The sequence below is a fragment of the Anoplopoma fimbria genome, chromosome 15, assembly GCF_027596085.1.
Source record: "Anoplopoma fimbria isolate UVic2021 breed Golden Eagle Sablefish chromosome 15, Afim_UVic_2022, whole genome shotgun sequence".
Classification (NCBI taxonomy): Eukaryota; Metazoa; Chordata; class Actinopteri; order Perciformes; family Anoplopomatidae; genus Anoplopoma; species Anoplopoma fimbria.
Genome location: NC_072463.1, coordinates 19,784,556 through 19,890,883, shown reverse-complemented (window position 1 = coordinate 19,890,883; position 106,328 = coordinate 19,784,556). Strand labels below are relative to the sequence as shown.

General features: G+C 42.6%; 9 protein-coding genes across 13 annotated transcripts; 3 read left to right on the top strand and 6 right to left on the bottom strand.

The window, feature by feature from the left end:
- Positions 1 to 34,522: 34,522 nt before the first annotated feature.
- prox2 (prospero homeobox 2) lies at positions 34,523 to 41,885 on the bottom strand. The gene is made up of 4 exons (XM_054614502.1): positions 40,317 to 41,885; positions 38,344 to 38,451; positions 36,699 to 36,893; positions 34,523 to 35,069 (listed from the first exon to the last, which is right to left on the bottom strand). Exons 1-4 carry the CDS (start codon positions 41,883 to 41,885, stop codon positions 34,902 to 34,904), a joined length of 2,040 nt encoding a protein of 679 aa, XP_054470477.1. The 3' UTR covers positions 34,523 to 34,901.
- A 2,895-nt stretch (positions 41,886 to 44,780) lies between these two features.
- Positions 44,781 to 52,160, top strand: dlst (dihydrolipoamide S-succinyltransferase). Its single transcript, XM_054613942.1, has 15 exons — positions 44,781 to 44,888; positions 46,021 to 46,054; positions 46,163 to 46,202; positions 46,988 to 47,049; positions 47,165 to 47,239; positions 47,384 to 47,439; positions 47,876 to 47,984; positions 48,070 to 48,249; positions 48,419 to 48,504; positions 48,642 to 48,739; positions 50,107 to 50,237; positions 50,647 to 50,720; positions 50,824 to 50,907; positions 51,022 to 51,189; positions 51,476 to 52,160. Exons 1-15 carry the CDS (start codon positions 44,826 to 44,828, stop codon positions 51,608 to 51,610), a joined length of 1,395 nt encoding a protein of 464 aa, XP_054469917.1. The 5' UTR covers positions 44,781 to 44,825; the 3' UTR covers positions 51,611 to 52,160.
- Positions 52,161 to 52,607: 447 nt separating this feature from the next.
- Positions 52,608 to 58,323, bottom strand: rps6kl1 (ribosomal protein S6 kinase-like 1). Of its 2 annotated transcripts, XM_054613910.1 has the most exons (12): positions 58,240 to 58,323; positions 57,418 to 57,534; positions 57,080 to 57,242; positions 56,633 to 56,757; positions 56,188 to 56,280; positions 56,047 to 56,094; positions 55,428 to 55,560; positions 53,864 to 55,312; positions 53,688 to 53,777; positions 53,446 to 53,528; positions 53,223 to 53,318; positions 52,608 to 53,089 (listed from the first exon to the last, which is right to left on the bottom strand). In XM_054613910.1, exons 3-12 carry the CDS (start codon positions 57,213 to 57,215, stop codon positions 52,979 to 52,981), a joined length of 2,364 nt encoding a protein of 787 aa, XP_054469885.1. In that variant the 5' UTR covers positions 57,216 to 57,242; positions 57,418 to 57,534; positions 58,240 to 58,323; the 3' UTR covers positions 52,608 to 52,978. The 2 variants fall into 2 exon arrangements, with proteins under 2 accessions (XP_054469885.1, XP_054469886.1); XM_054613911.1 differs by lacking the exons at positions 56,633 to 56,757; positions 57,080 to 57,242; positions 57,418 to 57,534; positions 58,240 to 58,323 and having other exon boundaries at positions 55,670 to 56,094; positions 56,188 to 56,239.
- angel1 (angel homolog 1 (Drosophila)) lies at positions 57,110 to 71,772 on the top strand. Its single transcript, XM_054613912.1, is given in 12 exon segments — positions 57,110 to 57,197; positions 67,514 to 67,723; positions 68,074 to 68,955; positions 68,958 to 68,990; positions 69,126 to 69,349; positions 69,477 to 69,546; positions 69,628 to 70,070; positions 70,244 to 70,391; positions 70,522 to 70,632; positions 70,718 to 70,751; positions 70,860 to 71,023; positions 71,123 to 71,772. Coding segments are annotated over 11 exon segments (2,358 nt in total). The 5' UTR covers positions 57,110 to 57,197; positions 67,514 to 67,632; the 3' UTR covers positions 71,281 to 71,772.
- On the bottom strand, positions 59,115 to 60,841 carry LOC129103438 (olfactomedin-4-like). The gene is given in 6 exon segments (XM_054613914.1): positions 59,115 to 59,908; positions 59,987 to 60,128; positions 60,212 to 60,424; positions 60,532 to 60,581; positions 60,584 to 60,695; positions 60,788 to 60,841. Coding segments are annotated over 6 exon segments (1,365 nt in total).
- Positions 63,212 to 67,097, bottom strand: LOC129103437 (leucine-rich repeat-containing protein 74A). Its single transcript, XM_054613913.1, has 13 exons — positions 66,989 to 67,097; positions 66,649 to 66,824; positions 66,466 to 66,573; positions 66,252 to 66,345; positions 65,998 to 66,047; positions 65,771 to 65,852; positions 65,568 to 65,653; positions 65,301 to 65,495; positions 65,114 to 65,209; positions 64,717 to 64,860; positions 64,391 to 64,495; positions 64,056 to 64,141; positions 63,212 to 63,815 (listed from the first exon to the last, which is right to left on the bottom strand). Exons 1-13 carry the CDS (start codon positions 67,095 to 67,097, stop codon positions 63,212 to 63,214), a joined length of 1,935 nt encoding a protein of 644 aa, XP_054469888.1.
- A 1,513-nt stretch (positions 71,773 to 73,285) lies between the features above and the next one.
- vash1 (vasohibin 1) lies at positions 73,286 to 78,333 on the bottom strand. Its single transcript, XM_054613859.1, has 7 exons — positions 77,368 to 78,333; positions 76,930 to 77,018; positions 76,514 to 76,570; positions 76,089 to 76,163; positions 75,493 to 75,874; positions 74,872 to 74,981; positions 73,286 to 74,680 (listed from the first exon to the last, which is right to left on the bottom strand). The coding sequence occupies exons 1-7, from the start codon at positions 77,587 to 77,589 to the stop codon at positions 74,608 to 74,610; spliced, it is 1,008 nt and encodes a 335-aa protein (XP_054469834.1). The 5' UTR covers positions 77,590 to 78,333; the 3' UTR covers positions 73,286 to 74,607.
- A 605-nt stretch (positions 78,334 to 78,938) lies between these two features.
- Positions 78,939 to 81,452, bottom strand: fcf1 (FCF1 rRNA-processing protein). The gene is made up of 8 exons (XM_054613709.1): positions 81,351 to 81,452; positions 80,805 to 80,869; positions 80,608 to 80,679; positions 80,361 to 80,509; positions 80,167 to 80,239; positions 79,981 to 80,068; positions 79,325 to 79,419; positions 78,939 to 79,181 (listed from the first exon to the last, which is right to left on the bottom strand). The coding sequence occupies exons 1-8, from the start codon at positions 81,351 to 81,353 to the stop codon at positions 79,133 to 79,135; spliced, it is 594 nt and encodes a 197-aa protein (XP_054469684.1). The 5' UTR covers positions 81,354 to 81,452; the 3' UTR covers positions 78,939 to 79,132.
- On the top strand, positions 81,421 to 93,596 carry arel1 (apoptosis resistant E3 ubiquitin protein ligase 1). 4 transcript variants are annotated; one of them, XM_054613706.1, is made up of 22 exons: positions 81,460 to 81,499; positions 82,275 to 82,504; positions 82,988 to 83,156; positions 84,775 to 84,995; positions 85,586 to 85,657; positions 85,914 to 86,140; positions 86,243 to 86,480; positions 86,595 to 86,764; positions 86,921 to 87,101; positions 87,220 to 87,461; positions 87,615 to 87,692; positions 87,776 to 87,917; positions 88,002 to 88,123; positions 88,239 to 88,314; positions 88,490 to 88,599; positions 88,691 to 88,870; positions 89,185 to 89,310; positions 89,789 to 89,918; positions 90,032 to 90,090; positions 90,179 to 90,268; positions 90,358 to 90,533; positions 91,236 to 93,596. In XM_054613706.1, the coding sequence occupies exons 2-22, from the start codon at positions 82,357 to 82,359 to the stop codon at positions 91,336 to 91,338; spliced, it is 3,060 nt and encodes a 1,019-aa protein (XP_054469681.1). In that variant the 5' UTR covers positions 81,460 to 81,499; positions 82,275 to 82,356; the 3' UTR covers positions 91,339 to 93,596. The 4 variants fall into 4 exon arrangements, with proteins under 4 accessions (XP_054469682.1, XP_054469681.1, XP_054469680.1 ...); XM_054613705.1 differs by lacking the exon at positions 81,460 to 81,499 and adding an exon at positions 81,683 to 81,766; XM_054613707.1 differs by lacking the exons at positions 82,275 to 82,504; positions 82,988 to 83,156 and having other exon boundaries at positions 81,421 to 81,499.
- The last annotated feature ends 12,732 nt before the right edge of the window (positions 93,597 to 106,328 follow it).

The following is a 106,328-nucleotide window of genomic DNA, read 5'->3' as shown; positions in this document are numbered from 1 at the left end:
GAGGCCCACTCAAATGAAATGTAGAGCACGGTCGCCAGGTTGCGGTATTTTTAAAAGCAATGTGCCTCTTGTTTCTCATGCAAATCATCCGATTGGACCAGATATTGCCGTCGATAAGTTTCCCACAGATACAGTAGCAAGGCAATCATTTACCTCCATTGACAGGTCAAAACACCTTTCATTAGAGTTACGAGGCATCTCATCAAGATGCGGTCCCGCTTGCAGCTGTACGACTGCTGTGTATTGCTTAAGTGTGTTTCATTATTCCCAAAGCAACGTTGATGATGGTGAGGGAAAGGATTACACGTCAGGGTGAGTGATTGGGTTTGAACAGAGCTGCTGCATACACTTTGTATCAACCCAGAGCTCAAATTACACTTAGGTTGAAAACGGAGCACGCAAATGCCCAGGAGAGCTTGTGGCACAGAAATGAAGAGTGGGCCACCATCTCTTTTTCTCTCTCTCTCTCTCTCTCTGTGTGTTTCCCTCTCACACACACACACACACACACACACACTAACACACTTTTCATCTCTTCTCTTTGTCAAATTTTCTTTCGACCCCTCCTCCCCTCTCCCTTCCCCTCGCCGAGCTCGCTTCCCTGTTTTTTGAGGCACAACCATCCCTTTATGGGCATTCTTATTGTTCCACTGATTCTGTTATGTGTATTTATTGCTCCATTTGTGAAATTGGAGGCACCGGCCGACAAGCCTATTACTATTCAATAACAGGAGCTGGGCATTTTCACAACCGTGGGCTATCAATGTCCCAGACAGAAACGTTACGTCACATCAATTTCAAACAACAGACGGATTGCTATATTGTTGTTGTGTATTATATTGGAGGCAGAAAATTCCACCCATCTCCACGGAGGGAACTGCGAGCGCCAGCAGTCAACAACCCGTCTGATCTTCAACAAAAGGAAAATGTAACTGGCTCAGGAGTAGATCTATTTCCTAATAGATCCTGGTTACTGCTGTCCTGTACCTGTCCCACTAGCAGTATCTGAGCCATGCATCCTCACACTTCTGACCCTACCCAAGACTCTCTTTGGCTGATCAATAGGCTGTCAAAGTGCCTAGCAGGCACAGGGCTGAGGCCATCTGAGATTTCGCACTCTCATTGTCCATCTTCACCGTTTTAAGTGCATTTATCAGGTTACACGCCTGCTCTGCTCACCACTTAATGTATGGCTGAGCTGCTCTCCTAAAAAAAAAAAACTAGTGGCCACCAGCGAAACCTGTGTCCCAGTTTGTCAAATGACTCTGGTTACATTTTTCATCAGAGCATTATACAATCATGCAGTGAAAGGCGAGCATTTCAACATAAGTGCAGTTTAAACACCCATTTTCTTATCTAATATCAATCTCCTGCAGGTGTCAAACTAAAAGCTGCAGCAAAAAAATGAAAGAATCTTGCAAATAGTCAGCGTTTCAGGGCCAAACCGTGCTTCTGGTCCTTCAGAAGGAGCTGCATGAAAAAAGATTTTCTGTTTCAGCTGAAGAGAAATTAAGCAAACCCACAAAATCCCCTGAGAACAAGTCCCAACGGACACAGAAGAGAAGTAGCGCCACATAGCATGTCTGTAAGCATGAGACCACACTGAAAATACTGCTTTTAGCTAAAAAACAGTTGTTCCCCAACACTTGAACTGTGTAGGAACACAAGCGCTGAGAGAGAGCGGGCGGGTAATAAAACTGTATGCACACACACACACACACACACACGATAACTGCATGTGAAGGGTTTTCTTCCTTCATTTCAGATTTATTTGTCCAACTGTATCTTTATCTGTGCTGCTCACTGATATGAAGCTGTGGGGGGAGCAGAAATATTTCCAACTATCTGCTGAATGTATCTCCCTCCACCCAAGGAAAACACTGTTGTAGGATGTGGTGGTGGGGGGGGGGGGGGGGGGGGCTCTTCTACTGTTTTATTGCCTCTGCCATGTATTCACGCGTTCTTATGGGCTTTTCCAATTTAACCACTGGTTTGGAAATAATGAAGGGAGATAAGGAACATTGATAAGCATGGATACGTCCATCAAACGGAGAAAAACTCACACAGGCTGCTGTGTGTGCTCACTTCACAGGCGTTTAACACAATTACCCTGTTATTACTGAGGGTCGGGCCTGCGTCCTGAATTATATTAAGACATTTGCTTCATCTGAGTGTACATGTGTGATTGTTCATTTTTTTTTTTTTTTTATATATTTTAAACTGAAAACAGATATTAGAATTGTTAAGATTTATTGATTTGTGATTTTAGATAACTATTTTACTGGTAATATACCTAGTGTCCTAACTAATCCTAATTTTAATCAAGCTGCAAAATATCCTTCCCAAGACTTAAAAAATAGTTGGGCTGTGATTTAACATTTTGTCACGTGTCATTTGCCGACTGTCTGCACTGTAGCCTGTTGGTACCACGGATCCTGGGGTTTCCTGGAGTCCAAAGGAACAGCGAGGAAATGGTCGGGCTTAACTCCGGGGGGAGCCACGGATGGGCCTGACCTTTTCGGCATGTCAAGCAAAGGTTAGAAATCTCTACTGGCCTTAGAGCAAATGCACTTGTTTGCCATAATGGAGGAGGCCCCTGCTTTTTTTTTTTTCAGCTAGAGAACAGGTCTGCTCCCGAGAGAGATCCCTCTGATGGAATTCTCTCTGCACACGCACACACACTCTCATGCACACACTAACCCAAACACACACACATATATAGAGTACTGTCTCCATTTCTGCCTGCTTTGACGTATAATTAAGTTCAAGTAAGTGCCGTCCTTCTTGTGTCAAACAAACCAAACTCCAACATGTTTTATTACAATACATTTCAAGTATTTTAGACCATGAAATGCTCTGCAATATCTTCTTTATTGTGATCATCCTTGTTTTCCATTTTCATGCTATTTGCATGACAGAAAGAGATGAACAGGGAGTCAAACAGTCAACAGCATGATGAGACTGCACACGATGTGAGAAATGGATCCGTGATCAACCACCTAAGACCCCAGCGAGGAAATCACCCATCCCTTATCCTCTTACGAGATAGACTGTAGAAATCTCATAAATATTGGCGGGACACTCTTGTCTGGGGCCTATAGACGTATTGTACATCATATAACACATATGACCGCTCGTAATTCACACATTTATATTCATAAACGTGATTTTGTATTTAAAATATGACTCATAAAGCATGATATATGGAAATTGACAGATCATATGTGATTCCTGAATTAAATATCATATAGATCACATGTTTTATGTCCTTTTCTCTCCTTGCCTGAGAAAGGAGCCTTGACCATGCAGGTAATTTACAGTGTTATGGGATGAGTGCAAAACATGCTGTAAATAAATAAGAGTCGAGCCATTTCATTTTAGGACGGGGGGTGGGGGGGGTGGTTAGCCAGCCCCCGTATACCCCACCCCCGCTCCTCCTTTGGAACCGTGATGTCCCCCATCGATGGGTGCATCTGTATATCACCCAGAGAAGAAGGGACCGCAAATGGGGCAGCAAGCAACACTATGCAGTCCATTTGCTAATTTCAATATGGTGTCCGTCTGTGTGGGTATGGCCTTGGGCACAGTAGCAAACCCCCCCCCCCCTCTTAGTTCACCACCGCTCCCCCCCACTCGTCTCTCCACTGTGTCCCTTTGACCTTGCACTCAATCACAAAACACACATACACACATATTGACTCCATAAGAAACTATACACAAATCACATCTGCTTTCCGGCCCCCTTGATATGCGTCTGTTTTTTTTATACCACAAACACAGGAGAACTCTCAGGTCAATTTTATCGTACAAAAATCACATAAAATTCATTCATTTCAGTGTGCAGTCATCTCCCATAGTAGTGCCACTCGTGCAACAAAATGCAGTCGCCCACAATGCCGCTCACATTGTCAGTCCGCACCAGACACAAAGGTTGCCTCTGTCGATGCCTGACAAGCATCAATACCTTCAGTGTACAGCTGCAGGACTCTTCCTATTGTCTTTGTGCAGTAAAAGCTCACATATCGGCAGGCATTTTAGGACACTTTTCAGTGGAATAAACACTGTCAATGAGCACAGTCAGAGGATGGATTATTTTAGAAATTCCAATAACGACACCCGGTGTGTGTGTGTGCGTGTGCGTGTGTGTGTGTGTGTGTGTGTGTGTGTGTGTGTGTGTGTGTGTGTGTGTGTGTGTGTGTGTGTGTGTGTCTATAGCTTGTCTCTTGGCTCTAGCAGCACTGAGATACACTGCATATGGCCGCGTTTTAATTGCTGCGATTTGCTCAATAACTCTCTACAGTGATATGGCTATGATCATTGCCCAGCTGTACAGTGTAATATCAAATGAGCAAATTAAGTGCGCTTTTGTTCTAATATTGTCCTCCTGCGTCGACCGCCCACCTTCAGCCAAACTGTTTGTGAAGACCCTTCTCACAAACTTTCAGGAACTATAAAAAATGTTAATAATTCGGAAAAAAAAAAGCAAAGAAGAAGTAACTTTATTTTGTCCCCATGCTGCACTATTTGGTCATATAACACTGTCATTGTTTTGTCCTCACTGCCCAGAAGGTCTGACTGACTGCTGTTTAAAAGGTTTACTGGCCCATGAATCGTGATTAAAACATCTCCCGCTAGAATGTTTTACGGTTGTTGCCTATCCCCAACCCTCTAAAATCTCTGTGTCTGCATGTCTCACCCTCCCTAATCATTTCATCTGTGTGTGTGTGTGTGTGTGTGTGTGTGTGTGTGTGTGTGTGTGTGTGTGTGTGTGTGTGTGTGTGTGTGTGTGTGTGTGTGTGTGTGTGTGTGTGTCTGAGAAGGAGTGCATGTGTGTGTGTGTGTGTGTGTGTGTGTGTGTGTGTGTGTGTGTGAGGGATAGGTGTTGGAGCAGAAGCAGAGGGAATATTACACAATCCTCTGTGCATTATTGTAATTAGATTTCCCAGGACAGCTCAATTAAGTCATACTGCTCCGGGGACCCGGTGGTTTGTGGTTTGACACTCGCTCACAAGGGGTCCGGTGTGTTAAGTAAGGCAGAGAAACATAACTATTAACATGGTCACTATATCCTTTTTAAGAAAAACTTCGATATATATATATATATATCTCAACATTTCCCCCCTCAACAAGGCAGCATGTTTGTTTTCCAGCAGCCTTTTTTTTTCTGCTTACACAGAGGGCAGGTAGAGGTAGAGCCCATACTGCAGCTCGGCTCTGCTGCTGTTGAAGAATGAAGGACAGCGCACAGTTACCCGAGGACAGCCTTGTAATGTAATGTAATGTATATTCTAATGAGAAGAGCTCCATCTATGGACCACCTGTTGAACTGCATTCATGATGGGAAAAAAAAAACAGCCTTTAATCCAGTTTGAAGGAAGTTTGTTACCCCAGTGTGTTAAAGAAAATGCATGTGGGTGGTAAATAAAACCTATTTTTAGTAGCCACGGGATAAATCTGATGGACACTCAGTATTACTGTAGAGGTCAGCTTTAAAGGGCTGTCCCACCTTCCAGTGATTATTTATTTGTATGAATGGCAACAAAACGTGAATATGTTTGGAGGAATTGCATGTCATGTGTGGTGACAAAGGGAGATTCAGCACTTTTGATGATATGTGGTTACATTACTGGTCTCAAGGCTGGCACCGGGTTTGAATGCTCCAGTAACATTTCCTTTTATTTATATCCGCAGACCTTGGCTGAAATAAATGAGTTGAGACAAGTGTGAGGGGGCCGATGTTACGAACAATTTCTTCCTGACATCGGGGAAACGACTGTGCGCAAGACATTCAACTCTTTCACTGCCAGTGGCTGACAGGCCGTCCCTGCATGGCAGCGGGAGGCCTCTTAAAAAGATTCAATGTCGGCATCGACGTGAAAGTCGTTGTGTCATTATCTTAAATCTTAACTATCCAGCAGGATGAAAGTGTGAGAGACAACCATATCTGTCAGGGGGTCGGCAGGAGATGTTTTATTCTCTGTGTACAGTGAGTGCCCCTCTCTCATACGCCGAGATTAGAAGTCCCAACCGAGGAAGTCGCTCTGCAAGGGTCATTCTGCAGCCTGCCTTCAATTTACTGCCACTTTTAATATTCTGTCATAGTTAAAATTTTTATTGCCCTCTTTTATGACCATATCCTTATGTCCCGCGCTTATGAACTTTTCTATGCAAATCATTCACTTGAATCAAAAATGGAGTCCTGTGCTCTTTGTTTTTCAGGCGGCTGAGACGTTGAGAAAATCAGCCGCCCGCTTCTGTGTTTCTTGTCATCAAACACTTTTCTTTCCTGCTGCATTATTGCTACTGCAAAGCTTCCACCCCTTGTTTCTCAGTGTGTGTGTGGTCCGGTGGATGGAAGGGCACAGCTGTCCAGACAAAATCTCAGACATTTGGAATTCGAAAATGACGTCAGCTCACAGTTTTTGGCACCAAAAATATTCGGAACTGAGAAGTTTCTCCATGTATGTTGGAAAGCTGGTGAGTGTGCTGTGAGAACAAACAGCAAATCCTGAGCTGCATATAATGATCCTGTCTAGTTTTTTTTTGTAGCGCTGCACATGGACTCACAGGGGACTAGTTTCTGTGAGCTCAACATTTGTACTTGCTTCACCTCGCTGTATTTTCACACCCTTCTTCCTCCCTGACGACTGCCCCGTTCTTGTTTTCTCTTCCTCTGAGGCTTGACAGGCCAGCAGGCGTCGACAGAGAAAAAAAAAAAAAAAAAAGAGGAGAGGAGAGGAGAGGAAGGATGAGCTGCAGATTTATGGCTGTATGGACCTGCCACTTTGAGAATGAAGTTTATGAATACATTTAGATTTTGTCCTCCGACACTGCTGTCCTGCACGCTATAGGTTACAGAGCTCTATGCAAAGACACAGAGAGGCATGCTTTGTTGATCTGGGAAAGTATGGATCATCCAGCCGGCCAAGTGGGGGGGTAGAGCGACAGCAGCGGCTGCTGGGAGACTGACCACTGGCCAGCAGGACTGGACTATTGTCCTGGTGCCATGGTGACTGGGACAAATCAATATTACATTAGTATGATCGCACTATGGATACAACTAGCTTGGTGAGTGTGTCTGTGCCACACACACACACACACACACACACACACACAGACACACACAGACACATGGGCTTTTAATGATAGTTATTTGATTGGGAAAGGTGCGTGGAAGAGAGGGCAGACCTGACCGGGGTGATGTGTGGATGTGCAGGGGCCCTCTAAGTGCTCATGAACGGCCCTAATGAGGGTAGAAAATGGAGACATAAAGAGGGAATGGGTACACTTTTCACTTTGGTCTGACATACCGTTGCTGCCCCCCGAAGCCCTTGAGGGGGCATTTGGAGAGGGTGCGACCATGCTTCAAATCCTCCTCCTCCTCTTTGGACTAATTGTTCAGGATATTGACCTTGGAAAGGAGGAGAGAACGATGGAGGGAGGGGAAATTGGGTGAGGGGTTGAGGTGGCTCACAGTTCACGTCGGTTGTTTGACCTACAGAGAATTTATTCCTGCCTCAAAGCGTCCCGTCCCACACACACACACACACACACATTTTACAGTCTATATGTTGTTTGTGGCCATTTTAGAAGTAGGACGGATTGAAAGGAGAGTAACACATATCAGAAGGCATCAATGAACGTGGCATCATAACCGCTGGAATCAATCACTCCAATTTCAGGCCTCGTTTTCACCCCGTGTCATTGATTAGCAGCACACGCAGCACTATTGGATCCATGCGGGAGAAAGCGGGGGTCTCACACAGACACACACACACACACACGTGCACACAAACAAACACCCCCCATCCCCTGTCCCTTGCCCTGACCCTGGTCTGTGTTAGACAAGTTCACCATCCTGTTCTTCCTCAAGTCCCAGTCAATGGGTGTCAATACGCTGGACGACAGGGGCTAGAAGGGGAGTCGATGAGGGGCTGATAAGCAGCAAGAGGCTGCTTTGTTTTAGTAATGACGGCTTAAACCAACGCCCACCGGCCCTTCCGTTAACCCACAGCATCACCTCAAACAACAAGCTTTCATCAATAAAAGGGACAAGCACAAACTATGGACACTCACTTAGCAGAATCAACACACATCCAACCTCTCTGAGTTTCAGGAAAACTGCCTCTCGGAGATTTTTACAACTCTGTTTTTTTATGTTTATCACCTCAGATATTTGTTTAATGCACCTGAGTATTTGCTGTGGTGTCAACAACTTCATTTGGATACTCTCAGCATGAGAAGCTCTGCAGGGTTTTAAACCTCCACACTAAGTATTGTGAAGAAATTAAAAATCTATAGGTTTTGGAGCAGTAAAACTTCTTTTATTTTTCAAGCTGATTAATTGCCAGCTTAATGGCATTTTATAATGTTACATTAAGACTTTTAACGATTTAATACTCTTGGTTTATGCAATGTAATATCCAAAGTTCATTAGAAGTAAATCATTTCTCATTACTGATGGCACTCTGGTTATTGAAATTGTATTTCTGATTTATATCTCAACAAGATATGTAGTATCACGGAAAATCAGAGATGCACCAAATGTTTTATCTGAGGTGACTTACTCATGAGGTTTTGGTCTCCAAAGTCATTGATTCAGACTCAGTGCCTGCTTTGTGTCGGCTCCCTCATCCCCCTCGCTGCAGGCAGGCATGGTTGTACGTTCATACGGTCGGCAGGAACAACTAAAATAGTCCACCCCTCACTGCTCTGCATGATTTCATGATAGTTTCCAGGTTACTTGGTGTGACCGCGCTGCTATAATACACCTGGTATGATCTCACGCCACTCTCCTTTATAAAAAATAGAAAACTCCCTGCACTGCAGTTTTTGCCCCAACTGTTAAAGCGAGACAGAGTTGGCAATCCGACGCCATATCACAGGACCTGCATTGCCATTTTACACCTTTAATTGACTCATATACTCCTGCTCACAGTGTTAATTTTACAATATGTAGACAGGGTTTAAAGACATAACAATACGCTAAGACAATGTAAATCACTACAGTAAAAAAGAGATTTGCTGTGATATATTCATCACATTAACGTGTGGGGCGGCGTGTAGAAAATAAAAGTTATGTTTTCAATGGATCATTGCCCCTGTTAACATTTAGCATAAAGGCTGTTCCACCATTGCTTTGGCCACTTGCTGTACTGTATGACTGCAAACAATAGCCTTTTACTAGAAAGCCCTCCTCCTCTCCTCTGACAGGCTTTTATGGCGTGACAGTTGCACTATACCTCCACAATTACTTTTCAATTAGCGCGATGAACATTTCCAACACTGCGGCGCAATTATTTTATAGCCCAGTGTCTTAGCCCATTAATGGTGCTACCAACAGCACGGGAAGTGATAAACCATCTGGCCGGGCTCCCAAAGAGATAGCGCACACTTAATGGAGTGAAAAAGTAAAAGCAATTAATGTCACATTAATATAATGATAATAATGCCTTCCCTTACAGCTCTGGCAGGCTGAGCAGGGGACTGGGACAGAGCTTTCATAAGAGCCCCTAAGCCGAGGAGAGGAACTCTGCTGGGACCCTGCCCGGTCCCCCCAAACAGCCTGCAGGACGGGAAAAAAACAAACTCACTGCTCCTGCAGCTGTAATGTGAATGGAAACATTACTCCAGCCAGGGAGGGAAAAAAAAAAAGTCTGAATAGAGCATGAATCGGATATGGGAGCGAGTAGTCGATGCTGTCAGACAATGAGTGTGCCTCAGGATTCTGAAAATGGATGGTGGGTTTAAATACTGATCCACAACTGCTTTTAGCACAACAACAAAAAAAGGATTACACAATGGGTCTCTTTCCTGCTGTCAATTTGACTTTAAGATCTGTCATTGCCTTTGTAGTGTAATACTGACATAGATTGACCTATGGTGTGTGTTAGCATGTGTGCCTGCAAATCAATGTGTGTATCGATGAAGTGTAAGCGCATAAATAAGTAATAAAGAGTGTATAAGTATGCATGCGTGTGCACATGCTCAGAAACACTGTTGTGGGAGCCTGTGTGTGTGTGTGTGTGTGTGTGTGTGTGTGTGTGTGTGTGTGTGTGTGTGTGTGTGTGTGTGTGTGTGTGTGTGTGTGTGTGTGTGTGTGTGTGTGTGTGTGTTGGCAGCGCCTGTCTCAGGAGTAGCTCCCCTGTCCTATCTCCTGACCCCTCTGTGTTCCCGCCGCCCTGCTCTGTTTGTGTTAATTCCTCTACATCTCCAGGGTGGCTTACATTAGAATATCTTAACCACTGGGCTGCATTAGCATAGCGTGATGGATGCCGCTGAATCTCCATGCCAGATAATGTCCACATTTTGCATTTTAAACTAAGCTACGCTATGGACGTGCTATCCATTTTCACCGGGGGAAATTAGGTCCTGGTGGGAGAGCGCCTGGCACTCTGTCATCCAAAGCAAAGCTCCCTGCCCAGGTTTTTATGACACCTCTGGGGGCACCACACAGAGACAGGTTGAGGGTCATTGTCTAGCACTGGTCAGCTGTGATGTCACATAAACACTTAGTAAACTTGGGTGTCAGTTTTCCAACGCTTGTTTTTTTAAAAAGCTCGCCAAAGTCGAGGATGGAGCGCGGTTTCCTCGTGCAATATTCATGCGTCTCTGTACGTCCACCTGTCCGCCAGTCTCGCCCGCAATACACGTTGTATTTCTGCCCATGGAGTTACTTTCAAGTGAAGCGTGTTTAATCATGCATAATTTTCATTTTAATCCGTGTGGTCAGGCAGACGACTTGTGTGCATATGTCTCAGTGCAGCCAGACTGCCTTGGCTGTGAGGGAGTGTTGATTTCCGTTACAAGGCTGTCGTGGCCCCCCGGCAGTTGATCAATAGGAATAAATCAGTGGGCTCCTTTATGTGACATGAGATAGTTGTACATTTATAAGCCTCTTTATGAGATAAGATCTCAACACTTGAGCTTGCGTCATACACACCGACACACACTTACATGCAGAGAGCCCGGTCCTGGGTTCTTATTAAGCAACAGAATAACAGCGTGTCTGTATACGTCGCCTGAGGTGGGATGTTCCTCAATAAAAATCCACATACAGGTTATTATTTTTTTTATCCTTATTGGCTGTGATAACAGTACTCAGATGGGGTATTTCCAAGCGCAAACCCTTAAATATGATTGTGTGCGAAAGAAACAAATGAAAATGACAATGCTGTTGTAAGCACTGTATTGTGTTACACAATAAATGAACTGGAAGGTTTTGCAGTATATAAACTATCCATATCCATCGAATTTGAGGCTCATTGACTTGTCGTCTCCTTGCTTTCTCGTCACACAAGCATGAAAGGCATCGCTGTGCGGCCTAGTCATTCTGTAATGTTCTGCTAATTACGTTTGACTAATTATGATTCTTTTATGTGGCAATATAAGATGGGAGTTTCCCCCTTATTACAATATAGGTCCTCGCTCTGCTTCATTGATCAGGATTTGATACCGAGGCCTCCGTTTTCTGTTTATTTTCTAATTAAATATTAGCTTTAACCACTTTGGGGGGGAGATAATTAAACTATTACACCACCACCATCACCCATTGACCGCTCCAGAATGTGATCAAGTGAGACTCAAGCTTTAATTAGATGCTTGGACATTAGTGGGCTTTTTTTTTTTTTCCCAGGTTAGGAAAACCAGGCAGGATGCTTTCAACACCAAGCACATTGACTGAGCTCGAATTACATCCGCCTTTAAGTAGCGGATTGATTGGGTAAGGGGAGGCTGTCTTTACGAGCTAAGTGTTTCTGAATAGAGCTGCGGCACATACCTCCTCTTCTGTCCTTTCACGTGCCCCATAAAGAGAGCTCCCCTGGAATAGAGTGTGGAGTATGTGAAAAACAGGAGGGATAATTTAACAACACACGTGTAGATGAAAAGGAGGGGGCCGGGCGCTCTGTGGCAAAGACAGGATGTCTCAACAGAGAGAAAAAAGGGAGGAGTGTGCAGGGAAAGGTGAGCGTGTGTGTGTGTGTGTGTGTGTGTGTGTGTGTGTGTGTGTGTGTGTGTGTGTGTGTGTGTGTGTGTGGGGGGGGGGTTGGAGGTGGAAAGCAAAGTGCCACTGCGCTCTCTCTCTTTCTCCACACATGATGGATAGCAACAGTGGGGAGAACAAAACCAAGCATTCCTCATGCTGTCACCACAATGAAACAGGGACATAACAGGATTTGGTCACAATGCGAGCGGAGCACTTCAGAGAGATGCCAGGCCATCATGCCACTTCTACTGGAAGTCAAAGACTCCATCCATCACCTATAACGTCCCCTTAGCATTTGACTGGGGCTGGCGCGGCTGTCTTCCCTGGGACTTCCCGGTCTAACACACGAGTCTGCGTGATGAATTTATTGCGCTGGCCATTGTTTGGATGTTGTTATTCTGTTGAGGAGAGGGTTGTGAGCGGGCGTGTAGAGTGTTTGATACAACGCATGTATTCAGAAATAGGGCATATTTGTTTATTTCACTAATAAAGAAATAGTTTGACATTTGAGAGAATACACCAATTCACTTTTATGCTGAGAGTTTGATGAAAAGATCAATACCACTTCCATATTTGTCCGCTAAATATGTAGATGAAGCCAAGTGCCAGTTAGCTCAGCAGTAGAACCAGGGGTAAACGGCTAGTCCAGCTCTCTCCAAGGGTTAAAAAATATGTCCACCTATCAGCACCTCTAAAGCTCATGAATGTGGTATATTCTTTGCTTAATCTGTACAATTATTATTTTTTTTAAATAAAAGTCAATTTGCTGTTTTACCGGGGGATTTGTGTGTTGGACTATTTCTTAGCTGGTAGCAGTACCTTCCCGGAGCCTGGTTGCCTAACTGCTCGATACAAGAAATAGTAAAGTTGTCATATTTTGTAAAAAAAACAACAAGATTTAGTATTACGTATTAGTTTGTCAGATTTTGAGGTGATGGTAGGGGGATTTTGTAACCATCACATAAAACCGGGCTATCCATTTCTCCCTGTGCCTGTTTCCAGTGTTGATGCTAAGCTAACCCAAGCTAACAGGCTGATGGGGATAGCTAGATTGTTATTGATCTTCTTATCTAAATCTCCACCAGAAAAAAAAAAAAAAACATATTACTCCAAATTTCAAACAATTCCTTTAAAGCAGACGTCAAAGATGTTGCACAATTCATTTTTTTCAAGTGTATATAATTAAGCGAATTCTTCCTTAATACTCTTATGGATCTTTAAATAAAAAATAAAAAAATCTAATAGACATCTTATTTCATTGTTTCTCTGTTTTTTTCTTTTGATAGTTCTAGTCTCCATCCAGGGAGCGCAGTGCTAGCAGGTGCTTCCCCATTGTCCCAGAGCTAAAAGATCGCAGCTCTATCTCTAGTGGTGGGCTGTGCTCTTGTCTGTAATATGAAGCCCCCCAGTCACACTACACAAAACCAAGACTAAGGGGGAGGACAGCACTTGCAATCAGGCTCTTGAATAGCTGGCACCAGGTGATAAACATGATTGTGTAATGCTCCTGTAGGTGATCATGTGAATATTGTGCTGTGAGGAGAGGGGGTTGGGTGGCTGGTGGGGGGGGGGGGGGGTTGACTAGAAAAATGAGGGATTGGAGGAGGGGAGCGTTGAAGGGGGAGTTGCATTCTCAAAATTAAAAGTTGTAGCCTATTAGTCTGTGTTTGGTAGCTGAGCACGCGCCCATGCCTAACACGGCTGCTAATAGGAAAAGATGTGTGGAAGTGTATGATTTATGGTTGCACGCAGGCAGGGGTGGAATAATTTGGTGCAGAACGGGTACTTACTGAACGGCAACAACTCGGCTACTTATCCGTACTTTCTGGTGATAAATTAGCTCTTGTTTAAAGCAGCCGGAGACCCATTTTTCATTTTGATTACTACACTTGATATCTCTTTCTTTCTTACTCTCTCTTTGTCAGCAGTGGTTCTTAGCATTTCTTGTGTACGGTTTTGGTATATGTGTTTGTGTGTATTCAGCCCAGCCGCTGGTCCAGGCTTAACCCCTCAGTGACCGGACACTGCAGCACCCTCCCATGTAAAGAAAACAAGGTAACGTTGTCAATTGTGAGGAGACCCAATACGGCCAGAGTGACATGGCTTTTCTCATTGACCGTGAGCTGTCCTGCTGCCAGCTGAATGCAGGGCTCCTGTCAATCAGCTGCCGACCCCTGCCGGGACCTTCTCCTGCTCAGACAAGGTTCCCATTGATCCCTCCGTCGCCCCTCTGACAGGAAGCAGCCTCAGTGGGGGAAATAAGCAGGTGAAATATTAAGTTATAAGTCAGCTTCCAATCAATAAACAGAGCCGGGAGCGGGAAGGGGCAGGGCCAAGTCCCCACAGCGGGGGCCCCACTAGCCGGGGGGTAATGCGATTGAGGTCTGTGGATCACCCCAAAGACCTGCAGGCAGAGCCGAACCCATCTTCCCGATCCCTGACTGGGGCCATCACACGGACTTCACTGCCAAGTCCTGCAGCACTAGCTGGCAGCCGCTCTTATTGTCCTCTGTTTGGCACTGCCACCCATGCCAGTGCCCAGGCAGAGCTGGACACTCTACAGACGGCATAAATAAAACATATGAGAGCTGTAATGAGAAAAGAGCTGCAGGGCCAACAGAGCCAGAGAGCATTGCTCATTGATATAAACAGATAGACAGCTCAAAAAGGAGTCCGGTAAAATTACAGTACAGCAATAAAAGAGGGCTGTAGAGCCAACAGCTCCACCAGTAGTTCTCACTGAGAGCTGCAGTGTGACATTGATCAAACGTCTGCATGTGTCTCAAGTCCATTGTCCTGAGTAGTTTGCTTGAATTGGTGAGTCTCTGGCCCTGGGGTTGGATAGCTTGGCAGGTGTCAGCGGTTATCTTGGCCTGTCTTCTGTGGACAGGACAACTGAGGAGGTGGTGCCGAGCCCCTGTCAGCCCCCCTCCCTGTTAGGCCTGGAAGGGGCAGGGGCGTGGGGGCAGCAGGGCAACTCGGAGGAAGCCCTTTTACCTTCAGGGCAGCATCTCCAGGGCCTGATCCTCCAGCCCCCTCTCCACTCCCCTCCGCGCTCACGCTGCTGACTGACAGCTATCTTCCAGCTGCGGGACATGCACCCCACCAACCCGCCGCTGATAAAATGTTAATGTAATTAACAGATAATGGCTGTTGTTTTTAGCTGTCAATACTCGGACTGGGAAGGGATAAAGGATTGGAGCCGCACAAAGTCACATTCAGATATCTGCCAGCCATTGTAGAATTCAATTATTTCGGCAACGCTACCCCCCCACCTGTCTTCAGTTACTAACCTCCACACCACCATCAAAGGCCCCCGTCACCTGCCTTTATTGCATAGAAGCACACATCTGATTGTCTTTGCGGGATATTGACAGCAGTTGACTGGCCTGCAGTTTGGGGCCATGTGTGGAGGAGAGACAGACTTGCTCCCTGGCCAGCTATTGGTGAACTTTTTCATATTCAGCCATGTTTTCCTGCTCGCTGTTTTAGGATCATAAATCATGTGACTGAGGCAGGCAGCCACGGGGCTCCTCTCACCTCGGACAGCGCGTCGGACACAGACGCACCCAGCCAGCCAGCCCGCCCGCCACAAGACAAATGTATTTATATTTGTAACCAAAAAACATGACGCCTATCAGGACATGGCCAGCGCTGCTTTGGACATCGGCTGCCTGACTATTCTGGTATTTTAATAAGTATCAAGCCCAAACAAGATTAGGCGCTTCCAGTTTACGAAATGTCAGTGAAGGCAGCGCTATCACTCATAATAAATGGGCTTATGCAAACACTGGGGTTTTTGCCATGCATAAGAGCTTGTTTGGTGTGCACCACGGTGATGCCGTATGCTGATATGCAATTATTCTAAAGAGTATCAAAGTTCAGGTGTGAGTCTACCATCTTGTTGTAGCAGTGGGGGAATGCTCTGAGCAGCTACAGATTACCGCAGGAATATTCCATGAATAAAGAGGAAAAAGACTTGGGACGATAAGGGGGAGCCTGAGAGTATGATAAAATACATTCCATAATGGATGGTTCTCTGTGTATTCGTATTTTGTTTTTGGTCCGGCTCTGTAGCTGATTTGAGTGATTATTCTGTGGCCCCAACCTCAGCTGGATTTAGGCTTAACAATGTCAGACTGGAACTTTGATCAGTCCATCTCAAGTGTTTGTGCTCCTGCTCCCTAATTAACCCAGTTTGTATGTGCTAATGACATCTAATTATCATTTGTGTAACAAGATTGCTCTCATTGCCATAATGAGAAAAACTCCTTCAAATGTTGCACCGCTTACAAAGCGGGTTTCTGCCGTTATTAGCAGAGTGTTTATGCAATCACATCTAATTGTAGTGTTAATTAAATCAGGAATACCATTTTGCTAAACAAAGACGCTAAGTAGTGGGAGTTGTGCTAAAAGCTTAGACAGCCCATTCCCCACCAACTATCAGTGTAGGTACCCTTCAAACCGCAACGCGTCCACCCCACCTGCCCCCCACAACCCCACCCCCCAACCCCCAGCAGCATCCACACCAGAGGAATAAGAGCCAATCAGAGTTGATTGGCTCTTTGACTGGCTAGTCAAATCAGGCCCCTCCCTCCCACTGCTTCAACGTTAATTGCCATGCACAAGAAGGTGGGAGGGCCGCTGGCTCTTGACCTTGTCCACCAGTCAATATTCACACAACTGTGGACGAGGGCGATCTCAGGTGACCAGATAAACGCAGGACAAAAGGAATTATCAGTAGTCAGCAGGCAGAGAGGACACATTAGAAGACTTCTAGTTTGTGTCTAGTAGATGGACCGGTTTGGATAATATTAATCGTATCATTGTATATATATTATGACTTCTTCGCTCTGAAAGAAGCTTGACACACTTGTTTTTGTAGAGGGAGAGGGAACTTGACTCACTTTATTTCCATTGTGGGATCCCTGAGAACACTGATGCCTGCTTATTTCTAATAATTGCTGAAGTCAGAGTGAGGCAGATTATGAATTATGAATTTATATTATACATTATCATATTATAAATATTACGAGTCATCGTAAAAGCCTTTTCTTACCAAACAGCAGCTGAAGATAATCTGTGTTGTGACTGGTGGATTTCCAACCTTTTTCCAGAGGAAGAATTTATTTATTTGTAGTGTAAAAGATAGTAAAATAGTAAGAGCAGAGGGACTGCAGTTATTATCAGCTAAACGTACGGTAGCATTAAAACACAAACAGAAATCCCTTTGCAGATAAAGATTTTGTTTGTCAAAAAGATATTTGAGCCAAAGTAAAAACAAACTTAATTTCAATTTTACATCTGTTAAAATACACCTGACCCTTGGGTTGAAGATAAATGAAACGGATTTAAAATGAATGTGTGTAAATCTTAATTTTGTTTTCAGCTGTCAGCTGATCTCAACGTAAATTGTCAGACTGATGTGTTCGGTGGGCAAATCTTAAGATGCATTAAACAAACCGTGCTGGTGCTTTTGGAGAAACAGACACGGGTTAGAAACATAAGAAAGCAAAAGAGCAAACTTCAGTCACTCGTATGTAGAGGAGACATCCATAGTGTATAGGCACTTACTTACATATATATATATATATATATATATATATATATATATATATATATATATATATATATATATATATATATATATATATATATATATATATATATATATATATATATATATATATTACATATGGTTGTTTCTGTAGCCTTTTGACATTATGTATATTCATACATCAAGTACATGTTGGTATTCTCTTTACTGCGGGGCAGAACCTGAACTTCCAAAAATATTTATAAAATAGTAATTATATTTTATCTTTTTGATGAGCGTGCCCAATTAAAATGACCTATCACATATGCAATATTGAATTATTATTGAAAAGATGAGTCAAAATGCAAAGGAAATCAATTAAAAAACTACAAAAGAAGGTTGTTGTGGATGTCTCCTTCTGAGCTTATGAATAAAGACCTTTTTGAAAATCATCAACATTTCAGTTAAACTTAACTTTTCCATCAGTTATTGATTTAAACATCAAAATGTTTTCCTCTCTGATTACAACAAATTGTTATGTGTTGCATTAATTGTTTTTTGCTGCTGCACAAAGGAAAATGAAATTAACATAATAAGTTTTCCATAACACTATGTCCGGACAACATTTGAAAAGAAAAGGAAACAGAGTAATTCAGTAAGTGTTGGAGCCACATCCGTCGCAGCAGCTTGCATACTGGGCTCTCACCTTTCTCTGCCTCGGTAGGATGATCCATTTCTCTCCTCTGTCTTTACATTCCTTTCCTCCTCCTCCACTCAATCTCATTTCATACCCCAGTCATTATGTCTCTCCCCCTTCTCCCATCCTGCTCCTGAACAGGACCCATTGGCCCTGATTAATCTGCTGCATTTGACTTAATGAGAGGTCATTCACATATCTGATCACAATGGCTACAGGAATCAATGATAGATGGCCACTTGGCAGAAATACTGAGGTGCTGAAGAAAAGACAACCGAATCTGTTAAGACTTTATGAGATATTCCTCCTCTGCACTGTGTACCCGAGTGTGTAGTATTAGAGTGTGTAAAATGTCTATGTTAAACCTTTAAAAGGCTCTGGGATTGCTTCTTTTCATTTCTGTGGTATCATAGTCAATTCCTTCAACTCAGATGTACTATTTAGATTCTCAGTTCAACACTCCGGAGTTGGATAAGGTGAGTGTTGTGACTGAAAAGTGTGGTGAGACAAGATACACAATAGGTCATTCAATAATAAAGCATCATGATACACACATCTAGAAAGAGAGAGATATAGCAGGTACGCACGCACACAGAAAAACCTTCAGTTAGGAGATTATGAATTGATTTCTTCCGCCCTATGAAGCCCATGTCTTCCTCACAGAATGCAGTAATGTGTCCACTTGACCTTTCTTGGTGGGCTCGTTTCTGGTGAATTGACTTCTAAGTGTTTTGCCCTGGCCTTTTCAGCACGGTGGGTGTCCTTTGTCCGCAGTGTGGCCCGGCTGGCAGACATCAGCAGCCTGTCAGCACATCACGCTCTCGCCGTACAAATGCAAACACACTCCCTCTCTCGCACGCAAACACCAAAGTGCGCTGAACTGCTGAGACATGACAGAAAAAAAGGCCTCAATGCAGGACAGAGTGTCCATCTGAGGCCATGACAATGCACGCAGACGCATTTTGTTCAGACTTGCGGTGTAGGCAGATGGAAAACAAGATGTTGCATGAGAGCACCTCATGACATTTTACTTAGTTGACCCACAGCATGTATGTAGCCCATTCAACTGTACTGTAGGTATAGTTCTACACAGCATACTAGCCTGTCAGGGATCCATTCCGCTACATTATGCAGAGTGAGACACGTGTATAGAGTGTATGTGCTGCCATTGAATTTCTCTGGTCTTTGTCCAAGTGCCATCTCAGGTCCATGGAGTGTGGTTTTGCAATGAGACTGGTCAGTGACACCGAGGTCCCGGGCATCTGAACTAGCATCTGTTGCAGACGGGAGCAGCACAGCGGCCGCCCTGTCCTCGCTGTTGGCCCGACACCGCCGTGCACTACCCACTGTCTGTCACACCCGGAGCCCTGCGAAGTTAATTGTGAACTGGAGTGGCGCGTTGGGGCCCTCTCGCTAAGCAGCCCCTAATGACAGGCAGAGAGACAGCTACACATGTTCGCTGGCTCTCCCTCTGGAAGGGGCTACAGATAGCGCTCCGGCACAGACACTGACCTGTCACAAAGCTGTCAGCAGCCAGCCTGTCAGCCATGCAGCCCAGCACGCAGCCCGGCTATCCCAGGTGCTCGGCTGACAATCTCCACACCCTGTTCTGTCGGCTGCTCTGCCAAGCCTGCTGCTGCATAGATTCATTAGGGCTTTATTTCCGAAGCGGACTCGGCCACTTCATTATGAACACACCTAAGAGTGTGCGGGACACAAATAAACAGCACTTTTCTTGCTTTGAATTGCTGTCCAGAGTCTTCCAGAGTCGATGTTGTTCAGTCATCTTGTACTCTTGTGTTAAATTTCCAGAAAAACTCTCACTACAATGTTCCACTCGGTGTCCCTTGTTGAGAGGACTCCTGAGGTGTGCGTTTTGTGTTTATGAAGGATTCTCCTGGTAGTTTAATGGAGCTCGGCACAGACGTATGGAACACATGTGCTAATATCTCCTCATAGGAGCCCAAATGAGCCATTACAAGAGCTAATCTGACAGGCATACTGCATTCAGTTCCCCATCTGCCAGCCGTGGGGTTGAGAGCCCCATCGCGTTCCTCCTGAATGCAGAGCCGGGATGGATGGGCCAGATGGAAAACACCCTACTTTAGACGCAAGCCACTGACCATGGATGCAGAGAGGAAGAGGACGACTGAGAGCATGGTTACACCACGGATGAATCACCTGGTGAGAGCACGAAGTTCGGGAGAATCAACATCCAATTCAGCACTTTAGTTGTTATGTGAAATCCCTTTTTTTTACGAAGCATGGTACCGTATCTACTGTGGTATGTTGGCCCTCCGCCTCCTCCCCTTCCATGCAGTTTTCTGGGTTTCTTCCACCCTCTTAACCCATGGAAAGCAAGAGGGGAAAATATGGGGGGAACAAAGGGCCAATATAGGCTGCAGCGTACCTCTTGGGGAAGAAGACATATAACATTAATGGTATCCGTTAACATCTCCTTAACCCCAATCCCCCTTGCTTGCCGAGCACCTCCCATCCCCTTCGTTTCCCCCTGCAGCCAACCGCAACCCACTCACAACCCCACCACGGTCCCCTCCACCTCCACCCCCCCTTAGGCTCTGCTCCCTGGGGGCCTGTTTGTTTCCCTGCCAGGGGCACAGGCGGCGGAACACTGATGAGGTGCTCAGGCCACCGTGAAATGCGCCATAACCTGCCAGCGCAGGGGCCTGGTGAGATTGCCGTATTTACTTTTTAATCTGGCCGCCTTAATACATGCGATAAAAACTTTGTCACATTAGATGGTGACAGATGGGCCCGGAGATGTTATTACTGGTCGGGGGAGGCAGAGGGGAGAGGGTGCTGGGAGGAAGGGGTGTGTGCTGGGGGAGCACAGGGCGGCGAGGTGGAGGAGAGTGAGAGAGGCAATGCCCCCAATCACGATAATTTTTCATCACCCCAATTACATTGTTGAGTGCGTCTTGGCGGTGGCATGTGCACACCCAGTCCTGCTGCTGGGTAAAGAGCGAGGCAGAGAGACATAAATAAAGATAAAATGAGGTGCCCTAGGTCCTCTATCCCGCCGACTACTCCTCTGCCATCTATCCAAACTGATGGAGGCCCCGTTTAAATGAAGGGTAAATCTTATTTAGATAAGAGAACTGAACTGCTGCCCGGGAACGAGAGCGTCATTGTTTGTTACTGATGGCTGGAGAGGTGGAGAGGAGGAAGAAGAGGAGGAGAGGGAAGGGGGTGGGGGCTGGTCTTTGCATGTTCTTATGCTATAAGAGAGATTGAATGTTGTTTGTGTGTTTGCAGGAACGCAGGCGTACAGACCACATGCAGAGAATATCTGTCACTATACAGATAGACAGGTAGGGTTTGTGATTTCTAAGAGCACATTTGTGAAGTGAGTCCCCTGGTAATAAAATCTCATTGTAGTATATCCATCCTAATGTAGTTTCCTATCTCTGAGCTCTTTGGCTGTGTATTGAATGCAACACAATATAACAATATAGCTGTTGTTTTATAGTGTCTCTTTACAGCAGATCACTAAAATGCGCGTGTGTCTTCGTTGCACAAACATTTAGTTTGAGCCACTGAACACACAGCACTCAGCTGCCTCGAGCAGCACAAGTTTAGCAATTGTTTTCCTTTTTTAATTGTTGTGGAAATTAAATAAGAGTGTTTGTGACATGAGTGTTGGAGGTAATGAGAGGCTGAGAGCAGCTGGGAGGCTACGGGCCTGCGTGTGCATCATTAGGGGCTTAGAGGCTCCCAGGCTCCACGCTAGCGTGAGCCGCTAATGAAAAGAATGTAGTCACAGATCTCATTTTTCAGGCAATTCTTGTGTAAACTGGAGATTTTCCAGTGTATGCACAGTGGAACAGGGGCCCCACATAAATCACACAGGCTGGCTGCCTCCAGTAAGAGAGAGAGAGGGGGCTTCCAGCACATGCTAACCACGCAGACATATGCTGCAGGAGACTGGAGATCTGCAGCGGCACAGCTAGACAGAGAGACACTCGCAGCACCTACACCTGTCTACACCCCCAACCACTTCTCCCCATCCCTTCTAGCTCTCTATCCATCTCCACGGCGCTGTCCGACAGCCCAACCCCCCATCCTCCCCCCTCTCTAACATCCCCTCCTACCCGCAGGCAAACCAACCAGCAGCGCCTGCATGCAAGCCATTGAAATGGGTCATTTTATAATTAAATACAATATTAATTACTGCGAGCATCATTACCGATATGTGAGATTTGACTAATTAGTGTAATAGTTTTGGAGTCACGCTCATTAAATATGAAAATTACAGCAATAGAAAAGATTGGTTCCGTGATCAATCTTGTATGGACAGAGAGGAAATGATTTAGAGAATAGCTTTTATTGTACAATTAACTCCATTACAACCTGCCAGACAAGAATAAAGAGAGCAGGGAATTTGGTCGGTGTTAAGAGTTTCACACAAGTGCTGCCTTCGGCTGCTGGCTCTCCCTCACTTCAAATGCAATCTTTTGCCTGTAACTAGATGAGACACTTGCCAAAGCATACAATACCCTCCAGAGAAGCCGTAGCCTCATCACCCACTCAATTAGGACAGCTGCTAAATGGAAGACTTGTTGATCTCTTCTATTTGACACCCTCGGAGCTCATTGTACTTTAGTTTGGCAGCTTAGCGCTCAGATAGAAAAAGCAGGTCATTGTCTATTGAAGGGGCAAAACTGTTCTAGTGAGCTTCGACTCATTTTGAGCTTCATCTGAGCACCTTGGCGAGTCGCCCCTCTAGCACTGATCTTTTACCATACAACACTTCAAGAAGAGAGTACTGACATAAAAACGAGGATTCAGTCATCACATGGAGTTTGGGAAAGGAAAAAGGGAGAATCTCAGTATTCACACACATTATTATACAAAATGAACAGTCCTCATAATAGAAATAGAGTATGGATGATCTCCAAGGCGGCCAGTGGGCACTGAGCTTCCCTGTTGTTTGTGTGTATCAGGGTCCCTCTCCACTGCTCTGGTAAACACATTGCATAGGACCACAGCCAGAGCATAAGAGCTGAACAGAGCTCCTCTATGTCCTCACCATGTGTACCGCTAAACACTGAGCGGCAGAAATTGGCCCCTTCGCTGGAGTGGATTCTGTGTGTTTAGCATATCAAAGCTGTGAAAATAACCATGTTTGCGTTGCCTCTCCTCTTTCCAGGTGGTCTATCATATCTGGGCCCTCAGGCCGGGTGGCACGCACTGTGTGTGTTGATCACTATGGCATCTGGGTAGAGGGGAACACCCCTGGCTGGCACCGCAAGTGTGTTAGTTTCAATACAAGTGATGGCACCCATGACAGAGCAAACACAATGCGAACCTCATTCAAATACGGCTCCTTTTTACACAAATGTGAAAATGGTGATAGATAAATGTTATCAGGTACAGTGCTGAGCATGCCCTTGTAATTGTCATTTAATTAATTATTTAAATAAAGTAACCAGATCAATCACTATATATTTTTATTAATAGAAAAAAAATGTATATAATGCATTGATTCCTCCTCATTGATACCACTTAAATTGTAAAAGGATGGTCATTTATAATCACTCTTTATAGGGATTAGAATATTAGTATTGTAAAGCGTTTAAATTAAATTAAATTTGTAAAAAATGCTTCTCTTTATTTGCATCACATCATATCCACCCTGTAGTGAAACTCTCCATTGCTTATGACCTTGTGTCTTAAATGTCTTTGTGAACCTCTGCTTGTGTACGTATGTCCCATAAACATTTTCCCCTCTTTGAATATATGCAATAATCCTATCTCCAGCCACGTGAATACTGGCCCTCCATATTATTGTAATGCTAACCTCCAGACTGCATGCCTGATAGCCAATACTTTATCACAGCTTTGCCTTTTTTATGGGTCTGGTGTCTCTTTAAAATGATTGCCCCTGTTTTGATCTGATTAATTTTGTGTGAGCACAAACAATTACTTTTCATCTTTATCTGCTCAAGGAATCACCCCTTTTTATGGGTATCATTTATTACAGGTGGACAGCTACTTGTTTATTAGAATTTCAAGCAGCCTATCGTAGCCGAGATCTCCCGCGGTCTATATTTACATTTCAACTTCAGCTAAACAGGCATGACAAACACACATAGCAAAGGGGCCAGCCGCGGCCACGCTTCATTTTCATATTGCCTCCTCACAGGCCAGACGGACTGGACTTAATGCAAAAGTTCCTGACATGGTGGCAGAAGGTGCTGAGCAGGAGGGTGAGGAGGAAAAAAGAGATGCGGGGAAACTGAGTGAGCGAGGAAACGAGAGAGAGACAGAGAGAGAGAGAGAAGGGGAAGCTGGTGGGATGGTGAGAGCAGGTTGACTAAGTATGTATTTGAGCTTTCAGGTGAGTGTCCATCATTCAGGGAAAGAGGATGGGTTCATGGCCTCTGAAATCCATCCATGGCAAGGGGGTCTTCACAGTGAATATAAATATATGTGTGTGTGCCACGGCCAGGGCCACTCTTGACAAGCCAACAGCTGTTAATTATGAATTGGCCTGCAGAGAGGGAGACAGGCTGGTGAATATGCAGAGCTGAAGGAGCGCGCGGAGCCCATGCAACACAAGTGTCAGACCCCCACTGCACCCGGAGTGGCAGGGGTTGACCTGGGTGTCAATCACTAGCACCGGCCAAGCAACAGGACAGGGATTGTTTGGAATTGACCCAAAAAACTGCAGTTTGACTCACATGGATATTAACTTTTTTATTTGATGGTAGCGCAAGAAAGTTAAGTATCATCTTTTCCTGACAAATATTGGGATATTGAAAATAATGTTACAAGGCAACATAGGAACCGATATACAATCTCCTAAATCCTATAAAACATTTTTAAGGGAATTTAGAGGGTTGTTTTTTTATTTCTCATGGTTACCTGATGTGGTAACCCACCGCCAATCATTCAGGTTAATAATAGTCCCAGCAACTAACACAACTTGGAACAGTTCCTCACAAGGGAAACTGAGTAAGGTTTATATATATATATTTATACTAATACTAATAGTGTGCTGTTAAGCTGGCCTAATGTTTCCAGTGTTCACCATATCAATTTGGTCTGTAAATATTCATAAAATTAGCTAATCAGCACTAGATAAAGTACAGCTGATGCAGATGTCATTTGTTTTGCACGTATTTGGTCAAAAAACAAAGAACTGGACAAAGTGAAATTTTGAATTGTTGAAAGGTCATGGGATCACTTTAGTTCTATTCATCCTGAGATGGACATGAAAATGTGATTGTCATTGAGCCATGGCACTCAAAACCACAGGGTGGCGCAAAAGGAAAAAGTAAGGGGATCATCACTGTCAGTAAGGTTCATCCTCTGGGCACCATGATTGTCTGAACAAAATGTCATGGTAATCCATCTACTCAACTTTGATGCAACCTTATTCAGTCTGAACCAAAGCAGTGGACCAACTGTCCATCAGATCAAAATGGCCAGCCCTTACTCTATGCTGCTGGCATGGCTACACAGAGACCAACACACAGGGCTGGAAAGAGTACTAGAATACTATACTTGAGTAAAAGTAATATTCCTTTGAAGAGATTTTACTCAAGTAAAAGCAAAGTTCTTCGAATCAGAAACCCTAAAAATGATGCCTTCTCAGTTATAGGTGATATAAGTTGGGGAGTTGAAATGTAATACTCTCAGCAAGCATTAGGCTACTGGGGGGGGAACAGTGTGAGGGTAAAGTTTGGCTAAATGTATCTGATATTAAATTAAAGACGACTTTTACAAAAATGAAACTTAACATACAAAATACTGTGTAAAATGTAAACTTATGTTTACATCACACCATGAGCCCATGCCCAAAATCTGCACACAGCTGGTTTTAATAAATGAATATTATGTAACTACCTCTATGTAGCCTCAATATAATTCATCAGAAAGGAGAAGAAGCTAAAGTAGCCATAGACAAAAAAAAAAAAAAAAAAAAAAAAAAATAAAACACCTCGGCGGGTGCATCAGTATAAAACATCACCAGAGCACACAACGTAGAAAAACAATATAAACAGAAGCAACTCCACAGACTCAATGAACAGTCTAGCACACACACACACACACACACACACACACACACACACACACACACACACACACACACACACACACACACACACACACACACACACACACACACACACACACACACACACACACACACACACACACACACAGAGCACATAGACTGGGTAACGTCGGTTTGTTGAAGGCTGCTCACCTGTCTGAAGGTGACGGGAGTCCTTCACTCTGCTCCTGGCTCAGCTTCTCTGGAGGCCTCCTTCACAGTCACAGTGTATTGTGTCCAGTTCATCCCAGTGTGTTCCTCTGTTCCCCTTTAAGTTTTCCAACATTTCGAGCTGAAAGAGCCACTGAAGGATCCATTATGAATATGTAAGTAAGTGCACATTTAACATGATAGCCAGACCAAGCGCGCACCTGTTGGGTGTGTTTGATTTGGAGCACTTAGCGTGCCGGCCGGTTGGATCGTAAACCGTGATTAATTAAGGTAGACACAACCTTTTTTATGTATAACTATATATGAAGATGTACAATCATTCTAACCTTAACGCATGATCAGGTAATTATTAAATATAATATTGCATTTTTGCTGGCCTAACTGTTCACAGACTGCTAGCCCCGGTGCAGGTCCGACCACACCCCCCACAACTCATGCCACTCAGCCAGTGAAGGAGGAACAGGTGTGTAGGTGTGTTCACCTGAGCTCTGGCCTCCTGCAGCCACAGACACACCAACAGCTGTATCTCTGCTGCAGCTGCTGATTCATATGTTCTTAATCAGGACTTTTTAAAATGATGGCAATTGTTGAGACAGAAATTTTCTTACGTAAAAGTAAAACTACCATTATTTAAAAAACACTCAAATTAGTATAGCCTTTGTACACAACACTTTGTTACAGTTAGGAGAGTACATTGTATGTGTTCTTTCCATCCCTGCATATCAATGATATGATATGTTATTGGGCTGTAATGGTTCTAATGCAGGCAGGTGCTCTAAAAATAAACAGAAAAATCTTGAATTGTATTATGAATTTGATCGGGACTTAAAGTGTAAAGGAATCGCGTAATGGAAAAAAACCTGAACAAATAGAAAGAGTTCCAGCACTGAAACCCCTGATAACCACGGTTAAGGGAGGATTCTTAAAGCGTATTTGTCATCCCTAAATACCCATATATCTCCCTGCAGTCACTGTGGAGAGCCCCTGTGTCTACACACTAGCCATTCACAGAAGGACCAGGGCTAACAGGGCCTGTGCCTTTAATGACAGGAATATCTCCAGGAATTTTAATTAATTTTCCACTCTTACCAGCTGAATCTGCGTTAATTTCCCCCTCAAGGACTTTTATAAATTTCATCATTAATAAAATCAGACATTCAATTAGTCCCCAAATCCAGATTGCCAACTGTTTCATAACAGTCCTGGTCTGATTTTCCCTTTTTTATTAGGTTGAGTGAAAAAAAAGTTAAAACTAATTTCATTAATCTAATTGTCATAACTTTCAACCATCTCTTAATTAGTTCAAATTAATATGATTAATCACAATAATGACAAAAACTCATTCAATTACAGGTTTTCAATGGCAAGTGGATGTGTTGGGGGTGATAGGGGCATAAAGGATGAGGGCGGGAAGCAGAGCTGGCTGCGAGAGACGGGATTGGTCGTGATTATTCCAATGACTGACAGGTTATCAATCATGCCGCACTTTTAATAAAGGCTGCTGGAACTTCAGTGGAAGGCCTGGCTCAGTTGCCTTCTTTCTTGTTTTATTTCTTCAAAATCCTTTGGAACTCTCCTTATTCCTCTATGAAATATGATCCTTCTTTGAATGACTTGAGCTGCACATTTTAATGAAGAGACTGGTGTGCATGAAAACAAAAAATGGACTCATCCATATGTAAATAAAATGATGGCAGTGCACATGCTCATCTCCACTACCCCATTATTGCAGAAAATTGCATATGTTTATGCGCTGGAATGATATCACTTTATTTTCATTTGTCTGAGCGTTCACTAAAGCTGCAGATGAGTCTGGCCCTTCTCTTGTTTCCTGTCCCTCCATCTCTCTGCAGACATATGGATCTGAGATGTGCCTTCTGCGTTGCTTTCAATCAGGGCCACCAATCTAACAAAGCAGGGGAGCAGAAGCATGTCACCATTTGTCACATGCCACTGGGGCACAAGCTGAGCAGCAGGCACACCCTCGGGTGTGTTAGGCCAGGAGGGAGCGCTGCAGCTGCCAGTCTCAGGCAGGTTCCCGCTTGTCCCATGCTGTCCCCCTGGGACCAGCCACCCAAATGTCCCGAGTCAGTTGTCTGGGACGATTTGACCTGTGATCCACCCATCTGGATGGAAGGCTGCATGCATTGAGAGGCCTGCTTAGCTTCCATCACCCTGAGGAAGGAGTCATGATGATCAGGAGGCCCATCTGGGGATAGAGATCCCCCCTGGAGAGTCCGAACCTTGGAGTCCTAAAGATGCCCCCTTTACTGTACTCCTCTTGGCTTTTCATGCCTGCTCATTCTCTGCACTGCTGCTATGATAGTCTCAGTCCTGAGCCATGGCACTGAGCAAAGGGGGAATTCACCTGCCACCCCAGGTGAAGTCAGCCAAAGCCTGCTGGAGCGTTAAGCAAAGCATAGCATAGATACATATGTTATGTCTCCGTGACAGTGCTTATCATGCAGCTCAAGGGCTCCAATCCTTTACCCAATGGTTATATCTCACACAGCATTGGATCCATGTCCGATGCATATCTTGGCTGACAGCATAGTTGAAAGCCTGGAGCATGACAGACATGTAAAAGTATACATTTTATACCCAAGTGCGCTGAGCATTGTACGCCACGGCTTTTAAGTTCCTACGCTGGGCTGCGGCATGTGTTTACCAGTGCATTGTTTGTAGAGCCTTGATGATTGGTGGCTATTGGAAGTGATGCAGAACCAGACAGTGAGCGGTGCCATACTTTCAGGATGCTGTGACCACATGGGGCAGCATATGGAGCTATTTCCTCTGCTCTCTCCAGGACTTTTTAGACATGTCAGTTGGGCCTTAATCATGCATTTTTCTGCATGAGGGGAGAACTGGAGTATCTGTGCCGAGCTGGCTCCTGTGCCCTGCGGTTCTCCACCAACACAGTCAATCAATAGCGCCCAGCTCCACTGTGTGCACAACATGCACGCACACAAACATGCACACAAAGGCAGGCACACACAGAGTTTACCGTAGTCCCATTTAGGAGCTTGTGCTTATTCTGTCCATTATTCAGGCCGACATGCTTTTCGACCATTTCCTTATTGTCATCATGCTTTTTAATTAGAGGAGAGTGGGAACTGGTGGATAGGGGACCATACCTCAATAGTTCAGCCTTCCAGAGACTCAGGGACATTTTTCAAGGTCTAAACCCACCCTCCCCTCACATGCACAGCCATCTCTAAGTCCCCAGCCACCCTTGAGAGGGAAGCACAGCCTTCCATGTGCATAAAGTTGAAATAAACTGCAGTCTGTATTTTCATTGGGGAAAGTGAACCCAATTTACACGCTGCTCCATTGGAGAGGAGCACTCTAGCGTACCCTAGCTGGTAATCTCGCCCAGATTCCCCCTTTGTGTCCTGCATTATTGTTGAAATAAATAACCTTTCACTGCAATCAGTGTGGGGATCTTCACTTAAATTATCACCCCACAGATAGCTCACTCATGATCTGCTTCTATATCCATTAACTATCCGGGAAAGTGATTTATTGGTGAAGGGTAAGAAAAAAAAGGAATGAAGAGGAAAGCGAAGCAGTCAGTTTGGTTAGACAATAGTGCCCTCTACTGTTTGCAGAGTGGATGGCTCTGGCAGACTGTGGAAGCTGGCACTGATAAAACCTTCAACATTAATGTGCTGATGAAGTCATGTCTTCGTGCCTAAAGCCAGTTCATAAGAGCCTTTTAAATACAGCCATTTTTAATTACAATGACCAAACCAAGAAGGGTTCTTTCAGATACCTTCATTTAAAAACAATTAAGGGGCCAATACATGCAATAAAAACAAATCCAGATCAGAAAAAAAAGCATCAGAAAAGCCAATGTTAACAATTTGTTTACTGCAAAAGCCACCAAAAAGACAGAGTACACTTCAGATGGATGTATGGGCATGGACAGTATGCCCTCTTTCAGTAGCAATTCAAGCCAGCCCCCCCCCCCCTCTTCATCCCTCCATCCCCTCCTCCGCAGTCCCTCCTTCCCCACACTCCTGTGATGTGTCGTTACACGCTCGGCTGGCTCCTCTTCCATGACAGACTGTTACTTCCTGGAGCGGAAACGCATTTGATTGTTAACATCTGGGCCATTACAATTGCAAACTAGGGCTCTGTACATCAATCAGGAAGTGATTTCAAAACAAAGAGACCGTCCTCCAATCAATCTATTGGGAAGCGGGGGCATTACATGCTCCTGTAATCCTGGCTAATTAGCGGGATAATGGGAATGAGATTTATGAATCTGCTGAGGAGAGTGGAGGTGCGAGGGCACACTCAAATTAGCAGGGATGCACGCCAGCCAGGGCTGCAATAAGGAGGATGTGCTGTTGGTTTTTATCAACTTCTTGCTGCCGGGCCACCTTTGGCTCAGTGTCGCTGTGAAGGGAGCATCACAGGCTAATGTGCAGGCACGATGCGGGGCACTGTTACAGTACATGAAATCTCTGTTTGAAAGGGGAGTTGAACATTGTGTTAACATCCACAAAAATAACATTTTCAATTTCTCCATGCTTCTGTTAAACATCTGGTATTTCACAAAAAAAGTGTGTATACTGTACACAATCGCAGAATTAAAGTAAAGCATTTGAGGGAACATAGTCCTTTTAACAGCGGACACATTCAGTATATTTTGTATCCGTGGATGTGCAGCTTTAGATTGTTTCCTTAACACAATCTTTTTCGAACCATGGAACCCTTTTATAGGGACTTACAACAAATATGGACATACAAATATGGACATACATCAGTATTAAGTACAGTAATATAGGGACATTATCAATCGCCCAATAGACATCAGTTGTTTACACTATGTTACTGATTTAAGTATACACAATTGATGATGAGCGACTCTGAATCTGAGTTTATTTTAAGAAAACCAGCTAACAGAGAAACAGCCGCAGATTGTGTTGTCGATTGCTGATTATGGATGCACTCTTGGTTCATCCCTGCGGTACCCCAGGGTGTCATTGCACCCACTTCAGAAACCACTGCTATGTCAGTCATTGTCGATGTGAAGATATTGCGATTTTGAATGCTATGCAGCATCCTGGTTGCTCGATTGCCTGCGGTGTCATTTGCGTGACTGAAACATTCTGGAAGTCTGACCTGAGAGTTTTGAGTTAAATCATCCTCCATCTGTTTCCCCTAAACTCTCCCATCATCCTCCATAACAGACGAGGCAAAAGAGAGGAAAACAGAATCCGCGTTTCTCCATTCATAGGTCTCCCAGAATTATTTGTTGACTGAGTGAACGATGGAGAGTGTATGTACAACACTGACTGCGTGGCGTTGTGTGTGAGGCAGTGTTTCCCTGGAGGCGGCTGCCTCTGAGCCACCCTGAAGCCTCTTCCTCCCCAGCGGCCTCGGGCCTGACCTTGCCCACTGGCGGGGGACATCTCCCATTAAAGCAGCGCATTGTGATAAGGCCATTTCTTTTCCTTCAGCATCCCTTTAATGTCATCCCTGAAATATGAAGTCATTAAGCGATATTAAAACAGTGCTGACAAACTAATTAACAGAAGACATTATACGGGATGGGCTCGATTAATCCGCTTTAATTGCTCTTTTAAATGGGGGCTCCAATTAAAATTAATAAAGATTTACTGGTGATCACACCAAACTACACCAAGAAGTGGTTGTCTGAAGGGCAGGCTAAAGTCAGCGGCCTCCATTCTCAAGTTGTGCTCCCTATTGCTCCCTGCGCCCTCCCAGAGTGAGGCTGCCAAAAGAAAAATCCCGTATCTACGAGCAGAGGATTAAACAGAGGAACTGTCCCAATGCCCCCAGTCCCACAGCTGCTTTTGTCTCCAGCTCAGGGGTGTTTGATCCTGCCTTAGTCTCTCCAGGACCCTGTTAAGGAGACACAGGCTCATTCTCCTATTAATATCACACCACACACATACATTGACTGTGCACAGTCAGTCACGCTTTTTTTTTAACCCGCAAATGCATAAAATACGATGTTGACAATTATAAAAGATTTCACAGTGTCCGTTTCCCTGAAGTCCTCGCTGATATGGGGAAAGAAAAGAGCAGTGTTGAAGAAGCCCTCAGTAGCGGTTCAGTTTCTACACAGTGACAAGTGCACCTCTGTGTGGAGACTTTTGCACACGGCAGAATCTGATGCTGCGTATTTAATGGCTTTAACACAGATTTATAGAGTGATTTAATTTCAAATGAAGACTAGTGGCTAAAATGTTAAATAAAAATAATTGTTGTTTGCACTAAGAGTGTCGTACGTGCACTGTGAAAGATGAAGAAATGAAGTGTGAGGCCAGCTGAGCTGTGTGTACTACATCATAGATTCACTAGATGATGCTGTTACTCTTTTTTGTTCATCTCCAAGAACTAAGCGATTTATGTGAATTAATTTTGTCTCTTTCAGTGTGTGACTGAGAAAACTACAGCTTCTTTTAAATAACAATTTAATATGAATGTTAATTTTAAAGAGTTTAAAAGTGTGACACAAAGCATCTGTTCCTACACAGTGTTTTTGAGTTTCATGACGTGCTGTTGCCTTTCACTTTTCATTTCATCTTCATTACAAAGCATGCTGTGTTTTATCTGAGACTATACGGAACATAATTTCATATTGCGCCGTTTAAGTTGAAGCCTTGTCAGCCAGAGGCAGTCCAACAAGCTGAAGGTATTTTCTTTGTTTTCTTTCATTATATCAGAGGTTACCAAGTCTTGTTCAGAAAATGTTACACAACAAATTAATTTTAGCAAAGCACTTTGGTTCAACCAGAGGCTTTTTAATTGAGTAGAGAATGTAAATCAATTTACTGAAGACAGATCTAATTGAAAAGAAATATCTATTAAAAGATTAGTGGGGTTTATTGTCTCCAGTCTTTGTCATCAACCAATTCAACTAATGTTTTAATTTCCTTAATGTTATCATTTCTGATGTAATTGGTGCTTGGGTGCCTAATTGCTTTTCCTATTAAATGTTTGGTTTTACGCACTGACAATGTAGTTTAGTGATAAGAAACAATGTACGTTTATAAAAGTGGTCAGCGCTGTTGTGCAATCCTGTTCTTTAACTCTTTATTTCAAAGGCACCTTGTTGACTTTATGTTAAAGTTTTGGGATAAAATGACCTGTAAACATATAACAGTGTCGATGTGCTAAATACTTCAACGCTGCTCATTCACAGTGAAAAATATACAATCGGCATTGAATTTAATTCCTCACATTTAATTCACTGTTGTGATTTTGTGGTTTATATTAAGCTCAAGGCATCCCAAAAAAAAGCTCATGTGAGATTTTTCTGACATTACCATACTTGCGCGTGTGCTTGCCTGTGCTAGTTTGCTTTGAGCGGGTGCCTGGAAGAAAGAGTCAACGGGTTTTGTTGAATTTTGCTTTGGTGGCACAACTGTGATATGAGGTCACCTCGGGCGTTAGTCATGAGGAGGGAATGCATTGTGGCTGTTTTTAAGACATGGCAGTTGTCCGCATCCGCACCGGCCACACAATGAATGCAGGCCTTAGAAAGTTGACTTGAATTGGCTTCGGTGAACAATGTGAACAGCATAGTTTGGGGGACATTTAACCGCTGGCTGCTGGACGTGGATTAGAGGCACCTTAGGGGCACGGCAGAGGCTCACAGTATTTCCATAGGGAGGGTTGAATTTATACAACAAAAAGCAAAGCCTTTACCTGGTGTGTGTTTTTTAAATGTTAAAATATGCGAAAGCATTGCCAAAGAAGACCACAACACACAAGTTGTATATTATAATTTAGTGCATCTTTAGTTTCAATAATCATCCAGTACAGTGTCTGTGAATGAAATATCTGGAAATGATTGTACTTTACATGACCTTTTATACATGATAATAAAACCCACAACAGTCACTTGCATTATTTCCACATGCACATTCTGGGGAGCTAAACATTTACAACATAATTGTAGAACACTATGCAACATAAAACAGCAGCACATGTACATTTACACAACACACACAGCTCTGAAATGAAATGGAATCAAAAGCAAACTAATACCAATAGTAATTGCCCAAAAAAACTTTTCCAGTTCAGCTAAATCAGGCTACGCTATAGTTTCATAATAAAACATTTTTAACACACCTACAAACTCAGTAACTCTCTAAATGTGTTGAGGCAGATTATACAAGTAAACACTTAGAGAAGAATAAACAGCATTAACATTTCGGAAATAATTCATTGTTTGTAAAAGCAGAACATACAGCATTTTAGACTATATAGCTTATTAATATTTAAAATGATGTGTCGGTGTGTGTGTTTTTACAGATCTACAAAATGATTCATTATCCAACGTCTAAATTTCACCTCACTAAAATGCACTACAAGAAAGAATGAAATAATTCAGGAATTGTTAGTGATTATCTCCAATTCCTTCACTGTTATAATGATCCACTTCAGCCTATAAATAAGAAGATGTCTTGAATTCATCCGGGACGTCACTGTCCAGTTTACAGATCACCTTGTATATGGCCTTTTTCCAAGAGGGGTCTGAATCTTTGGCTGCAGAAATGGCACTGTAAAACTCATGCAAGGTGATCTCAGAAACCTCCAGGAATCTGTCCGGAACCTGTAAAAGAGGGAAAAATTTGAAAACCCATGAGTGAAATCAATCTGGTTAAAATCATATTCTAATGGCGAAGAAAGTGCTTTGTGTGATGCTGTGTTAAAAGCATTCTGAACAATCTGTCTTGAAGACCTGTAGCGAAAATTCTTCAAACACTCAAAGTGATGAAAGGGAGCTCATGTCTTTGTTCTCTGCACACATACAACAAATGCAATGCTGCAATCATTAGCTTTCATTTCGATGCCTCTTTGATTAGCTAGTCTTGTTTTCCTGAACCTAAACTAACTACTGGTGAGCTTTCTTTTCAGGGATTCTACCCGATGCTGTCAGGGCCAGTCAACAAAACACCATTGTGAATCCCACCAGGAATATGGAAGATTTAAATAATTTGGTAGAAGACCTGAGGTTAGGTATAAACTTGTGGTTGAGGGTAAAGGGAGATGCCCATAACTACAGCAGGGTCCATAAAAACACATCAGATGCAAGGGATGCTGGGAGAAAACCGCCCTGCAGCCCTTGTTTCCCATCCACTGACCAGTTAAAACAACAGTTGTTGGCACAAGTTATTTTTCTTTCCCCTCATCTCCTGACACAAAAGCATCCCTGGGAAAGGAATGTCTTGGTCCCAAGGTAAAGAAAACGGTCCCGTCCCTTTCCCACCAAACAGCCTTCTCCCTCGGAATCCACAGCGTCTTTCTCAGCATTCCGCATCAGTAGCAATCTCGGTCTCGCTCAGGCGTACTGGTCCTCTAATCCTGAGTTGTTTTAGTGGGATTTCGCGGCTTCCTCTTCCCACAGTTTGATAAAGCATCACTCTGGAGTTTAGATAATGGCTGCAAAGGCTGGCCAGCCACAGGTGCAGTGTGACACACAGGAGTACATACTTCAGCAGGTTAGTAACTGCTGTGATGGATGTGTCAATGCCAATGTGTTAAAGGAATAGTCGGACATTTTGTGAAAGACCCTTATTCACTATCTGGTGGATTTAGATTGACACCACTCTGTATTGTCTCTCACTACGCACCTTCAGAGCCCACTAATTAACGCTTTATATTTCATTTGATTTGTCAGTGCAAAACACTGAAGTGTAAAAACAAGAATTCTAAATGTTTTCCAGGAAGCTGCTCAGGAATAAAAGACAATAAGTTCCATGTTAATGGAAAGTTTAAAAAGGGGCTGGTAGGTGGATTTTGTTATTTGTTGTTGATACGCTAGCTGTTTGCCCCTGTTTCCAGTCTTCATGCTAAGCTAAGCTTATCAGCTAGTGGCTGTGGCTTCATATTGACCTGACAGAAATGAGAGTGGTATAAATATCATCATTCAACTGTCTGCCAGAAAAACAATTAAGTGTATTTCCCAAAAATGTCAATGTTTGGTTCAAAATATCTATCTAATAGATATTATACTATCTAATCTGATGTAATGTTTTTCCTAATGTAAGATTCGTGGTGGATTAACCCTCAGTGGATCAAGAATAGAACTGCAAATATGTTCCTCCAATTTAAGAAAAACTTGTTTATCTGTTACACAGTGTACATACAGAATGAGAGCAGTACCTCTTTTGACAAAACCACAAAAGCAAGATATAACTATCTCGATGCAGAAGAGGAATGACTGTTGAGTGACACTTACGTGAAAGTCATTGGCTTTATTGTAGTGCATGTTCAGTGCCCGGAACAGCTCTGAGTCCCTGCTAACTGTCATGTCTTTGACATCACTGATGCCGTCAACGATGGCCTGGCGGGCAAACTTCTCCATCTGGATGTAGTAGAACTCCCTGAAGTTACTGAACCACTTGATCAGCTGAGAGGTAATGCAGCGGTTGAACTGGAGAGAAAAAAAGCGTGTACCATTTATAAGTTCGCAGCAGACTAACAACCGGAGGAGCCCCTGCATCGAAAAGAATCTGTCCAAATGGATTGTCTTTGAGCGAAACAATAAACAGCTCCAATAACTGCTTTTCTGACCTGTGATCTCTCTGTGAGGAAGGGAAATAAAAGTTGGGATCATCCTTTTCGCGATAAATGAAATGTGCATTTCAATTTCAGACTTCAATTAGAGCATACCAACATTTTTAAATATGAATGCTTTTCAATTAAAAATGAAATGGCCGTCTGATGCTTTGGCATTAGCCCCCCCTTTCCATAATTGACTGAAACCCATCATTGGGTACCTGTAGGGCAAAATGCCACCAAATGGTCTGTCACTCTACGCGACATTAATTGCTCTGAGCTTTTCCCACCAATGTCCGGGGTGAAAAAACATCTGTCAGGGCTCTGTATTTCTAAACTCAGTCTTGACATTAGTCTTGTTATTCTATCTCCTCATCCAGAAAGACAGAAAAAAATGCCTAAGGGCTGGGCAGGCATCAAAGACGCTTCTTCCCTCTGGTGTGGTGGGTGAGAAAGCGGCAGCATAAGGACAGAAGGAAGCTTCCCTCTCATTGACTCGGGCTGATAGGATGGAATCAGACACTGGGATTAGGTGCTCTTTTGTTCAGTGCCACTTCCCACCACAGGATTGTAAGCAAGGAGGAGACGTTCGCAGGGCTGCAGCAACAGCATCCTCCCCCCTGACCCGGGGGTCAGAACAGATTGAGAGGCAGGGGCCCGCACTGGCTCAGAGATCCAGGGCCACGGTGGAGGAAGAGAAGATAGGAGAGGAGAAGGAAGAGAAACTCAGGAGAAAACTGGAGGGGATGCAGGAGAGGAGGTATGAGTGGGAGTTTGTAACATAAGCAGAAATGATATCACGTTCCTATTGGAAAAGACTAAATAGAAGGAAGCAGAGATAAATTGGATGAATGAGAAAAGCTAACGACAGGAGACAGATAGGCTGACAAGAGAGAAGACAAAAAGAGGAGGCATGACACGAGCCCAAGGCCAAAATACACAGGATGTTGTGTTTAGGGCCAGCTCATCGCCGCCTGGTTGCTGCCGCACAAGTCTAATACCAACTCTCTGTTGACACTCAATAGCAATGCCTTGCCTACAGAGTCCTTTGTCACTCCATTTGCTGACTGGAGTGGCTTTTTTAAAGAGAGAATGCCCCTGTATCTCCCTCTGCCCCCAGGACATACTAGCAGCTCAGTGGCTTTGTTATTTAAACCCTCTGCGTTTTTGTTTCTCTCCTCCGACACACTGCTGATTTTTCTGTCCCGAAAAATACACTGACAAGTAGATACCGGGGAGTTAAACGCAGGACAAACAATCCTGCAGGTTTGTTTGACATGTTGAATAAAAAGTGAGATTTATTTATATGTTAAAAAGCAAATTACCTTGACATCAGGGAAGAAGGTTTTCAGCACATTGGAGCTGGGGTAGCGGGTGTAGAAGAACATTAGCTTTGCCTTCTTCAGATGGCTCGGGGTGAGGCCCTCCTGGATGTTCACATTTAAGTTAAGGTGGAAAAAACTGACAATTAAATACAACACACCACACAAAGTCGTGTGCAAAGTGATAGCAGACCAGAGTATTGTGTTGCCTCAATCTTCAGCTAAATTGAATTTCCCTAAAGAACAGCTCGGCATTAACCGGGGAGTCAATAATGACCCTAACATGTGCTTATTGCCAAAACAGAATTACGAATTAGATTAGGGATTTTTAATTAGAGAGCGAAGCACTTCATGCCTGGCAGTTAAGACAGCTTGTTTTGAAATGTTTGGAAAAAAGGAGTTGATTTTCTGATATAATTAAGTTGATTCAAAGAAGACATATGTTGCTATATTATTTTTCCTCGGGAAAAAAAAACCCCCGCAAAAATTGTAAATTTGGTAAAATCTTTGTTACAGATAATAATAATGTTTTCTTAACTGTTTTTTTAGGTTAGTGGTAAATTTAAAAAAAAGAATAGTGTAAAGTTTCCTTTATTGACAATATTAATAAATTCAATACCTTTTCAAGCTTCCCCTATTGCAATGAAGATGGTGGAGCATTTCCTCTGTAGTCCACCACCACGCCTTAGGTCATAATATTTCCTTATCAGGTCCCCAAGCCATACATTTATTAGGAAAGCCTACCTTTGAAATATGGAAGTTGGGATGAAAGATTTATGTGGTATTGTTCAAAGAGAAGCAGAGCTCTTTGCTCTGTAAAGATAAAGCGAATCCTGAGAGGCACCACATAATATTCCTATCTAATGTGCCACGACTAGAGAATCAACAAACCTGAACACTTCTGTGACTATTTTAGGATAATTTACTTTACAAAGACCGAGGGTGAAGACATTACTTATTTCAATTAAATTAGGCGAAGAATCATGAAATTTAGATTATATTTGATTTGAATGTCAGCAAACACAAACTAAAAAAACATTTCCCCCCCTGAATAGAACAACTTATCCCAGAGGGATTGTTTTTCTTGAGATCCTATGAGGATGAAAAACTGTTATCTTGCACTCTATTTCAATCATGTACATTCTGACAAAGGTATCCAACAACAAATGCTCAAGACAAGAGCTCAAGTGTTATGGTTGGGAGGCACTTTTGGTTTCCACCAGCACTCAGATATGACCTTTTAGATGCACCCCTATCACTCTGATGATGGAGAAATAGATCCTGCACCTTTTCAAGTCTGAAAAAACGACGCTTCCTGAAACAGAAACCGATGCTTTCTCTGCCTTTGAAAAATTGGCTTTTGTTCCTGGCAATTCTTATCAAAGCCTTGTATTCCTTTTTATTTGTCTTTTTCTAAACTTAAAGTCATTACTCTGCTTAGATTAAAGAAGACGCTATAATTTTCTATGGGGTTAGCAAGATCAAAGAAAAAATTCTCCTTGAAGTTTGTTACTGGAACTGCCCATGCTGCAATGAACCTCAACCAGCCATTGTTCAAATAGAAGAGCTGAAATATAAGGAGTTTGTATAAAATAAAAGGAAAATATAGTATATATAAGATATTATCAAACAAACCTGCTGTAACAGGAATAGTACAGAATATTATTATTTGAGATCACGGTTTTCACTGCTAATTCTATCAATTCGAGTAGATTTGTTTTTTTTACATCTGCATAAATAAATGTATAATAAAATGTAGCCATTCTATAAAAGTTGTTTTTTGTATTTAGACAGTAAAGTAATTTTTTACATCACTGCACTTTTAACCTCCATATGTCAAAAGCAAACATCTGTCTATTCTATATAATTTCTTATCATCATTGTTAAACAATATATTGTCTTTATACCTGCATCAAGAAAAAGCAGAAAGCAGAGCTGCTCTGGCTCTAAATATTTTTTTTTATGTGAAAGGATATGTTGAGTGACATGTAGGGGTTTCGTTCCATGCTCTGCAGTTCACCGCACTCGATCTTGACATGAGGGAGACACAGACCGTCGACCGTCACCGCCCCCAGGGCCGAGGCACGGGGGTGGTGGCCGAGGTGGCTGGATGTCACCTTGGACCTCATGGCGATGGCGTCCCAGGGCAGGTCCACTGAGTCTGGGGAGGTTCTGTCCATTGATGGGGGCATGCAAGGGAGACCCCCGAAGTTGGAATGGGGCCCGTACTTAAGAAGATGCTCTAGGATCTGACTGTCATGCAGAGGGGTGCTGTAATTGAACTGAAACGGCGTCTGGTGCACAGGATAGGGCCTCTTCACAGTCGGGGTGACTGCACTCAGAGGGGTCACGGCCGGCTTGCGGACCACCAGTGACAGCGCCTCCGTCTGGTCCTGTGGGCTTTGAGCCTCGGCGCTTTCATAATACTCCAAAGAGCGGGGTTTCACTGCAGCCTCCTCGGCCTGGGGCTGCTCCTGGGTGGAGCCGGCCTGCTGGCTTTTCCTGTCTGCACCGGCACTGATCAGCATCTCTGGAGATGAGCACATGCACTGCTGAGGGGACAGATCAAGCCCTGTGGAGGACACCTTCTTGAACACCTTGTCCACGCAGTCATTCACAGCCCTGGAGAGCTCCTGCTTCAGGGTTTCCTGCAGGTTCTGACTTTCTCTCTGGTGTGCCAGATAACCAACTACTTTCATTCGGTCCTTGCACTCTGCAGTCACCCTGCTATTCTTCCTTTCAAACTCATCTTCAGTGTTCACGTAGCACGACTCCGTGCTTTCTCCCAGGGCGTCATGCTCAACGGCGACTTCTGTCTCATCTCTGTCGTTGTGTTCAGGGTCTTCTTGGTTGTAAACTTGAATGAACTTTTCCTGGAGCTGACGCAGGAGCCTTTGCATGCTGTGCAGCTGCTCTTTCAGCTTGTGACACTCCTCATCCTTGGTGTTACAGTTGTCACTACTGCTGCTTCCAGGTCGTCTGTTTGCCGGTCCTCCTACACTGTGTTCCTGATGCTGAGGCAACCGCTGCTTACGTTTGTTCTCCCTGTATGCCTCTCTGGCCTCTCTGGCCTCTCTGGCCTCTCTGGTGTCTCTGGCATCTGTGTCAGACCTCTCGCTGTCTCCGTGCGGCCTGCTGTTGGGAGAACCCGCCATGACCCTGATAATGTTCTCCACTCTGGCCCTCTTGGCCTGCAGGTGGTCAGGCACGAGATGCTCCCCCTCCATACCGGCTCCTGTAGAAACGTGTCCACCGGGGGAGGAAGCTTCCACCGTGCTGTCTTTTGAGGACACGCTGCACTGGTCCTCCTGGCCGGAGTCAACAGCAGTGGAGCCGGAAAGGTAGAAATGGCTTTCATCTAGTGCCCTCTTATTGTGGATCGTCTTGCGGAGGAGTTGAGAGATGATGGATCCGCTGGAGTACGAGGCCAGAGGCTCTTCATACATGTTTCTGCGGAAGCAAGGCAACATGACTTCAGGTTTGTCGTCTTCCAGGCAGCCTTCACTGGAGTTGTGCATGTTCTGGTCGGGAAGACTGAGGTTCATGCTCACTGAGAAAACCGGCTCGGGCTTCAGCTACTAAATGCACTTTTGCAACTATGAAATGCAAGAATCTGAAAAGACAGAAAAAAGGAACACAGTTAAGATAATAAATATATATATTTTTAAATGTTATAGCCCTTTATTATTCTTAAATCTTGTATGAGTATTTCTTATATTGTTTATTTTCTTTTACAATTTAAAGTGAAAAATATTTGAGTCTTAATTATTTTTGTCTCTCTGCCTGTTGTTGAACAGTGGCATTCAAATAAACAGTTATGACAATAGCATGTAATATCTGTTTATGCTTTGGGTATGTAGCAAAAATAAAGTACATTCATTTCTGTAATGATCAGATTAATCAAATCGATACAACATTCACGGGTAATTCATTTTGTTTAGAAAACCCAAAATTACACTTTGATTTGAAATGAATTTCTGTTACATATGATAGAAAATCAAAGAACACTACATCATTTGCAAGATGCTCAGTTCTTTAAAAAAAAAGAGAGAAAAATAATAAATCCTCAATCTTATGCAATAAGGTATTGCGTTATTTTGTATCATTTCATCTTGGGGTTGTAATAATGGATAACACAAAGGATAAAAAGAACAGCTGTTATGTACCCATGAAAGATAAATTACAGCTTCTAAAAGCAATTGACCACCACGCACAAGAAACGGCTCTGTGTACATTATTTACAAGAGAATGTATTATGAAAACCTTTTTTTCTAGTTGTGATTTTAAGCAATGATCAAGAGATGATCATGGTTAAAAAGTAAAAAGCTAACTAACTGATTCTACAGTCACTGGTTTCATCCTTTTATGTGTTTTTTAAATAATATTCTCACACGATGAGATGCAAGTACATTGTTAAATTAATTAAAAATATTTCTGTATATAGAAATAGAATTAATGGAGTTCAAACATAATCAACTTTTAATTTCTATGTTAGTGGAATCTATATCAGTCCCACTTGTGTCTATATTTCTTACTTTAAATTTAATTAAACCTTCTTTCGGTACCAAACTCCTTTAGGAGAATATGTATAAACGATTCACCGATCTCAAGAAGCAAAGTTTGAGATAATTTAATTGTCCTATTAGTTGTGGACATTAGGAATAATTTCAATGTTTACTCTTTACATTTTGAAAATCCCCTGCAGTGTAACAGTCTGTAGACCTCCTGGTTATTAATAAATGGTGAATTAGCTGAAGCGCACTGCCTGAAGAACATCAAATTCAAAAAAAATGTTTTTAAATTGAAACTTATTTATAAACTATACATAATAATACTTAATGAGCTAAACTACATTTAGCTATAAAAAAAAAAAAGAAGGAAAATTTCAATTAACACTTTAAATTAAAAATGAAATAACAACTCACCAAACAAGAGATTATAGTTGTCAGCTGTAGGCTGTTGTAAAAAAAAAAAAAAAAAAAAAAAAAAAAAAAAAAAAAAAATGATGCGTGGGAGTTTCAAAAGCACCTCTCAAGAAAAACCACTAGACTCAAGTGATGAGTTCTGAAGCGGGGTGAGCTGCAGACACGCATGTGTTACTCACACACTCCTACAGGGCTGCGGTCTCACCACGGTGCACACACACAGGCAGAGTGAGCGGCACTGACGGGACCCTACCTGTTGCGCCGGGATGTGCTGCCGAGCCGATGGCCTGCGCAGACTGTGAGTTGGACAGTAGGAGAGGAGAGGCATCACACAGAGCTGGGGCGTGGCCATGCGATGGCAATGAGGTGGACTCACATCACCCACATAATGTCAAGAGGAGGAACATATGTGTAAGGTGTTGGAGTGATGGTCTACTCATAGTGGTCTACTCGCAGTGCCTACTGAATTACCAAAAATAAACATTGCAGAGGCAAATGGGAGATATGAATAGGCCATATTTGTGATTGTCACCTTTAACTGGACAATGTATACATACATGATTTAGGCCTACATAGACCAATAGGGACTAATCTGTGGTCTTATGTGTCCCTTAAAGGGCAATTGGTGGCCCAGCACTGAAACAGACGCATCGTGAAAAAGAAACCACAATTAAACTGAAAGAAGACAAGAGTGAAGCCTAAAGCAAACGCGTTGGATAAGTACAATTTTGTTTTAAAATGTGAATTTAATTGTTCATATCCTCTGCAGCATATTTGAAGGTAATGGTCTAAACCTACTCAGAGATTAGCTTTGTCAGTTAAACTCGTATATATTATTCTGTTCTTTTCTGTTTTTATATTGTTATCCCTTATCTTATCTTATCTTATCTTATCTTATCTTATCTCTGTACTATTCTATTCTATCGCAGTGGCCTGTAGGTATATTTGATTCTGTTCTATTCTGTTTTTATATTGTTATCTCTTATCTTATCTTATCTTATCTTATCTTATCTCTGTACTATTCTATTCTATCGCAGTGGCCTGTAGGTATATTTGATTCTGTTCTATTCTGTTTTTATATTGTTATCTGTTATCTTATCTTATCTTATCTTGTCTTGTCTTATCTTATCTTGTCTTATCTTATCTTATCTCTGTACTATTCTATCGCAGTGGCCTGTAGGTATATTTGATTCTGTTCTAATCTGTTTTTATATTGTCTTATCTTATCTTATCTTATCTTATCTTATCTTATCTTATCTTATCTTATCTTATCTTGTCTTATCTTATCTTATCTTATCTTATCTCTGTACTATTCTATTCTATCGCAGTGGCCTGTAGGTCATCTGTAAAGGTAGTTGTTGACTTTATGTGGGGATCATTTTTCAGTGGCCACTTTTTAAAGTTGTCTGGAGGGATTCAGAGGGGACCACAGTGAGGACTCCCCCCCCCTCCCCCCACTCGGGAGCACTTGGTTTGCCCCACACTACTTCCTCTCTTCTTCCGGGTTCCCGCTGTGACCGGAGATCCCTTCCGCTGACAGGCTGCTGTCAAACGGCCACCATGTTATCCCATTCCCGGTGTCTCACCAGGAGCTTCGGCCGCTCCGTCTCTGCCATCCGCCAGGTAGGCAACAAGCACAGTCACACGTTGCCCCCCCTCCTCTTTGTGCAGCTCGCAACAGGACTCCTCGCCGCTTCCGGGTGCAGCACCTATAGGAGCTGTTAGCATTAGCATTAGCATCAGCTGTAGGCCACACATTGTGAGCCAAGGACGGGAGGACACTGTCTCCCACAGGTGTCTGCTGCAGCCTGGGGTTGAGCTTAAAGCGGTGTCCTCTGGGCCGGGCTGCTCTCCACTGTGGACCAGGGTGTTCAAGGAGTCTGAGCCAAACACAAAGTAACTTCATCAGGTGCAGCTGACCAGAACTTAAACCCAATAACACAAAGCTAAGTGCAGGGAGGCTGGCTAGGTGCTGCTAGCTGTCAGGTTGAGGTCATGTTAAGGTTTAAGAGAGAGACAAGAAAAACAACGAGCATTTTAGCAAACTTAATGGAAGTAATATGTTATATATATATATATAAATATAGTTATTTAAATATTTTACATTTTAAATACTCACCTGCTGTACATAGTAAAGTTTTCATTCCTTTTGTGTATTTGTATCTGTATATTGTTGTTATTGTGTTGTATATTGTTGTTATTGTGTTGTATATTGTTGTTATTGTGTTGTATATTGTTGTTATTCTGTTTGTTGTTCGCTGCTGAGGGCTACCAAACGGGATTTCGTTGCATCACTACAATGACAATAAAAACCTCTTTATTTTTATCTTTATGTAAATGGCATTTTGGTTTAGAGTAACTTTCTGCCTCAGCATTAAAGGCTGAGTCAGCAGTACAGTTTGTACAGTTTCTGATTAGTGTGATTGTCATCTTGTCAGTCAGATTAACGTTATGTGATTCAGCTTTAGTGCAGCTGTTCATAATAAGTGATGCATTGGTTCTACTGCCAAGGCCACCTGTGTATTGATTATGTCTGAAGTCGTCGTTCAGTGACCTTTGACCGACAGCGCTGACTTATCTCCTTGTTTTTGACTCCATTCATCCACAATCCCAATTGTTCTTCATTATCACAGTCAGACATAGTTATTGACCTTGAAGTCAATGTTTAAGACATCGTGTTGTTTTTTTCTGCACAATACCTCACATTGAAAAAGCTGCACACGTTTTTATAATCCTTCACTGTGTCTTGTCACAGGGGAATAATGCATTAGCTCGTCGGGCCACGGCAGGTATGTGTTGTTACTTTTCAGGCATGAAGTCTTAAATCTCAATCTGTGTTTTGGGTTCGTCCTGCTGCAAGAAGTTAACACATTGTCCATGTCACATTTTTCTTACAGCTCTATCAGCTAGCCATGCGATCACTTCAAACAACAGTGTGTAAGTACATTAACTCATTAAAACACCAAACTGTTTGAAGGGACAAGCAACTTTACGGCCAGAATTTAAGTTCAGTCCACCATTCTCACCTTAGATCTGAGGAATGTCATGGACGGTCTCCAGTCCTTCAGCCGTCGACGCTGGCTCTCACAGTGTCATTACTTTGTCACCCATGACATGTCTTTTAACCTACAGAGCCTTGCAAATGTACTATTTGTTGCATTACAACTTTGGATTTTTGTTGGATTTGATGTAATGAACCCACACAAAATAGTCAGTATTGATGTAGTGTGTGTCAAATGATCTCAGTATATGTACCAACATCTGTTCTGAAAGGCCACACCCAACCCTGACCTGTACTTCTCCAGAACTTTGTCCCTGCTTTAGGTAATTGTTAGCACCAGATTTAGTTTTTTGTTTTTTTATAGCAAAGGGGTTGAATATATGTTCACACCCCTCTTTTCAGTTTTTACAATAACAAAAAAAAGAATTAATTCAATTCTTACTATTCTGTGTCGGGTCAATTACATAAAATAAAAAAAAATATCCATTTAGTTTACAGGTTGTTATGCAACAAAGTAGGAAAAAATACAAGTGGGGTGAATGCTTTTACATGGCACTGCTTTTCAATACAATTATGGGAATATAGCATGTGCATTTGTTCAAAACACACAAGCCAAATCTGAATCGGTGTGTTGTTTTTGGACTGGTGATTAATTTAGTTAGTTTGGGGGATTTTTATAACTTGTCTGATTTGATTTTCTGTCTTTTATTTATTTTTTCAGAAAAACTGATCCCCGGTCCAGTGTCTTCCAAATTCAGTACTTCAGGACGTCTGTAGCGTACAGTATGTTTCAGCCTGCATGCCTTTTTCATTTCTACACTCATCTGAATATGAAGCACGACCACCCATGTGTTGAAGTAAAGAAATGCATATTATTTGACTAAACTTTGTTCTCCAGGAGATGAAATTGTCACAGTCAATACCCCGGCGTTTGCAGAATCTGTCACAGAGGGGGACGTGAGGTGGGAGAAAGGTAACTCTTTATATGAATTAACATTAGTTGCTTCTGTTCTGACCCTGTAAAGGATAAGGGGTTACAGATAACACCAAATCACAACCAATCTACACAAAAGTTCGTCAGTTTGCACTCTGTTAAAATAAAGCTTTCTTCTTACAGCTGTTGGAGACACCGTCTCGGAGGATGAGGTGGTGTGCGAGATTGAGACTGATAAGGTAATACTAAGTACATGTCATACAAAATCACCATGTTGGGGATTGCTGCTAGTTGTTGTGCTTTGCCCTACAAAAGTGAAAGCCTTCATAGTGTGTGGCCTAACATGAAGCATTTGGGCATGTTGTTATTTTCCCAAATGGCATTCCTCTTTACCCTGTACAAATTAATATTTGTTGGTGCTTGTGTGACAGACAGAAAAAGGGCAAATCATTACTGAAGTGTGTCAATTTCTCCTGACGATGAATTTTTTTGGAATGATTTGATCATTTCTAAAACTGTAACAAAGACATTGAACTTGTGGCGATATTAGGTTTACAATTAAATCAATGCATGAAGTCATTATTTAGTCACCAGGCAAATTTAGAAAATATCCTAGAACTATTTTCCCATACAATTATTTTGACGCTATTTTTCAAATTTCTTTCCTGCCGTTAGACGTCAGTGCAGGTTCCCTCTCCTGCTGCTGGGGTGATCGAGGAGCTTTTGATCCCCGATGGAGGGAAGGTCGAGGGAGGAACTGCACTCTTTAAGCTTCGAAAAGGAGGTCTTAAAAATTGTATTTTTCTATAACAATACGATAAATACACTTAAGTCTCTCATATCCTAACTGTTCACCTCTGTTTCTTAAGCTGGTGCTCCCAAAGCTGCAGAAGCTCCAAAAGCCGAGGCCCCGGCCGCTGCAGCCCCTCCACCACCTTCTGCTACTCCTTCTTCCTCTCCCCCTCCTCCCCCCTCAGCTGTGGGCCCCATTCCCACCACTATGCCCCCTGTGCCACCTGTGCCAGCACATGCTATGGACACCAAACCAGGTTAGTTGTCATGAGACAGACGGTCTGTGTCATGTGAGAACTGTTTTGCTTGACATCTGTGCTCTTGACCTCCAGCTTACATGATTAATCATTTTAGGCACAGGCTTTCACCAGATCCACCGGACCGATGTCTAGAGATACTAACGGCTTCTTTATGTCTTTCTCATAGTTGCAGCCATCAAGCCCACTGCCGCTGCCGCTGCACCAGCGGCTCAAGCTGAGGGAGCGGCTAAAGGAGCCAGGACAGAGAGCAGGGTAGAGTGCAAAAATCACCAATCACCAAAATAACATTGAAGAGTATCTGATGACATTTCTAGATTTGTTTAATGGTCTCGTACAGTACGAGTTGGGAGCTGTTTACTGAATCTGATAATTTTTGTATTTCGTTTAAGGTTAAGATGAACCGCATGAGACTCAGAATTGCCCAGAGACTGAAGGAAGCCCAAAACACCTGCGCTATGTTGACAACGTTTAATGAGGTTGACATGAGGTAGGAAACTCTAAATAAGGTGACCTACATTATTAAGCCCTCAAAAGTATTTTAGAGAACTAATGTGAAATGTGCTTCGCCGCATAAACACGTACAAATAAAAGTCATTAAAGGAAAAAAGACAGACCTTATAGTGTAGGGGTCCAAATCTGTTTAAAAACCTATAAACATGTTTGTAAGCAGTACGTATCCAGTAAACATACTGTATGTCAAGGGCCAGAGCAACACTTGCACAAATGGTTATAGATTGGAAACTGCCAAATAGGAAAAGCTTTTTGAAACCCGATATCCTCTTAAACACTGGAATGTAAATATTTGGTCGTAATGCCATCTAAAACGAAGATAAGAATTGTTAAAACAGGTTTTATTAATTTACAAGGAAATGTTATTGTCTGCACTTGCCCCCTGTGCTGAAGAGGACACTTTGAGGATTTCTTTTCCCCGCAAATGTGTGGTGTCGGCTTTCGGCTATTCAGGGTTTTCTATGTATCCTAATTAGATTGACATTGACGGTCTGGAGGAAGACTTCCCATGCTAGGGCTCATCTGGAGCCGAAGGAGCGAGTCAGAGCAGGAGGCTGGAGCATCTGTAGGGGCCCACAGAGACCTGCGCTCTGAGTGGAAGGGCTGCCTCAACCGATATGGGCTTTTATGACAGCCCAATAAGATTTACAGGCTCTAGAAAGTGAAGATTTTTATCGCTTCTTCTCTCCTTTCTCGGAGAGTCTGTGTCTTGGGAGGGGCTAATTGTGTTAGCGGAGAAACCCTAGAGCTTCAACAGGGTTAGAGACAGGAAAACAAACAATTAAAAAGAGAGATACAAGAGAAAAATGAGCAATGATGAAACGATTAGAGGGCCAATTTTAATAGCTTTAATTCACCACGATCTGTAACAGCATTCTTTTATAGCCATAAACATAGATGCACTGCTCTTTTTTTTTTTTTTCTTAAAAAGATTTAAGTTTTTGACATATAACTTCTATAACATAGTTACAATATATGAAAAACTATTTTCATGGAGTTAATAAATGCCATAAATGTTTTTCAATGATTATTATTCAACATTTGTTTGACAAAGCACTAATGAGCTCAGTTCATCTGTCCAAAGCTATCGTCTTCCATTATTGGCCTATTTAATTTCAGTGATTAGTCACTGGTATTACAGACATCTAGGACATAAAATCTTTTTAGTGAAAAAAATGTTAACTAAAATAAGCCTCCCTGTACCTCATATGTTTTGTAACGTGTCTTACAATCCCCAAATCTTGCTAGCCTAATTTTCATAACTACCATCAAAGTATAGTGATCAGTGTCCCTAAAATGCTAATTGATCTCTGCATATTTTATTTTTTTTCTATTTCCTTGCAGCAACATCACAGAGTTGAGGAAGACTTACAAAGATGCCTTCCTGAAAAAGCACAACATCAAGTTGGGCTTCATGTCTGCATTTGTGAAGGCGGCTGCCTACGCTCTTGCTGACCAACCTGCTGTCAATGCCGGTATAGACCTTCACAAACTGAGAAACTTCACTTTGCGGTGTCAGTCTTTGCATGCATGGGTACAAGTCACTACAAGAGTCTGTGGTGAAGAAAAGGATTTAAGTTTCAGTACATTTCACTGCCTAACCTCAAACCAACTCTAACTAATTTTCTGCCTTTATACCGCCCTGACCTATTTAGATAGACCACATGGGGGGCTAAGGGGACGGGTTGTATGACTGTATGGCTTTTACAAATCAAAAATAGTCTGTGGGGTTCATCTTCCGCAGCTGTTTGCTTGCATGTAGAAAAAAAAATGGCACACGTGAAAAGGAAATTAATCTTGGTGGAAATGTAGTGATGATTTACAGTTTTAACTTTAACATATTTCTTCTGTGTTTTAATGTTTACACTTTCTTTGTCTTTTTAGTAATCGATGACACAACCAAAGAGATTGTGTACAGGGACTACGTCGACATCAGTGTGGCTGTGGCAACGCCAAAGGTGAGACAAGTGCATTATACTGTAATGCTAAATGTAAGTGCCTGATAGTGCCTTGTCTCTAATGTGAAGGGCAGAACATTCAGTCATATTGCTTCTCTCTCAGGGTCTGGTGGTTCCTGTAATCCGAAGCGTAGAGGGAATGAATTTTACTGATATTGAGAAGGCCATCAATTTGTTGGGAGAAAAGGTAATACTTTATAGTGCATGTTATGATACATTTGGAGTCGTGTTTGTAGTTTTACACTTGAGAAAGGCTCTTCTCTTGAGATTTCCTCATTATGTGATTGATATGTGTTCGTAGGCCCGTAAGAATGAGCTGGCTGTTGAGGACATGGACGGAGGAACCTTCACCATCAGTAATGGCGGCGTGTTTGGGTCCATGTTCGGCACACCGATAATCAATCCACCCCAGTCTGCTATTTTAGGCATGCATGGCATCTTTGACAGGCCGGTAGCAATCGGTGGCAAGGTTTGTTTGCTCAATGTTAAACACGCAAATACATGAAACACACAAAATAATACGACGTAAATATTTATGGAGCGGTCCCATATTGAAAATGAATGAAGTAACTTTTAGTATATCAAAGAATAATTTAATTCATACATTTGCTGTTTTTAATTAAAAAAAAGTGCCTGGTTGGAGAAATCTCTATCATACATTACAGCTCTGTTTGGCAATTATTTAATTATGAATTAAGGATTTTTTCGCTTGTGTGTCTAATCTTGTATGCATTGTCTCATTTTCCCTTGTTTAGGTGGAGATCCGTCCCATGATGTATGTTGCCCTGACGTACGACCATCGTCTGATCGATGGAAGAGAGGCCGTCATTTTCCTGCGCAAGATCAAGTCTGTGGTGGAGGACCCCAGGGTGCTGCTCCTCGACATGTAGACCCTTGTGCACTCCAGGCCCAACCAAACAAAACCATCCCACACAAACGGTGGCTGTACCCACCTGATGAACATTATGTAACTGCAGTTGATGTATTGTTGTATTGGTTAACTAGAAAAAAAGTTTATTGGAGAACAGTTGTGTTATGCATTGGACATTTTTAAGGCCAGCAGTGATAAAAAGGTTGGTGCTGCTTAGGAAAAATGTTGGGGTCTGTGGTGCAGGTCTCTAGATCAAAAGAATATATATTCTATTATTCATCTCAACTTATTATGGCATGAATGACCAACATAAAGATAAACTGCATAGTGTCATTTCATTTTTTTGGTTGAGAGAAGAACAATGAACACATGTTGGGCCAGAAACCAAGAAACACTATGTTCTAAAATGTCCAAAGTGAAGAAATCTTTAGAGGATTTATGCCATCTGTTTCACAAAAAATGAGGGAAAATTCTCTTTATGCTGTGTAAGAAAGACTATTTAAGAAGAAAAAAAGAAAGTTTTAAACAATAAAAACTGCAATACTTGACTCAAGCTTTTGTATTGGATTTTTTTGTACTTTCATATTGGCAGTGTAGCTAAATGTACAGGAATAGACAGTAGCACAGATCGCTGTCCACCTATAATGCACAGATTGGTGACGGATTAAAATAACAACCACCATTAAGTTAGTATTTAACTTACTAAGGTGTTGGTAGGTGATGTTCACTGCTTATCATGCAATACACCTTGAATGTAAGCATTTACTTTGTTTCCGCCATCATTTATTCAGGTTTTTCCTTTAACTTCTCACCTGTCTGTAAATGGGTTGGGGAATATTGTTTAACTAATAAGATTGAAAACATTTTTACTACCTTAAATAAAAGTCCAACGCTACAGAAATAAACTTAAAATGATCTTTGTGTCTCAGTCCTTTTTAAGGTCATGCTTAGTCTATTGAGCAATTGCACACAAAGGCCTCAATGGTGAATAAAATGCCAGGGATAGAGAAGAGGTAACAATTTATTGCCTGATATTAATTTTTTTCGACAGTCCAAACATCTGTTATTGTCAGAATTTATTCTCATATTGTGTATGTTTTCATGCATGGGTACTATAAAATTGAAATATACCAAAAACTGCATCAAAGGTACCTTAAATTGTAATCATGAGTCTCGGAAGCAAAGTAATAAATTATTTTCATGTTTTGGAAGCGACATGGTTCGGCTGTTTTGTTCATGTTTCAGTTTTTATTGTCATTTTTCCTTGGGAAACAAAGTAAAAACAAGGATCTGGTGCTGCGTCCATTTTTTGGCCACACGAGGAGTCAGTGTTCAACTTCAACTCCAATGCAGGACGGAGAGGTCAGAGGTGAAGCAGCTGCACCTGCTAGCAGCTCAAAGCCTTCCAGGAGACACTGCTGAAGAAGGGGTGACACTTGATGTCACTCACGCCTCCGCCTCCAGAACCCAAGCGATAGCCAGCATCAAACTGTAGCAACTGTGAAGCGGCACAATGGAGAGTGTAAGATTAGATCAAACAGTTTGTGTTTTTGGTGCAATTTAACATCAGTGAGCATCATATTTAGAACAGAAGCCTTGCCCTTGCAGGTGTTTCAAGCCTTAAATCTAACCTCTGTTAGCAGAGACGCAGCTGCAGCGCTGAGGTGGTCGGGGATGATCAGCTGGGTGTGAGAATGGATTCCTGCTGGATGGAGCTGCCACAGTGGCTGGAGGCACAGTGAGCAGAGTGTGTGAGAAACATTTGACCCAATGCCACGGTTTGCAGGAATGGTGAGAAATGACATTTGCAGACCTAACTCTGTAAGTCTACGTGCTTGTAGAGACTTCACTTACCATTCCTGTTAAGAGTTCAAACAACAAAGCCCCAAGGCTCCACCAATCACAAGCCTCCGTAGCCCTGGACACACCTCCGATTTCTGTCAACATACAACAGGCTGAGTTTAGTTGTATTCATAAATACGTATTTATACTTGACTTATTTAGTGTAAAGTGGCTTGACTTAATCTTGCCACTAGGTGGCAGATTACACCTGGGAACAACCACTGGTTCCAGTTAACAGTAATGCATTTCTTTACCTGGAGCACAGTACATCTGTTCCATGGCTTTGGAGCTGATCTCTGACTGAACCTCACTCCACTGTCCGAAAAAAGTCAAACACACCTTTCCTGTGAAAAACATTGCATTCGATCAAAATCTAAAATACTGCAGTTTTTACTACATCCGATCTTTCACAGATATTTGATAAATTCACCATTGCTAGTGAGCAGAACATTTTTAGGGTTAAGGTCCCGACACAGGATGCCTTGCTGATGTAGACTCTCCAGGGCCAGCAGAATCTGAGCCCCCCAGACGCGCACCTCTGCCTCTGGAAGGCCCCAGCAGGTCGGCATGGCCTTATCTATAGACCTGGAGGACTTCATGGGGATCCGAGGCAGGTGGCACCATCCATCCACCTCTATGATCTGGTCCTCCCCCTGCCCCTCCGATCCTGCTGATTTAAGTAAGTCATCCGCACCCTCTCCCCCCCTGTAGGACGAGGCTCCAGTAGAGCTAGAGGTGAGCCAGCCCACAAACGATCGCTCTTTTCCTGCTGCCACCTCCTCTCCAGGACAGAGCAATTTGCAGGCCTCCTCTACACCCTCCCTTGTCCCACTCAAACGTGTTTCCTCTTTGTACCTCACCCCTGAAAGGGCCAAGGGGATCCCTGAAAATGCCCCCTGTTTCCCTCCATTGCTGTGGCAGAGGGAAGAAGAGCCAGAGCTTTCTGAGGTGTCTGTGTGTTCAGAAAATACTGCTCTGTCTGTGCTCCTGATGACCACCATGCCATTTCTTTCCTCTGTGGTGGGACTGCTGCCGTCTCTCTTTGAGTTTGTCACCACGTCTGCAGAGTTTCCTGTCAAAACAGATCCTAGGTGTGAGCCATTTGTTTCCCATGATGCCCTGCCATGGATCTGGGTTTGGCAATGGAGAGGAAGATGCAAAATGGCAGGGGATGAACTCAAACCGTTAGTTTCACTGTGTGGTGATCCCGCTTTTACAAATGAGGTCTGATTTGTGTGAGGTGGTGTTTGTCTTTGTGTGCTATTGAGATGACTGTCGGTCACTGCATAGGGGTTCATTTGTACACAGTTATGTACTGGATCAGCAGATTTCCAAGCCACTTCAAACTCCGAGCTGCACTCTGTCAATCCCATTGCAGCTTTATTTTTACGGAGTTCTGACATGACATCGAGGGCTTGACTGACACGAGAGCAAGCGAGAGGAAGAGCGGGCTGTTCCTGAGTTTCACTGGAGTGCAAACACAAACTAGGAGCTGGTGGATGGATGTGCGTGTTGACCTTTGTCCTCGACGGGCCTGAATTCAGAGCTAGCCGATCAAGCTTGGTATAAAATGATGCCGCGGAGCGCGTGTTCTGCAGACAACCCGTCTCCTCGATGTAGGAGTGAGTCCCACAGCTCTCCAGTCGCTGCTGAGTCTCGTCCCATGAGGTGGGGAAGTCGGTGTCTGGGCTCTCATCGCTTAATTTATCTGGAATCACTCCTGCTCTCCCTATGCTGCTGTGCTGGTAGTCTGTGCTGATTGTGGGTGAGGTGTAGCTGGTCTTCAGCTTGATGCTGGGCTGGCCAGAAGTGAAGCATTCTGGGTGTTCCTTGGCCTTCTCGTTCCTCAGCTTGTGCAGCTTGGAGAAGAGCCTTCCACCTAGCACAATAGGGGGAAGGGACACTGGATTAGACATTGGAGCAGATTCACCTCTTAAAATCCACCAAATATTGTCCCAGCAGCACTGAGGACAAGGCAGATGTCAACAGCTCACCTTTGACGTGCTCAAGATGCAGGTACACAGCATCCTCGCTGACGTAATATCTTAGCAGCTTAACCATGTACGGCACCCCCTGAGGAATGATGGTTGGCTGATCCCTGCTCTCCCAGCTCGACTTGACCAGACTCTGCAAGAACACACACATACATAATGACTGATCTTTTTAGAAAATGCACATACTAATATGAAAAAACAGGGTACTTAATCAAAAATGGATAAAATAAAAAAAATCGAACCTGGATTGCCCCTTTAGAGATTACTGCCCCTCTGTTACAATGTCTCTCTGGTCACTGAAATTTGAGGTGCACTTGCACCGGCTAAAAGGGTGAGAGCTCTCAGGCAGATCAATGCTGGAGGATACTCAGGGAGACAGGATGGAGAGAGCTCCCGTCAACTGGCCTGCCACAGTATATAAGTGCTGGCTTTCTGCCCGGCAACAACCCCTAAAACATCTCATCTTTCAGTGGATAGGCTATATGTAGGCATATGGACCTGTCTTCAATTTAAATGTGTTATAACACAGAGGAAAGCACAATCATTGTTTATCTCTGGAATGCACCTGTGATTTCCTTCAATGTAGTACTTTAACTGTGGAAGGAAACTGAATACTCACCTTAACTACAAATGTCTCCTTATTGACCATACTTTGGACAATCAGGACCTTTGGAATCAAAACATATAACATCAGTGAGTGTCAATACACAAAGCCAGCACTGATGTGAAAAAACAGAGGTAGTTAGTGTTACAGTCTTACCTTATCAGTCACTCCCACCACCTTACACATCTCCAGATCCTCCACAGGTGAACTCAAGTGTCTGATTGGACGGAATCTCAGGCTGCTGTAACCCTGGAGATGAAAGCCACACAAGATTTCAACCACAGTACAATGAAGCACGTTGCAACCAAGAATTTTTTTTTTCCACAGTATTTGAGATGAGTAAGTCATAGTGTGAGACACAAAGGCACAGAATGTTTCCTCTAGTGTAAGAAGCATTAGAGGACGTGCTTTTTTCTGTTCATCAACTCTCAGAGTAAGAGTACAGGCTAGCAATGCTAATTTATTGATATCAGACTTATGTGAACACTATAAATGTCTCAACTCTATGCTGCAATGACATTAACCCTTACATTTAGAGCAAATGAGTGACAGTAAGATTTACTTTTTGTAAAAGGTAGTAAAGGATGATAGATTCTCTTACCCCTAAATGAGAGCTTCCCTTCCCCAAGTTGTCCTGCAGATGCGTTATGAAGATTTCTTCCGCTCTCTTCAGATACTGGGTTGTCTTTCTCTTCACAGCCTCCCGACGTTCCTTGTTTGGGTCCACTGTAAAACAGTTAAGCTCAATGAGAAAAGAAAAACCCTGCAGCTGTGGGAATCTAATAAACCTAACAGACAAGAGCCTCTCCTGACTAAACCTAAGCCTTTATCCAGGATAATGAGTGGTTACACACATCTTTATATTCACACTGTGGGGGGAAATGTCTAGCAAGGAAATCTGTGTTTAACCTTTGGTTACTTCCTGTTTTTTATTCTGGTCCACACGCTCCAATCACATGTCTTGTGCAAACATGCCTCGTCAAATTGCCCAGTCACAGTACTGCATGCCTTAAATGCTTCGGTGAAAGACCAAATGTTGTCCACTTACGCTGAACCCCATTCAGCAGCAGGTCCACCCCGTTCTTATAGTAACTGAAGGATGCCTCGTAGTCCTCATTGACCTCGCTGTCCAGTGCCATGCGGATCTGCTTGGCCGCCTCCACCAGGTAATCTCTCTTTGCCATTGCTGCCTTGGTTTGGACACGATGAGCCTAAGAACAGCATAGAAAGTTGGACATGTCTGTTGATTCAGCTGGACTTAATTCAGACACAGTGGAAAGTCAATGTATGAACGAGCTGTCTTGTTGAATAAGAAACTGAAACAGAATCTTAAGTTGTTGTATGTGAATCATACTGCCGCTCTGACAGAGAGCTCTTGGGACTCACCTTTGCTCGCCTGTCTTATCAACAACAGGACACATCTCTGTCTGTTGTCACCGGGCTCGGTGTGCGTCTGCCCCTTGTGACTCCAAGGCTCAGGTCTTTGAGGCAAAGCATTGTCATCTGAGCCAGTGGAAACAAAGAGTTAACCTCCAACACAGGAAGTGAGACTAAGCTTGTGCCTACTATTTCTGATGAATGGAAAGAAGCAGAGTTGCAAACGTCCTAATGACAAGGAAATGACTCAGAGTGATGAGGCGCCTAAAGATTACACTGGTGTGGAAATTTTACTATATAATCCCAAAAAGACATGCTCCACTGTAGACACACTGATGTGGTCATAGACATCAACCCACACACTTATAATCACATGATTTGAATTATTTCCAAGGGGCAAATACATTCTTTGCTGACCCAAATTTTATAAATAACATCATCAAATAATGTGGCATTAATCTTTGTTTGCATTATACAATGTATTACCAGTCAGACAGGGAAGGCTGTTGGTGACTAGGAAACCTCCCACTGATGTAAATGATGATGTTCCTATTCTCTGAATTTGGCTACAGCCTGAAACACAAACATCACACACACCCCTCATCCTGGCAACAGTCATGGAGGCGACATCCTCTAAGGAGTGTTATGAAACACACAAAGCCATCTTCAGCATCCTCCATCATCATCTTCTCAACATGCACTCCCATAGCTAATGAGTAAGCAATCCACCATGATAAAAAAAATGGACAAACAGCAAAGAAAACAGATTCACACACACACACACACACACACACACACACACACACACACACACACACACACACACTGCACCTGATGTGAGGCGGCCATGGACCCTCCACCCTCAGCAGCAGCAGCATCAGCAGCAGCCGTGGCAGCAGCCGTGTCTTCACAGGCTGAACACTCCTCTCAGGAGCAGGAGAGGAGGACAGAGCTCAGGCGAGGCTGCTGATTGGTTGAGCATGATGTCACTTTAGGGTACCATTTCACACAAGGCGCTCACTTCCCCCCTCTCATCCTGACAGATGCTGGTTGATTTAAAGAGACAGTACTGTTTTTTATGTACACTGACTAAAGGCCATTTTCAACCCTGACTTTTTCCTCCAGAATGGATTGTGTTTAGAGTTTAGTGTTGACTAGTGACAAATCCCATATGAAAGTTGCTCAAATTATAAACGCACTACTAATTACAGTATTTCTTTGATGTCTCTCATCCACTATGAATTGAGGGATCACCCTGACCAGAATCCATAGTCTGCTGGTGCCCAGTACCAGATGGAGCCAGGCTCCAGTCACAGCACAAAGGAGAGTCCTTACCCCCCAAGGGAGGGCCGGTTTACAGAAGGGGGTGGAAGCTCCGGCATGAAGCAGGATGTTAGGAGAGGGTGGTGGTGGGGGGGGGGTCTAAGATGTATCAGCTGCTGCAACCTTATCCAAAAAGATGGAAGGGAGGGGTCTGGCTTAGTTTAATGATCACTTTACACCCTTTCTCAAATGTTCATTCAGTCACACTTTATTTTGCACCCTGTTCTATTATGTGAAACAAAACAGGACAATCGTTTTAATGCTCAATTTTGATTTTATTCTAGAAACAAAGGCGTCGTTCTTTTGCGTCACACAGACACCACAGAAAGTCAGTAAAGATCATTTGCATTAATCACAACACAGCAGATCAAGAACAAGAGGCATCATTCTTTGTTGAACCTCACATTGTAAGACGCATAATAGCCATTGTTGTACATGTAAAGCCTCTGATCAGTGGGATTGTAGTGCAGATTGACAAATTTCTCCTGGAATTTCTGAAGGGGAATACTCATGTATCTCTCCTCTCCAGTCTCGGTGTCATACGAGTAATAGATCTCCTCTGTCTTCAGATCTCCTGGCCTGGTGGCATACATAACTCCACACACCATGAAAGCATTCCCTACCAGAGGCTTGAACGCACCAGTGGTCCATTCATCCTCAATACCGAATGATTTCTCATCTATCTTAGCTACCACAAATTTACCCTTGGCCTCCTCTGTGGCATACATTACCCACAATCCTTTCTCATCAGCTGAAAAGTCCAGATACTGGTTTGGTGAGTACATGTAGGTGAATCTATCGCTTGCTTTTGTGAGTTGTCGGTGACTATAAACAGAGGAGGTCAGATTTAATTTGGACATTCTGATTGGGTTGGCAGCCTGGTAATATATAGCGTTACCATGGACAACGTAATTATTACCAGTGCCTTCGTACCCTTGTGGTAGACCGTGGTGTGTGAAGGAGGATCTCTGAATGAGTTTGTCGTAGTTAGAGTACAAGTGGAACTCATACACAGTAGGACTGCTGTATGCACCGTACCAGTACATTGACTCATAGCCTCGAACTGGTTTGGAGTCTTTACCCCAGCCCCCATACTGGTATCCTGGGTTCAAATGAGCGTTCAGTTGGATGACCGTAGGCTTGCTGACGCTCATGATTCCTGTGTGATTGCAGTTGCCTGGGAAGAAAATAAAAAATAATTACAGTCACCTGCTGATCAGCTGCTGCCAAGAAAGAACTGGCTGATGAGCATCACCAATATCTGGCTTGATGATCTCCTGCTCCTTCTGGCACTCCTCCAGCTTCCTCTGCAGCTTAGTGAACTCAATGCCGATCACCTCCAGGTTGCTCTTGTCGAAAGTCTCCAGTTGGTTCACGATGAGGGTCATGTTGTGAATCTGGCACAAACAGACAACAGTTACCAGATATAGCCAATAAAAATGATGAGCGGAGAAGCTGAGTCTTGAACTAGTCTTCTTACATCAGTATACAGACTGTCAAACATGGGCGAGGAGGAGTTGAGGGAGTCTTTGAGCTGAGAAACCAGAACCTCAAACTCTCTGAGCTCAATCCTGAGCAGCTCAAAGTCCAGTTTGATGTAGTTGTCGGGACTGCTCTCCATCATGACCACTCTCACAGTCAGCTCCACCAGTTCCTTCAAGTAGACCTCCAACATACCCTCATAACTTGTCATCTAAAAGAGGGAAGAAACATGAATCAGCATGATGATGTTATGCCATGTTTACTGTTATAAATGCTCCGGAACTGCTCGGAACTCAGCCTTAATAGGTCTTACTGCACCTTGTTCATTTGAATTTCCACCTCCAGGATCAGGTCCTTGCTGACTTGCTGTGCTGAACGCGGTCAGCAGGGAAGGTGGTTTCAGGTAGATACACATGACAAACGCACTGACCTGACCCACCCACTGATGCAGTCACATTGCCAGACTCCCAATCATGCACTGGCTGAAAAATTAAAAAGAAAACCACGATTAACATTGATCATAATAAATGACCAATCCAACTGTATGTTTAAATAGTAAGGAAGGGTCACTTACAATCCAGGCCAAAGCAGGACTGAGCAGCAGCAGCAGCAGCAGAATTGGTAGCATCGTGTCTCAGTTTATGTCTCAAGTGTTTCCTCCGTGTCCTGATCATAGAGCTTTTAAAGATAGCTCTTATCACATCATCAAAAACATCTTCTCTCTTCCCATATTGTTATTTGAGTTGTCTGGACTTACAACGCAAGGACAGATTCACAAGTACCTCTTTACTTTATGGCATTATCCTTGTTTGCTCACAATAACCTTTGAGGAATCCGCGACGTCAGGTTTGATCTGAACATTGGGTGTGGATGAGAAAATGACACGTTTTGAATTCTGGCAGCACCTTGTAATGTTTATGGCCTGCTATCTGAGTGTTGCATATGGTATAGAACGAAGTCATCATGTCAACAGGCATATTAAATGAAATTGAATCCAAATCTACTTTATTTATGAATCATTCTTAACAGATCTTCTTCATTTGTATAGTCATCCTTGTACAAGTCAGTTCTCACTGTATTGTGAATAAAAGAATGAAATAGCTTTTTTTGTATTGTTGCGTTAGCCACATGGTTACTTGCATACTCTTATGCATGTGAATTTGGGTGGTGCCTCTGAACAGCGAAGGAGATATTGTGCCAAAAGGGAACGACTTTTGAATGAAATGCAGTGAAAAAAGATACAGTTCTAAAATGAAGTTCTAAACTAGAAACTGTAAAATATAACCTCTGATATGAAAATAAAATTTTGAAATAAAATATGGAATCAAACTGTTTTTTAATGTTTCCATATAAATTAGCAAAGTAGTTCAATGACCATGTTAACAAAGAGAACTGGGAAGAATAGTCTGTTTTAAGTAGATATTCTCCAAATATCACATATACCTGCATGTCCCTCTACATCTGCCTCTACATACAGACAGGTGACTAACTAACAGGGGAAATAAACTTATATAATTGACTGGAGACACATGATGAATGCAGATGCTTCCATACAGGACATGAGAGGTCACTGAATGGTTTGATGAAATCAATAAGCCTTTTTCAGAGCCGACATTAGGGCGTGTCGTAGCAGGAAAAGCACAGGTGTAATGAATTCATTAATTATGGGTGCATCACATTCAGGTGTGCTTGTCTCTGTTATTGTGCACGCTGGCTCACTGGAACAGCTTACTGGGACCTTTACATGTCACAGAGCCAGGTTTAATGTCATTAATAACACGTGTAATAAATTTTATAGTGTAATCCTTCACAAACAAAGTAAATGAATGAACCTAAATGAACAATGTCAGAGTATGTTTACTATTGCATTGGCATTATGATGATAAATTGATGCAGTGACAGCCGTAATCTGGACTTACTTGTACACGCAGAGACTCAAAGACAGTGGTGGAGCCTCTGATGGAGAGCTGCAGCTCTTTAATTAGAGCCTCCACTTGTTTGATTTCCACCTTAATCTCGTCCATGGCGGCATTATTGAAGTCATTTGGGTTTTCCTCCATTTTTTTCTACTTCTGCTGTCAACTTTATTATCTTTTCTGCATACGCCGTCAGCTTGGTCTCATAGTCTTCCAGCTGAAATAAAGCCAGGTAAAAAATAATATTTAACATGTGATTTGTCCGTGTCAAATATGTTATCATGGACTATTGCACCTATTCTGATATGCCTGAGCACCTTGCCCATCTCCAGCTCCAGTTTGTGTGAGATCTCCACAGCCGTCTGCTCTACCACCACCAGGTCTTTAATAGGAAAGATGGAACTGGGCAAGAAGGCGTCACAAGTGCACCTGTCCCCACCTCCACCTCCACCTCCGGTCTCATTCCTTGCACTCCCCTCGCTCAACAGGCCTACACGCTGTTAAAGAAAGGTCATATGAACATACAATTGATCCGCTTACTTCTAATGCGAGGGCCTGAAAGAATAATGATGAATCAGTTGATCTGAGTCAGGCCATACATACCCCCCAGGCCACCGTGGAGCTCAGCAGTGCCAAGAAGTACAGAGTGCCGATCATTGTTAGTGCATTCAGAGTTATGATTGAGGCTGCTGGATCTTCACGGCTTATATATCCCGTTTCAACACCTTGCAGGTTGCAGCACCTGTCCTAGTTCACAGCACTGTTAGCCAAGGCACATACCAAGATATGACACTCTGTTATCTTCAGCAAACAGAAATTAATAACTTGTTTGAAACGATCCATTCATGTTTGGTTTTGCATCAGAATCACTGATGGGTGGGTCTACCATCTGACAGAGCTCCCAAGTGTTTCCCCAGATGGTCTGAATGCTCAATATACTGTCCATATTTGTGTCATTTTTTGAGATTAGAAACAAGATGAATACTTAAAATCTATCTTTATTTTATAATTCTGTGTTACAAAGTCGCCAAAAATGGAAAAAACAAGCATAACACTTTAAACCATGATACAGAGTTTTACAATCACTTGACAGTTGAACTCTTTGAGTCCTTATCCTTATATTTGGTGGTTTTCTTTTTCTTTACTTTCTTGGATTTGGCTTTAACCACCGGCTGCTTGGCATCAAGAGCAGGCCTGGACCTGGTCAGGGGGTAAGCAGTGGGGCTCAGCTTGCTGTAGCCCATCTCTGGATCTGATCGTATACCCTGGGCAGAGATGGACTTGCCTGGAGTAGAGCGAGGGGAGTCATCCAGCAGGTTAGGCTGTGAGTAGGAGCGCATAGCCGGGGAACTGTTGGGGCGGTACGGCGTCATGCCTCCTAACATGGGCAGGTGGACGTGCTCATTGCTCAGATTAGTGACGGAATAGCGACCGCTGTTGGACATGACAATGTGGTGCCAAGAACTTAGAGGGGTTGCAGAGAAGTGCTGAGGGCCACTTGAATCCTCTTTGGCTCCTCCGGGAGATATGACCATTGAGCTGCGTGGTGTTACAGCCTCCACGGCGCTCTGGAAGGTCTTGAGGATGCGGTCGCTCTTCTGCTTCTCTTTTTTCTGACGGGACTCAACCTTCCTCAGCTGGCGGCGGTGATCCCTCATCATCTGTTTCCTTGTATCCGCCAGTCCCCTGCAAAGAAATTATTATTTTACGGCTTCATTCCTGTTTTAGATTTGGACAAATTCCCAGCTCATATCTAGAACATATTTGGTTCGACTACACCATCAATTAAACAACGACAGAACTGTACAAATTCACAGCAGCGTCATCACTCAAGGTTTCGCAACAATAAACCTTAATAGGCTACTCTGTGAAACAATTTAGAAGGCGCACCTGTGAGTATGATCAAACAGTAGGAGACATGCTCACCTGTAGTCTACCATTCCTGTCCTGTCACGATCAAGTCTCTGAATCAGCTCCTCAATCTGGTATCGATCCAAAGGAATACTTGATTGCTATCGTGGTTTCACAGGTCAGAAAAAATAATCGGTTACACAGTTTCTTTTGTCAGTGATTCACTAGTCTCTTACAGTATGATTTAACTGATTCACTGTGTGTTGGTCAAGAATCAGCATCAGAAAAGATTAGTAAAGAGCACTAGAAGAGTGCTTAATCATGCGTGATCTCAAAGGTCAATTTCATGGAACTCTGCCCTACAAATGTCACTGACTTTGCAAAGTTCAAAACAATATTTATTTGGAAACCTGCACCGCCTTCCTGAAGTCGGCGACGGGGACTCTCATTGTGCCATCTTTGTCAATGTTCCTAAAGAAATCCCACAGGCGTAGCTTGCGTTGATCCAAATAATCCTTAAAAAGAATAGGGAGAAGACATTTAGAAAATTATGAAATAGATGTAGAACCAAAAAGATAGAGTTGCTGCATTTGACATCTTTACTAAATTAATATGTGAGTAAAATACATATTCTATATATCAATATGAGATTATATTTTTATATAAAATGCTGGAATGTAACCATTCAGTTCAGATATTAAGGACTACTTATTCTCATTATGTGACCAAAACACACCTGGATGACCTTCATAGGATCAACACGTTTTGGTGGCTTCTTGGCAATGTATCCACCTACTCCTCCAAACTGTACATCCAGACCGGGATGCTCCTGACATGTAACCTCCAACAGATGCACGAATGTCTCATTTACCAGCACATTCTGATTTAAAAAGGTAAAACATAATAATGTTGTTGACAAGATAGTATACACAAGACACACTCACTGTGCTGTATTTGATAGGGAAAAGTTAGATTCTTTAAACTGTGATCAGATGGTGTGACAGAACAGTCTGATTAGCGTGCCAGACAGACAGACAGACAGACAGACAGAGAGACAGACAGACAGACAGACAGACAGACAGACAGACAGACAGACAGACAGAGAGACGGACAGTGGTGCCACACTAACTCACACGTATATTGATCTCCTCCAAGGCAGTTCTAGGTGTGTTCTTCACCACGTTAACCAGGGCCAGTGCTCCCTCTACTGTTAAAGAGTTGTTATCCAGCTACAGGAGTGTAAAAATAAACATCACCTTAAAAATTCCCCTGCCTCATACTGATGATTCATGTCAGCTTCACACAACCTTGTCCACCCACCAGTAGGACTCGGAGTGTGTCATTGAACTCAAGACCCCTGCACAGCATGCCGACACCCTCATTTGTGATGCGGTTGTTGTTGAGGTTGAGGTGCACCAGAGTGTTGTTGAATTTTAGGGCCTCTCCCATGGCCAGAGCGCCCTCATTACCAAAACCATTCCATGATAAGTCGAGTTGTGCTAACATCATATTCACCTAAAAATGGAGAATGGGATCAGATGTCGTGGACCAAGTCATGGATCAATTGGATCTCCTTATCAACCATACCTTGAGTCCAGCACAAAGAGCCACGGCCCCTTTCATTCTCAGATGGTTCCAGCTAAGATCCAGCACCTCAAGACCCTCGTTGTTTGCTGTAGAAATGGAAGACTTCTGTGGTAGTTTCTATTGATAGGCATTACATTTATAGAGTAAAGAAATGCATTTGGTGAAATCTACAAAGACATTTAGAATAGTGAATTTTACCGTACCCAACAGTTGACCCAAATGTTCCCCTCCTTTTCCACAAAACTCATTATGGCTCAGGTCTAGCTCCTTTAGTCTGGAATTGGTCTACAGGTAAAAATACAAGCAACATAATAATTGCCAAAGTAACCAAATAGCCTACCACTACTTAACAACAAACCACCATTAAAATGTCATTTATCATGAAAGGCTTTAAAGAAAGAGTTTAGATAACTGATTATTAATCACTTACAGATAGGGCATCTGCAAAATATTTTGCATCATCATCAGTAAATCCATTTCCTGTTTGGACAAAATATGAAATGTATAAATATAAAGAATAATTTTACTATTAAATAAAAGACAGTAATCTCATGACAGACACACTTTTCCGATCTAGTGAGAGTTTTCTTTTCCGTCTTTCAATCTTTGTGTCGGCCTAATCTGGTCACAGTACATCACCCTGCTGTCAAAACAGTTAAAGCTGTCAATGTTACCTGAAATTACCTGAAAGTTTAATGGATTTTAATGAAATGTTGTCCAGCAAAAATGTAGCCACATGCTCAGCTCCTGCAGACTGCAGATAGTTGTCGGACAAATCCTGAAAGTGAAGCAGATGTTGGTACAGTATACACTGCATACTTCACTGTAAAAGTCTACTAAAAAGGCCACATGGAAAAGCTCTTGTGCCCTCTAGTGGGAGGTTTGCAGTCCGACATACCAGGTGCTGCATAGTGAAATTAGCCCTCAGCATCTCCACAAGGTATTTGGCTCCGTCCGCTTGAATGTGATTGTCTGCCAGTTCCAGAGTGTTGATATGCATATCGGCCTACATACAAAGAGCTTATCAGACATGATCTATTTTTAAAAAGTCTGCACTCTATAACATGCATTTTAAACTTACCACTAAAGCAATAGCAAGAGCCTTGCACCCCAAAGGTCCCAGCCCATGGTGGCTGAGGGCCATGGTTGTAGAATCATAGTTTCGTATAAAGTAGGAGACTGGCACTACACCCACCAGCTTGCAGGCCTGGAGGTACACTTCAGGTATAGACGTCTCCTGGTTGCTCTCCTCTTTTTCTGGAAATGAGTAAGCCCATATGACTTAGTGGCTATATATACAGTAAAACACTTGTTAAAACAAGCCATTTAATTGTACAGCTTCACAGTAAGAACAGCAAGGGAACTTATACTGTCTTTAACACCTCCAACAATTTATCCAAGAATGAGTTTAATGTACTTACCATCCGACTCCAAGTCTGTTTCAAACTCATCCTCCGAGGCCTGCCGTTGAGTTGGGGATGGACAATCATTCTCTTTTAAGCAGAGGGACTCAAAAGACAGCGCTGACATTGTTGGATGCTACCAGAGCCTATGTCCTGTTTGAAACCATTTCCAAGACATGAAAAGGGAGTACAGTTTTCTGGTTATTTGTCCATTTATTCCTGTGTGTTCTCTGTATGAGCTAGCAGCACCAAGGAATGAAATAGGCCTGTGCTGCCCAGCAGGTAATTCTACCCCTCAGGTAACGTTTCATGTGTAGTGACATCAACAATTTATGCCATAGTGTGGTTACAATGTTGATGTTGTTTTTTTTAGTAACTTCAAGCAAAACTGTATGTACGCTACAGCATGACACAGTGGGCCCATGTGAAATGATATGGTTTGCAGCATGGGGTTTAAAGTAAAGAGGCATTTTACAGGATGTTGTACATTGTCATACTATCTTTATTTTTTTGACTGCTGTGTTTTTTTTATGTTTTTACCAGATTAAGGCAAATCTATTTACAAAAACATTCATGAGGAAACCACACCAAGTGACATTTGTCTTGAGACTTGCTTGCGACCCCCTGACCCTTTTCTCGCCACCACCAACTTCACAACGCGCATGCGCAACTATCAGCACAGAAACATGATTGGCATACTGTTGTATTATGCGCTCTACCCACTGTCACGGTACGTGACAAGTCGACACTCAGGTGAGTCTTGCAGCGCGCTTTCGTGCATGCGTGCATGTTTAGAAAGTGCCAGTGTCACTGTATTCATATCAGTGGAATAGCTGGTATGAGCTAACGGTGGCTAACGGAGAGTTTAGTTTTAACTTGTGCACCTGTTTTTTTTAAACTGCGTCACAACGTCCCCACGTGTGACTGTTTTGCTGTGTAGTGTTGGTTTAATAAGATATATTTATTTGTGTCGCATTTAACACTGTTTGTCATTTTGAAATAAATAAATAAATAAATGCCACAAACTAAAGAGCTCAGTGTGTTTGGGCTTAGTATGATGAATGAATGCATCAGTGTTTTCTGACACTAATCTTTTCTTCCAGAGGCCTCAGAGAAGGTTCTCCCTCCTGCAGAGGTTAATGGCAAGGCAGTGTGGGATGGTGATGCTGTCACAACCAGAAGGTTCGACCAGTTTCAGGAAACCCTGCTGGACCAGGGGCAAAGGCCAAGCAGTGGGACGAAGGGAGAGACGGAAGAAAGGATGAAAGAAGCAAGCCCAGAAAAGGAAGATGATAGGAGGCCTGTTGCAGACAAGAAGCAGCTCGTGGCTGTCCTGCATGAAGAAACAGAGAACGAGGCGATGAATGAGGTGAAATCTACGGTGACGGAGAAAGAAGCAGAGACAGGAAATGAACTCCATCAAGAAAAAGTGGAAGCTCCCAAGCAAAAGGTCAGGGGGAAAACTATTCACCATGAGGTGCTCCATATGATGCAAAATACAGAGGATGGAATTCAATTTCCAACCTGGGACATTAGTCTGGAAAAAGCTCTTGAGGCACAATTAGACTGCCTGAAAAAGGAGGACAGCGCTCAAGAAACCACCGGTCCAGTGCATGAACAAATAAGGATACTGAGCTTGGAAGAGTCAGAAACTCCAGCTGAGCCAAGAATACAAGAAACTACAAGTCCTGTACAGGAACAAATCCAGATACCAAGCGCGGGAGATTCTATGACTCCAGCTAAAACTGCAGCTGAAGTATTCATCCCAGAAGAGTGCTGGGATGAATATGTGGCTCAAACTGCTCATGAAGTGCACGGTGGTGAAAGCAGCTCGAAGCTGTCGTTATCCTGCCTTCTCTCCGACACTCAAAGCCACCTTAAACTCGGTGGGCAGCATGACACACAAACTAGCTGGCACTTTCCTGCTGGTCCTGGCCTGGCAGAAGAGGTGCAGTGCCCACTGTGGCAATTTCCTGTCCTGAGCTATTACCCCCACTAGAGCCGACTGTTCCATTTGAAGGTGAGGCTCCGATATCTCCCTTTACTGGAAGAGTAAAAAAATTCCACTGTAGTGATCTTTGCATAATATTACCAGTAGTTTAACATCCAGCTGTTTGTTTGCAAAGACTTGTATGTAAATTTGTTTTCCACCTAGTAATGTGGAGAGTATGGGAGGAGATGGATGAGAGTGCCACCGCAGCAGAGCCCTTCCCATTCACCAAGGCCTCGATGGACTTCACTGTGATGTCCTACAACATCCTTGCTCAGGACTTACTAGAGGCCAATCAGGAGCTGTACACACACTGCCCCCTGGAGGTGCTGGACTGGACCTACCGCTGCAGCCTACTCTTAGAGGAAATACAGAAATGGGAACCAGATGTGGGTCAAGTGGCGTCTGACTCTGTACATTTGTCTTTTGTTTCATTCATAAATGCAAACTAGATACATTTTAATTGTAATTATTAGGTGTCTACTAATGAGTTTAGTGTTTTCTCTTGTGTTTTAGATTCTGTGTCTACAAGAAGTTCAGGAGAACCACTACCATGAAGAACTGTATCCATTCCTGTCTCAGATGGGTAAGTCATCTGTGAAAAAACAGTGGAACAATCATTTTGGATGACTTTATGACACATTGTCTCTTTTCTGTGTTGCTCCAGGCTACACCTGTGTGTTCAAGCGGCGTACAGGGACCAAGGCAGACGGCTGTGCTACGTGCTATCGTAGCAGTAGCTTCTCTGAAGTATCTGTCACCACCCTGGAGTTCTTCAGGCCTGAGATAGAGCTGCTGGACCGGCACAACGTGGGCATCGTTTTGCTGCTTCAGCCGATGGTCATCAAGGGGTCAGAGGTCAAGGCGAAGGGCCTACCGCTGTGCGTGGCCAACACCCACTTGCTCTTCAACCCAAGGAGGGGTGATGTGAAGCTGGCTCAGTTAGCAATAATGCTGGCAGAAATTGACAGCGTCGTCAAATCCTGTAAGGGCAGAGGTGTAGACTGTAACCTAATATTGTGTGGGGACTTTAACTCTGTCCCCCAAATGCCTCTTTACCAGCTGATTACCACCGGAGAGCTCTACTACCAGGGTCTGCCAGCATGGATGGTGAGACTTAAACACTGCAAAGAATAACGGAGTATTATTGCGCAGAAAATATCGCTATGCTTCTCCCACACTTGTTTGGAATAGTTACATCAGTTTGTTTCCGGGTTTTTTTTATCCATAATGCTTGCAGGACGTAACTCTGTAACCATGTTTGTATTCGCCATGTCCAACAGATATCGGGTCAAGAGGACCTGTCACAAAAAAGCCATTGTCACAGACTGTATGCCCCCCTGTGGCCCAGCTCACTGGGAATCACTGACAGCTGCCGGTACACTACAGTTAAGGATATGTCGAAGAGCCAGAGCCAGAGTCAGAAATCAGGTCATTGTTATAAGTTGTGGTATTATTTGTCCCTATTTTGCAATCTTGACCCATTGAATGAGTTTCAGTCTTGTGTGTTTCATTTCCAATCCCCTCACTTCCTGTCCTTTTATTTGTTCTTCTTGTGTAGGAAAATATCAGTACAGCCATGACTTCATGCTGCAGCTGCGCTTCTGTCCAGCTGCGTGTGTCCGTCCTCTGGACTTAGAGCCGATCCCAGGTTTGACAGACAACACACCAGGTACAGGCTTCCAATCCAAAAACCACAACATCACTTTTAACTGTAAATGTTTGAATATCTTGGTCTTCTTTCTTTTAATGCACAGATGCTTCAAGGGGAAATCAACCTTATAATAAAAGGTGAGTTTACCTTGTGTGATTTGCAAAAAACACAAGATATAAAAAGAGGGAGTTAAGGCTCAGTTAGGTGGAATTGTGATGCGATTGTGATGAAGTTTTGTGTCACAGGTTCAGACACTCAATCAGTCATCCGTTAGACCTGGAGTCGGTCTACAAACACATTCTTCCAGGCTTTGGCAATCCAGAAGTCACGACCCTGCACTCTGAAGGGGGAGCTACTGTCGACTACATCTTCTACACCCCAAGACGCATCTCAACCTGTGACCAAAACAGTATGAGGACAGGACACCAAATGCAGTGTTGTAGCTATGAATGAATTTGCTACTGTAGATAACTTTGTTTGAATTTTGTTGTTTTTTCTTTTTTCTCAGCTGGTGACTTTGTGAGTGCAGGTCTGAAGCTGATTGGTTCTCTCTCCCTCCTATCAGAGGATGTCATATGGTCAATGAGGGGCTTGCCAAATCACATATTCCCGTCCGACCATCTCAGTCTTCTGGCCAAGTTCCAGCTGGACCTGAATGCCGCATGATGGGAAAGACTGGGTGATGTCAGAGGATGATTATGTTTCTGTTGAAATGGTTCAGTATTATATATATATATTTTTTTTGTTTGTTTGTGTTTTTGTCAGTATGCATGCAGAATACCATAACTAATGGTTCACTCCTTGCACCAAAGGATCATGGTTTTTCTAACATAATGGAAGTTACTATTTTTGTTCAAAACAGCCAGAAAAAAGAATGGATGCCAACAACCAGTCTTGTTCCATCAGATAAACGCAGCAGAGCCATGACTGAGATATGACAAATCTTATTAAAAATGCCGTAATAGTTATTTTACAAAATGCAAGAAGTCATTGCTTTAATTCTTATCGGTGTGATAATGCACTTACCTGTTCGGCTGCTCTTTCGCTTTTTAATTTATTTTAAAGCTAATTTTCAAAAAAGTGATTTATCTGATTATGAGTCATGAGTTATATATATTTTTCAGATGGTAAAAATGTTGAATAAATATTTTTCCATTATCTTGTTGCTCCTTTGGGATTTTTGCTCTTCAACACATTACAGAAAGGAGTCCAACCCCCAGCCATGTGTCACTCTTTCCCAGATTTATAATGTAGCACAGTCAAATGCATCCATCAGCATTAAACCTTCCAGTTGGATGTCTGGCTCCCTGTGTATCCTGCCTGGTCTGGCGCTGAGATAGTGACCTAAATGTTGGCTCTGCCCGTCCCATCCCACTACTCTGAGGTACTCAGTTTGTCAGGGAGAAGATGTCTGGCCGATGCATGAATGAATAATTCATTTAGAAAGCTGAGTGTTCATGCATGATGGGGCTCAGTGAGAGAGCTTTGTTCATGTGTGGGCTATAAAATGTCTGCAGAGGTGATTACCATCAGCAGGGCGCCTTTCACTCGCCCCTCACTCATTCTTGTCAATGCAAACATATTTGCCATATACCGTAATACAATAATCCATTGAAAGTTTAGAACTTGAATGTATAGAGGAATCAGATTGGGTTTGTCTTTCTTCCCCCTGTGGCATCAAATGCATCCAAGTATGCATAAAAGTAAACAAAGAAGGTCAGTAGGTTCAGTTTTTCCCAAATAGGTCATCATGCCTTCTGTTTTTTTTTATATCTTACAAACGCTGGTGGAGAAGGTGTTTGACATCTGGAATCCACTGGAAGGGGGGGGTTTGTTTATCTTTATCATGACTTCTATCTCCTCATAATTCACCAAGACAACTGCCACAAAGTTAACACATTCTTGTTTTTAAGGAGCGCCACTCTCACATGATGAGTTTTTACAAAAGTAGATTGTAACATGACAGTATTCTTCCTCACATGTAGCCCTTTCTGAGTAACATTATTAGCCTACACATGAAAGTGGTTCCCTGCTAACTGGGTTTCATTGAATGCAGCTGCCATTAAGGCTTCTTAGCTGATTGCCGTGCTGTGTGAGCTGGATTTACATCCATCCACTTGGGGATCCATTAAACAGCAGCATCCCTGATCATGAGCACAGCACACATGCTGCCAGCAAACTACAGCTATTACTTGATTACTTGGTATGAAGCTCACGCTGGCAGCACGTCAACGCTATAAGGGAATGGAATGCTAATGGGAAACAATGACAAAATACTTTTTGTTTTCATAGTTTGAAAGATATTCTGAGATCTAGAAGGTGAACAAACTGTTCCACTTGGTTTGACTGAAGTGTTTAAAGTCAGTGTTATGCTGCACACTCAGGCTTATGTTTCCCTTATATGGAGTTGTTGGCGTTAAGTTTCCTTTGTATAAACCTAGCAGGAAGTGTTAAGAGATACTCCGAGTCTGCTCTTCTCATCATTTGCCATGGTGCCAAAAGCTCCCCTTTAACTGAGGACACTCTGTGCTCAGTTTGAACTATTGGTCAGCAAAAAATTGGCGCCATTCCCTGTCTGACACCCAGCCTGCCTGACAACTAATTACAGCATACTAATTAAATACATAAGCATGAATTTATACACATAAAAAGTTATCACAAAATGTTATCAGAAAAAATTGTGTTGCCACAATTCCTGTGACCCTTTATTGTGATATTGTAAATGAACAGTCTTTTGGTACAAAATGATTGTGTTACACTAGAGCACTGAAATGAAAATGGAAAAAAACACCTACTGTACACATACAAATGTCAGCTGTGGCAACATATTCACAAGTGTGTGGTAAATATTGGTCTACTGGTGGTCGCCAACACTGAAGGAAGTATAAAAATGACAGAATTTCCAATAAAAAAAAATACAAAATGCCGATAAAAGTGCTGTAAACAAAGTTCCTTACACCTTAGCTTAAATGGAAGTCACACCACTTAAGGCAAGTGAAATATCAGATAAAGTTGCTACAAATAAAAGTTAGAAACAATGTATATATATAAAGCAGTTATACATCAACTTCTCGTTACTTCACATCTAAATTAAATGCAGATAAGGTCAGTCAGCTGCGTTCCCTTGATAATCTTCTCAGTTCATGTGAAAGTTTTTTTATATTCAAACTCCTGTTTCACATATAATCACGCTACAGATGACTTAACACTCTTAAATATACTTTTGTATATTGTCTGTTCAATCCCATATTCAGTCTTTATAGCATGCTAAATGGGCTAGCATTTGGAAATGAGATAAAAACTGTCTCACACAATTTACTTTCATACACTTTCAGCATTTTGGAAGAGCAGAGATTACACCGCTTTGTGTTTATTTAGACAATGAGAATAATGGGTTGGATATAAAAAAGTGTTTTTCTTCTCTTTGAGTTTTCATACAAGGCACAAGGGTAGTGGTTTGCAATCTAGTCACTACACAAGCAATTGCTGCCCAGCAGAGCCTAAGTGGATTTTAAAATCACATTACATGTATTTGCACACTTACAGTACGACGATATAGATCGCATAAGAGCTATTGTTGAACATAATAACACCACAGAAACCTATGATATGTCCAGTAGCACAATTACACTGAGTGGTGGTCTCGCCCAGCGTCGGTGAAGAGTCATATTTTAAGTTAAGTTAAATTCTTAAAACTGCAGTTATTTAAAATGTTTACAAAGTGCTGCACTTTTGTCCCCTTTAACAAATTGGGAACGCTGCCAGCACCAATCACTATGCGCAGTAACTACTCCAGAAGAAGCCTATTACAACGTAGATGTAGGGGAGCTGAGTGAGGCATCTGTTTTGAGAAGGAAAGTTGCTGGTGACCTATTCAACACTGCGACCCGTGAATAGGACAATGTGTATAAGGAATTAATCCTCGCAGTAAATCAGTGTCCCTGTGAAACACCTGTGTGGTAACTTGTAACTTTACGAGCAAATGAAAGTTCTTCAGACACGAATCTGGTATCCATTCATGTCTGCAGCCGATTTTTGCTCCAAGACCTTCTTCTCTCCAGAGGGACTGCAACGAAACAAATATATGAGACATTGAGTTTTATTCATATAAGAAGGAAGCTGTCACTAATTCTTAAACCACTTCTCCTGTGCACGAGACATCTGTTGCCAGTGACTAGGACATTTAACATTAATGGCTATAGTTCCTGTATTTTTAGCGACGAGCCAAGTTAGCTAGAAAAAATGTATCAATCATACCGTCTCTCAACGCGGCTGATCCTGCGTATGGGGCTGCTTGGTCCTCTGAGGGGTGAACCCATGCTGTTTCTCCTATCTTTGGTGGGAGAGGGTGGTGCAGGCTTTCCTATCTGCAAACACACGAGAATCAGAATTACTTTAAAACTCCACATGCATGTTGGTCAACTGTGCTCATGTCTCCGCTGTACAGGGGCGAGACCCGGCATCAGTGGCTGGAATCTGTCCTCATCATTAATGTGATTGTGCAGAGCACTCGCTGTAAAAGATCAGCCATTGATGGATTGAGCCTGCCACGCATGAAGCGAGCCATCACATTAGTTTTATTATACACACAGAGCTCAGCATCAAGGCTGCCTTCATTATGTCAGTGTGAGAGGTGATGAGAGAGCGTCATTTGAGAGAAATGGCTCCTCGAATAGCCGGGTCAACTCTGTGTCACCGTGTATGAAGAGGCAGCGCGTCAACAGAAATCTAATAAGCAGTCAAGGAGGCCAGCCCTTTTTGCTGAGGACAAATTGTATTTATCATCACTGTCTCTAGTCCTGCAGGAGCTCCTTCAGCATGTACTCTTGTCAGCAAGAAAATTTGACTTTTACAACGTTTTATGAAAAACTCCACTACCTTCAGCCTCATGTCTCGAGTGTGTCTCTCCAGCTCCTTCCGCAGCTCCTCCTTGGTCAGCTTGTCTACCTCTAGTATGGAATGTTTCCATTCAATCTGCTCCACGCTGTGAGCGTCGTGGGACACGTACTGGCCGATCCTGACCTTGCGCAGGGTGTGCCAATAGCCCCTGTAGGCCCCCTCGAATTCCTGCACCAAGTCCATCAGTGTCCGGAACTCCAGGGGCTTGAACATGAGGTCCTCCCTCCGGCTGATGCCCAGCGCACCGAAGCGCCCTCCGATGTGAACTCCCAGCACGATGTGGTGGAAGTGGTTCCCTGAGAACTGAGACTGAAAGCTGAGGGGGAAGCGCTCCACACCGGGCATGTTGTTGGTGAGGTAACTGTACGGAGGCGGGTCAAGGAAACGGACGTTTTGGAAAGACAATGTACAGTAAAAAAGCACACCACGCCCCATTAACAAACCATGTCTGGTCAAAGCACATATCAAAAAAAGCTGAAAGTCTTTTGGGTCATTGCTATGAAAGATACAGTACAATGGGAAGATATCATAGCATTTATAGTAGCATGCAACATGACCTGCTGAAGTAAAGATACATCCCCAGGATCACCGCCTCCAGGCATTTGATTGGAAGGGCCTCCCGCGTCATCTCCTTAGCAATGTCCATCAACCTGTGCAGAACAATGGTTATCTGTGATATAATACGCTACTGAGTGCCCTAAATATGACATGCACACACTGTCATTGAACGATTTTTTTCCCCCCATGAGCCAGGGGGAAAAAAAATTGCAGAGCTAAATCTAATAAAGCGAAGTCAGGAAAATTGTGTCCTGCTGGCTTCTGCTTGAAGTTAGTTTCTACCCACAAAGCCCTGGGGTGAAACACCTGATCCACATGTATCAGGCAAAAGCAGCACAGGCGTAACCAAAAGCAACGGCAAAACATCCTTTGACTGCTGATATGAACTTCTGTGTCTATCAGTGGAGACCAGCTTTAGATAAAAGATAAAAGATATGCTTACGCTGTAAGAGGCCGGCTCTTCTTAATTTCAAAAAACTGTGTTCCAGTGTGATTGTACCTGTAGGACACAGTTAAGGTCATACCATAACAGAGTGCTTTGAGTGAATACAAGAAAGGAGACAAGAAAACCACTTATACTGTTTTGTGATATTAATAAGTTGTTGGTTAATTATGGATGAATTTGGTCTCTAACTGGAAGTCGAGCTTAACAGTGGCCTACTTTCTTAACCCATTTATTTATCAGTGGGCCAAAACAGTGGGTCAGTAGGATTAATGAAATTTAGTTTACACACTATGTACATCCATTTCAGTATAATTAAAATACATCTTTCCAACTATTGTCAAACACATTTAAATACATTCAATTAATAACCGTGGTAGTTACGAGCCAGTTATACCGACTTAGTCAAAGGATACTGCAATTCCCTGATGTATTTCTGTATGGCTTCCAGGCGCTGTGGGATAGCGGTGGTAGGTTGGTATGTAGGCACACTCGGCATCGGAATCTGTGGGACAGAGCATCCAAACAACTGCACCATCGTTGTACAATCCCAACATTCATTGCAGCTGGAGACTGTAGTCTTATGTGACCACGGGACTTTTCTCTATTCCGCTAACTAGCATTCTTATTGCTCTTTAACTACTCTCATGACCCATGAATGAAAAGAGCCATTGTTCTTTGTCAAGCATTGTATTTTACTACGGTAATGAAGAAAATATGTATAAAAGTATCACTGTATTATTTAAAATTGATGTCGGACTGCATAGTAACACTGTACCTCAACACATAGGTGTAAATTGTTTCTCCATCAAGTGTAAGCTTCACCTAGGTGTCAAACATATCCAACCCCTTACCTTGGGATGGTCAGTGGCAGCCCGGATCTCCTTCCCCAGAGCTTCTCCATTGGGGTTTATTCGAGCCACATGGCGCCACATCCTCTCCCAAGTCTCCTCATCCACCGGGAGGCCTCCCCTGTTCACATAGAAAGGCACTCCTCCGTCCCTCAGCTCTTCTTCGCCTTCATCCTCCTGCTCCTCATCCCTCTGCTCCACCGATCCCACGATGGCCCTCAGCATCCCTCCTCCTCCTCCGCCAGGAAGCCAAGGCACACAAACGTCCAGACTGATGCCTTGAACCTCTCACTGGTTAATCTGCTTGCAGGTTTAAGCAGGTTTCCACAACAGATGGCCAACTCATGACATCAAGCAGCTTGTGCCTCAGTTATAAAAAAAATAAAAATAAAAAGTCAATGTAGTGGAGTCTTAAATTGAAGGATGATCCACTGTAATGAAAACTCAACCCTGTAGTCGGAGCACCAATGATTTCCTCGGTGAAGTACAAAAAAAATAATCCTTATTGGAATAAAGAATGACTTTGCTGTAACTATTCAGCTCTTTGGTCAAACCTAGTAGACTGCAGGCCATTCAAAAATCACATATTCATGTAAATAAATAAATAAATAAATAAATAAATAAAGACAGTAAAGGCAATTTAGCCTTTAGACGTGCAGCCTATTTTAATGACGATACGGTGAAAGTTCAACACAAGCCCGTCAATGTAACGCTTTAGCAGCCTGTAAGAGGATTGGCTCTGCAGACAACAAAGTATCAGAAATGACTAATTCCCTGTACCGTCAGAGGTCATTCACACCACAGACATCCAGCTCAATCTGTGCTGCTGTACAGTCCCATCACCTCCACGCTCCTCACACGTCCTCTTCATCTCCGTTTCACCGAATCCCTCCCTTCAGCCGGCCGCCGTTCACCGGTTCATTGTTCCTGCAGATGCTCCTGGTTCAGTGACTGCGGGTTGGATTCACTTCCAGAGAGCCGCTCAGACACTCCCAGACCCCCGTCTACTGCGCATGCGCCATACTAAGCGGATGATCTCAGCCGTGACAAATGCTGCATTCAGGGTGCTCCCCGTGAAGTGTTAATCTGAGATCCGCTTGTTATTTATTCACATAATCAACTGTTTTTGGCTATTAACAGTGCGGACGCAACAGTAAGCGGTTGACGGCTGAATTAAAGTTAAATGTATTATTTCTTTACAATTAAATAATGACTATAGAAGGGTAATACAAAAACATATCCTGCAAACCATCATGCTCTGGTCATGTCACAGTTGATTTCTATGTTTGTAATTGATCTGTCATGGTCGTGTTATATTTCCATTACCTCCCTCCTGTCCTTCCATTGTATATCTCAATAAATAACATTCTAGGAAAAAATAAAATTACTTATCTTCTGTAATTAAACAAAAGACCTCGAAACAGAATCGTTGACAGAAGCAACTGCGTAAAGATATGAAACCGAAAAATTGCTTGTGTATCTTTCCCATAGTATATTAAGAATCTTTGTTCATACAGCAAACATGGCTCTACATATTTGGTGTGTTGGGAAAAACTGGAGACCGAAGACTTGGACAATGCGACAAGTTCATTTATTCTTGTAACAAAAAGTTTCATAAAGAAAAACAAAACAAGTAATTTGCTGTTAGATCAAACACAGCTCATCCCCACCAAATCAAACCTCACACTATTTTTGATGTACATAAAAGGAAAGTCATATTACACAGGAAACTTTGTCTATTTACAGGTGTAGTTCAGCTGTAGAAATGTTAAAACCTTGGCGCACCATAGTCATCAGGCATCCGCTCAATATTGTACCTGTATGAAAATAATAAAAAACACAAACAACCACAATAGTCTAGAATTAAAAATAGAGTCCAGAACAAACATTGTATGAAAAAAAAAAATGCACACAGATAAAAGCTGACATATATTTTAAGCAAAAAGTGGGACTGTGTTACCTGTGGTTTGAGATGTACATGATGGGCACACCGGGGATCTTCCTGATTCTTCTCTTCAGATCTCTGTCCACAGTAGCCAGGATGTAACACTTATGCTGTGGATATATATTTATGCTATTGTTATAAACCTAAGTGACAAAACTACACAGCGCAACATGACGTACATTTAGCCACTATAATGATATAACGACTTGTCGTCAATGTTATCAAATACACCAGTGCTTTTACTGCTATGGCAAGCCAACATGTCTGCTGTGAAAACAGACAATTACTTTACTTATTTTGGTGTTCACCATGTATCATACAGTGTAAATTTGTTTATCTACAGTTCCGGAAAGAACGGACATAAGTGAGTGTGTTAGTGTGTGAGTTGAAGGTACAGACAGGAGCAGTCTGGCTGCACTGTGGTACACCTACAGTATTTGTTAATTGTTATTAATCATACGACATTATTTTAAAAGCTCACAGCTGATGTTTTTTTTTTTATTGAGCAGTTATTCAGTATGCTACAGTGCAGATAACATGTAATCTGACATTCTTCATTTCTATTACACAATAATGTAATACCGTGACATTTTCTGGGACTGTTATCGTAATGTGAAAATCTCATACCGTTAAAACCTTGATAGAGGCTACTGAGCATTAAAGCACATTACCTGTGTGACCCTTTGGACTAAACAGTCATCGGCATATGTCCCCTTGTGTGTGCACGGCAAGCGCTCAAACCTCGGATCCTTGGCTATCCTGCAAATACAAAACAAGCACAATATGTTATAATAGGGTAACTTGGGATTGTACGAGTTCATTCCCCTATGTGCAGTTTTATATTCAGCAGCTTGTACCTGAGTGCAACTCTGTACTTCATTCCGAGCTTTTCAATCTCAGCCATCACACAGTCTGTGATACATGGGATACCTGGATTGGATAAAATTGTGAATTATCATGAATCATTATATATATATACACACTGCAGTAATGGAGTTGAGAAAGTGGTTATAAACCTTATTAATATTTACTACTTGACAATAGTCCTTACATTTCGCATACAGGCAGTCCATCATAGACTGAACAATGTCCAGTTTGGCCTTGATGGAGAAGTTGATGAAATTGGTGTCTACTATAACGTGGTATGGTGGACCAAGCTGAGTATTGTACTGGAAGAACAAGCATGAGGGGTACTTTGTCCTGCAAAAAATGTCAACAGAAAAACAGAAAAGAAATCAAGCAGCCATCCACCTCAAGTTCTTTATCATCTAATTCAAACTTTTGTGTTCCAAACTTACACTTCTCTCTCCTTAAGCGCTGAGGGATCTTTCTTCTTTTTCTCTTTTGCTTTAGACCGGTCTTTCTCTTTTCTACAAAGCAAACAAGGAGTTATAGTTCTTGCACAGACTTTTAAGATCCATGCATACGGTAGCTGATGAATGTTTTGTTTAAGATGGTTAAACTAACTAAATGGAGAGCAATGAGGAAAACTCACATTCTATTATCTTTCAGATTGATCATTCGCTTCATTGCAGCAAACTTCTTGGTTTTCTGCTTCCCCTAGATTGAACAAGGTAAAACATGTATTACGACAAACATTTACCAATCAAGAGTATATTTGGTGTCAGAGCAGGAGAGAACACTGTTGAAACAAAACATCAACTTCCATCTCTCAAAGCCAAATGGGTAATCATTGAAAAACTAAACTTGAAATGATTGAAGCTTTTCTTTAGACATGAAGCTGAAGTTACCAAACAAACACTGAATTCGCAACATTTTCAGGAGATCGATTCCGTTTAAAAGTCATTAATGTTGAGATCAAGATCTTAGGACTGATACATCTAAATAACATATATATATAGACAGACACATTGTGTATTCCGGTAGCTGATGTATTGACACAGGGCGCTAGGCTAGCTCAGTAGCTCAGTGGCTTTCCTGCTAAAAGCTCCAACACCAAATGAATAATATACAAAATAGCATATAAAGGCTATCAGTGATCAATAAAGCCGTGGTTCAGACGCAGTTAGAGATTACATACCATGGTTTAAATCTGAGATCACAGATCTGAGTGCTACTTGCTCCTTTTTTCCCCTCGTGTGCTGTGGTGACGCGCTTAGTGACGTAATCAAAACGCGACACGTTTTCTGCGCGTCTTCCGGCTGCTAAGCTAATGCCCAGCAGACGAAGGTAGATGCAGCGTTAATATAACACAATAGTGATGTTTTTTTTTTACAAGTGCACATTGGGTTTGAGTAGCTGTGTAGTGGCACGCGGTCTCCTGTGCACGTGTCGTGATGTGCCGCCACGGGTCGTTCACGAGCGTCCCAACGATGCGCTGACATTGTTGGCTAACTGGCTAGCTGTTAGCATCGTGCAGTCTTTCGCTAGTTAACTAATGCTAATGGAGCACGGTGCTAACAGTTGTTAACAGGAGCCTCCAGGCTGTTCTCTCAGGTGACAATAGACCAGAGAGGATTGATGATATTGTACACATTCAGCCTGTTCATGTTGAGCACCCCGGTGTCCCGTACAGTGATCTAAAGCTGACCTTTGGCAGCTTATTTAATTAGCTTTGTGGTTGTTTTGTAACAGCGATGGCTTTTTGAAATGTTTTGACACCTGAGCTAGACAGTTCATTCATCCCCATCCGTGTTGGATTAAGAGTGTAATCAGACTGTCTTTACCTCTATGCAGAGTGTTATGATCATTATTTAGACAGGCTGTTCATGCATATTTCAGTGCTGTTGATTACATGTAATGTTATTCTCCCATCAGCCATCACTTCTCCAAGGTGACACTTAAATATTCATGTTTATCGTGAAGCTCCTCCCTAGGTGTGCTGTTTCACCAGTGCTCCTCTTTTGAAATGTATTTGTTGAAATTTCAGAGCTTGTTTTTTTTTTTATTTTATTATTTTGAGTCCAGCTGTTTTCAGCCTAAGCAGTTTTTTCTCCAATTGTAGGAAACTTGACTTGCCCCCCTGGTGAGTGGCAGTTTTTTCTTTGAGCGCTGAGGGGTCTGAGTGAAGGCTGAAAGATGGTCTGATGGACCGCCGCTTCTTCCTGACCTTCCTCTTCTGCTCAGTGTCGTGGATCTTCTTCTGGGAAGTGCGCTGGAAGAAAGGAAAAGAAAGTCAGATTGAGGAATGGCTACAAGGACATAGCCTCTCTCAATACAGGCACCTTTTTGAAGGTCAGTGTCTTACTCTCATCTTCATTTGAGATTTGCATGGCCATCACAGCGTAAAAGTTTGGTCGGTAGTCTGATCCTCGGTGAAGTAAGCTGCTATAGCTTCAGGGACCTGCACAAGGACACTTCTGCTAGACAGGTCATTCATTAAAACTTTCTGGTTAGGATGGTCTCTCTGACCTTATCCAGTACCTCTCAGGGCTTTTGCAGAAATGCCAAGGATAAGTCTCATGTCTAACTGGACTTAAACTTGGTTAATGCAAGGAGATTGTGTCGCTCATTGCTTTGACCCTGGCCAGTTTTTGGGGTTTGTCTTTTTCAGGCTAATGAGATGCACGTTGCATGCAAGGACAATCAACCCGGGCTTAAATGTTCGTTATAATAGACTTCCATCAGTATTTAAGCCTGTGCTCTGGCATTACTGATGCTGATTTGTTGGCATGCATGTGATTGGGGATTTTGATGTCCTGTTCATGTGTCATCCAGATGTACAGACACTGGAGGAACTGAGTCTGAGTGTACTGAGTCGTCTAGAAGAGGTGGTGAAGGAACAGCAGCGCTGGAGGGAAATTGCGGAGGCCCACATCCAGCTGCTCCGAGACTTTGCCTTCCAAGAGTGGCTTTGCTCCCAGAACCTGGGGCACTATTACCATACGTAAGCAATGAAGGGGCTCAACTTAAACATGAATAGCTTTTCTTATTTGGAAACAATTTCTTATTGGCATGTCATAAATGGTAATTTTTCTCAGTATAGATCTTGTTTTGTTTCTATGTCTTGAACTGGTTATGTGGTCATGTTTATGCTAGTTAACACAAGCTATGTTTATATGTGTCCGCTTGAGGGCAGCCTCTCCATTCATGTCTGGTCATGAGTTTGCTGACACTGAGATGTGGAGGCTGCAGTGTTTCAGAGGGTCACTGCAGTAAAAAGTATTCTTTAGAGACGGTTTGTGTGAGACCCTGCAGCGATGCAGGTGTTTATGTATGTGCGTTGGGTGCGCTCTATTGATGCAGCCAGAACCTGCTATGATGAGTAGTTGTTGTTTGATAGAAATGCTGCCTCAGTCAACAAGGTCAACTGTGGTTTATCAAACACATTGTCATATCATAGTCATCATGTGTTCAGGTAAAACGGTTTGAAATGTGTAAAGGGACACAGTGTCACATTTCTGAAGGTCACGTCCGTCACGCTATTGCTTTTCTCCCTTTGCCACTTTTGATCGACTGGATTTTAAACCTTTATTGATAACTTAGTTATGAGAGCGCTTCATTCAGTCATTCAGTGATAAACTGTGTAGTATTAGAAGATAATCTCCTCAAGAATTTTTTGGCTAAAAAAAATACTGTAAATTGGGATTGGTGGCAGATTCACATTCATCTCACACTGCTTCCCAGATAATAGTGTGATTATGAATAACGTGATAGAATAGATACAATTATGTATTTGAATTAAAAAAAACATGATTTTTCAAAATGTTATTATCACAGTAATCAATCACTAACAGTGTAGATAAGCAATCATGCCACACACTGTAAACTCTGCACAGCACTATGCTGGTAAATTCACATTTTGCATGGTATTAGATGAAGAAGGCAATGTCAGATACTTCAGCTTTGTGAGAAAATGTATTTTTGCCGAGAAAATACACAAATGGATTTTTCTTTTTTTTTTTCTTTCTTTTTTTTTCACAAAATTACATTTTTCTTTTTACAATTTGGATAGAAAATGTGTTTTAAAATGAAAAATATCACTAAAGCTATTAACACTGCTGTGTGCTCTGTGATAATATTGTGTGCTGCCATAATCTTAGCCATGTTAACCAAACAATGAAAGGTTAATTGCAGACAAGCAAGTTCCAGAGCAAAGGTTGTATTTTTGCAATGCAAGATCATGTTTCAGTTCTAATGGTTACCAGCATTTATCTGCTTAGCATTTTTCTCTGCTGTGATATATAGACCTTTCCATGTAATCCTTCAATCTGAAGTCTTTTGTTAAGGCTTGTCCCACCGTCTCAATACACCCTGTTGACATTACTGACGAGTTTAGCTGATAACATTGAGGTTACGTTTGTACAGAGTTGCACAAAAACTACTGTTTGTTTTGTGTGTGGGTCAACCTGTTGGGTGCAGTCAGCAGTCTTGTTCAATAGACGTGGAGTTAGCAGTCATGTTAGGGTTGTAATTATAAAGGCTGTACTTATAAAGTAAAGCAACGCTACTATTCCTGTCAATTAGCTACTACATATACTTTCACTTTTGTTTTTCCACTACAGACTGAAGAACTTGCATTGTATGAATCTGGATGATCTGGCTCAGTTTGACAGTCAGCTGCAGCTGTCTCTAGCTGGCTGGGGATACTACTACGAAGACTACATTAGGTTATCTACGGGCATCAAGATCCTCCAGAACTCTAGGGGGAGTCGAGACCAGGACTACGAGATCCGGCTGGTGCACAGCCTTGCTGTGAGGCGTCTGAATGAGAAGTGGACAATTGGTGAGATCCTGATCATTTTTACTGCCTTAGACTGGTTTTAGTTTGAGTTGCTTTTCCACCGCTAAATATTATTAAAAAGGCATTTTGATATAAGATGTTAATTTAAGGTGGATTGTACAATTGTAAGTGTTCTTACTAAAAGAGTCCCATATCATTTGAGGTTAGCTCAATGTTGTAATGGAGAAGTTCAGTGTTGCTTCATCTCTGTGTGCAGCCCAACATCGGTTTATCTTTCTGTCTCAGGGTTATATGAAACAAAATGTGTTTGTCACTTTATACCATACTTATTGCACAACATAAGACGTGTTACATTTGTAGTCTTGCTCAGGGTATGGATTTAAACATGCATACCAAAGTTTAAAACTGGCCACACCATTTACACCATTTCTTGGCTTTTGTTGTTGCTTCATTTGACATGACATCATGTAAAATATAGTGGCGCTGATGTCGATCCTGGGGTTCATAAAAAAAATATCTTAAGGAAATAAAGGTAAACCATCAAAATGTAATCTGCAGGCTCAGACCAGGAAGTGTGTATCGTCTTTATTCTTTTTTTTATTCATTGGTACAATGTCCTCTTGTCTTTCCAGCGGGTGCTCTCATATTTGGCTGTACTGTGGCGCTGTGCTTCTTGATAAGGGACCTGATGTTTTACGTGATTGGTGAGTCCCGTGTCAGCTCCTTGCATTGCTGCACGCAACTCATTCTTTCTCTTCCTGCAAGCACCGTAAGGCAGTACTACCGGTTTTACAAATTGCTTTGTAGTATTTGAATAGCCTAAGTATAGCCATAAACCCTTTTCAAACTTTAAATGTTGCTCTGTTTTAGTGGTGAACCAACTTATTTCAAAAGCAAATAAATACCCTGCATGTACTTGCAAACAAATTGCCTCCTGTTGTTCTTCCCTTCTTGCGGCAGGTGGAATTACTGTTTCCATCATAGCGTTTGTCTTCACCATCAAGTTCCTCTGTGAGCTTGCAGCGAGGGTTGTCAGCTTCCTGCAGAATGAGGATCCAGGGCGACGCGGGGACCGCAGCATCTACGACTATGTCCGAGGCAACTACCTCGACCCACGTTCCTGCAAGGTGTCTTGGGACTGGAAGGAACCACAGGAAGTGGGGCAGACCATGAGCTTCAGAGTCCAGGTGAGACTTGACTCCTAATGTGCTGAATATTTGGTCGGCAAAACCGTGTTAAGAAGTGTTAAATTTACTTGTGTGGTCTCTTTTGTGCTTCCATCTTTTCAGCTGTTCTATAAGAATGGCCAGCCTTTTCCGGCCCACCGGCCTGTCGGGCTAAGGGTCAACATCACCCACATCGAATTGGCTCTGGACATCCCTGTTACACAGGAGGTTCTGCAAGAACCAGAGTCCAATGTAGTAAAAATGGCCTTCACTGTGCGTAAGGCCGGACGCTATGAGGTTGCTGTCAAGCTTGGTGGCCTCAATGTGGCCTACAGCCCTTATTACAAGATATTTCAGCCAGGTAATACTTCTGTGTGTGTTTCAGATCCAACTCGTATTTTGCTGCATGTGATTATTGATTGGACAATTTTGTATTACCGATAAAGTATTTTTCTGTTCCTTTTATTCACTTCAGGTACGGTTGTTCCATCAAAAACCAAGATAGCCTACCATTTCTCCACCCTGGTGCTAACAAACGGCCAGCAGCACACTTTGCAGATTGAGCCCAGAGACGAGTATGGGAACCCCACCAGTAACTCCACATCTCTCACAGATGAAGCCAACTACAGTGTCCATGTGCACTCTGTAAGGGAACAAACCCCTTTTTCTGTTATCCATTATACTGTAATTTGAAGATTTTCTTCTCACCTTTCTGCTCGCAAATTGCACAATCCGCTAGCTTTACAGTGTGGCAGAACAGGCTCTGAGCTGGGATTCATTTCAGTTTTCCTGTTCTTGCAGCTGGGCACGGTGGACGATGACAGTAGTGAGGATTACTACAGTAAGTCAGTGTCACTCAATAAACAGCAGTGCCAGGTTCTGCTGAAAATGACTCTGAGGAAGACGGGCTGTTTCAGGGCCCGCATCTCCTACCAGGACCAGCCGCTCAGCAACGGGGAATTTGACATTATTGTTCTCAGTGGTGAGCGGCCTACACATGCAGAAGAAAAATACACCGCTATTGAATAAATCGCGGCATAAAAATGCAGTGTACTTGCCTGTTAAAAGCCTAATACTCATACTCTCATTGCATACTACAGAGAATGAGAAGACCTGTGTGGAGAAGAATGTGTCCACTCCAGGCATAAGTATCTACTTTGAGGCATACCTTTACAGCAATGGGAACTACAGTTCCTCATGGCAGTTACCAGCCTCCTCTTTACTGGCTCCCCAGAGGAGGCCCTCCATGGGAGAGGAGGAGGACGAGCACGACTCTCCTGTGGAGGGACAACCTGAGAAGGTCAAGAAACCAAAAAAGGTCTACTGTTACATATCGCCAAAGGTAAGTGGCCAGGGTATAACCTTTCATTCGTAGGATTTCTCTTCCTCTTTGAGTTTGTGGATATAAGGAAGTAAGAAATGTTGTACTTGAGAGGGTAGAATTGAGCGCGAGGTAATTTAAGACGATACTGACTTGGACTTTTTTGCCAAACAGCAACTATCCGTGAAGGAGTTCTACCTGAAAATTATCCCATGGCGCCTTTTCACCTTTCGAGTATGTCCCGGAACTAAAGTAAGCAAAAGTTTTTGTCAGAAAAAACAGGCCACTTTGATGTGAATTGCCATTCTCACAGTCATTTTCTGCTCGCTTTTCAGTTCACCTATTTTGGTCCTGACCCGGTTCACAAGAACCTAACTCTAGTGGTGGATGACGGGATACAGCCTCCTGTGGAGCTCAGCTGCAAAGACAGGAACATCATGGCTGCCACCTTCATTCGCTTCCTGCACAAGAACATTGGTATGTTTCAGTCTTGAGCTGCACTTTATTAAATACTGTCTTTTGTGGAGACTGTAGCAGTAGTTTGATGGTATTGGTCCACAGGTGGATCTGAAACGTTCCAAGACAAGGTGAACTTCTTTCAACGTGAACTCAGGCACATTCACTCCAAGAGACCTCGCACCAAGACCTGCCTAAAAATCACTCGACACACTATTCTGGACTCAGTGAGTGCTGCTTTACTGCACTATACATCTGCGTATTATGAAATCAGCCGATTATTAATAGCAATCGTGATGATTTTTGTCTCTCCCATTGTCTGTCCCTCCTGCTTTTGCTCAGTCCCTGAAAGCTACAAGGAACTTCTCGGTGTCAGACTGGAGTAAGAACTTTGAGGTCGTGTTTCAGGATGAGGAAGGTAAACAACACATCTGAATACAGTTAAGGAAGCTTCATGGTGTCTTCAGTGTGTGTTAAGTCTATGAGTTCTAATTCAGTATTGAACTTTTTTGCTGTTGCAGCAAGCACTTAAAAACCAAAAAGGTCTTAAAATTCCATCAGAATGAAAGTTACAGACACATCTTTCTCTGCAGCTCTGGACTGGGGGGGGCCTCGCAGGGAGTGGTTTGAGCTGGTCTGTAAGACCCTCTTTGACACCTCCAACCAACTGTTCACCCGCTTCAGCGACAACAACCAGGGCCTGGTAAGTTAGTCTTTGCACCTTCTTCCACATTCAAAACCACTTATCTTATCATGTCAAAAAATGAAGGGTGCATTCATCTTCATTTTTCCAGGTGCACCCAAACGCTGAGCGGCCACCCCACCTGCGTCTAAAGATGTATGAGTTTGCAGGTCGCGTCGTAGGGAAGTGCCTGTATGAGTCCGCTCTGGGCGGGGCCTACAAACAGCTGGTCCGAGCTCGCTTTACACGGTCCTTCTTGGCCCAGATCATTGGCCTCAGGATGAACTACAAGGTATGGAACGCAGTACATTTCTCTGACTTTGGAAGGTTTTTATTGTTTACCCTCTGTTGTCAGCTGGTCTGTCTCATCAACTTCTCAACATTCCTCACAATGCCAAAAAAATCTGATTTGTGTCTTGGCATGATTTATTTCATGGAACACAAGCCAGCGTATTTTGCTGTTTATCCAACTTCTTTAGATTTCAAAGCTGAGAACTAAAGCCGACCCAATCATCTTTTTGATCCTTCCACCAAGATGATGAAATGCCATGTTTATTTAAAGAAAACGCCGTTTTCCTGTGTTTTCGTTTCATTTTCCACGCACAGTACTTTGAGACGGATGATCAGGAGTTCTACAAAACTAAAGTCTGCTTCATCCTAAACAATGACGTGAGTGAAATGGATTTGGTGTTTGCCGAGGAGAAGTACAGCAAGTCGGGACAGCTGGAGAAGGTGAGGCAACACTTTGGAAACCAACCTCCCCCTTTTTCACTGATGTAATTTCACCGGAGATAGGAGCAATAAACCAAACAAAAGAAAAAACATTGCTCTTTTGGCAAGCGTTTTTCTTAAAGACGGGGAGTTGTTAGTTTACATAAAGGTGGACGAGGAGAGTTTGACGACCGTGGCCTTTTTTGAACTTTGCTGCTTGTTATAAAATGCCACAGAATAGCTGGCTGTGTGACTTCCCACAGTGAGTCCAAACTGCTCCTTTTTAATTAGATACATATATAATGCTCCAAACTCTTAATTACTTTTAGATTAATTGTCCGTTCATGCAAATGCTGTCAGGTTTGTTTGACACCAAACACACAATCCTGTTTCTGCCATCTTGCCTCTACTGGCCACTTCTTAAAGACTCACACTTATTCTGTTTTGGGCTTTAAATGTGCTCTTTAACATTTATATTGGGCCACATGTTCTCTTCCAGGTGGTGGAGCTAATATCAGGGGGAGCTCAGATCGCTGTTAACAATGAAAACAAGATGCATTATCTCAACCTGCTGGCCCAGTACAGACTCGCCAGCCAGGTGAGAGATGAGGTGGAACACTTCCTGAAAGGTGAGGAAACTAGAACAGCTGCAGCCTGACACTCTTTTCCTGCCAATTCCTCTCATTTGAGATCTCCGGTAATGTGCATGTAATTAGTGTAATTTCCTGTTTTTCAATTGCAGGCTTGAACGAACTGGTTCCAGAAAACCTGCTAGCCATATTTGATGAGAATGAATTGGAGGTATGTGTGACGATTATAATGCATTTCAGTTGATCTTTAAAAAAGCTGCTGGGTAATTGTTACTTGTTTTCCTTTTTAATCCATTCAGCTGTTGATGTGTGGCACCGGCGATATAAACGTGCAGGACTTCAAGGCCCACGCTGTGATTGTCGGAGGATCGTGGCACTTCAGAGAGAAAGTATGTCACGGGAACTGCGTCTCCGTTTTCTTCCAACAGCAGGCCGCTGATCACAATGTCTGAGCGTTGTTGATTTCCCGTTCTGACAGGTGATGAAGTGGTTCTGGGCCGTGGTTTCCAGCTTCACCCAGGAAGAGTTGGCGCGTCTGCTACAGTTCACCACCGGCTCCTCTCAGCTGCCCCCCGGGGGATTCAACACCCTCTGCCCCTCCTTCCAGATCATCGCTGCCCCCACACACAGCACCTTGCCCACTGCACACACCTGGTGAGTAGGAAAACACTGGCAGATTTACTAAAGGATGAGACTTTTAGGCTTTAGGGATGGCAAGGTCAGTCTGTTAATTGAATGCATGCTCCATCCAGACTGATCCCAACAACTACTACTTTCATGGAAGTTTTTACAGACATTTATGATCTCCAGAGGATGAAATGTACACAGATTTTTGGTAATAACCAATTTTTTATCCAGTCCCAGCAGTTCCCTTGTTTAATGTTTATGGTGGAATATCTTAACATTATCCTGATGGATTTGCACAAACTTTCTCTTAGAAATTCATGGTGACAAGATGATGTATCCTAATCAGTTTGGTGAACCCCTGACTTTTCTCTAACGTCATTATCAAGTCCAAAGTTGATCTGTCCTGGTCCAATTCTGTCCGGTTACCTTTAGTGCATCTATCGCTCCCTCTTTAGTCTGTAGAAGCATAAAATGTCCAAAAGAATAATAACAAAAAAGGTGATTTTGGCCACAGAGGAATACACTACTCAGGCTAGGAAATACGTACAAGAAAGTTATTGTTGGTCTTTTCATCGGATTCATTAATAAGAAAATTATAGAATATTATCACATTTGTTACCACAAATGTTTCAATTATACGTGACAATGAGCTTAATCTAAAGATGTGACAGAAATGCTTTATTTGGGATCTATACATTAGCTGACTCTGTTGTCCAATTTCCTGTCTAGTTTTAACCAGCTGTGCCTCCCAACGTACGACTCCTATGAAGAACTGCACAAAATGTTGAAGCTGGCCATCAGTGAGGGCAGTGAGGGCTTCGGCATGCTCTGACTCTCCCATCACTGGCACTGTGGTTCCACTTGTACAAGCGGAGACCAGCACTGCCCACTCCAGTGCACCAGTTTCCTGCATTCATCTGCATTTAGCAAGTGGGCTTCCTGGCAGAGCATCACCCAGACTCCCTATAGATACTCTCTCAGGATGAGAGGGCATTACAGGAAGTCCCAGAAGGCTGTCCTCAAACCGGAACTCTACATATGAACTCTCGTTCTACTGTATGTATATAAAATATCTCGCTTTTGTAAAAAAAGGAAACCAGGAACTGCTGAAAAAGGGGAGGTTTGGGTTAGTTGTATTTCTTAATGCTAAAGTTTGCTTAGTTTTATATGTTTAAAAGACAAGATATGCTAGATCAAAGGCCTTGAGTATTACTTTATAACTGCTTCTTTTGCATTTGGCAAACTGAGGAACACTTAAGTGCAACCACGGCCTACATGTGATGTGGGCGACATCTACAGCACTTTGGCCTTAATCGATCAGGGACTGATGTGTGTTTGTAAATATATAATATCACTCTTTTATTCCAATACTTGTACATACTAGTGTGTATACATATGTTCTCATCACATTACCTTTTTTGGTTTGAACTTTAAGGGTGAAGGGATTTCTTTCTTGTTCCACGTTTGATGGGTTTATATAATTTGTATTCTTTTTTTTTTTCTCTCAGAAGGAATGGGTTTTAAAAGAAGCCAAGTAATTTCTATTGTTTATACATGTTTTTAACTTATTGCGTCTTGAAAAAAAAATATTTGTGTTGACCCATACTGTTGAAACTATGTTTGTCTGGAGTGGTTAATATTTTTGTTATGTTTTATAACCTGCCTTATTCATGCATTATGCATCTGATTGTATCCAGAGAGGTGCATAGGTGAGAGAAGCATAGTGGGCAATACAAAGTAAAAGGTTTATTATAGCATTTCTACTAGTACATGCAGAGGTCACTGTGGATGTTGGGGAGAGCCCATATATAACAAATCATTTTGTTATATATAACAAATCATTTTGTTATATATGCTGTATCCTTTTCACTTTTTTATTCACAACCTGTACCTCAGAGTCTCCTATGCCACCTATTCATTCATCCTCAAACATATTCTAAAGTCTACTTACACAGTTTGTTCATAGCTGCCTCCTCCCAGTCCTGTAACCTTTAACCATATTATCCCACATCTTCAGTAACGTGAAGCATTATATCAGTGGAGATTATATCCCTGTAAGTTTTTCTTTGTTACTGTTAAACAATATATTTTGAATGTTGTTATTATTGTCAATATCCTGAGCCAACCGAGTTGTTTTCTCTCTACTTTTTTTATTTTTTTGCTGATCATAATTGTGTAGCTATTCCTTTATTGTTCCATAGTACATTTAGTAGCCATATTGTACTAGTGTGTGCCGCCAGTCATAGGGTTTGTAGAGCGTTTAGGTAAACTCATTGTTTAGATCCAGAAGCAAAAAGGATGTTAAGCTAACGGATGATCCGTCTCATTAGTATTATGAACATGAACATTTGAATATGTTCACATTCCCCACAGAGCACTCTGCATCCAAGTTCACTCCTCACATTATTCCCACAGTCGGCAGTAAAAGCTTGACTTAGCCACCAAGAGATTTAACGTCATTATTTGTTGAATGGCAAAGATGTCACATTCTGACTGTAGATGCAGCAGGTTGGGATATTTTGCATTTTCTTACCAGAGTCAACACAGTGTCTGTTCGGGATGTGATGAGCGTTTGCTTGTGTTTTAGCGGGCCTCTTACAGTGTTATGAGGTTTCTAGAAGGATCCATGGATTTGTGTTTGTTTGGGTTGTGCAATGTTGACCAGTGCTTATGAAAATGTTTCATGAAGGGTGTGTTTTCAGCACCAGAACCAATGGCTGATATCGTATTTACTAGAAGTAAAACATAGTTTAAGCATTACATGTGTTAGCTGATCCATTAGATATGTCCATTATAAACAGATATGAAGGAGGTCTGTCCTGTAGTTTTATGTTCTTGTTTAATGTTTTGATTTTCTTGAGCATATACTACTTTGTTATTATGTTTGGTTTGTTTCTGGGTTAGATGACCTGAGTGTGACCTGACTTTTAGCAATGTAGATATTGTGAAATATTTGCCTCTGACTTTAAAGCTGGGATACTTTTTTTCTTTCCTATTTTTTTTTTTTTCTTTTTTAAATGGCAAGGCTCTGCTGGCGAATGTTTGAGATTCTCTGCACTGCAGGTCCTTTGTTTATGGGAATAAAAAAATATGGACTAAATTCACATCCCCTTATCTCACTTTTTGTGCATCATATTTGGATTGCATTGAGAACCATGTGATTACACACAGCCTCCTTACACTTTCAAATCTAGATTTTGACTTTGAGATGATTTGTGTTGCTGAGCATGAAGACCAGTGAATCCTAAACTGGGGTCAACAATTGTAGCATGTAATGACTCATCACTGGTAGCACTATTTTCTTACATTGGACAAATTCCTTGATTAAAAGAGAGCTTACATTTATTTTTTTATTTCATATCCAAATTAATACATATAGAGACGTCAGCTAAACTCAGTAGTTTAGGTTTCACTTCATTTCTTGGCCAGCACATTACATGTTTCAGACACAAGAGGGCGGTCTCTACATGTGTCACATTATCAGAGGATGCATGCTTCCTCCGCTGGCTTCCACAGGGACAGTGTAGCAGCGGTAAATAATGAGGAGCTTCCCTGTCTTCAGCTGACCCTCCACAATTTCAGTCTTCACCACATAGAGTATAGTGCCAAGTGCAGACATTTCTCATTTCCACACTTGCATACAATACATACGTCACGAACACATGAAAATAAACAAAGTTCATTCAAACCTGCTGGTTTCACGGCAGTTGAAGGTCTAATGGAATCAGTCTTTTTGAGAGCTGTACTGTGTATGAAATGTGATAACACCTAACTGAAAAACAAGCGCTCCCTTCCCTTTCACCATGGTAGCATAACTGACAGCCGTATCGGAACAAGATGTGATAGGAATATGCTCTTGCATTGACTGAATGTTTGCTTCCTGAGTCATACAGTGTCTGATAATGGACTTTTTTTTAAATTGCTCTGCTTGACGGCTGTGGACATGCTGGCCCCCGTGGCCCCTCCACGCTACACCCACGTGTTCCTGGCGCGTCTCCTCACTGTGGTCTGAATACTATCAGGAGCAGGCTAAAAGGCATCTTGAAGTACTTGGAGGTAGGAGTCCAGTTATTTGGACTTGGCATGCACCTGTGGATTTGCATAATGGTCTCTCTCAAATTTCCCCCCAGGAATGCTTGCTAAAGAGGGACCACAAATCAGAAAGTCATCCTCTGGCGCTCACTAAAGACTTATGTACCATGTTGGAACGCTTGTCCCTCCCCGGAGAACCGGTGGGAGATCACTCAACAGCAATACTGTGCATTTTTGTAAATTCATCTGATGATACTAATTCCCAGGGAAAACATGTTTCTCTGACAAATTGTCCATGTAATATTCCGTATGCATCTTCAAACCTGACTGCAGCTAGCTTTTGTGGTTGAGGGTTGCCAAGTTCCTGTGTGAGTCAACCAAAGAAGTAACTTGATTGAAAATTCAGTGCTTCATTTCCCATCTCTGAGTCAGACACCCAGCCTCAGGAGATGTCCATCAGCTCCTCTGATCAAAGATAGTTGTCCGCAGACAGTAATCTTCACGGGGCAGACAACACAATCGTGGCACGCCTCAAGTATCTTTAGATCTTGACCGCTCTCCCTCTTTCCTGCTTAACAGCCAAGGGTTTCCCATTCCAACATGCAGGTCCTCATTACCTGATTGGACGCCAACTGGATTGGCTGCAGGTATTCATCATCTGCGATGATTGGGCTGATTTAGAGGCCAATCTTAATCAGCGTTGTTGAAGGACAGGAGAGCATCGCTCCAGCAGCAGGCCTGGCCTGAAGTTCTCCCCAAGGAAGTTTACCCTTCACTGTGTTGTGTTCTGACTTCATGTTTTATGTGAAAGGTCCTTCAGGCCTCAGTCCAACACAGGCAAACATCAGGTTTCTGTGCGTGAGGATGCCCAGATTACGAAAGAAGACAGATCTCTTGCTTCTTTCACTAAAATTACTTTGACTGTCTGGCGTTTTGGGTGTGGGATTCTGCCTCAGCTGTGTTGTCTGTAGTTGCCCTATCAGGGTCTTAACTGGCTCCCTTTATGACAGGTGACGGATTGGTTCTGTAGTCAATATTGTTGAGGATTATTTTTTAAAACGGCTGTGAGAAATGTGCATAACAGTGATGACAACGTTCTGGCGACTAAGTGCGCCAAAGGAATGTATGGATGGGATACCGCTGCTGATTAAAGAGATTTTCCCCCTCATCTCTTGATATTTCACAGATTCTCTGTTGCTCCTATCAATCCTCTGTGATTTAAGTGCGGAGACCTGTCTCTCAACACCCGAGCCAAGATGCTGCAGGTCCACCCTGAAACATGTAAAACTCACAGCACATGCATGAAAAGGCCTCACATAACTGTATCAGAAGCAGGACTGGCAACACATGTTTTGAAAATGATATAAAAGTCCATGCGCACAGCTGAGGTCAGACACAAGCAGGAGCTTACAGCCGCAAGCGCTCTTGAAAAACTGCAAGCGTGGAGATTAAGTGTCCCCTAGCTGATGGCTGTCCATGCTTTTATATGATGTTAGAGAGAGGCTGTTGATTCATGGGGTTAGTTGTCCAGCTGGGAGTTTTATATTCTGTGTGTCGGGAAACATTTCAGCTCTCAGTGTTTCCTCTGTAAAGACAAGGCTAATGTAGCTGTTTGAGAAAAAAACTCTGTTCTGCTCTGACCTTGTAGTCAGTATGGGTGTCACCATAGCAGGTATGAATAGGCTGTGAAGTGAGATTCATTCTGATCTATATCTGTAAGTGCAAAATGTTTTTGCCAGGATGTGGCGTGGCTTTAGCGATGGCAATGTCAAGTCAGTCGACTGTTTTGATCCAGACCGAAAAAATGTCAAAAAACTAAATCAAAGATTGCTATGAATTTTGTACAAATATTCATGGACCCCAGAGGATGAGTACTAATGACTTTTGGGATTCCTTGACTTTACCTGTAGCGACAAAATTTGATTTTGCGTGAAATGTGTCAGCAACTAAAACAAATTTCTTACAGACAGTAGTGTCCCTTCATGTTTGATCTAGTGCCGTCACCAACCTTTTTTAATTTATCCAGTGCTGTGGTTTATGACCAAATATCTACAAAAATAATGACAATATCATCAGTCTCAGATGATGCTACATTAAAACTTGCTAAATATGAAGATAGTAGTATGCTGAGCATTTAGCTCAAAGCTGCTGTTCCTATACAGTATGTAAAGCCTCTCAGGGCTGCAAGCCTGGCTGTAGACTCTTAGTCTTCACTGTCTGCCTCCTCATATCCATATCAAATTGTCCCTGCATGTAAAATGCTTCATACATTTCCTGAACCATGGAGAAGAACAGCGTGGTTTACAACACATTCTTCGGATGTGATGAATAGCTGCATAGCTATGGCTTAGAGGCACAATGTCGGCTGCAAAGTCACTGTCATTAATCCTGATTATCCTGTTATTGGAATAGAAATATAAAGACTTGATGGAATGCTTGCCACCCTAAATGGTCTTGAATGTGACAAAGCCCGGCTGGCACTGGCCAGTAGAGCCTTGGCATTGGCCCTTTTTCCAACCACAGCCACTGCAAGCCAGTAGAGCTTCAGGCCACTGGGTTGATCCTGAACACTGTAAGTCTCCAAGCAAGTTCTGCTCAACAGACTGGTCACATTAGATATATGGACTGAGCCAGGATTCTACATTTGTGGTAGTGTCCAGCTTGAAGTAACCTTAAATGCATGGAGATTCAAAAGAGTATATCTCTAGATTTAAAATAACATGTTTGTGTTACATTTCTATTTAAAAAAAAAAAAAGATTCTTAACAAACTTGATGTTTCTAAGTTACTGTCCTGCTGCGCCTGAACTTAATAAAGTATTTGGACTTGGAGTATCCCAAAGCAACCACATTGCAGTACCTAAGGTTCAATATTTGTGAATGAACCACTGTGTTGGTCTGTGGTTCGGGCCACACCACAACAATGTGGAAGTTAGTCATCTTTTGAGCTAAAAATTCATCACAGAGTTTGTCAACTCTGACTTTCTCCAGTTAGAGGATGAGGTTTTAAATGAGTTTCACTGACCACCGCCGTGCAACCACAACAATAGCCACATCTGGTCAGCACATTTGCCATCTCCTTTTGTGTACAGATCAGTTTACAGTGTGTTTACAGTGCACAGCCACATATCGCCTCCACCTTCACCGTGCAGTGTCCAATCTGTTGAAAGGAAAACCGTTTGACAGCAGCATCAACAGACGGGATCTTAATAGGATTTTGCATTCGCGTACCTTTTGCTTGGTGTGTGTGTGAGGGTCTGGGCTGGCACCACACGTCACACTACATACTGTTAAATTTTACTGAAGGGGAACTGCCAGAAACCGGGGAGTTAGAGATGTATATGAAAGAAAAGAGATGTACAGCATACCTGCTGGAAACCGCTGATTGAGGGAAACGTGTTCCTGTCTGCTGCGGCGATCTCTGCCAAGTCATCCTGAATAGGGATGGTCGGCAGAGGAGGGACCACAGGGGAACAGGCTCAGGCTCTGTTTGAGCTGACAGGAAGATTGACTGCATCCTATCAGCCGCTGCTTCCAGAACGTGTCGCTCAGTTTAGATAATGGCAGTATGCCGCCTAAACCCATTGAAAAAAGAGAAGTGTTTTCAGCCTGATTTCATTTCAGCTATGTTCTCCGGAATAGCAGATTCACATGACTCCTCTGGACAGGCATTGCTGCATGTAAAAGTTGGACTCAGTGTACGTAATCATGAGGAATACACAACATGATATTTTTCACAAATCATTTCTCCTGCTGGTACTCTTCCTCATAAAGTTATCAGGTTCCAGGTGCAAGGCAGCCAGAAGAGGACATGATGTAACTCATCCAGGCCCCCCTCTGCTTTCTGTGTTAGCATTGTGGGTCATGGCAGGAGTCCCTTCCTGTTTAAAGGGTGTCAGCCACCCAACGGGATGATGAGGAAACCATCCAGGACACTCTGGGGAGGACGTTAAAGGCCAGAGACAAGTGAGGACATGAGAGAGGCAACGGACATGGCAGAGAGTGTTTGCTTTGCTCCGGGTGTGAGCTATGCGAGGATCTGGCTGTATATTTTTCTTTTTATGGTGACTGCTTGAAACGAGGCTCCGCAGAGGAACCCCCGTCAAAGGTCATCACTCTGCTACACCAAGAATATCAGGGAGAGACGTGTATTTTTAACTACACTCTAAGGCATGTGACTTTAAAGACCTTTTGCTTCTTCTCATTTACTGAACACATGACTTCACACATTTGTTTACATGATGAGAGATGACTCATTCTCTTTGTGTCATTTCAAAGTAGAGAGTGCTGTGTTTTATGCTATGAGTATGAGAAGTTAATGGGGGTCCTCGTGAGCAATTATCCAAAGATAAGATTCATCTGGCGCTAACAAAACAAAGAATGCATTCATGCGTTCCAGTTTTCAAGAGACGCATCAAAGTAAAGCAGAACAGAGTGCAACAGACTCAGATTTAGATCGGTATGGTACAAAATGCCTGCATGAGGTCAGTGAAAGAAAAACCACCGGTGATACTGCCCACAATGTGGAACCCTGCGATCACACACAGCAACCCTTGATATTCATTGTATCTTCAGCCATTACTCTTATTTTAATCAATCAGATTTGCTGTTAAGATGTTACCCTAACCCCTAAGCCAGACTTTGTTTTTTCCTAGCTTTACTCAAACACGTTTCAAGCCGTCCATTCCAGACCCCAATTGATATCTCAAAGCCAACCTGCTCTACAAGGACATGCAAATTTCGTCAGATATACCCAGCATTGTCCATGGACTGTGGTTGAGATAGTTTCCATCCACTGGATTAATCTGTGATCGTGTTGCAGTCATTAGAGAATGTAACAGCACGATTTTTGTGGCAAAGTAAACATTACATCAGTAAAGAATTTGCTCAGAAAGACCTCTCCAAGGACGTTTTGCATGGAAATAAACTTCCAAGTAAATACAGTGTTCAACACTTAAGTTTCCAGTCAGAATCTGCAGACCCTATGTTTATTACCACATAAATATTAAAACCTTCCATTTTATGTCTTTTGCTAAGCATGACAATGACATAATAAAAGGCTGTTATGCAACTAGAGGAGTTCCTGGGTGTTTGTGACAAGGAGATTGAGCTATTTTCTGTTTAAGTTTGTGATTAACAGCCTCCAGGTTGTGACCAGATGTGGCTTGGCCTCAAACACACACTGAAATATTTTTTTTGATCAATTCCCCAATAAGAGTGTGACCCTATACGACATTATCCATCATCGTAAGGGATGACGCAGTGATCTAATAAGTAAATCCGACTCCTCGCTGCAAACATGGAATCATCATTCTTTATGCTAAATGGTGGACAGATGGTTGGGTCCCTCTGCAAGCAATCACAGCCAATGATTACCAAACTTCTCATCACACACTATCAACTGGTGAGATGAAAACAATAGGGTGGTGGGAAACAGTAGTTGGAGGAATTCTACCATCACAGCCTTTAATACTAGCCAGGCTTTTCTTTTTATGGTGACTGGTTGAAACAAAGCTCTGCAGAGGAACCCTTTGTTGTTTTAGTAAAACTGTTTACTTTCCGAGGGAGGTCGGATCAATCTACACACAACAAACAAAGGCTTGTTTATGACTATCAACTACATTCCATTCTCCATTTGCCCATTTTTAAATCCCCTGCAGCCTTTCAGACGATTCCCATACACAAAATCTGGTACAGAACAAAATGTGCCAGATTTTAAGCCAAAATTCTCTGAAATCTCTCTAAACATCCCACGCAGTCTTAATATACAGGCCCTGTGATTGATTCCTCTGGGTTATCTTATCTCGGGGGCCAGTGCAGTAAAGTAGAAACAGTTGAAGGACAATTTCTATGACATTATTGCTTTGTTAACAGCTCTTGATAATTGCTACGTCTGTCATCATGTATTTTTCTTATTTACCCCTTCCTTAGATAAACACTGTTTCAGACTTTGCCAAGAAGTGTCCATGAAGAATGGAGGCTGGGTACTCATTCTGCATTTGAGAGCACATATTACTGAAACAACACTGGATCCCTTATCATACTCAATTCACTCCATAATGACAGAGTGACAGTACAACCTTCATGTGCTCTTGTGTTTTCATGCTTCATTACATTATATATCACTGGCGTCATGCATCTTAAGATTTGTCATAGAGAACAAACCATAGCTCCCACTATGGAAACCCTGTTCTTATCTTTGTACTATAATAATAATAATTTAGATTTTTTTAGAAGTTGTTGTTAGTTGGCTGAAACATATAATACAGTTGCAGTTGAGTGAATATATGAGAAACAGTAGTCAAATGTATATTTACCTACTCAAGTTACTTACTTAATTTCAACTTGCAGATAATTTCGCAACATCTATGAAGGAAATACTTACTTTTTTGTGTGTGTGTTTGAAGTAAAGAGCTGGCTAGTGGTCAAGATCAAGTCTAGCAAACAACTTTTTTCATACAGATCAAACAAACAAAACATAATGTTTCAATTATTGAACATTAGAAGGGCTAGAAGGCTTTTGCCAGGCTAGTTGCTTCCCTATGCTTCCAGTCTCCAGTGCTAAGCTAAGCAAAGCGAACCAGCTGTGACATTTAACAGACAATGGTAATGGTATCAAAGTCTGCAAGAATACAAATTACAGAATTATAATGTTGCATTGATGCAGATTTTGGCCTGCTGAGAAAATAACTTTGGGCAAAGACACCGTTAACTCTCTTAGATGCCCTTGGGCAAGGCATTTAGCCCTAACGATGTCTGTAGCTGCACTGAGCAGGTGTGAATGTGCACAGATGTGTGAGTGTGACGGACTTCCTGCACATGTACAACTTTCACTCCATAAAGGAAGATTTAATTATAATATACATGACCCATCAGTCTCAATTCAATTGAGAATCTACCCAACACCAATCCGTCAAACTCAGTATCTGATGCATCTCACATACTTTACTCCCAAACCTGATGGTAAATACTGTGCAGTAGGTGACCGTTGGGTCATGTACGTAGATGCGTTGCTCATGATGCCATGTGAAATCACGAGGATCAGCAGAATAAGTAAACTCACCTCTTCTGGCACTTGAGGCTGTTTAGCAGCATGTCTGTCTGCGGGCTTATTAAAACTTGGCTCCCTAATGAACATTCGCCCTTGAAGCCTGCTGAGTGCTTAGTGCTGCTCAGGAGACGGGGCTCTGGACACACGGGGCCTCTCTTCCTGCTCCCTACGGAGCGCTCCAGTATAAAACTCAGCTGTACCGGCAGGCCGGGGTAGAGTCATATAAACACTTTTACATTACAGTGAACTGGAATGTTAACAAAAGACAGTCCGCGGAATAAATTCTTCTTCCTCTGTGTTTTAACTTTTGAAGAAATTAATTTGCAAGCTGATGGGGAGAGCAGTTTTATTGGCTGCGCAACTGTTTTTGTTTAAACTTTTGTCGTTGTCATCTTGTCATCTTTGCCTTGGGTGATTCAAACCCCACTGCTGCAGCGTGGGAGGAAAAAGGCATGCCATGACTTCAGACTCAATTGTGGACATGCCAATTTATGTGTGTGCGTGTGTTTGTGTATGTGTGTGTGTGTGTGTTTACATTGGACAAAACAGGGTGTTATGTAGGATTGTAGACAGAGTTGCACAATAACACATCCAGCCCAACAGCTCCCTCAGGGGTGTGATTTATGAACTCGCCAGTGATGGTAGACATCCAGGAATACTTTACAGACATGGAAACCCCGTTCTGAATAATCATTCAATCCACCCATCTATCAATCTATCCATCTATGACATTAGAATCTATCTATTTCATTGAGCTTCTCTGGTGCTGACTAAGACAAGCTCAACACAAAATTAAAAAAGCAGTTCAAAGAGATTCCACACAAGTGCCATGATGAATGGGCCACTTTTCCCAAAACATCTGTCGGAGGCCTTGGTATCTGTCTGCCCGGGGGGCCCTTGCAGACAGGTCAGCGCAGTCAGAGAGGCTTCCTCCCTGAGCCTCACACGCCTATTCTTCCCCTCGGTCCTGTCCCATGGATCCCATGGTCATAACAAGGTTTCATTGATGGCTGTCGTACCGGCTGGACTGAAGTTTGCTCTTTGTTATATGCTGCTGTTGGTGTTACCCTATTGACCCTCGCACTGGAGGGATCCCCACCCGACACTGGTGACTGATAATTAGCGAAAGCCTGTGGCAAAAAACACTTTGAAGTCATCTCGGCTAATTGTTGTGTCATCCCCTTTTAGCTATAAGCTTGCTCGCGTCAACAGAACGTAGGTAACGGCAGGCCAAAGGTTTGTTCTGAGTAAATGGACTATGAGGAAAAGGTTTAATGGATTGAAAAATAACAAATTTATCATGCTTAATAGGAAGCTGTTCAGGTCAAATTGACCTCATGCGGGGGGTTAAATCGCATCATAACCTTCTTGCGCTCGACCTTCACTGTTAATTGGGGGCAGCGAAGAAGATTTTTCATTTACCTAACTGTTGCTGAAGAGCACATGATTCTCTGCTCACAGCTAACCAAGCATGAGGCTCGTCCAGCAGGACCAGCAGCCGTAAAACATGAGCATTACATGAGGCTGAAGGCTACATATAGGAAGAGGAACGCTGCTTGAAAACACAACTAGCAATTAGTTTGGCCCAAACCACGGCACCATACCAAATTGATGTGCTGTCGTGTCAGAAGCTGGAAGGCACGTGTCATCAGTGAGTCAACCAGTAAATGGGGTTTATATTCATCATCTATTCCCAGCAGCAAAGGTAAACAGACCTTAACCTTTATTACTCAGCAGGCTGTGGACTAATATCAAAACAAAAACAAATGTTTTCAGTGTCAGACAAGTGCATTTTTTTGTTTGTTCTATAAACCCTTATTTCATTTTCTGGGTCTATTAAACAAGCAAGAAGATTCAAAACTTCCCCTTCTACAAAACTTCCAGCGGTGAATTATAACAGACACTAAGACTTAAAGGCAAATGGGCATTTTATTTGCTTACAACATAATCAACATTACAAGCTGTTTTATTGATAGCTACTTGGTTGAAAGTGTGTTGAAAAAGGAGAGACCTTCTGGAGGCAATTTAGCAGTAAAGTGAGTAGAATATAGTACTTTCTGTTAAGTGTGAACAGTATTCTTTACAGGTCCTGGTTCAGGAATAAAACCGATTTTACAAGATCTGCATGATACTCATTAAAGTTAAATACAAAAAATGACGAAATCGAGCCAATGGCACAGAAGCTTCAGTAAGTCCAGTCTGAAAATTGCACACACCGGATTTAGATGGTTAACTACCGGAAAGTCATTGGGAGTTTGGTGCCAGACAGTTGGCATGAACTCAGATGTGGCCGTCTCACCTTTGGCCTAATGTCTAAAACATCCCCATCTAATATTGCCTCTGCATCATTAACGTTGTGTTTTATGAAACTGTGTTGAATAGAGCCATCAGTTAGTACTGTTGGGAGATAAGTGTGTGGTGCCGTTGTTTCTCCTGTGGTGGTGGGGGGGGATGTAGGATAATTGGAGCAGATATCCATTTCTATCCTCCTGGTAAAGCTACTAATGTGGAAAATGCTTGACCTTGATTTTCCATAGTCGGTTGGTGGAGACACTGTAAGTGGGGACTGAAGCTGCAGGGCGCGCGGCCATCTATCACCCGTTCAGGACAAATAACAGCTGAGCAGGTCCAGCAGGCCTTGTGGCCAGGTCACAACCAGGAGGACCAAGGGGAAGAAAGCCCACTGGGCCGTGGCCGGCGGCACTCTGAATCAAGGGTGATCGGCCAGGAAAATTGAAAGGGAGGGGAGAGAAAAAATGGGGAGTAGGAAAAAGAAAGCTCTGGGTGAAAAGCCAGGATGATCTATCACACACACAATCCCCTCCCGCTGCTTTTTCTTTTGTCAATTCTTCTCAGAGCCAAAGAAAACAGGAACACTCAATACTCAGAATTTACAAGAATGCATGTCGCCAAGGGCACAAACTAGCCCACAGTTATTTAGACATTACTGCCAGTATTGATTTATGTTGTGATTGATTTCATGTGATTTCCAATGTTTCAGGCTACATCTGGATAATGACTAGAAGGGCTCCACATTTTTGGAAAATGTATGTTTTCTGGAAAGTTATGGCAGGTTCCTATTTGACCTAATTGGCTGCCAGCGTGATCCTCCCTTTGAATCCTCTCCAGTGGCGTTTATCATGCAGTATGGTGACATCATTCTATGTATTGATCAAAGTAGACACTTTTAAATCAAACTTCAAGACACAATCGGACCACACCACAAAATGCAAGGCTGAAGAAAAGCACAGAATTGAGCAGTAGATTTTCTAGCTGAGTCGAATAAATTAGCCAGTACATATTTCAACAGCCCACCAAGGCCACCATCGATGAAACAATTTAAATGTGATGAAAAAGTACCAGGAATTGTAATTAATCCAACGGAATCTTCCTCTCTCAGTATTTCTGTCTGAACCAGCTTGGTCCAACAAATTTCACTTTCGGTTAACTGGGGAAGACAAATGGACAGTCGTGATCAGATTTCTTGTATAATTTGAAGCAGCGTCCTGCATCACTATTCAAATAACAGAGAGAAATTTGTATAATTTTACTTTTTGCTTATATAGCCCCTAGATGGAAGCAGGAGGGCCTTTCTGCCTTTCTGCTCAACTTTCCTAAATTCCCATCTCAAGAACCAGATTCCGCTCAGATATTCAGGGTGCAGAGCTATTCAGGGTACCGGCTCCATGAGAGTTCATGTACCAGCCCAGTGAATAACCTTGTCCAAAAAACACTGCTGACTTACTCTAAACATCATGGAACAAGACAAGACAAGACAATTTAGCCCCCATCAAGTCAGGCAGAAAACTGTCCTTTTGACCTTATCTTAAACCTCACAGAACCACGCTGCTAACATTGCAGACTCATTCATTAAACCAAACAAACCTAAAGTATAGGAAGATGAATTTACTATTTTTGTGTCTCCAGGATGGTCTCTGACATGACTTCACTTCTTGGCTTCATTTGATACAGTTGGCACCAGGTTGGTTATTCTCTTGAGTCCATTACAGACTTTGCTCTCACATATTATGAATAATGTTTTCTGTAAAAAAGCCAAAACCGCTTGTCTTCTGGTGTGGCTTTTCAGAGGGGGCAGAAGGGTAATTTGTAAAAGGGAAGTACTTAATCCAATCTGTGTTACAGTTTTATTGCTGATTTCTTTTAGCACTGACATGCCAGGCAGCTTAAAGCCTTTGTTAACGTAACAACTCACACCCATAAATGAGTGAGCCGATCATTCAGCCGTGAAGAATGCATGGTGAATGGATTGCCGGTGCGATGATAGCCAACGGTGCCAAAGTCTGTCTGACTTTAACATGTTTCTGGATCGCTCCTCTATTTCAAAGCGTAGATGGTGAATATTTTGTCTTTGTCTTCAATAATATATAACAATGCTGTGCAAGACTTACATGTACAGCATGGCTCTGAAGCACACACATTTAGTTCTCATTTTTTTCAAACCAGCACTCGCAACACCCATTTAAAAGAAAATAAGTATGAATATCATGAAAGGCGAAGTGGAAGTGCCTGTCTTAAATAACGCCCATGTGACCTACTTCCATTACCCAGCTGACAGCACTTCATTCATACAAGCTGGGAAAGACCCTGTAGTCCTTGGCCTAAGCACATTACATTTATCCTGCCCTATCTTCAACTGTTTCCCTTTGTTGCGTGAAAGCCTGTTTTATGTACAACGCTCAATCTGCCGCGAAGCATGATGGAGGTCTTCTGTAACATTCCT

What these genes read in the sequence shown, in the direction of transcription:
- prox2 (XM_054614502.1), bottom strand. Translation starts at nt 41,885, where the DNA reads ATGAACCTCAGTCTTCCCGACCAGAACATGCACAACTCCAGTGAAGGC. An exon ending in CCTTCTTCCCTGATGTCAAG is followed by an intron (nt 36,894 to 38,343) that starts GTAATTTGCTTT and finishes TTTTCTCTCCAG; the next exon opens with TTCAACCGCTGCATTACCTC. An exon ending in ATAAAGCCAATGACTTTCAC is followed by an intron (nt 35,070 to 36,698) that starts GTAAGTGTCACT and finishes CCTCTTTTACAG; the next exon opens with GTTCCGGACAGATTCCTGGA.
- dlst (XM_054613942.1), top strand. Translation starts at nt 44,826, where the DNA reads ATGTTATCCCATTCCCGGTGTCTCACCAGGAGCTTCGGCCGCTCCGTC. An exon ending in AGCTCGTCGGGCCACGGCAG is followed by an intron (nt 46,055 to 46,162) that starts GTATGTGTTGTT and finishes TTTTTCTTACAG; the next exon opens with CTCTATCAGCTAGCCATGCG. An exon ending in TTTAATGAGGTTGACATGAG is followed by an intron (nt 48,740 to 50,106) that starts GTAGGAAACTCT and finishes ATTTCCTTGCAG; the next exon opens with CAACATCACAGAGTTGAGGA.
- rps6kl1 (XM_054613910.1), bottom strand. Translation starts at nt 57,215, where the DNA reads ATGGCAAAGAGAGATTACCTGGTGGAGGCGGCCAAGCAGATCCGCATG. An exon ending in TGGTGGGAGTGACTGATAAG is followed by an intron (nt 56,095 to 56,187) that starts GTAAGACTGTAA and finishes TTGATTCCAAAG; the next exon opens with GTCCTGATTGTCCAAAGTAT. An exon ending in GCATCTTGAGCACGTCAAAG is followed by an intron (nt 55,313 to 55,427) that starts GTGAGCTGTTGA and finishes CTATTGTGCTAG; the next exon opens with GTGGAAGGCTCTTCTCCAAG.
- LOC129103437 (XM_054613913.1), bottom strand. Translation starts at nt 67,097, where the DNA reads ATGTCAGCGCTGTCTTTTGAGTCCCTCTGCTTAAAAGAGAATGATTGT. An exon ending in CTCTTTGTGCTGGACTCAAG is followed by an intron (nt 65,496 to 65,567) that starts GTATGGTTGATA and finishes CTCCATTTTTAG; the next exon opens with GTGAATATGATGTTAGCACA. An exon ending in ATCCTATGAAGGTCATCCAG is followed by an intron (nt 64,496 to 64,716) that starts GTGTGTTTTGGT and finishes ATTCTTTTTAAG; the next exon opens with GATTATTTGGATCAACGCAA.
- vash1 (XM_054613859.1), bottom strand. Translation starts at nt 77,589, where the DNA reads ATGCTGAGGGCCATCGTGGGATCGGTGGAGCAGAGGGATGAGGAGCAG. An exon ending in CTGCCACTGACCATCCCAAG is followed by an intron (nt 77,019 to 77,367) that starts GTAAGGGGTTGG and finishes TCTGTCCCACAG; the next exon opens with ATTCCGATGCCGAGTGTGCC. An exon ending in GAGGCGGTGATCCTGGGGAT is followed by an intron (nt 75,875 to 76,088) that starts GTATCTTTACTT and finishes GCCTCCGTACAG; the next exon opens with TTACCTCACCAACAACATGC.
- fcf1 (XM_054613709.1), bottom strand. An exon ending in AATCTGAAAGATAATAGAAT is followed by an intron (nt 80,680 to 80,804) that starts GTGAGTTTTCCT and finishes TTTGCTTTGTAG; the next exon opens with AAAAGAGAAAGACCGGTCTA. An exon ending in AAGTACAGAGTTGCACTCAG is followed by an intron (nt 80,069 to 80,166) that starts GTACAAGCTGCT and finishes TTGTATTTGCAG; the next exon opens with GATAGCCAAGGATCCGAGGT.
- arel1 (XM_054613706.1), top strand. Translation starts at nt 82,357, where the DNA reads ATGGACCGCCGCTTCTTCCTGACCTTCCTCTTCTGCTCAGTGTCGTGG. An exon ending in CCTGATGTTTTACGTGATTG is followed by an intron (nt 85,658 to 85,913) that starts GTGAGTCCCGTG and finishes TTCTTGCGGCAG; the next exon opens with GTGGAATTACTGTTTCCATC. An exon ending in AGTCGGGACAGCTGGAGAAG is followed by an intron (nt 89,311 to 89,788) that starts GTGAGGCAACAC and finishes GTTCTCTTCCAG; the next exon opens with GTGGTGGAGCTAATATCAGG.